Raw genomic sequence first — 121,896 nt, forward strand, 5'->3', positions numbered from 1 at the left:
TGTTAAATCATGTAGTAAGAAGTGGAAATTTTGAGGATCTCCTGATACCAAGCCAAGTAAAAGATAAAGCAAGAAAAATTGCAACCACAACCACCAGAAGAATTGTTGGGGATACAAAGAAAAACCCACACAGTCACATCACCTCTTTTTCCATAGCAGCGTGTATTTCTCATGAGGTTACCTGTGGGTTTTTCTTTGTATCCCCAACAATTCTTTTGGTGGTGGTGGTTGCGATTTTTCTTCACCTTTTACTTGGCTTGATATCAAGAGATCCTCGAAATTTCCACTTCTCAATACAAGATTTAACACTACTGACTGGCGTATTCAAGACTTTGGATACCTTTTTTATGCCCTTTTCCATCTTTATAAAGTTCCATTACCTTGTTACACAGGTCTTTTGACAGTTATTTTCTGATCACCATGGCTCAATATCTACCCTGCTCAGTGCATCCACGTAAGAGGTAACAAACTCATTGACTATTTATTTCCTACTGTATGAAATTGTATTGTAAATGTGCTGTCTGCCCTCCAGTTGTAAAGCGCTGAGCAAACTGTTTATTAATAATAATAATAATAATATTAACAAACAGATACTATTTGCAATTTAAAAAGTCACAGATGTAGGAAATTAACCTTGAATTGGCATTTTAACCCATGTGTGTCACCCTGTATATCTGTACCAAGGCCAAACATTCCAGTGTATGTAAACTTTTGATCATGGCCAATTAGGTTTATTAATGTTATCATTATGATTTTAAAAGGAGCCAAACAACTATGTGATAATAAATGGCTTCATATGATCACTATACGTAATTAAGTGCTTTGGCATGATCAGTCATATTTCCAATATCCATGCCAAAATTTCACAATTTCTGCCATAGTATGCAAACCTTTTGAGCACAGCTGTAGATGGATAATTTTTTATGCACACATACTGTACATAGCACATAGAGGATCATGTTGAAGGTTGCTGTCCTTGAAATGAGCAGCTATATTTGCATGTACAAATGACTTCTCAATGAAGCAGGTCTTTATTTGTTCTGCCAGCTCCGCAGTTGTGCATTCTTAAAATGTAACACTGTGTCTATTCATTAATATCCTTCTGCCCTGAGATGTGCACTGCTCATTGGCTCAAATAGTGGGAGTCTCAAAGAGGGTGGTTTTATTCAAGTCACTGAGGATGTGCTGTAAGACCTACTGCAGAGGATACAAACTATCTGGCTGGCAAAACAAATCCTATATATACATCTTGCTGATGATATATTAATTTTCGTACCAATACATATTCCTTCTCCAGATTATTATAAAAATGTCACTTACCAATGTAAATCTAAAAACGATTACTTTCTTGTTTAAACAGGTATCGCCTTTACAGACCTCCCGGTGAGTTACTTTGTAGATTTCAAGTTCGTATTTTTTTCTGTTGAGGTACAGTGCCTCAGATATCACACTGTCTGTGTTGCCTAAGAGCCCCCAATCAGGTTTACAGATAACCTGAAAAATGGCAATAGGAATCTGGGATATTTAGGCTGCAAGGCAATACAAACAAATCTTGTTAATGGCCATGATATGTAAAGTTGGCCACTTTGATTGATTGAATAATCCCTGATTCCTATTGCCATTTCCCAGGTTATGAATGTACAATTTTCTTTAGTTCTACCAAAAACTTTGTATTACAAGGGCCTGCCTGACTGAACAGGAATTGAATGATATGTTGTGGGAAACCCTCCTATTACAAAGATTTGTTAAATATGAGATTGAACAATCGGCTTGTAAGACAGATGGCCAGCTTTAGGCAAAGCGTTCGTGCAATGAGATCCGGGCTACAACAGTTGGGCCACAACCATTCCTAAAAAGAGATAATAGAATTGACTCTATAAGTAGTATTTCTAATCAGTTTCGGTTGGAAGGTATGTATTTCATATTTCTCGCTAGCTGTGACATTGTTTAGCTTTGCCTACTAAGTTATATAGATAACAGTGCTCTTGACAGTAAACCATATGACTTCAGCAGTTCATCTTCATGAGACCAATGTTGGAGAGTTTTTTTGACTGATTTGCAGCAGGTTTTATGTTACTGTTAGCCTTCTGAAATAGAGGTGCTTACTGTATATTGCTTTTATTTTGGGCTCTACATTTTTTTGTAAATTTTTATCATCCATTTGTATTGAAGATTGGTAAGTAAATTCTTTTTGGCAAGGTCTATTGGCAGTTCGGGGTTATTGCTGATTTCTTCACAAACAGTGCCTGGTAAAGATTTCTCTACACCGTTTTGAAAGGGGATATGTCACATGTCTAGAGGCAGTCGACTTGGCTCAGGTTTGAGACTTGGTCCTATGGTGTTTATTTCAGGAAATCCCTGTGAATTTCCTAGTATATACTGAAGGCATGACTTAAAATAGACATTGTAGACCAGGCTTTCAACTTAGTCAGGTCAACCATATCTCCACCCATAACTTTATCCAAACTGAGAGATGAATACCATTTCAGATTAGATCATTTTTCTCAGTGAGGAAAACGTTTATCATGTTCTGATTGATACATAAATATAAACCTTATCTATAGGTTTTATAACTAAACTCTAATTTTATTTGGTATGTATAAAACAACATTAAATTTGCCTGTACTTATAAGCTTGAAATTGCCAATCACAGTAGCAAGCCAGTAGTAGTGTAAAGATAAATGTTAGGACGTGTAACTAAGTAAATATTTATAGGGCTTTGCTATTACGGGATCAGGTTGTAGTTTTGGCTGAACTTTTCTTCCCTCCTTTTGGCTGTGTCATTCTATCGTAACTGCTACACGCTAACAACTGATGTTTTTATTTATTTTTTTTTTTTAAGCCGAACCTCTATCCAACAGTTGGACTTCAAACACCGGGTGAAGTGGTTGATGCAAATTTTGGCCAGAGTCCTTTTGTGTTTGATATCGAAGACTATATTCGGGAGTGGAGAGCCAAAATTCAGGCACAGATTGAAAGGTTTCCAGTTGGTGGAGACTGGCAGTCTGTAATTCAAAAGTGAGTGCTTTTGTGTGACAAGCTAAGCCTGCAGGGGCTAGCTGCAAAATGATTGTCCTCTGCTAACTGGACTTATAAGCACCGTAAAAATAAATAATTGTTGCAATACCGTACAATGGGTCACCAAGGAGGAACAAAGTTAACTCATGATTACCACATCCATTGCAGTATACTTTTACTGCTTTATGGAAAAACAAATATGCTGAATAAAAGCAGATTTGTTGTCCATCAAGGCCAATTGTTATTTTCCCAGTGCAAATTAAACAATTCTTAAATTGTTTTATAATCTTCACTCTTTATATGGATTGCGCAGAGAAATTCTACAAAGATGCACTGCATTTTATCTATACCGATTTAAATACATGCTGTATATGGTATTATTAAAAACTATTCAAATGGCCAAAATCTCTGCACTTTCTTCTTTACTTATATGCCTAGGAATATTTATGGCTTTGTGCGCTTGGAAATATGCTAAAGCTGGCATGCATTCACACTTGGCTAGTGAGACATCATTAATTCAGTCCTGCAGTTAGACCAATGACTGCCAGTTTATTCTACTAATTTATAACTACATTCAGTGATGCCTTAAATGAGAATAGTTTTTATGAAATAACCACTAATAGCTGTGCATTGTACTTTTACCCTACAGTGCAGTAATCCATTATTCACATTTAGAAGCTACAGTGGTAGAAGTGTTCTCGGTTGTGATTTACAAGGCCACCTGGTATTCGGCAGATAGTTAGAGACAACAGAGCCCAACTGGTGTGCTTAATGCAAAGTGTACCATGATTCACTGACTTCTGACTGTGACAAAGGAACTAACTAAAACCGAGCTGATTTTTTCAATGTTCTCTGACTGTTTTTTTTTTTATTTATTTATTTATTTATAAAAAAAAAAACTGTACAGCCATGTGCACCCATGGCAGAGATGAGAACATCAACAGAGTCGTAGTCAGGGTCATGAATACATCAACATATAAGCTTTCTATTATTTAAAAAAAAAAAAGTGAGAGCTCGTGTAGACACCTGGCTCAGCTGAGCCTTACAGACTGAAGAGAGGAAACCTAGTGACGCATTAAAGTTCCCTAACGACTATTCATTTTATTTTAGGATGGTTTCTTCATATCTTGTGCATCATGGTTATTGCTCTACAGCAGAAGCCTTTGCCAAGTCCACTGACCAGACTGTTCAGGAAGAGCTGGCCTCCATCAAGAATCGGCAAAGTAATGTATTTTTCACATTTGATTGTGTCCCTTGTGTCTCCACACTGTCTTTCTTTGAATATTGTATTAAGGTGCAGTTCAAACCTGTGGTCACCTGTAGCTAACATCATTGCTCATTCTCAAGATACTTAACATTATTTCATTGGTAATGGGTACATAGGGCTACCAACAGTCATTTCATAATTGTTTTTTTTTTTTTATTCTAGCTTGTCTCCATTGCGCTATATGCCAAAGGTTCCTAACCGCTGTCTCTCTGATGTCCTTAATATTGTTTATGGTGGCTTTTCAGCAGTAGTGGTATTATTTACCCAACTGACAACCTTTCTGTTGCATTATGTACTACCCACAAAGATAAGCCATTTATATTCTCCCTACTCGGGGTGATTGGCAGAAAGAATGGCTCGTACATAGGTTGTCACTATGGAAGAATGTCCCCTTTGACTTAGACTGCTATAAAAAAAAGAACTTTGCTGTCAATGGTAACTTACCTGATAGAGGAATCAAGAACCCAAGTGTTGTTGGCTTCAGAACTTTTCAGGCATTGTCAGTCAAGATATGCATCTGCTACTGCCTCTAACCACCTCTGAAAGAAGCCCAAAACCATTAACAGTCATATAGAACCCACAGGCCATCAATAAAACATGTTCAATCTCTCTGGAGATAGAAATATATCAGTACAGACATGATATACAATGTGCATTGTCACTGGAGACCAATGAAGGTACAGGGGAGCTAAAGAGAGTTTCCTGTTGAGAGAAAGGAAAAAAGGTTTCCCAGAGTCGCTGATTCTAGGTCCGCATCGAGTTGTAGTGGAGGGGACTGGGGGTGTGCTGAAAGTAATAGAATAGGAGCCTAAGGGAGAAGGAGAGGGGAAGGGAAAAGACAAGGGATAGGAAAGGAGTATGGAGTTCTTTTAGATGACATTCTTCCATTGAATGCCTGGGAGCTTGCTGTCTTTTGAGGCAAGGTGCTAGATCTGGTTCAAAGAGATGAGTGCATAGTTCTGCAGGGTTAAGAGCATTTGAAATCTAGAGCTACCATAGAACAGTATCCAAGGAAGCCAGACTTTCCTAATCCTTGATTGACAATTATGTATTTGGGCTTTCAATTCCTCCATCCACAATAATATGTTCAGCTCATCCACACATTCTTTCATAGTTGGTGGAGATATTGCTATAAGGAAGAAGTGGAGGAGTTCCTTCTTAATATTAGCTAGGGACTTGAGAATTATGGACAGGAGACCTATCTTTGGAGTCTTAGGGCTATTCTTAGGCTTTTTTTTCATTTAGGTGTGAAAAACAGTGTCCCAAAAGTGAGTAGTTGTGGGAAATCCCACCAGATATGGGACATGCTTCCAGGGATAGATGGACATCTCCAGCAATGTCTGGGACAGTTGAAAAAATTCTATGCAGTAGGTGTGGGCAACAGTGCTATCTAGTTGAATACAAAATGCAAAAACACAGTTGAATCAGTTCAGAAAGAGGTAAGATGCTCTCAAGTTCTGAATCGTCTCAGAAGCATCTCATACTGATGTCACAACAAAAAAACCAAAGCCCGTTGAAACAGACCCTTACCTGATTCTCAACGTTACTAAGAGACAAAACTGCTCTACAGTATTACCTCTTTACTGCAACTGTATGCAAGCAATATGGCTTTATGTTAACGACTGAGCAGTTACATTGTACGGATGTTGACGCTTAATATTGATTACAAAGAAAACAAACCTAGTGCTTGTTTCCTACTAATCTTTTTTGCCGTGAATTATTTTTCTATGTCAAAGGGGGATAAAGCTTCAAGACTTAATAATTCCTATTTCATAGAGTAGTATTATACCAAGTGAGTAAGAATTTTTTTTTAATTTTCTCTCCAGGGATCCAGAAGTTGGTACTAGCAGGAAGAATGGGTGAAGCTATTGAAACCACACAACAATTATACCCCAACCTACTAGAAAGAAACCCTAATCTTTTCTTCACCTTAAAGTAAGTATCCAGTATTTATATTTATGATCTCTTAAATATGTCAGCAGCACTTGCCTGCACAATATGAAAAACGCCTTTTGCCAAAATTATAATATGTATTCATATATTATTTTATTTAACTTCATGTTAACTTTTTTTTTTTTTCTTCTTTTTTTTTAATCACAGAGTAAGGCAATTCATAGAAATGGTGAACGGGACTGACAGTGAAGTGAGATGTCTGGGAGGTCGCAGCCCCAAATCACAAGACAGTTACTCAGGTAGACTCTTGTAGATGAGAAGTAACTGCACATCAAACAATAATCTTGTACATTGTCATCATGTACAGTATGTTAGTTGTATGTGTTAATATATTAGAAGCTTGACATGCACAAGACTTAATGGCAGATTCAATGGTATTATTCTTAATTTTTTATTGCTCAACCTTTGCATGGGGCAACAGACCTGTTTTTTAATTGTTTTCTGTAGATTCCTAGCATGGCAAACACCTTATACCTAAACTTACTATCTGAAAGAAGGCAAAGCTAGATGTTTGCACATACCTTTTAGCATTAAAGCTGAACTCCTGGCAGATATAACAATCTACCATTTAGAACAGCAGTAAACAACATAAAATTGATTGAATTTATCTTTAAGGGTATCTAGTATAAGTAAATGAGTCTTCCAAGTTTTTATGACTGAAAGAAGGTGGAGGAGCAGTACTGGGAAATAATCAGCCTTTAATGCATTGAATTGTGCTGTCAGTCTAACTTTGGAGCTTTCTGACTGGTGGAGGGCACAGAATAGAGATCTTGTCAGTGTGCTGATATTCCTTTAATTGTTCGCTTAGCAGACGGGGGGTAGGTTGATGACCAACCTGTGTTGCTGAACTGCAAAGAAAAAAATGAGGTGGTGGAACCTTGCTATTTTGTTTGTCAGTCCAGCCGGAATAACCTAGTTGTCTAAATAAAATTACACATCTTTGGCATAGTTAGGACAGTTCACTCATGTATTTTTCAGATGAGTCTAGCTTGTTTGTCCGGATTTCAACTTTAGTACTGTTGCAATGTGTCTTAGGAGCCCTGTGAACCTTAGCTTAAGTATGCCATTTTGTGTCCACCTGGCATTCTACAATGCAGCTTGCGTTTCCTCCGGTACAGACACCCACATTTCATTATGCATTCGTTAAAGTATATCTAGAATACTACATTATTGCTGTCCTAAAAAAAAAAAAAAAAAAAACAAAACAGTAAGGGGGATGTCAAGCAGGCATTGGGGTTGATTTACTAAAATCTACAGCAGCCACACAGCTTCTAACTTCAGCTTGTTCAGTTACCCACTAACAGACCAGTGATGTACCTGTATGTCACTATACGTTCAGTGGTTGTACTGGAGTGATGCCTGCAACTGCAGGCATCACCCCGGTACCATTTTTTTTTTTTTTTGGAACCAACGGTCGGCTCTCTTGTGCAAGCAGTAAGAGTGGGTACTAGCTGAAACGGGAGGAGGGATTTGGGCTCTCATAGACCCCAGATCCCCTCCATATTTACGTGTCTAGTTCTGTCACAGGAGATGTTTACATTCCTTGTGACAGCAATCAAAGTGATTAGGAAAAAAAAAATATTTAAGTGGCAGTGTAAGATAAAAAAAAAAAAATTAAAGTGCCCCGCCTTTCCCTCCTGTGCTCGCACAAAAAGGAAAATGCATATGTTGGTCTTGCACGCATGCAAACAGTACCGTCCCACATGTGGTATTGCCCCAATCGTCATCGGCAGTAATTCAAGCCCTGGACCTCCTCTGTAAATCTAAAGTGGTAACCTGTAAAAGCTTTTAAAGCGTTGCCTGTGAATAGTAAAATTTGTCGCTGTTGCACGGGTGTGCGCAATTTTAAAGCGTGACATATGTTTGGTATCTATTTACTTGACGTAACATCATCTTTTATATTTTTACAAAAATTTGATTATGTATTTTTTTTTTTCTTTTTGCAATAAAATTTTTTAAAAATTCTTTTTCCCAAAAATTGCGTTTGAAAAATCGCTGCGCAAATACTGCATGGCATGAAACAATTGCAAAAATCTAGGGTCTCTGCTTGAAAACAAATATATTTTTTTGGGGGGGGGTCTAAGCCCCCCAGAAGCTGCACCAGATTTTGCACTCTCCAGTTTTTGTAAATCAACCCCATTGTTTGCTATCACACTTTATCTGTAAAATGTAAAAGCAAATAAACCTACATTTTAATCTTGTTCACTATTTTTATGTTGTATATGTTGTAATTTATCATTTCGATAATGGGTACACTTTAACAATATGCGTGTAATCTTTGTGTATAACCAAATTCTTTTATTGAATTATGTATTTGATGGTTTTCTTACAGCAAATGTCTTTACTTTTCTCTTCTTAGGATCAGATAGCAACTGCAGTAATGGTGTTATATCCAACAAAGCTCACCAGTCCCACAGTCGTAGTAAACACCAGCCTTCCAGCCTTAATGTAACAGAACTTAACAGTATAAACATGACGATGTCACAGCAAATCAACAGCTATCCTAGGTAAGGAGCCACCACTGTGAATGAATAGTCTGCTTGATAACACAGATTTTCTGACAACTGTCAGATTGAGTTTGTGCTGCTCCTGTAAAGAAGCCTGTTGTGTGACTCACTGCACACTGCCGCATTCCTGCTGACTTACCAGAATATTAGCATGCGAGGCATACATTTCATTCATGCTTCTGTACAGGCCCAGTAATGCATTTTATGGAAAAGGCATGTTGTGGAGCACTTTGGAATATAAAAGATGCACAGGCAGAGACTAACCTGACATAACCTGGGGTGCAGCACTGTGTTAAACAGGCCTGATTTTAGTTAGCCTCCCACTGCCAGTTTGTTGTATTCCCATTTTCCTCCAGCTTGTCTGTTAACCTCAATTTTAGTAAAAAAAATAAAAATAAAAAAAAATGCTCCCCTACCTAAATGTAGAACCATGCTATTTGGCTGTGTTAGGGTCTTCATCTTATCTGTCATTGTATTTGAAGGGACAAGGGTCACCCAAATTAAGAAGTCTAAATGTAGCTAAACCAGAACGAGTGCAAAGCCATAGTAAGAGCCCCAAAGTATATTCTTGATTCTGTAATTGAGAAAAGAAAAAACAGAAGGCGTCTGGATTTAGGGGGCTTTAGCAGTTATCAATGTGTCTAATGAACTTGGGCCTTAATGGTGTAAAATGTGTGCAGCCAATATAAACCATACTTGAAGAAATACAGATATGTATTCAAAGTAATAAGGTGTAGTTTTACAACCCCAATTCCAAAAACGTTGGGATGCTGTGTAAAATCTACATATAAACAGAATGCAATGATTTGCAAAACTCGCAAGCCAATATTTTATTCACAATAGAAAAGAAAACATATCAGATGTTTAAACTGGGAAAATGTACCATTTTAAAGTGGTAGTAATGTAAAAAAAAAAAAACCTTGCATGGTAAAGGCATAATGTGCTAGTATGCATTGCATTCTAACACATTATGAAAGGCTTACCTGAGAACAAAGCCCTCCAGCGGCACATCACCTTTTGTAGAGGTTTCCATCTTCACTAGGTCTTCCTTCCGGGTTTCCAGGCTGGGGGCACTTGAATGGCTGAGCTGTGATGACGTCACTCACGGCTGTGGCCCAGAGCCCTGAAGGAACCCGCAGGTATGCTGTTCCTTCTGAGCGCATGCGCCAGTGACGTCACTGGCTGCTGCTCTCTAGAATATCTCCTAAACTGTGCACGTTTAAAAGAGATTCATTTTTCCTACAGTTAAGCTTTAGTATAAGCTTACCTGTAGGTAAAAATAAAAATTAAGACTTGACTACCACTTTAAGAAAAAAAAAAAATAAGGTCATTTTTTAAATTGGCAGCAACATGACTCAAAAAAGTTGGGACAGTGCCATGTTTACATCTGTTTACATACACATGCCTCTGTTTACATTCACTTACCTCTGACCTGTCCAGGGCTGGAGAAAAAGTTAGAAAAGAGCTCCACCTTTTTCTGTCTTTCCTCTCTAAACATGATAGATCAGAAGTAGTCTGATGTAATCAAACACAAGTTAATTTACATCTGGCCACCCAAAGATCTAACATGTCCAGGAAGCTCATTTTTTTAATGGCGCTAGATACTGTATGGGCACATCTGTCCCTTTTTGCACGGGGAGCTATCCCTGCTGGGTGAACACAGTGATTTTTGCTAGCGGCTATGGCCGCTAGCAATAATCACATGTAAACATCCGACATGTTGGTTGTACCCAAGTTTATCAATGGGTACAGTTGGGCTGCCCATACAGTGGATATAAAAAGTCTACACACCCCTGTTAAAATGTCAGATTTCCGTGATGTAAAAATTAGACAAAGATAAATCATTTCAGAACTTTTTCCACCTTTTTAATGTGACCTATAAACTGTATAACTCAATTAAACAACAACTGAAATCGTTTAGGTGGAGGGAAGTAAAAATAAGAAACTAAAATATGGTTGCGTAAGTGTGCACACACTTAAATTAATACTTTGTTGAAGCACCTTTTGATTTTATTCCAGCACTCAGTCATTTTGGGTATGAGTCTATCAGCATGGCACATCTTGACTTGACATTATTTGCACACTCTTCCTTGCAAAAACACTTAAAATCTGTCAGATTGTGAGGGCATCTCATGTGCACAGTCCTCTTCAGATCACCCCACAGATTTTCAATCAGATTCAGGTCTGGGCCCTGGCTAGGCCATTTCAAAACTTTAATCTTCTTCTGGTGAAGCCATTCCTTTGTTGATTTGGATGTATGCTTTGGGTTGTTGTCATGCTGAAAGATGAATTTCCTCTTCATGTTCAGCTTTCTAGCAGAAGCGTGAAGGTTTTGTGCCAATATTGACTGGTATTTGGAACTGTTCATAATTCCTTCTACCTTGACTAAGGCCCCAGTTCCAGCTGAAGAAAAACAGCCCCAAAGCATGATGCTGCCACCACCATGCTTCACTATGGGTATGGTGTTCTTTTGGTGATGTGCAGTGTCGTTTTTGCGCCAAACATATCTTTTGGAATTATGGCCAAAAAGTTGGCTTCATCAGACCAGAACACATTTTCCCAAATGCTGTTGAGAGACTTCAGATGTGCTTTTGCAAAATTTAGCCGGGCTTGGATGTTTTTCTTTGTAAGAAAAGGCTTCCATCTTGCCACTCTACCCCATAGCCCAGACATATGAAAAATACAAGAGATTGTTGTCACATGTACCACACAGCCAGTACTTGAGTACTTGCCAGATATTCCTGCAGCTCCTTTAATGTATCTGTAGGCCTCTTGGCAGCCTCCCAGGCCAGTTTTCTTCTCGTCTTTTCATCAATTTTGGAGGGATGCCCAGTTCTTGGTTATGTCACTGTTGCACCATATTTTCTCCACTTGATGATGACTGTCTTCACTGTGTTCCATGGTATATATAATGCCTTGGAAATTCTTTTTTACCCTTCTCCTGACTGATACCTTTTAACAATGAGACCCCTCTGATGTTTTGGAAGCTCTCTGTGGACCATGGCTTTTGCTGTAGGATGCGACTAAGAAAATGTCAGGAAAGACCTACTAAAACAAAAACTTTATTTGGTGTTAATCAGAGGCACTGTACATGATGGCAGGTGTGTACTGACTCCTATTTAACATGATTTTGAATGTGATTGCTTAATTCTGAACACAGCTACATCCCCACTTATAAGAGGTGTGCACACTTATGCAACAACATTATTTTAGTTTTTTATGTTTACTCCCCCCCCAAAAAAAACCAAAAAGATTTCAGTTTGTGTTTCAATTGAGTTGTACAGTTTATAGGTCACATTAAAGGTGGCATAAGTTCTGAAATGATTTATCTTTCTCTCATTTTTTTACATACAGAAACCTGACATTTTAACGGGTGTGTAGACTTTTTATATCCACTGCACATGAATCAAATCTCGGCTGGACCCTGCTGAACCAGACAAGATTTGAATCCACTATGGCTGGCTTAACTTACTCTGGTCTTATGAGAAGGGTGGATTTCTTACCTGGCTGCCATAAATACTTTCAATAGTGTCAGTAGGACAAACAGATGCCTAGTATAATAAAATAAATTAGGTGATCGGTAATGGGTATTATGTATTTAGTGGTATGATGAGGACAATGTCAGCAAAGGATTTTTTATCCTTGCACTGTGTGTCTCTGTAAAATGATGTTTGCACCTTCTTGCCATGCATTTTGCTAATGTAAGGTATGCTTTGTTTTCTTACAGCAGTGATGTAGAAATGGAGACTGATCACTACTCCAATGGGTTTGCTGCAGCCTCATCTAATGGATTTCTTAATGGCAGCACAAAGCATGACAGTGAAGTGGAAGAATGTGACACAGAAATGGGTTTGCTGTGATATTCATTGAATTCACCATTAGCTACTTGGGATTTGCCTAATGGGGATTTCCCATTTAACTGGCAATCCAGTATGACATGTGACCTCTCTGTTTAGTAGCAGCTCCAGGCTTACTGGGGTCTGGAATTCTAATTACAGATTTAACATCTCTATTGCAGTGCAGTCATAAAATATTAAGGTGCATCAAGGTATTACCCGAGTAGTTAAGCTAGTCCTAAATATTTAATCACATCTTGATGAAAGGTTCTCCACTGCACATTCAGGCAGCTGCTGCACCCATGGCTGCCTGAATACATTGGATAGCATGCAGTCACTGCACGGCTGATAATTTTCCAACAGGGCCACATCAGGCTTGCATTGTAGACCGTTTCATCAGGAATTGAACAACATTCAAGCTGTGTATGGCCATCTTTAGGGTTTTTTTTTTTTTTTTTTTAAATATTTCAGAAAGTGCAGCAGGAATAGAAATACTCCCAAATTGTTAGGGAACACCCAGTATGGCACAAAGCCAGTACTACGGTGGGGAGATTGTATCACTGGGGTTTCCAGGCCTTCCAAGAAGCCAGCAGATGGTTGAGACCATTTATGAATGACCCTTTTAATCAAACCACACTGGCTGTAAGGATCTGTGATATTCTCTGACTGGAATGGGATGGGCATGGAAGGGGTGACATAGGAGAAACCTCTTATCAACTGTTACCTCAGTAACAACATTTTCATTTAGGGGTGCTGCAAATGGCATGACGGTCAGAAAGATGAACAATTGCTGGTTGGTCACAGACTTTCTAGTATATGTTTTAAGATACTAGTATTCAATAACAAGTACTTCTAATGCTGAGAAGTTGATATCACTTCCAGTACTTCACTCATTTTACAAATATTTGGCCAAAGTAAATGCATGGACTGGAAGATATCGATTTATTTTTCTAGAAAACAATTAGCATGTCTTTTTGCATAGCCGTGGGTTTTATTAACCCCTTTTCGCCGATTGCACACAAATATCCAGCCTCTTGCCACGTGCAATTAAAAAGTACATATGTGCTGAGAGCGTGCGCCCTGCGCGCTCCCAGCACATGTGTCCACTACTCCTGGAAAGGTCCCAATCTCCCCTTTCGATCAGGACCTTTTCCGATCATATAACGACGAATCACGCGGTCACATGACCCTAAACCCTGCACACTTCCCGGCCTCTTTAAAGGGTTGGGAGGTGCTGGCCTCAAGAGGTTAAACAAATATGCAAGGGAAAAATATTTTTAAGGCTGAAAATGAAGGTTAAAATGGAACTCTGGTACACTAGTTATGCTAGATAGGATGATTGTTAATTTATTAGGAAAGGAGTTGATATTAAAAAAAATATTATACTAATCATGGCGGTGATCAGCGACTTATGGCGGCGATCAGTGAATTATGGCGGGACTGCGGCGGACATTCTGACATTGGGGGGTACTGACTTGGGGTCACTGACATCCCCAGTGACACCAATACAGTGATCAGTGCAAAAAAAAAAAAAAACACTGACACTGTACTAATGGCACTGGGGAGGAAGGGGTTAAGTTTATTATTCAGGGAAAGGGTTAACTGTGTGAGGGGAGTGTTTTACTAGGGGGCGGGGGTGTGTACTGCAGGGAACACCGCTGATCGGGAGAGAGAAGCTCTTCTGTCTCGATCAGAGTGTCCTTGAGCTGTCAGGGAACTGACAGAAAGCACAGCTACTGCAGCTGTGCTCTCTGTCAGTGATTGCGGCTAATCGCCGGGACATAGCCAGTAACGACCGGCTGTGACCCAGCGACTGACATCCGCGGCTGTGATTGGCGGAACAGGTAGGGCGGCGGCGTGCCTCGCGTGCGCCCCCTACCTGTTTTAAAAACACGTTTTAAAATGTGGTTTTTGCCCAGCCGTGCCGCCCTGCCGCCGTATTTCTACAGTGGCTGGGCGGCATGTGGTTAAGGTACAGCCTCAAGCAATGCACAAAAGAAGCTGAATAGATCCAATATCAACTAATCTGCTCCATTTTGGTGTACCTTTATTCACACTGCCAGTTACGTGTGTAGGAGATGTAGATAGGACAATGCACATTTCACTTTTAAAGCCTGTTTAAACTCTATAGAGCATGTAGTTAAAGCGGTTGTTCAGTCTGGAGAAAAAAATAAATAAATAAAAGGCAGCAGCTACAAATACTGTACCTGCTGACTTTTAATAAAAGGACACTTGCCTTTCCAGTGATTCAGCACCGTCCTCACCCTGAATATCTCTTCACTAGGCTGTGGGTTTCCAGTGCCAGCACCTTAACTGTGGGAAGCTGGCTATGCTGCTTTCAGCTTCACAGCCGCCTGCGCATACGCAAGCTGCGCTGTGTGAATGGCCCCGCAATCTTCTGGAACTTGTGACATTTATTATTTATTTCAGGTACTTATACAGTGCCGTCAATTTACACAGCGCTTTACATATATATTGTACATTCACATCCGTCCCTAACCCTCAAGGGGCGTGCAATCTAAGGTCCCTAACTCACATTCATACATACACATACGAAGTACAATTTAGACAGGATCCAATCAACCTACCAGCATGTCTTTGGAGTGTGGGAGGAAACCGGAGTACGCGGAGGAAACCCACGCAGGCACAGGGAGAACATGCAAACTCCAGGCAGGTGGTGCCGTGGCTGGGATTCGAACCAACGACCCTAGTACTGCCGGGCAGAAGTGCTAACCATTTAGCCACTGTGCTGCCCTAGCCCAGAAAACTGCGGGGAGGGATGGGGAGAGGAGGATTGGAAATGGGAGTGGGAACCTGTAAACACCCCCCATCACAAAATGACATGCCAAATATGGGAGAGGATGGGGGGAGGAACACTTAAAGTTGAACTTCACCCAAAAGGGTTTTGCTTTAAGTGTAGCGGGGACAAATATAGTGGCTAAATGGTTAGCACTTCCGCCTGGCAGTACTAGGGTCGTTGGTTCAAATCCCAACCACGGCACCACATGCCTGGAGTTTGCATGTTCTCCCTGTGCCTGCGTGGGTTTCCTCTGGGTACTCTGGTTTCCTCCTACACTCCAAAGACATGCTGGTAGATTAATTGGATCCTGTCTAAAGTGGCTCTAGTATGTATGAGAATAAGTTAGGGACCTTAGATTGTACACCCCTTGAGGGTTAGGGACTGATGTGAATGTACAATATATATGTAAAGCGCTGCGTAAATTGACGGCGCTATAGATGTACCTGAAATAGAATAATAAATAGTGTCACTTTAAGAGCCATGTTTAAAACAGACTTTGCACTTCAAGCATGTTCTCTTTATTCAATGTCCATCCACCCTACTACCTTTTCATAAACAGTGCAGAAAAGTAACAGTGGGGAGAAAAATGTATAATATACTTATCTTTCCTCAATTTCCAGGAGCTGACTTCATCTTCCGGTGTACAAGATCGTTTGAAATGCTGAGTAGCCCAAATCTTACACAAAGACACTGCAGTAGAGTGCAGGATGGTCTTTTCACAAGATTTGGGCTACTCGACATTCTTCATGATCTGACTGGAAGGAAGGTGACATCACCCTCAACAGGAAATTGGGGAAAGGTAAGTATATCAACTTTTTTCCTCGACTGGTTTTTTTTTTTTTGCAGTTTTATCTAGACTTTTGTGGGGGGGGTGCACACTTTACCAGCATTCTGTAAAATCTGTGGTCACTCAGCAGTTGTTCACTTTTGCTGATAGAATGAAAGAGTAATCATCCATATCATGGGTAAGTTGTGAAGAAAAGTCACAGTGGGTTTCAGCATGTGAGGCAGATCTCAGCTAGTATATGTATTTTATTCAATGAATAGTAGAAGACTTTAGCCTGCATTAAAACAAGGAAAAGTTAGTGTTGCCTAAAGGGAAATTCTAGTTCTCCCTAAAGTGCATTCTACATAATTTGGGAACCCACAAGGTGGACACTTGACTTTCCATGGGAATATATGGCAAAATATAGTGCAGAAAAATGAAACCGGCTTTGGCTGTCACAGTATGACCAGAGTTTAGGGGACATCTCCATGCTGGGTCACAAACAAAGTGGAGAGATGAACCCCAAGAACTTTCCACTTTAAACTTTCATCTTCTATCTTTCTCTGAAATCTGATCTGAATTCTGATATGGGGAACACCGTCAATTGCATGCATTTTAGAATTCTTAGCCTGGTAAACATGCAAATGCCCTATCCTTAGTATTTGGGGAAAATGGTAGGTTTTGGAAAAGATCTTGTTGTCATGTCTTGCTTCATCATTGAGTAGTGTAACTGGCAAACTTCCTTTTGTTGCAGAAGTAGATTCAACTCAGGTCAGACGCCAGCTGTGTGGAGGGAGCCAGGCTGCTGTCGAGAGAATGATCTGTTTTGGAAGAGAGCTACAAGCTATGAGTGAGCAACTAAGACGAGAACGAGGAAAAAATGCCACTAACAAAAACATGTTAAAGGTATGTTGGCTGTTTAAAGCGGAACTACACTGCATCTGAACATCACAAACCAAAAACACTATTTTCATTCATTGTTAACCTCTTCACGCCGGCTGCACACAAATGTGCGGCCTCCCGGCGTCTGGGCCTAGACACCGAGCGGTCGCACATTTGTGTTCTATTAAAAAAGGACATATGTGCCGAGAGCGCGCGCCCTGCGTGCTCCCAGCAAACATGTCTGGTACTCGCAGAAAGGTCCTGATCTCCTCTTTCGATTGGGACCTTTTCCAATCATGTGACCGCCGTAATGGTGCGTTACGGCGGTCACATGACCCTAAACCCTGCCCCGCCTCCCGGCTTCTGGAACCCTTAAAGGGCCGGGAGTCGCCGGCGTGAAGGGGTTAATATTCAAAGCAAACTCTCCCATCCATCCATGTCTCCATGCTTTATTTTGCTGAGAAATCACTTTGAAAGACACCCTCCTAGGATTTCTGGCCGTGGCCATCTTGAGTAAGGGCAGATGATTCATGCATCATTTACTTCTTGGAATCTATCTGCGCTTAGCTCAGACATGCATGCAGGAGGGTGTGCTTAGCTGACAAAGCCACTCCTGAAGAATATGTATGGATGTATGACATCATTTGCCTAGGCATGGAAGCCAGAAAGCAACTTAAGAAATGTAAAAAAAAAAAAAGGTTTAAAACATATAAATATAATATACTTTTGTGTCTATTTACTGATACTAGTAGTACAAGGGTTCAAAGTAGTCAGTGTTGATTTAGAGAGTGAAGTTCCACTTTAAGTTAGGATATCTTGCTATAATTTGACCCTCAAGTATGACAAAGGAGAACTGGAACCAGTCACCCTATTTTTTTCGCATCCCTCAGCCACCCATAGACAAAGGAACCTGCACTGTATTAAGGAATGTAGCAAGTAATTTAAAGTGTTACTAAACCCACAGCAGTAAATTCAGTCTGTATACGCAGTAAAACATGCTTGTTATACTCATTGTGGAACATAAGGGGTTAATCTTCTGCATTGTGTAAAAAGGCTGTTTGATCCTGACTTCTCTAATCCTCCCCTTCTTCAAGTGTCCCCCTTCTTTTCTCCTGATAAGAACTATCATGTGGAGACACTGCACATGCTCGGTTTAGTGTGTGTTACTAGAGGGGGGTTTTTTTTTGGGGGGGGGGGGGTGGAGTGCATGTGATCAGCATAGGGCCAATCGGCACTGTCCAGACAGAGGTCAGGAACCTGCATCCTCCTAGAGCAGAATGCAAATTTCTCCTACAAGCTTTAACATGTGCTCTGCTGGACACTGATAGAAGTCACTGCTCTAACTGCTAATAAAAATAGGTATTTAGCAGTTTATATTTACCATAATAGTGGCACTTCCATGTTCTGTGTATCGTGGGACACCAGATATAGTGAATGCAGGGTCTTGGGTTTGGTAACACTTTTAAGTACACCTGCCATCAGGCAAACACATTGTATGCCTAGGAAGACCTTCTTTGGAAAATCTTCTGCCTCTGGTTTCAAAACTTGACTAGTTTTGAAACCAGAGTTTCTGACTAGGAAAAACATTCCGTATGAGAATTCAGAGTAAAGTTAGAACTCCAGCTTTGAATACTTGTTCTGGGAAAGTCCAGGGGTCACTTATTGTTTATTTCAGGTGCTTCTATAGCGCCATCAATTTACGCAGCGCTTTACACTTATATTGTACATTCACATCAGTCCCTAACCCTCAAGGGGTGTACAATCTAAGGTCCCTAAGTCACATTCATACACATATTAGGGCCAATTTAGACAGGATCCAATTCACCTACCAGCATGTCTTTAGAGTGTGGGAGGAAATTGGAGCACCTGGAGGAAACCCACGCAGGCACAGGGAGAACATGCAAACTCCATGCAGGTGGTGCCGTGGTTGGGATTCGAACCAACGACCCTAGTACTGCCAGGCAGAAGTGCTAACCATTTAGCCATTGTGCTGCTCCACTTGACAGGCAGCTAGTATTTTCAGGTGAATACCAGGAAATAGTAGACTTTATACTTGTTTCATGACTGTTTTCTGTTGAGCATCAACCTGGGAAGAACCTGTATTTTCCTGGCTTGGGGATTTCTTGGATGCTATAGACTGCTATTTACTCAGTCAAGGGGTAAAGGCACTATTATGAAAGTAGTATTTTGTCCATGAGACTAGGTGCTTCTGACAACAGCTAGGAAGGAGACAGATGCTGCATAATGGCTTGTCTCAGCTCTGAACACTTTTTTCCCCCAGATAAGCAACGGCAAGAGGAATGTATACAGTCTATCCTTCCAATATGTCCATGATATTTTTATTTTGAAGTGTGTGTTCAGTAGTTTTACTCATTGTGCTAATGTGTTTATTTTCCAGGATGCATTTAGTTTATTGGCTTATTCAGATCCCTGGAATAGCCCAGTTGGCTACCAGCTTGATCCCATACAGAGAGAGCATGTGTGCTCCTCTCTCAACAGTGCAATATTAGGTAAGAACGGTCATTGTTTTGTGTAACGCCAAATGTACTTTACTTATTCCTACAGTTTGTACCATTATTTATTATGATGGTTGCATGAAAGCTTAGTTGAAATAATTCCAGACCTGCTGTAGATCTGAATTGTCTGGTGATGTGACTTAGTTCAGTGGCTGCTTGCATTACTCCATCTTATTTGTCTGTCTGCATTTCACAGATGCATATATTTTATACACAAGGCCTTGTTTTATACAGATAATCATGTCCTGGCTGCAGTTACTATAGAAACAGTCTGGGAATTCTGCCAAATTCAATGCTACACATTTCACTGTGTATTTGTGTGTGATTTGAGCAGTGAGGGGGTTGTCTGGCTAAACGCACAGGCAGTCATTCTTCTTCCCTTTACAGCAGTTACAATTCTACGAATCTAAAGCATGATATTTCATTTAACATGGATTTTTTTTCCCCAAATTCCTAACATGATTAACTTTATATTCTCTATCACCATTCAGGTGGTAAGAATATGCAGACAATAGAGCCCTTCAAATGTATAATTATTTGTATTTAATGGGGAAAAAAAAAACATTTTATGTATTTTATGGACAAAAGCTTGATTATTGAGTCTATTGCGCTTCATTACAACTACAAGTTGTTGACAACTTTATATACTTATCAAAGTGATCAATAGATCCAGGAATATAGGCAGCTGAAATAGCATGTGAATGTCAGCTGTTCAGAGTTAAGGCTGATCCTACTTTTGAAAATGCTAGTTTATCTGGCAGTTGTGGCTAACCTCTGGCTTCAGTTTCAAAAAAAGAAAGAACAAATAAAAGTGGAGCCCTAAAAGTGTTGAATAAACAATATCTTAACTAAACGTTCGTGAAACTGGATGTGACAATAATTCCAATACAATAAAAAAATATATTAGGAAAGTGAAATAATGAGTCCCAATTCCATGAAGAATTAAATAATCTCAAAGTGTAAACGTGAATCTTCAATTGCTGGGTGATCAAACGTTATCCGTGTCACCCCACTCCATGCTCAAAAAAGGCTTACCAGACATATTTAACCATCAAGTTGTAGAATGGTCAAAATCAGCTGAAGAATGATCATTAAGCATGTAAGTGTATTTCTCTGGTTTAATAAATCTATTAAAGGATATTATGCTATGGGAAGCTTTTTCATTTCATGCACATTAAACTTTTATGCCTGACAACGCATGCATTGATGGTCAATGCGGAGTGGGCAAACGCCATTTGAACCGCATTTGGAGGCTATGGAGGAAGTTGGAGCGGGTGCTTAATGATCATTCTTGAGCTGATTGTGACCATTCTATATGTGAATGTATATGTAAACAAGCACCAGGTGCTATAAGCTGTTTGACACCTGACTTCAGTGTATGTATGAATTACCCCATAGTGGATGCAGTTACTGAGGTCAGTGAGGACTTGTTTTAAAACTCTTCTTAAGACTTTTATTTATTTAAATGTAATTTATTGTTCATAGTCTGGCCACAACTTCACCTTAGAACAGTATGGTCCATTCTTTGTCCATTAGTTGTCATTTTTGCCAGGTTATGTGGGGACTAGGAGTTTCTACCATTTAAAAAAAAAACTGGAACACAATGTTAGGCTTGTTTCACATGGGATTCAGCTTGTATAGGAGCAGTGTGAACAGTAAGCTTTTACAGAGCTTTCAGGAAGCTTTGTTGAAACATGTCTGGCATTTTTGCTGGCTGATGGCTAAAAAGAGTGGGAAATTTGAGTGGAGAGTGAAAAAGTTTTACTTTTGACTGTTGGTGATTGCTGGTGCTTGTTGTTTTATTTTCTTCTTTGGGTCTTGCTAAAAAGCTTTTTCTTTTTTAAATAACTTTTTCTGTCACTTTTTAAATAGCATTTTTTTTCTTCCTTTCCTTGTCTTCCTTCAGTCTACTAATTAAGGGGAGGGGTTAATTGGTCACAGGTGATAGAGGTAGTATATAACTTGTTGAAGAGCTCGCTCTGAGCTTGCCTGTATTTTGCTTGCTGGACCTTTGACTAAGTGGACATTTGATAAGTGGAGTTAAAAAAAAAAAAAAAACTGAGTTGAAAACAGGAGATTATAACAGGTGTCTACTAACCTGTAAGTGACAACTGATATTTCCTGTTAATATTGTAACTGGGATATGAGTGCTAACGGGGTTGCATATTTTTTATTTTCATACAAATAGTACCAATTCCATTGGTTGTTTGTAACAGCAGTGTAAAAGTGTAAACAGCAAACACATACGTGAAAAATAAAAACGCTCAATTTTAAGAGAGCTAATTTTCCAAGGCTGAGAGTTGTTCTCCAAGACTTGGACTGGGAGGAAATATTGGCATCAATGAACACAACACAGAAATGGGAGTTCTTCAAAAAGACTGTATGTGAACACACTGCAAAATATATTCCTATGGGCAACAAGTTTAAAAGGGTAAAAATCAAACCTATGTGGCTTACGGCCAAAGGTAAAAATGCTATAGATCAGTGGTGGGCAACCTTTTTTTTCAACTGAGCCAAATCTCGCCAAAACCATGATTGAAATTTATTTTGAGAGCCACATTTTTAAAACTGAAAATACATCTCCCATATAGTAATTCATCCCCCATAGTAATTCATCCCCCATATAGTAATTCATCCCCCATAGTGTAATTCATCCCCCATAGTGTAATTCATCCCCCATAGTAATTCATCCCCCATAGTAATTCATCCCCCATATAGTAATTCATCCCCCATAGTAATTCATCCCCCATATAGTAATTCATCCCCCATAGCAATTCATCCCCCGTATAGTATTTCATCCCTCGTATAGTATTTCATCCCCCGTATAGTATTTCATCCCCCATATAGTATTTCATCCCCCATATAGTATTTCATCCCTCATATAGTATTTCATCCCTCATATAGTATTTCATCCCTCATATAGTATTTCATCCCCCATATAGTAATTCATCCCTCATATAGTATTTCATCCCTCATATAGTATTTCATCCCCCCATATAGTATTTCATCCCTCATATAGTATTTCATCCCCCCATATAGTATTTCATCCCTCATATAGTATTTCATCCCCCCATATAGTATTTCATCCCTCATATAGTAATTCATCCCTCATATAGTATTTCATCCCTCATATAGTAATTCATCCCTCATATAGTATTTCATCCCCCCATATAGTATTTCATCCCCCCATATAGTATTTCATCCCTCATATAGTAATTCATCCCTCATATAGTATTTCATCCCCCCATATAGTATTTCATCCCCCCATATAGTATTTCATCCCCCCATATAGTATTTCATCCCTCATATAGTAATTCATCCCTCATATAGTATTTCATCCCTCATATAGTATTTCATCCCCCATATAGTATTTCATCCCCCCATATAGTATTTCATCCCCCCATATAGTATTTCATCCCTCATATAGTAATTCATCCCTCATATAGTATTTCATCCCTCATATAGTATTTCATCCCCCCATATAGTATTTCATCCCTCATAAAGTAATTCATCCCTCATATAGTAATTCATCCCCCATATAGTATTTCATCCCTCATATAGTATTTCATCCCCCCATATAGTATTTCATCCCTCATATAGTAATTCATCCCTCATATAGTAATTCATCCCTCATATAGTATTTCATCCCCCCATATAGTATTTCATCCCCCCATATAGTATTTCATCCCTCATATAGTAATTCATCCCTCATATAGTAATTCATCCCTCATATAGTATTTCATCCCTCATATAGTATTTCATCCCCCCATATAGTATTTCATCCCTCATAAAGTAATTCATCCCTCATATAGTATTTCATCCCCCACAGTACTATTCCCCCCCCCCTTCTAGTAAGCCAAGTCCCCCGTGTCAATTCACTTACCTTTTGCGTTCCTCTCGCTGTCTTCCCGCGCCGTTCGGGTCTTCAGGGCGGACTGTGAGAGGAGCCTAGCTCCCCTCCCCTCACGTTCGGCACGCTGCCCCGCCTACACACATCCTGACAGCCACATCCGCAGGCCGGATTAAAAGGTCCGCGCGGACTTTTGGGGCTGCCAACCGAGAGGAGGCAGGGGAGCGGCCGACCGAGAGGAGGGAGGGGAGCAGGCGCCCGGCACACAGAAGAGCCGCATTAGACTGGGTAAAGAGCCGCATGTGGCTCGCGAGCCGCGGCTTGCCGACCACTGCTATAGATAATAAGAAAAGTGCTTCTAATCAATATAAAAATGAAGGAACACTATCATCGTTTAACATTACAAGGAATATGCAAAAGGCAATAAAGGCCGCAAAAATTGAAAATGAACGACAGATTGCAAAAGATAGCGGGACCAACCCCAAAAAAATTCTTCAAATATATTAATAGTAAAAAGGTTCGGTCTGAGCATGTAGACCCTTTACAAAATAATCTAGAGTGGGTGACTGGGGACAAAGAGAAGGCAAATTTATTTAATACCTTCTTCAGCTCTGTGTATACAAAGGAGCATGGGGGAGCTCTTGTCCATAATGGGCATGGTACTGACACAGCTCCAGATGATCCACATTGGCTCACAATTGATATGATCCAGAAATCTTTAGACAGTATAAAGGTGAATAAAGCACCTGGACCGGATGGCATACATCCACGGGTCCTTAAAGAATTGAGCTCTGTCATTTCAAATCCATTGTTTCAGTATTTAAAAAGGGGTCAAAATCTTTACCAAGTAATTACAGACCTGTTAGTTTAACCTCTATAGTTGGGAAGATACTGGAGAGTTTAATAAAAGACCACATAGATGAGTTCTTGCTGGAAAAAAATATTTTAAGCAACAGACAGCATGGATTCATGAAAGACAGAAGTTTTCAAACAAATCTGATTTCTTTTTATGAGGAGGTGAGCAAAACCTTGGACAGAGGGGTGGTGGTGGCCGTGGTATACTTGGATTTTGCAAAAGAGTTTGACACAGTTCCCCACACACGGCGTATGTTTAAGGTAAAGTCTACAGGCTTGGGAAAATCCATATGTAAATGGATAGAAAACTGGCTAAAAGATCGTACTCAGAGAGCAGTGGTTAATGATTCATACTCTGAATGGTCTAGGGATGTCAGCGGTGTACCCCAAGGTTCAGTGTTGGGACCCTTACTTTTTAATATATTTATAAACAATATAGGGTCTGAGATTATAAATACCATTCAGTCTTTGCAGATGACACCAAGCTGTGCAGTGGAATAACGTCCTTACAGGATGTCTTCAACTTACAAGTATATATATATGAGATTTTGCGCACCCCTTCCACCCTGTAGCAGTATATCTGCTTTAGGGTGGGGGGAAAATGGTTAAAGACATAGAGAAAGCTGCCTAAAGCTTGCCGTAAATGTTAGAAAAGCTTGCTGGTTACACTACTCTTATATATAAGCAGAATCCCACATGAAACTGGCCTTATAGTTAAAACATGGATTTTTTTTTTTTAGACATTTTACAGTAAAATCCTGTCGTTACCATTTTTACCACTGAAGTGATTTTTTTTTTGTCATAATGGTATTTCTATGTTTCTAACGATATTCTGTGTGTTTAATCCATAGATATACACAACCTGCCAAAGCAGCCACCCCTCTCCTTGGCTCTGGAACAAGCTGCTCAGTGTTTAGAGATGATGGCTCACTCAGGCATAGGTTCCTGTGCATTTGCCAGGGTGGCTGATTACTTACATTAGCTATGCATTAGAAGAAGTCAATGTAAACACAGACTATATATGCAGTATGGGAATACTGTAAGACACATAGACCAGCTCTAGTTACTTGGAACTTTTATTTTGTTTTCAGTTATACCATTTGTAACAAGCACGACTCTACCATTGACTTTAAATAGCTATTTTTTTTATTACTATAATTTCTTTCACTTTTAAGAGGATGTTGCTATGTAATTCTGGTGTGATATACCAGCAATAATTTGATTTGACTATATTAATCTATAATATTCTCTTCCAATACGTGAGGTACAGTGAAGAACAAAAAAAAAATTCAAAGACTCACAGGGTTGTGCTAAAGGACAAGCAAAATGCTTGCAGCTTGGTCCTGTAATTTTTTTTTCTTTTCATTTTGTTTGGGTGCGTAACAGACACTTCTGTGCTGCAAAAGGATTAGTGTTTACAATCTGCATCCAGGCTTTTTATTTGCACAGTCCATTCATTGCCTCCAGGTCTTCACTCACCAAACTGTTATGTATCTGTTGTGAGCCTGCACGCACTGTGATTGAGAAACAGAACTGCCAGTGTACCAGTTGTGTATGTTCACTTGGCATGTCTAAAGTGTGGACATCAATCATTTACGCTTCTGGTCTATCTACTAACCTGCAAAGGGCACCATCAGATGTAGGATATCTTGTGTGGATTGCAGAATATCCCCGACTCTTGTTGTAAGACTTGAAATAACCTGTAATTTCTTTTCCTTCTATCTGCATCTTGACTTTGTAGTCCCAGGATGGGTTGCTGTGGCCAGCTTCAGCCTTTGTTCTCGCTATGGGCTGTGTCATTGTTTTTTCCTGTTGTGTGATAAATTCTTTATTGTAACATGTCAGCACAACGTGTGATGTGAAGACTTCTGCTCGACTCATCCCATAACAGGACTGCTTCTTCTACACTATATTAGAGATTGGTGTGTCTTTAATCATTTATTTATAGAAAAGAACCAAATATTTAGTCTATTTCTAGGTATCTTAATTTCACCTTTGTACACTTTAATTTTTAAGTGCTAAAATATTGAATAAAAATGTAACTGTACTTAAATTAATCTGCCAATAAAAATTTAAAAATTTGGAAACTGATACAAGTCTTAAAGTTATTTGTACCTTAGCTCAGGGGGAACTTTTTGTCCTGATGTTGGAAAAGGGTGGCCTGGAATTGAGGTTTGAATTTCAAGGGGTTAAATCAGATCTGTCATAGGTCTGAGCCTAATGCTAGACTGGCAAAAAAAAAATCTCTTTGCTATGGAGAAATTTCACCACTTGTTCTCATTCACTTAATTTGCAGCACGCTGAAAGCAATATGATTGTGATAAGCGAATGGTTAACAATTGGTGCCCATTCACATTTGGCGGTTTGGGATAATGGGCGTGTCCATGATTCCAAATCAAACTGCAATTGTGGCAAAACGCATCATGCGTGTTTGGATGTCGTTCATAATGGCACCTCAAACACGGTGCGGTTTTGCCACACGAGGTTTTATTGCCCAAAAGAACCTCCTGCTCAATCCCAGCAAAACTGCACCACTTTTAAGGTGCTGCTAACAATGAATGGCACCCAAAAGTGCGTGATGCGTTTTGCCACAATTGCAGCGCAATTTGTAATCACGGCGATTCCTCCCTCAATCCCAAATCACCAAATATGAACAAGGCCTCTGTTTAATCTCCCAGCAGTATAGAGATCCAAGGCTAGGGCTAAACTACATATAAAATCTCTTTACCACAAAAGATTATCTAGGTCTTTGTGTTGACCATTATTTCGTCATATTAATGGAAGCCGCAAATGAGGCGACCATAAACATATGGCTAAGAGATGTAATCGCATGTGTAGTCCTAGCCATCAGCAACTGTTACTTTGCTAAGTACACAGGGTTTAGTGAACTGACTGTAACAGTTGTCCTTTTTCCACTTTCATTTGTGTTAAAAAGGGAATTTGTCATGACAGAAATATGGAAAGTGCCATTCTGAAAATGCTGGCACTCTAGCTTCCATATTTTTAGTCACTGACCTGGAAATAGTATGCAAATCAGAAATGTCAGAAGTCCTCATTTGCCTACTTGTCCTGCATCAGTAATATAAACTATTGAAGCCAGAAAATTAGCATGAAAGCTGGGCAAACGTCATTCGGCTATGGCGCAGTCTAGAAGTGGTTCAACATAGAAACAGAATGTAATAAGCAGGTAGCCTTCCCATGCTCTACTAGAAAGTAATAGGATTTTTGTACAGTCCATTGAGAAACAACTTCATTTTAAGAGGAGAAATGGACATTGGACACATGAAAAACTGGAGGCCAACCCCTAGGGACTATTACCCCTCCAATACACTTTACATTGAGGGAAGGGAGCCTTGGTGGATTCAAGAAAAAGATTTTACAGTCACTACGCAATCCAGTTTTTCTCAATTGTCCATTGAGGGACACTGCTTCAGATTAGGACACCAACAATAGACTTACCAAATTCATGTAGAAATTGTGAAACTAAAAAAAAGGGAAACCTGCTTTGGATATTCTAGGATAACAAACAAGGAGTCAAACTGTTGTAAGGGAGCTGTGGCATTAGGGTAAACCTTAGCAGCGCCCACAAAGTCCTGGCAATGGAAAGCCATTTCCTTGGGATGGACTGAGGTCAGACACAAAGGGAATAAAACTCTTAATTTAAGTGAAAGGCAGAGACTACCTTGGGTTCAACAGAAAGTCTGTTCACACAAAAAAAAAGACCTATTTCTTGTAATCAAATGAGGATCTTTGAACAATAAGGCTGCCAATTCTGACACCTCCCAAGCCAAAATGATAGCCACTTTTCTGAAAAGCAAGTTCAAAGGGAGGTCTTCATAACAGCAGCACCAGATTAAATTTCTACAGTTAAAAGGGACTTCTGACAGGATGAGCAATGTGGGTAAATTCCTTGAAGAAGATACACATCAGAAAATAAGTGACAAATGGATTTAAACAAAAGGTTATTAGCAAGGCACATACATTCCACATTAATAATACGCTACCAAAATATGTGTGTGGTGTAAATTGCCTCCAACATTGTTCTTGTTTCTTCTTCCTGGAGGCTGCCATTTTGCTGAAGCCCAGAGCCCTGAGCAGCAGTAGGCTGTCAGCAGATCAGCCTCTACATTTTCAGCACTGTGTCAAAAAATAGAGAGTAACTAAGCATGTGCAGAACAGGGTGAGAGGGGGCCAGCCTGAAGTGATCTAGCAGTACTTAATATTCTGACTAAAGTTCCACTTAAAGAATTGAATGCAGACCCATGACCCTTTACTAAGGGGCAGGCATTGATCAACTTCCAGCAGAAAAAAAAAAAATTACACAATCAGGCTCTTCATGTTCCATAGTAAATCTTTCAGGAAAAATACATGTTCCCTTAGTCTGTATACGGTATGTCAGAGATGCCTCTGTATCTCAAATCCTGGGCTTAACAGCTATGTTAAAGTGAAACCATACTCCCCTTGGCTTCAACGATGCAGCATTCTGGAGCTCCCTGCCCGACTGGTTTCCGGGTCTTAATTGCCGGGTGGGGATGACGTCACTCACCAGGCCTAAAATGGTTTAAATTAAGTCCACTCAATGTTGCAAGGACACAGTCATTAGGCAAAGAATCAAGGTGGAGGACAGGCGAGTCTACCACAGCAGGAAGTTCTCTGCAAAGGAATACAGTGCCAGAAAATGAAAGTGTGTGCAGTTTGAAGCTGGCTGTGAAGCCACAAAGACCCACAGCCGACTTCCCCCTAGACAGAAAAAAAATTAAAAGTCAGTAGATACAGAATTTGTAGCTGTTCACTTTAAATTTTTTCTCTCTAGGGTGAAGATCCTCTTTAATGAAGAAAATCCATGCTTGGCTGAATGGAGACACTTTGGCCTAAATCTACCAACAGCAGGAAATCTTCCAAGTGCTGAACATAGCAAAGCTGACTAGAGAAACATGTCAATTCTCTTTGAAGACACTGAAGTGAAACTAACAGGAAATGTTTGGGAGGAATTCTAGCTCCTGGAAGCTGGACTCCAGTTTTCTCAGGTGTCTGGTGTCCATTTCTCATGTAAGCAGTATTACGACCCTTAATATCTGAAGCTGTGTCCCTTAATGGGCGATGTACAAAAAGCTTTTTTTTTTTCTTTTTTTTTAAATCTGTGTTACCTTTGTAGATTTTCCTTCACTTCCTGCCTGGTAAAAAAATAAGACACCTTACTGTCCTGCTGAACACAAATCCCTTTAACCACTTGAGCTCCTGAGGATTTACCCCCCTTAATGACCAGGCCTCTTTTTGCTACTTGGCGCTGCACTAATTCAACTGATAATTGCGCGGTCATGCAATGCTGCACCCAAACGAAATTTACGTCCTTTTTTTCACACAAATAGAGCTTTCTTTCGGTGTAATTTGATCACCTGTGTGCTTTTTATTTTTCATGCTATAAACAAAAAAACGCCAAAAATTTTGAAGAAAAACAATATTTTTTATTTTCAGCTATAAAAAATATATAGTAAACTCAAAGTTGGTTATAAATTTAGGCCAAAATGTATTTTGCTACATGTTTTTCGTAAAAAAAAATCCCAATAAGTGTATATTGATTGCTTTGTGTGGAAGTTATAGTATCTACAAACTATGGTATAAATACTGCAATTTACGCCATTTTTCTGCTATACAGCGCTGTGCTAGTTTAACGGACAATTGCGCGGTCATGCAATATGGTACATAAATGAAATTTACATCCTTTTTTTCCCCACAAATTGAGCTTTCTTTCGTGGTATTTGATCGCCTGTGCGGTTTTTATTTTTTGCGCTATAAAAAAAAAAGTGACAATTTTGAGGGAAAAAAAACTATATTTTGAACTTTTTGCTATAAAACATGTCCAGTAAAAAAAAAATGCAAAAATCAAATTTAGTCATCAATTTCTGCCAAAATGCATTCTGCGAAGTGTCTTTGCTAAAAAAAAAAAACCCAATACGTGTAAATTAATTGGTTTACGTGAAAGTTATAGCGTTTACAAATGGCGGGAAAGATACTGGGATTTTTAGGTTTTTTTTATACGAATTATGGCGGCGATCAGGGACTTATGGCAGCGACCAGCGACTTATGGCGGGACTGCGGCGGACATTCTGACATTGGGGGGTACTGACTTGGGGTCACTGACATCCCCAAAAACACTTAATACAGTGATCAGTGCAAAAAAAAAAAAACTGACACTGTACTAATGGCAATGGGGAGGAAGGGGTTAACTTTATTTAGCAGGGAAGGGTTATAGGAGTGAGGGGAGTGTTTTACTAGGGGGCGGGGGTGTGTACTGGGCGGGACAAGGCTGATCGAGAAAGTGAAACTATTCTCTCGATCAGCTCATCCTCGAGCTGACTGAGAGGTGACACACTGCACAGCTACTGCAGCTGTGCTCTCTGTCACCGTTTACCGCCGATCGCCGGGACATAGCCGCTAATGAGCGGCTGTGACCCGGCAACTGACATCTGCGGCGGTGATCCACAGGACAAATAGAGCGGCAGCGCGCCTCGCGTGCGCCCCCTATTTGTTTACAAAACACGTTTTAAAACGTGGTTTTGCCTGTGAGTGCCGCCCTGCCACCGTATATGTACAGTGGCTGGGCGGCATGCGGTTAAAGGACAAGTTCACCTTTGGGAACATGTTACATGTTCCACCTGTTTTTAGGGTGGATCATGTAACATGTTGCCATAGCTGCAGCTGTGCCTGCTGCCCCCCCTCCCTTTGACAGATAATATGGGGAGAAGTTCTGTGAATGAGTTCTGTGAATGAGTGCCTACAAGTCCCGGCAGCCTTAGCGGATGTCGGCTTGTAGTTTTCAATGAGCTACCACGGCACTGTGGAGCACTGTGGTAGTTCGTTGAAGTTTCCTGTCAGAATATCTGCTTGACCGTACATTCCATACGGGAAGCAGATATTCTGACAGGTCTGCAGGAGACCTGCATGGCATCTGCGGTCAAATGATTGCTGGTGCAATGCTTTCCAGGCTCCTGTAGACCAAAATATTAAATGCACATTTTCTTTGTCCTGCAAAAAAATGCATTTATTATTTTTTCAAAAAGGTGAGCTGGTGCTTGCTTGCCCTGAATCAGCCATAAGACAAGGAATCCTAAGTGAACTCCCAACCGAGCTTACAGCCAGCCCTGGGGAGAGACTGTTCCACATGGATCCAGGAAACATGTTACCCCCTTGCAGAGGAAACACTAAAAACTGAGGCTGGAGCCTGGAGGACCGCCTTTTGTTCTCTGTGGGGTAACATGTTTCCTGTCCTGTGGGAGGAGCTCTACATTTCGTGGGCTGTCCTGAAAAACGACTTGGGGGAAAAAGCTCCATAGCAATTTTAAATGAACGGTTAAAAACCAGATAGAAAATCACACAACCACAATTCTCCTTAGAGAAGGTTATCCACTAAAACTCAGTAACTGATTAAGCAGAGCAGCCAATGAAAGCACTGCACAGCCAAGATGGCTGAATATGTCTATGGTAAATATATCTTGGATGCTTTACAAAGCTGGGGTTTTAGAAGAGTTACAACAAAAAGCCATTTCTGAAAGAGGAAAAAACATATTGAGAGCCTGCCATAAGGGTTTATGAATGACACAGCAAATGTGGATTATCAGTTTTGATGAGATAAAAACAGAATTTTTTGGTCTTAGTGCAAAATGCTAAATGTTGCCGTAAGCCAACATTGCTCACCAGCCTTTAAACACAGTGAATAAAAATAATTACCGTATTTTTTTGCTCCATAAAACGCACCTGACCATAAGACACACCAAGGTTTTACAGGAGGAAAAGAAGAAAAAAAATAATTCTGAACCAATGGACTGCAGACACAGTACAGGAAGTGACCAGAGACTGCGGATGTACTATAGATGACCAGAGACTACAGACATAGTACAGCAGATGACCAGAGACTGCAGACATGCGGACGTACTACAGGAGATGACCAGAGACTGTGGATGTACTAAAGGAGATGACCAGAGGCTGTGGACATACTACAGGCGATGACCAGACTGCGGACATACTACAAGAGATGACCAGAGACTGCAGACATACTACAGGAGATGACCAGAGACTGCGGACATACTACAGGAGATGACCAGAGACTGCGGACATACTACAGGAGATGATCAGAGACTGCGGACATACTACAGGAGATGATCAGAGACTGCGGACATACTACAGGAGATGACCAGAGACTACAGACATAGTACAGCAGATGACCAGAGACTGCAGACATGCGGACGTACTACAGGAGATGACCAGAGACTGCAGATACTACAGGAGATGACCAGAGACTACAGACATAGTACAGCAGATGACCAGAGACTGCAGACATGCGGACGTACTACAGGAGATGACCAGAGACTGCAGATACTACAGGAGATGACCAGAGACTGTGGATGTACTAAAGGAGATGACCAGAGGCTGTGGACATACTACAGGCGATGACCAGACTGCGGACATACTACAAGAGATGACCAGAGACTGCGGACATAGTACAGGAGATGACCAGAGACTGCGGACATACTACAGGAGATGACCAGAGACTGCGGACATACTACAGGAGATGACCAGAGACTGCGGACATAGTACAGGAGATGACCAGAGACTGCGGACATAGTACAGGAGATGACCAGAGACTGCGGACATACTACAGGAGATGACCAGAGACTGCGGACATATTACAGGAGATGACCAGAGACTGCGGACATACTACAGGAGATGACCAAAGACTGCAGACCCTTGTAGAGTGGGGGGGGCGGGTACCCAAATTTGAAAGGTACCCGCTCCCACTTCCCACTGCGATTGCCTCTCTCCCCGTAGTCTTCTGGGACACGTGTCATTCACAAAGCACGCTTCTCGTGCATGCGTAGTGGACACCCAGCTGTGAAAAGGCAAGATGTCACAGCCAGGTGCCCACACTAAAGGTGATGAGGACACCACTGGACCGAGGAGCAGGTTCTGCTGCACAGAAGAGCTGAGCAGCCTGCCCAGTATTCTAACACGGTGGCGATGGGGGAAATATTGGGCTGGTCGCTCCATAAGGCGCACAATACTTGTATGGTGTTCGATATGGACTAATCCATATACAGATTTAGTGCCGGACCACTAGTAATCCAGTGAACACTGTGGCTAAACTCACTCCTCCACTTGATCTTCCATACACAGGCTGGACTTCATACAGTGCCTATGGTGTTATCATGGTGTGTGTAAGCCTTTCATAGGCAGGTACTGGGGAACCAAATCAGTATTAAAAGCCACGTTCTTCTTATACATAAAGTGGCCTATGCAGACAAGGGGCCCCAGCAGTTTAAAAATACACGGTGTCATTTGTATTGGACATTTTGTAGGCACAAACCTGTGTAGGTTGTGTATTTGTTGCCATACAGTAAGGCTCCATGCATACTGGCTTAAAAAAAAACACCAATGCTCTTGGGAGGAAAACAACGCTAATTCTGAGTGGTTTTTGTATTGGCATTTAGCGTTTCTTTTTCTGCTAGAAATGCGCTCGCAAAAACAAAACAAAATGGAAGGGTTTTTTTTTTTTCTGCCTCTAAACGCTGAGCTTAGAAAACACCTCTAGATTACCTAATGTGTATGGACACATAGGATAATTTTAGTTGCTTCTACAGGCAAAATGCTAAACTCCTCCAGAAGCAGCAATTTTTTAAGCCAGTGTGCATGGACCCTTAATGTTTACGGGGCCAAAAACACATGATTACACACACAAAAGAAAAAGCTCATGTACTTCACTGAGTATAGGACATCAAGCATAGAATTGTTAAGCACAATTACAAGCAATGGCATTCTGCATGTTGGGCATAGTCAGCCATAGGGAAACACTCTACAAAATTTGCAGGTGTTAATGGGGGCTAATGTTAAACAAATAAAAAAAACATACTGTATTACTATATTTTTAGATCTTTCCTAAATTAAATTATAATTAAACCCAAGAACAAAAATGTAATATATAATGTAGGTTACCGGTCCATAGGTGTTTTGACAGCAAGTACAGAAAAATTAATTTTTTTTCTACATACTAACCTGTAAAATCCATTTCTTAGAGTACATCATGGGACACAGAGCAGGCTATAATAATGACCATGTGGGTTATATGCCACCTATATGTGAATGGACACTGACCGACCAATCAAACAGGAAGTCATATAACCCCTCCTACACAGAAAGTACTCAGTTTTTGTAGCAAGCAATGAAAATCCAGAAAGAGGGGAGGGACTTCTGTGTCCCTCGATGTACTCCAAGAAATGGATTTTACAGGTATGTAAAAAAAAATCCAATTTTCTTTATCGTACATCACGGGACACAGAGCAGGCCATAATAATGAATATGTGGGACGTCCCAAAGCAATAAAACCTTGATGGGTGGGTGACATCACAATAACCACTGCCAACATTCCAAGAAGGAGCTAATCAGCTGTCTGCAAAATACTGCAGCCAAAGATAGAATCCTCTGTAGCTCTGACATCCACCTGGTAAAACTTTGTGAATGTATGAACCGAAGACCATGAAGCAGCCTTGCAAACCTGAGCAACTGACGCCTGGTGGTGGATAGCCCAAGATGCCCCCACTCTCCTGGTAGAGTGTGCTTTCACCCAAAAGGGTAGAACCTTGCTCTTCATACCATAGGCTTGAATGATTAACTGTTGAATCCACTTAGAAATTGTTGATTTGGATGCTGCCTATCCTCTCCTGGGTCCTTCCGGCAAAATAAACAAGGAATCAGTCTTTCTAATCTGTGCTGTTATTCTCAAAAAGACCCTTATTGCCCTAACCACATCCAGGGCATGCAAAGATCTTTCTCTTGCCGACTGAGGCCTAGGAAAAAAAGGAGGGAAGTACGATATCCTGATTCAAATGGTAACTGCAAACCACCTTTGGCAAAAAGAAGCACCAACCACCGAAGTGTCTGGTACCTTAAAGGTCGGGCGTTTGGACTTTCTCTTAAAGGGTAAAAGCGTACTTTTTCCCCCTGCGATCTTCTAAATATACTTGTCTAGGTCTTCCCCAGATGTTCTGTATGAAAGGGAAAACCTGCCAACCACCTTTGGCACGGTAGTTCCGCCACCCAGCTCTTTAACCGCAAGACTCTGTGCATGTGTACTGACAGAAGGGCCATACAAGAGATCTGCTGAACCGAATCCTTAAGGGCATCAACTGCAAAACACAAAGCCTGTGATTAATCTGCCAAATCCACAGCCGTATCCTCCAGCATAGATGGTCTTTTAACCACACGTTTACCACGGTCATTCAGACTCTGACAGATACCGATAGCAGCAACCGCTGGTTGTGCAGCCGCTCCTGCCAGGGAAAAAGAAGCCTTGAGGAGTGATACTAATTTTTTATCTGCCGGATATTTAAACACTTGAGCATTATCCACAGAGCAAGGTAAATGCTTATTCAGGTAAGCCACAGCTGCGTCCACCACCAACATGCCCCACTTTCTAACTTTTCCTCCATAGGATACAGAAGGGAGAATCTTTTAGACGGACCAAAAACTCTGTCTGGGTGACCCCAGTCAGCATACATGCTCCAAAAGAAGGTGCACCGGAAAAGCCTGAGTACTTTGTGGCGGCTTTAATGAGCCCAAAGAGGAATAAAAGACCTCAGATGCCTCCACTAGGGGTAACTTGAAACCTGACTGGACCATATCAGTTAGGGTCTTAACTAATAACCTCTGTGATTGAAAAGCAGAGATCACCTGCTTTTCATCAGGCTGTGACTCCTCCGATAGAGAATCAATTGCCTGACCCTCTTCAAGATCCTCTACCGCATCTTCATTCTCAGGTTCCAACCACTCTTGTTCAAGGACTGGTGGGTCCAAGGATGGGGATCTCTTACGCTTCTCACCCCCTTGAGCCACAGATGCAACCATTCCAGCAATCTTGTCTTCTAACCCTGGCAAGGCTGATGCAAGATCCTCCTTGGTTACATACGCTGAATCGGACACACCAGTAAAAGCCACAATGCTGGACAAACGCAGCGGCTCAGATTGACCTGTTCCCTGGGTCTTTCAGGAGAAGATAATGACTAGGCTCCGCAAGACCTGGCAGTGGTGCATTTACACCTCTACCTGCTGTGCCTCCCCCACTACGCTTCTGGATGACATTACCTCCACTGGCATAACAAGACCTGTGTAAGAATCAATCAAAACACAGCATTCACAACAGTCCTGCTTAAAGTGAAGTAACACACTCCAATGCAGTCCACTGAATCAAAGGGTAGCATGCACAAAACCCTCCTGCCTGACCCTCCCAGGGAAGTACTCACAAGCCCTTACAATAACCTGCCCTGTGTCTTGGCCATCCTTCAAGGGTCCAGCAGCAGTAACAGCAGAGGTAGCAGCAGCTGCAGCAGCCCACATGTAAACAGGCTGTGTCTCATGCCCATGTAAATAATATGGCCGACTTCTTCCTGCAGCTACTACACATGCGTCCCTGCCGCATGCATATGCTCATGTCCTCACTACAACAGACTCACTTAAGTAGTCAAAATAGGTAGTACAGGCAGGCTAAAAACAAATACTCGTCCTGGTGGTCCTCCCAAGCATCCATAGCAGTCTCCTCCGCAGAGAGAGAGAGGAACACTTACCCACCCCACCGCAGGCCCCTGAACTTTAGCCAGGGCCCAACTTTCACCCATCTCGGTGGGCCTTGTCCTAAAGACCTTCAAGGACTTGGTCCCCCTTTTAAATGGGGGCCACTACCTTGGACCTGTATAGCACCCTACCGGATGTGCCTTGGTCAGAAAAAACTGCACAGGGTTTCAAAAACACAGGGCACCATAAAGCTGCATTACAGGCAAAACCACGAGGATTCTTCCTATCCAGTGAGGCTCGGGTACCATCCATTTGGGCTATCAGCTTTTTGAATGGATCCGATTGAGGTCCTTGACTCTCAGAATCGTTCCAAACCTCCCAGTATGCCCACAGAGCACATGCAGCACATGTTCAGTGACCATCCACCTTACAGACACTGGCAAAAAAACTGAGTACTTCCTGTGTAGGAGGAGTTATATTGGGGGGGTATTTTTTGTGATTGGTTGGCCAGTGTCCATTTACCTATAGGTGACATATAACCCACATAGTCATTATTATGGCCTGCTCTGTGTCCCATGATGTACGATAAAGAAATACCTGTTAATCTTGCAACAGATGCCGTGCCAGTGTCACTTATTGTGTGCTGAAAAGACAGCACAAACATTACATTTTTCTGTGTAAACTACTAATCCCATCAGTTAGCATGTATGGGAAATTCCAGTCTAGTGACAACCATGGTTCTCTCTCATACATAGAGTTTTTTTTATGCTCAGGGATCTGCAGGTGAGGTGAACAGCTGGCCATAAAAGTGAATGGCAGTATGCCCCTGTACTCATGTACACATACACAAACTATTTTTTTTTTCACTAGTAGAGCATTGATAACCAGAGACCTTCAATAAGGCCTATCATACATCACATTACAGCATGTTTTCACAGAACACAGGACTAGATTATGAACCCTATTAAGCAAGGTACTGTATTTCTTAAGCAGCTCAAGTGGAATAATACTTTTTGGCCCGGAGTCAACTAAGCCTCCAAGATTTCTTATTAAGGTGTTGTAAATTTGCCAGGTCGTAATTGGGGATCTAACTTCCATTAGACAGAGCTGGCTTATGGTAGGTGTAAACAGTTTAGCAGGCAATTAAGAGAATCTACATTCTTGTCTGTGTATTTCTAATATCTGATAAAATATCAGGATTTAGAAGTGAATACCAATCATTTAGAGAGCAAACATGGTTAGGTTATATGACACAGAAGGCTAATTACTCACATTAACTGCTCTAAGAGTTCCATACATGTGATGTATACAAAGTTTACTCTCTATCAATTCAGGACTTAAAAGAGAAGTATGGCTAAAGCTTTTTGGCCACACTTCCCTTTTCGTCACAGGAGTGCATTTATTTCTGCACTCCCGTGACACAGATTCAGCTGACAACAGCTGTTGGCTGATGCATGGATCCCGACTTTAAAGTGGGGATCCACCCAGGTGCCTGACTAGAAGCTGGCTTAGCCTCTCAGTGCACCGCTGAGAGCCTGAGCCAGCCATCCCTGCCGCCTCCATAGCTCAGCACTACAGTGAGCGCTGGAGGGGCAGAGCAGAGAGTCAGTGACTGACAGACCAAGAAGAGTGATCAGTGGTTATGTGATTGATCCGTTTTTGATCTTAGAGCTAGCAGGAAACAACGGCAGCATCAAATCAATGCTGCAGCCATATAGGCAAGAACATCCTCCATGATGCAGAGGAATCCCACCAAATGATGTGACAATCCTTAATTCAAAACAATATAATAGTGCTTGATTATCCAATAAAGCCATATTTCCTCCACCACCATGGCACGATTTCATCTCTTCCTTTATCTTTTCTCAAGCTCTGTGACACATGCAAACACCAAGTGATAATATGCGCTCACGTTGTGCAATGGACCTCAATACAGATCAACGTCATAGCACACTTGTTGTCCCACCTTGGGTACATGTGGACCCTGAGGAAGTCAAGTGTTAGCGTGATATAATGTGTAGGACGTGATGACGTAATTTCCTGTGTGGACGCCATCTTGGGACTCCAATACAAACCCATGCAAGTACACCCACAGCATGGGGTTTAAAGCTTATATGATATTCATTACATGTGAGCGGGCATTTGATTGTTTCTTTTATTAAATCCATAACATTATTACACAATGGGAGCATTTTCTTTTACATTCCTTCCAGCTGTATGAGTTTTGGCTATTACTATACTTACTACTCTGGAGAGGGTTCCTGCTGTGCTGATATCCACCAGTGAGGGGGAGTGACCCATCTGCTGACCTGATATCTGTGGAAGTGGATCCTGGTTCCTGGTTGATGCGATAATATATGAGAAAGGCTTTTTGGCCCTGTAGGGTCACTTCATGGAGGTGAGGGGGCATTTCGCCTAGTGTTGGATCTTATTACATTGCGTATTCACCTTTACAATAGCAGCACTATTTAAGAACTACAAGACACCTTCGCCGTTTTTAAGTGTATTGGACTTCACGTTTTTGGCTGGAGTATATGTAGTTCATGGGACTTGTCACCATCGGGTCTTTTGTATGATATTCATGACCCGTTGTGTTCATATTATTTATGTCACTTATACACCATCTATTTCACATACCCCTGATTTAGGGGTCACTGTTTTGTGATTTCACGTTCATTTATTTTTTCACAAATCTAACTTGAATTTGTAACTTTCAGCAGATTTCAGTAATAGATGTGTGTTGCAGAAATTACTGAATAAATGCAGTTTATTTTTCCACACCAGTTTCTACTGTTTATTCATTTAGATTTTATTTTTTCACTTCCACCTATCCTTTATTATGTTCACTTTGAACACTTAAATTTTGGGAGCATTTCCTATAGCAACTAATCAGTTGCAGGGTATTATTTGTGTTGTATTTGTATCACTGAGTTTTGGGATCCTCAATAGGCTCATATCATGTTTTTTTTGGGGCACAATTCAAAAAGAAGTAATACATATTCATATATATATATATTTACTTTGAAATTATGTGTTTTGTTACGCATAGTCACCTATTTTATTTCTAGGGGTTTACCTAGATTTTACGTTTGGGTGGTATTCACTATTATCCACTATTTGGATGTTTTCATGGGCATTCTATTCAATAATTTTTGGTTTATGTATATTTATTTACAAGTTTGTACATTGTGTGGGGTATTAACATCACAGGAGTTTATTTATCACCTAGAGATAGCACAGCACCAATTAGTCTTCAATTCCACATGTGGCATCAGCTATTCCTCTCACTCCTCCCTCCTCAGTATTCATCACATGCCAAGATAGAATGGGACCACAATAGTGCTCTCTCAATAGTAACAATGTAATAAAAGCTCCTAAAATCAACACTTACATTTAAAAAACACTCACAGGTCTAAGTATCTCAGCATGAATAAACATGGATCATAAAGAATAGTACAGCCAGTGTTCTCATACCCACAGTGGCTCTAAATCCTGTAGCGTTACACTCCTGTACCAGAGCTGCCTTAGCAGGACCAATTCCTTTAACCTTCCTGGTGGTAATCCCGAGTGTGATGGGGTTAATTTCAGTATCAAAAGCGGTAACCCCGAGCAACACTCGGGATTACACAGCAGCGATCCTGTGAGGTTATCCTGCTGTGTCCCCAGGCTGATGCCGGCATCCGTTCCCCGAGAACGTCGGGACGTATGGGGGGGAACCACACACGTACGGGGGGCGGAAGCGGCGGGAGTTTCAAAAAAGTTAAAATTTGACATACACACAATACACTGTAATCTGTTAGTATTACATTACTTTATCAAACCATTGCACCCTTCCTGCACTTTTACCGTTCTTTCTGCCTGGAAACTGAGAAATGTCCATGGCATCCAAAGTGTCCCTTTAGGTTAAAAGCGGTTTTAGACCAGCTAGTCAACAGTGATAGTAAATTAGAACCACTTGCAGAATTGAGTGGATTCGTGGGGAAATTTGTCATCAGACACTGAAAAAGATTCTGCGACTTTGCTCAGTGATGTGCGAACTTGGCGCTCTATTTCAAATTTCAGTGTTTTTGGTTTGATTACATTATTGAATTCAATTTATTATATTATTCTTTTATAGTTATTTATATTATAATTTATGATTTAGTGTTTCAAACTTTATCATACCCAGGATGTTTACTAGACTCTTGTTTTGACAGATTTAAGTGAGTTATTCCTAGAGAATTACAGGCCTACAATATAAAACAAATTTCCATGCAAAAAAATGTACCGCTTTGACATTCAAAAATATTGATTAGTTAGACCGCCAGGGAGGTTAAATACCCTTCCCCTCTTAGACACTGAAAGTGATGCGATCAGGGATGGTCTCCTCCCCAAGCAGGAAATGTCCACACAGCTCCTCTGAGATCAAAAAACATGGAACAAAAGAGCTGTCAGTCAGGGGCAGAATGAACACACTGGTGAAGCACTATACCTAGTTTGGATAAAATGACCTTTGTATGCAGTGTGTAGCTTTAGAAAGTAGAAAGTGCTACTGCAAATTTCCTTTTAATTAGATTAGTACCTGGGGGAATAAATGATGTATTATTTATCAATACTTAATACATTTGTTATAGATTATTGTATAAGGATATAATAGATGTTATTTCTTTTTTTCTTTTCTTGTACATTGCCATCAGGTTCAGATAGAACAAATGAGTTGCAGCAATATGTTTCTATTAGTGCATCCAACACAGTTCAATCTGCTTACACCAAATCTGGATCACAGCCCAAACAAAATCCTTTGCCTGTAGATTGAGGGGAAAAAAAATGAAGTAAATCAGCTGCCTTCAGCACTCCATCTGCTATATGGTGCTTAACTACTTATCTCTAACATCTTCCGAGGTCAATGGCATGGCTATTTCTATTCTGAGGCAGCAATAAACCTGCCAGTGTACAGCACTTTCACTGCAGCAGCAAATTAACTCCCAACATACTCTTGCTCATTCCCAAAATCAGAATTAGCAGAGAGAGAAATGTGAACTATGTAAAACTGTCCTGTTTAACTACAGTGTGGATTGAATATGCAGATATTTTTGTGCATCAGTATAATTGAAGCATGTTTGTCGTATGTGTACATTCTGGGATGTATAATCTGTTAATCTCAACTAATTTGAATAAACATGAATGTATGGACATTCATGCCGGCCTGAATGAGCTGCAGTAAAATATAGGTCAGGAGGATGTGTGACGCAAAGTTTGGGACCACATGAATGTCTATGCATCATGTCATCCCTATTCAAGATTAGATTCAGATTGAGGACAGCTAGAGTTCCCATGCTATCTGCAGAATTCTATGTACAGTGGGGCAAAAAAGTATTTAGTCAGCCACCAATTGTGCAAATTCTCCCACTTAAAAAGATAAGAGAGGCCTGTAATTGGCATCATAGGTAGACCTCAACTATGAGAGACAAAATGAGAAAAAAAATCCAGACAATCACATTGGCTGATTTGGAAAGAATTTATTTGCAAATTATGGTGGAAAATAAGTATTTGGTCGCCTACAAACAAGCAAGATTTCTGGCTCTCACAGACCTGTACCTTCTTCTTTAAGAGGCTCCTCTGTCCTGCACTCATTACCTGTATCAATGGCACCTGTTTGAACTTGTTATCACTATAAAAGACACCTGTCCACAACCTCAAACAGTCACACTCCAAACTCCACTATGGTGAAGACCAAAGAGCTGTCGAAGGACACCAGATACAAAATTGTAGACCTGCACCAGGCTGGGAAAACTGAATCTGCAATAGGCAAGCAGCTTGGTGTGAACAAATCAACTGTGGGTGCAATAATTAGAAAATGGAAGACATACAAAACCACTGATAATCTCCCTCGATCTGGGGCTCCACGCAAGATCTCACCCCGTGGGGTCAAAATGATCACAAGAACGGTGAGCAAAAATCCCAGGATCACACAGGGGGACCTAGTGAATGACCTGAAGAGAGCTGGGACCAACGTAACAAAGGCTACCATCAGTAACACACTATGCTGCCAGGGACTCAGATCCTGCAGTGCCAGACGTGTCTCCCTGCTTAAACCAGTACATGTCCGGGCCCGTCTGAAGTTTGCTAGAGAGCATTTGGTTGATCCAGAAGAGGATTGGGAGAATGTCATATGGTCAGATGAAACCTAAATAGAACCGTTTGGTAGAAACACAACTCGTCGTGTTTGGAGGAGATAGAATGCTAAGTTGCATCCAAAGAACACCATACCTACTGTGAAGCATGGGGGTGGCAACATCATGCTTTGGGGCTGTTTCTCCGCAATGGGACCAGGACGACTGATCCATGTACAGCACAGGATGAATGGGGCCATGTATCGTGAGATTTTGAGTGCAAACCTCCTTCCATCAGCAAGGGCATTGAAGATGAAACATGGCTGGGTCTTCCAACATGACAATGATCCCAAATATACCGCCCGGGCAACGAAGGAGTGGCTTCGTAAGAAGCATTTCAAGGTCCTGGAGTGGCCTAGCCAGTCTCCAGTCTCAACCCTATAGAAAACCTTTGGAGGGAGTTGAAAGTCCGTGTTGCCCAGCGACAGCCCCAAAACATCACTGCTCTAGAGGAGATCTGCATGGAGGAATGGGCCAACATACCAGCAACAGTGTGTGCCAACCTTGTGAAGACTTACAGGAAACGTTTGACCTCTGTCATTGCCAACAAAGGATATATAACAAAGTATTGACATGAACTTTTGATATTGACCAAATACTTATTTTCCACCATAATTTGCAAATAAATTCTTTCCAAATCAGCCAATGTGATTGTCTGGATTTTTTTTCTCATTTTGTCTCTCATAGTTGAGGTCTACCTATGATGCCAATTACAGGCCTCTCTCATCTTTTTAAGTGGGAGAACTTGCACAATTGGTGGCTGACTAAATACTTTTTTGCCCCACTGTATATACAGTGCCTTGAAAGTATTCATACCCCTTGAAATTTTCCACATTTTGTCATGTGACAACCAAAAATGTAAATATAGTTTATTGAGATTTTATGTGATATACCAACACAAAGTGGCACATAATTGTGAAGTAGAAGGAAAATGATAAATGGTTTTTAAAATTTTTTACAAATGAATATTTGAAAAATGTGACGTGCATTTGTATTCAGCCCCCCCGAATCAATACTTTGTAAAACCACCTTTTGCTGAAATTATAGCTGCAAGTCTTTTTGGGGATGTATCTGCCAACTTTGCACATCTAGAGAGAATTTTTTCCCATTCTTCCTTGCAAAATAGCTCAAGCTCTGTCAAATTAGATGGAGAGTGTCTGTGAACAGCAATTTTCAAGCCTTGCCACAGATTCTCAATTGGATTTAGGTCTGGACTTTGACTGGGCCATTCTAACGCATGAATATGCTTTGATCTAAACCCTTCCATGGCAGCTCTGGCTGTATGTTTAGGGTTGTTGTCCTGCTGGAAGGTGAACCTCCTCCCCAGTCTCAAGTCATTTGCAGACTCTTAACAGGTTTTCTTCTAAGATTGCCCTGTATTTGGCTCCATCCATCTTCCCATTAACTCTGACCAGCTTCCCTGTCCCTGCTTAAGAAAAGCATCCCTACAACATGATGCTGCCACCACGTTTCACGGTGGGGATGGTGTCTTCAGCGTGATGTGCAGTGTTAGTTTTCCACCACACATAGCGTTTTGCTTTTCAGCCAAAAAGTTCCGTTTTCATCTCACCTGACCAGAGCACCTTCTTCCACTTGTTTGCTGTCCCCCCCCACATGGCTTCTCGCAAACTGCTAACAGGACTTCTTATGGCTTTCTTTCAACAATGGCTTTTTTTCTTGTCACTCTTCCATAAAGGTCAGATTTGTGGACTGCATGACGTGCAGCTCCTCCAGAGTTACCATGGGCCACTTGGCTGCTTCTCTGATTAATGCTCTCCTTGCCTAGCCTGTCAGTTTAGGTGGATGGTCATGTCTTGGTAGGTTTGCAGTTGTGCCATACTCTTTCCATTTTCGGATGATGGATTGAACAGTGCTCTGTGAGATGTTCAAAGCTTGGGATATGTTTTTAGAACCTAACCCTGCTTTAAACTTCTCCACAACGTTTACACTGACCTGTCTGGTGTGTTCCTTGGCCTTTATGATGCTGTTTGTTCACTAATGTTCTCTAACAAACCTCTGAGGGCTTCACAGAACAGCTGTATTTATACTGAGATTAAATTACACACAGGTGGACTCTATTTACTAACTAGGTGACTTCTGAAGGCAATTGGTTCCACTAGATTTTAGTTAGGGGTATCAGAGCAAAGAGGCTGGGTACAAATGCACGCCACACTTTTCAGATGTAAAAAAATTTGAAAACCATTTATCATTTTCCTTCCGCTTCACAATTATGTGCCACTTTGTGTTGGTCTATCACAGTGATGGCGAACCTATGGCACGCGTGCCAGAGCTGGCACGCAGAGCCATCTCAGTGGGCACGCCAGGAGGAAGAGGAAGAGAACCCGCTCTCCTCCGCACCTCCGGGGGCGCGCACCGGGCGATCTCCGTGATCGCTGTGTCCTGCGAACACAGCTGATCACGTGACATGGTAAAAGGCCAATCACAGCGGCCTTTTACCACGTGATCAGCCGTGTCCAATGACACGCTGATCACCGGGAAATGCAAATGCCGGTTCTCGGCTGCACTTTCCTCACGCTGTCAGATCGTGAGGAAAGTACTGCCGAAAACCGGCAGTTGTCAGAACAGGGATCGGCACCGATCATCAGGGTCACTGATCATCAGTGCCCTGATGATCGGTGCCCACCTGTGCCACACACAAGTTCCGCCCACTTGTGCCCAGCAATGCACCCACCTGTGCCCAGCAATGCACCCACCTATGCCCAGCAGTGCGCCCACCTGTGCCCAGCAGTGCGCCGTGTGCCCAGCAGTGCGCCCACGTGTGCCCAGCAATGCACTTACCTGTGCCGCCCACCTGTGCCACCCACCAGTGCCCATCAGTGCTGCCAGTCAGTGCCACCAGTCAGTGCCCAGCGGTTGTGCCAGTCAGTGCCCAGCAGTGATGTCAGTCAGTGCCACCTATCAGTGCTGTCTATCAGTACCCATTATCAGTGTCGCCTATCAGTGCCACCTATCTGTGACACCTCATTAGTGCTGCCCATCAGTGCCGCCCATCAATGATGCCCAGCAGTGCCGCCGGTCAGTGCCGCCTGTCAGTGCCTCCAGTTGGTGCTGTCAGTGCCGCTTATCAGTGCCCATCATTTCCTGCATATCAGTGCATCATCAGAGCCTCCTCATCAATGCTCACCAGTGCTACCTATCTGTGCCGCCTCATCAATGCCCATCAGTGCTGCCTATCAGTGCAGCCTCACCAACGCACATCAAAGAAGAAATATTACCTGTTTGCAAAATTTTAGAATAGAAGCAAAGGAAACCTTTTATGTTTTTAATTTTTTGCTCTTTTTTCATTTATAGTGCAAAAAATAAAACACCCAGTGGTGATTAAATACTACCAAAAAAAGCTCTATTTGTGTGAAAAAATGATAAAAATTGCATATGGTTACAGTGTTGCATGACCGCACAATTGTCTTTGTTAAGTGCAACAGCACTGAAAGCTGAAAATTGTCCTGGGCAGGAAGGGGGTAGAAGTGCCCGGTAGGCAAGTGATTAATTCCAGTGTTGGCACTTTGAAATAAAAAAGTTGGTTTTGTGTTGCAGTTTGGGCACTCGGGCTCAAAAAGGTTCGCCATCACTGGTCTATCACATAAAATTCCAATAAAATACATTTACGTTTTTGGTTGTGCATATGACAAAATGTGGAAAATTTCAAGGGGTACGAATACTTTTTCAAGGCACTGTAGCCTTTACCAACTTGATAAACATCTCACTAAATCGAGAAAAAAATGTTTTTTTATTAAAAGAAGAAAATAAATTCTACTAATTTACTTGTGTACAACTGTACATTATAATAAAATTGGTTTCACAGAAACCCATAGCATAATAAAATGAACCCACACTCTGTACAACAGTGGTATTTTGCGTTTCTGATCCCCAGCAGTGCATATTTTCCAATCTACCATAAAGTCAAAAACTATATTTAAAGCTCAACATCAGGCACAAATGGTTCATATATTTCTGTAACTGCTGATCCCTCCTGCCATATTATTGCATTCATTCCGAATACAACCCATGCAAATACTGAAAAAGTCTAAAAAGCAAGGTTCCAGAGTGCCAGTAACCAGGGACTGCCTGTAATAAAGACCTGTGACATAGACCAGTAATGCCAGCACCAACCAGATGCCTATGTACTGGATGACTTGTCTCATTCTCTGCAAGAAAATAAGCCCCAGACACAGCTGCTGCAGCTCTGGTGACTCTTGTTGTGCAGGACCATGCAAGGGAAGATTCTGCAGTCCTCTCACTACGCATATACCTGAGGCTCAGGTACCTTTCTCCAATGTTGCCTTTCTAAAGCACTGCAGCCAGCAAACTGCATAGCAGCTGCTACAGCTCTGCTGCTTCACATCTGAAGCTTAAACACTGAACTCTTTGCTCTCCTGCTGCTGTCCATAAATATGGGGCTCAGTTTCTTCACTCCAATGCTCATTCAGTGGAGCCACACACACAAAACCTTGTGGTCTGAAGCTAGCAGATGTATGCATATTGCCAATATTAGTTGTAAAATCTGTCAGGTAGCAGTACCCTCTAAAAGGATAAGTGATTGTGAGAAAATTTAGACTTCTGCACAAATTGACACCTTTTAAAAGAGAAGTGCAGGATTACACAAAAAAACAAACATTCATACTCACCTAGGGGAATGCAGCATCGGTCCAATGCCACAGCTGTTCCCTACCAGCTCTAAGGCCAAGAACTGAGCAATCATGTGAGCAATGATCGCTCAGTTCTTGGTCTTAGAGTTGGTAAGGAACAGCTGTGGCATTGGACCGATGCTGCATTCACCTAGGTAAGTATGAATGTTTTTGGTCTTCGCTGAGCAGAACAGTGACTGTCAGTCACCAGCTCTCTGCTCTGCCTCTCCAGTGCCTACTAAACCACCGGGCTGTGGAGGGGGCAAGCACAGCTGGCTCAGGCTCCTGACGAATCCTAAATGGATTCAGACATTGTTTTGATCCCTGCAGAGCCTGGACCGGCTCCATGACATCAGCCAACAGCGGGCTTTAGCTGTCTGCTGAATCTGGGTCACAAGAGTGCAGAACTAAGTCCCCGAAGAGAAGTATGACCAAAAGCGCTTTGGCCTTACTTCACCTTTAATTATTAGGAAGGAATTTTGATAGAAGTATAAATGTTTAGGGTGCATTGGCTGGGTTCTTACCTTACAAGATGCAAATAGACAAAATTGGTGTTGCTTTCCTTTATGTGGTGTCTGATCTGTTTATTTCCCATCTGGTCATAGTTTGTTACATGAAACTTTTTCCCCGTCAGTCAACCCATACACAAATTACCAAGAGTAACCATTAAGTAGTAGAACATACGGTTTAAAGAAAAACAATGGCTCAGCACATGCCCAGATAAGAACAGTAAATCATTATAGATTTTCAGTGGAAGCCAGGAAAACATGCACTGTGCAGCAAACGTATTACAACAATTTACAGTCTTTTTCATGGCAAGTTCAGAGTTTCTTTCTATTCCTCCACTGAAGGTTGAACTTCGCTGCTTTCTTTTTCTCCTCTTTTCCTGTTTATAAAAATAATAATGGTGATCAAAAGTTTTCCCACAACAGTATACACACAATGGGGTGGATTTACTAAAGGATAAAAGAAGGTCAAGCTTTCACTTTAATAGTATGCATGGAAAATATCAAGTTTAAAAAAGTATAAAGTACATCTTTGCAATACACATACATATCCATGTTTTATCTCTTTAAAAAAAAGTACAGAAATCCTGATAGAAATCTAGAGTGCTCCTAACTTCTTGTAGTGAGCAAACAACTCCCAAGCTATGTTTAAAGCACTGCTGGAGTTCTCTTTTCCTGGACTACACAACCCCCCCCAAAAAATGACCTCTTTTATAACAGTGTGTTTCAAAAAGAATGACCCAATTTTAAAACCTTATACCTGTGAAACTGTACCCTGCCAATGAATGAAACCTGTACTACTAAACTGGGCGTGGCCTACATTTTCAAATGACAGCTGCTAGATACCACTACTAGTGCCCAATAGATGCTAACCTCAGTCATTAACAAGATGGCGTCTATGCAACAGAAGGTGTTTTGTGCCCTCCAATTTAGCATGACTGAGTCTGTAATAACAGTGCAGCGTGAACTCCAACAGCATTTCGAGATTGATCCACCAGTAGAAATGAACATTCATCGTTGGTATAAATAATCTGAAGAACTGTAAGGGGAAAAGTCCAGGGCAACCATGTACTTCAGGAGGAAACTGTGTAACGAATTCAAGAGGCTTTTTAGCGAAGCCCGCTCTTCATGCTAGCCGAGAACTTACGATCCCACATACAACTGTTTGGGGTGTTAACATGATGTTTGCTTCCGAGGCCATACTGATTGCAACTGGTGCAAGCTCTTCATGTAAGTGACAGAAGAAAACATTTAGATTTCTGTCATATGCTCTCAGACGACATGGAGGACAACAGATTCTTACAGCATTTGATTTTTAATGATAAAACAACATTTCACCTAAGCGGTAAAGTTTCATGTCACAATGTTCACAAAACGGGGACTTGAGAAGCCACACAAAAACATGTGCAGCATGAGTGAGATTCACCAAAAATGTATGTGTTTTGTGTGGTTTAGTTTACATAGATTTATGGCCATTTCTTTTTTTGAGGGAAACACAGTTACGGGACATTCTTATCTTGAAATACTGAAGGACTGACTTTTCCCACAACTTAATGAAGACTCTGAAGATTTCATTTTTCAGCAAGATGAAGCACTGCCACATTGGCACAACCAAGTTCGTCAGTTTATAAATGAAACATTGCCTCACTGTTGGATAGGTCTCATGGAACCCCAATACTTGGCACTACACTCTTGGCCTCCAAGATCTGCAGACATTACACCCTGACTTTTTCTTGTGGGGATATGTAAAACAACGTGTTTATGTTCGACCATTACCCGCTGACTTGGATAAGATAAAAAAACAGAATCACGGCTGCAGTAACTTCTGTGGAAGAAGACACTCTCAGACACATTGGGGATGAATTCAGCGATCATCTTGATGTTATCCGTGCAGCAGGTGGAGGGCACATAGAGCATTTATAACATGCTGAGAGAAACTTGAGGACTTGCTTAGAAATGTGTAATTTGTTATGTAACTGTAACACATTTTCATTATTAAATATAAGTATTTGAAATCGGGTCACTAGCAACACACTGTACTTCTACACACACACACTGTATATTGATAGATTTGCTCCCTTTTATTTAGCTGCAGGACTTTGTGCTTGTCATTTTTTTCACAATTCTTTATTGTTGCACTTCCAGTAGTGCAAAAAGAATGAAAGCGGCAGGATTTCTTTAGAAAACAGAAATGTTGATGAGAAAGCCTTACAGTAGAAATATACGTAAAACTTTTCTTTTTTTTTCCCATTTTGGACAGAGCAAGGGAGGGTTATGACCCGTCAGATGTTTTTTGCCATCTGTGTCCCATTTCAGAGATTTCCCTTCAATTCCTGTCCCATAGCCAAACAGGAAGTGAAAGGTAATCCCTGCAAAATAATGGAATTTCTTGGGGACCCCCTGGTCACCAGAACTGGTGTCCCCATAGGAAAATTTCCCCTTTATTACTTTTCTGGGGACAACCCAAAATTCAGGATTCTCTTTTACTTTCAATGGTATTGCTAAACAGGAAAATGAGAGAGGGTGAATCTCCTTAATGGGGGCACAGAAAGCAATAAAAACTGGCAGGGTTTCTAATCTCTCTCCACTCTATCCAAAAAAAAAAGTTTTGCCTTTAGTTATACTTTAAAGGAATAATTAGTGGATTGGAATCAAAACTGGAGTTTTGCGCGGCAACCAGATTCTATGTTTTATTTTCAAAGCTTAACTGAAGAGGCTGTAGATAGAAGCTAACTGGTTGCCATACACAGGTGTTCCAGATTCTTTCTACTCCAGTTTTGATAATTCACCCCACAGTATTTATGCCAACAAAAGATGTTTCTTACACAAAAAACAGACACTTTTACACAGTTATGCAGGCCATAGACTGGGAGAAAACCGGCCGAAATTCGTCCAAAAAAATAATCGGCCGATTTTCGGATCGTTAGTGGCTGAATTGGTCGGCCAGTTTTCTTGATTTTGACACATTTTTTTAATTGTTCATGTTGGGGAAAAAAACGGCCAATTTTGCCCATCGGCCAATTTTCACGGCAATGATGGTCAAATCGGACGATCTTTTTCCCGATTAAAAAAATGCGCATGAGCCATGACCAAAGAAAAAGAACATCTGTATCTATCTGTATCCATACAAATAGATACAGATGTTTGCAACCGCAATACTTAGAAATGTCAAATCTATTAGCGGTGTCCCTGCAGAGAGCTCCGCTATGATATTTGACATTTAAAAGTATAAGGGTTGCAACATTGTATCTATTTGTATCCGAATAGAAACATCTGTATCTGAAATGGATACAAATAGACACAATGTTGCAACTTTCTCTTCCTATTATTCATATTCTATTTCTTCTTCTTTTAAATGTCAAATATAGCAGAGCTCTCTGCAGGGACACTGCTATTATATTAATTGCCGGCCGTAGACAGGACGAAAATCAGCCGACTTTTTTTCTACCAATGGTGGTAACGTCGGCTGATTTTTCTACAAAAAAAAAAAAAACGGCCGGTTTTCTCCCCGTCTATGGCCTGCATTAGGAAAACATTTCACTCCTGTTACTTGATGGTATTTTGGAAACAAATAAATAAATGGTGCTGGTTATTACATACCCCAGGAGTTGACTGTAAACTGAACTGCTGGCATTTTGTTTGCTCCCTTTTTTCTTGAAATGGAAAAAAATTCATTTGCTGCAAAAAGACAAAAGTACAAATATGAAAGGTGTTATGCATATTATCAGCTGATGTAAGAGGCATTATACTATCCAGGGAACCATCCTACCATATAGCAAAACCACTTGCCCTCTGGAAGATTTTACCCCCTTCATGACCAGGCCTTATTTTGCTATTTGGCACTGCAATATTTTAACTGGCAATTGCGCGGACCTGCAACACTGTACCCAAATGAAATTGATATCCTTTTTTTCACCACAAATAGAGCTTTCTTTTGTTGGTATTTGATCTCCACTGGGTTTTTATTTTTTAGTATATAAAACGGAAAAAGACCTAACATTTTGAAAAAAACAAAGACTTTTCCTTTCTGCTATAAAACACGTCCAATAAAAAAAATTTTAAAAATCAAATTTCTTCATAAATTTAGGCCAAAATATATTCTGCTACATGTCTTTGATTACAAAAAAAAAAAAAAATCCCAATAAGCGTATATTAATTGGTTTGCCTGAAAGTTATACTGTCTACAAATGATCTTTGTTGTTTACTAACACAGAGCTCTCTCCACTGAACAGTAGGTCCCAGTCATAAATCATGGCCTGGGACCCGGTGATCAGCATGTGCTGGAGCCAGTGATAGCACCGACAGCAGGAGCCCCCTACCCAGAAGTCTGAAATCATATACATGCACTACTTCTTTTCCTCCTGACTTTTGACATGTGCATTTTTGTAACAAATGTCAAATCAGCATTTTCCATATGTCTATATGCAAGCTGATGACCAGTGAAACGATAACCTACTTTGGGTTTGTGTAATTTTAGTTAAAATGTGCTATTTTAGGGATGGTATTGCTAAACTATTAACTTTTAAGTAATACTTAATTGAGAAAGTCCATGCAATGAGAGAAAGTAAACTGAACACATTTTTACTTTTAACTTCTTCCCGTCCCCAAGCGTGACTATACCAACTTTCTCAACATGATGTTCATTCCCAAGCCAAACTAGCAGCAGTTCAGCTGCTCGTTATGTGAAAAAGACTATATCAAAACAATCACATGGCTGTGTGCTGTATATGACCAGCATAATAGTATCAACAAGCGAAATGCAGACACACAAACAGGTGACACTTTTAAGTATTTAAAAAAATCCTTTAACTTTGATTCCGTTTTCAGCTTCCAAAGGAAAAAATGGTTATCCTTATTGCTGTAGAATATAGTACCCACTAAAGTTTGTTTGTAGGGTTTTCAAAGTGACTTTAATCATGGCGTCTCTTTTTCAAGCACATTTTGCATAATTTATCATTTGGATGACTGATCTAGGTAGTTAATCAAACTGCTACTGAGAGAGTTAAGAGCAAAGAAGGACACAGTAAGGTTAATTTATCTTTTTATTTTTAATTCAAGTAGAATTTATAAGAGCAGACAACACAAATTTAACTTTCTTTCAACCTTCCTAATTCTAAATATTACCCACATGCGCAGAGGTGTCACCATCACTGGACTGTGCTAACATATTAAATGCTTTTATATAGGGGAAGTAAAAAAAAAAAAAGTTGTGTTTAATACCGCTTTAAATAAAAGTCATCACAGACAGATAAAATGATTCACCACAATCGTTCAATACAAACCTGTGGTCCTGTTTTTGTTTTTTCCATACAATATGTTCTGGAGGAACTGTTTTGCCTTTTGTTGCTGTAAATCTACTGTATTTTGATCATTCAGGTGCACAACAGCATATTTGTTTTGGAGCCTGTGAAAAGAGAATCATGCCACATAAGATTGGAAAACATTCATTCATTTCTATCAAGCAGTTTCTGTGTCTTAGAAAAAAAAACATAAAAAAAAAAAAAAACACAACTGTAATCTTTCAAAATATATAGTACATTCATAAAGTATTCATACCACCTTCACTTTTTTCAATTTTGTTATGTTGCAGCCTGATACTACAGTTATTTTAATAAATTTCTTTCTCATTAATCTACACTCAGTACCATATACTCAGTGACAAAATTAAGACAGAATTTTAGAAATGTCTGTGAATTTATTAAAATACTGAAATATCACATTGGCATAAGTATCCAGACCGTTGCAACAACACTTGAAATTTAGCTCAGGTGCCTCCCATATCTTTTGATCATTGCTGAGATGTTTCTACACCTAGACTGGAGTCCACCTGTAGTAAATTAAATTGATTGAACATGATTTGGAAAGGCACACACCTCTCAATAAAAGCCCTCAGAGCTGACAGTTCCTTTTGACCTTATGGCTTTTGTTCTGATAGCATATGGCATCAGAACAAAAGCCATAAGGTCAAAAGGAACTGCATGCAGAGCTCAGAGGCAGAATTATTGCAAGGCACAGACCAAATCTTTTTGGCAAACTCCAAGCAGACTTTCATGTGTTTTGCATCGAGGCCAGGCTTCTGTATAGCCATTCTGCTAAAAAGTCCAGATCGTTGTAGGGCTGCAGTGATGGTTGTCCTTCTGGAACTTTGCCCCATCTCCACACAGGATCTCTGGAGCTTAGTCAGAGTGACCATTGGGTTCTTGGTCACTTCTCTTACTAAGGCCCTTCTCTCCTGATTGCTCAGCAGGGCCAGGTGGGTGATCGGGTCTTGGAGGAGCCCTGGTTGTGCCAAACTTCTGCCATCTGAGAATTATGGAGGCGACTGTGCTCTTAGGAACCTTCAATGCAGCAGAACTTTTTGTAGCCTTCCCCAGATCTGTGCCTTGCAATAATCCTGTCTATGAGCTCTGCAGGCAGTTTCTTTGACCTTAGAGCTTTTGCTCTAATACAGCATGCATGCAGAGGTCTGTGCCTTTCCAAATCATTTCCAATCAATTTAAATTATCACAGATGTACTTCAATTAAGGTGTGGAAACATCTCAGCAACTTTTAAGAGAAATGGGAGGCATCTGAGCTAAATTTCAGGTGTTGTTGCAAAGGATCTGAATACTTATTTCAAATGTGATATTTCAAGTTTTTCATTTATAATAATAAAAAGTGAAGGGGATCTGAATATTTTATGAATGCACTGTATACTGTCAGTTTAGTTACTACTCAAGTATTACAGGAGAGACTGGGATTATTCACAGAAACCAGATGGCAACTTTCTTTTTTTTTTTTAGTTATTTGACCAAAGTTCTGCTAAGCCAAATTCATCCACACAGGGAACTCCACCCATGGGGAAACCAGGACAAACCATTAAAAGTGACACTGTTTAAAGCTCACCCTTCTGACCTCTTTGCTCTCATCTCCACCCACAGTCATAGCCAACACTACAGGAAGTGATGACATCACAAAACAAACAGAAAGAAACCAGGGAAAAAGATCCACTGGCGTAACCACGGCTAAATAGAAAACAAAAATTACAGAATCAAATACAAAATTAATAAACAAAAATAAGGATGTCTGACACCCTCACCACACACAGACAAATAAAAAATGGAAAATGATAGAAGAAAATAGCCCACGCTCCAAGATCCCGGCACCCCTAGCATGCACCTGGAGAGTCAAAGGGAAATAATAGATGGACCTAAATGAAGATGGTATATAGTGACAAATGGGAAAAAAAGGATTCAATAAATGAATAGAGACAAAAAGCACAATATGATAGCAGCAGTAATAAGCATCTAGGAAATTATTCAGATAGGTTTAAACCATGTATAATGTCATGATTTAGCCTCAGCAATATATGGATGGATCCCCATTAGGGGTAGAGTTCACTCCCACCTGCCTACTTCTCCATTCTTAATAATAACCTCATATCGAGGAAAGTTCTGCATTATCACGAATGCTAAATGTAATATCTGGAGAGGCAGGGAGTAGCTTGCTTCAATGTATTGCAATGAGACAAATCGGTGGATAATTTAAACATCATAAGCATGGTAATCACGGAGATAATGGAGGTCAAAGTTCAATGTCGAAACCACAATTGTGATTAGACACATGTCATGTGATAAGTCCCATTTATCAAAGCAGGTCAAACACTAGACGATATGACGACTGCCAATTCATTCACACATTGGATAATTTACCCAGGATAAGGGCATATATCAGTTGTATATAAGTAACAACAGTGTGAATATGGCAATTCAAAAAGTCCTGTTCCAATCACAATAATGAGAGAACCCTGTGATTATTGGATGATTGCCATATCAATGCAGATATGGGTAACGGATATAGCGATCTATGAAGTAATATAGAGATACAAAGTAGGCCTGAAATAAGATGATTCAAAGGCAATGATGAAAAATGCCAGCCATATCATGTAGAACAGTGGTTCTCAACCTTTCTAATGCCGCGACCCCTTAATACAGTTCCTCATGTTGTGGTGACCCCCAACCATAAAATTATTTTCGTTGCTACTTCATAACTGTAATTTTGCAGTGGAAGGAGTAGTGCCCCATCACTGGTGTCAGTGGGAGGAATAGTGCCCCATCGTTGGTGTCAGTGGGAGGAATAGTGCCCCATCGTTGGTGTCAGTGGGAGGAATAGTGCCCCATCGTTGGTGTCAGTGGGAGGAATAGTGCCCCATCGTTGGTGTCAGTGGGAGGAATAGTGCCCCATCGTTGGTGTCAGTGGGAGGAATAGTGCCCCATCGTTGGTGTCAGTGGGAGGAATAGTGCCCCATCGTTGGTGTCAGTGGGAGGAATAGTGCCCCATCGTTGGTGTCAGTGGGAGGAATAGTGCCCCATCGTTGGTGTCAGTGGGAGGAATAGTGCCCCATCGTTGGTGTCAGTGGGAGGAATAGTGCCCCATCGTTGGTGTCAGTGGGAGGAATAGTGCCCCATCGTTGGTGTCAGTGGGAGGAATAGTGCCCCATCGTTGGTGTCAGTGGGAGGAATAGTGCCCCATCGTTGGTGTCAGTGGGAGGAATAGTGCCCCATCGTTGGTGTCAGTGGGAGGAATAGTGCCCCATCGTTGGTGTCAGTGGGAGGAATAGTGCCCCATCGTTGGTGTCAGTGGGAGGAATAGTGCCCCATCGTTGGTGTCAGTGGGAGGAATAGTGCCCCATCGTTGGTGTCAGTGGGAGGAATAGTGCCCCATCGTTGGTGTCAGTGGGAGGAATAGTGCCCCATCGTTGGTGTCAGTGGGAGGAATAGTGCCCCATCGTTGGTGTCAGTGGGAGGAATAGTGCCCCATCGTTGGTGTCAGTGGGAGGAATAGTGCCCCATCGTTGGTGTCAGTGGGAGGAATAGTGCCCCATCGTTGGTGTCAGTGGGGGGAATAGTGCCCCATCGTTGGTGTCAGTGGGGGGAATAGTGCCCCATCGTTGGTGTCAGTGGGGGGAATAGTGCCCCATCGTTGGTGTCAGTGGGGGGAATAGTGCCCCATCGTTGGTGTCAGTGGGGGGAATAGTGCCCCATCATTGGTGTCAGTGGGGGGAATAGTGCCCCATCATTGGTGTCAGTGGGGGGAATAGTGCCCCATCATTGGTGTCAGTGGGGGGAATAGTGCCCCATCATTGGTGTCAGTGGGGGGAATAGTGCCCCATCATTGGTGTCAGTGGGGGGAATAGTGCCCCATCATTGGTGTCAGTGGGGGGAATAGTGCCCCATCATTGGTGTCAGTGGGGGGAATAGTGCCCCATCATTGGTGTCAGTGGGGGGAATAGTGCCCCATCATTGGTGTCAGTGGGGGGAATAGTGCCCCATCATTGGTGTCAGTGGGGGGAATAGTGCCCCATCATTGGTGTCAGTGGGGGGAATAGAGCCCCATCATTGGTGTCAGTGGGGGGAATAGAGCCCCATCATTGGTGTCAGTGGGGGGAATAGAGCCCCATCATTGGTGTCAGTGGGGGGAATAGTGCCCCATCATTGGTGTCAGTGGGGGGAATAGTGCCCCATCATTGGTGTCAGTGGGGGGAATAGTGCCCCATCATTGGTGTCAGTGGGGGGAATAGTGCCCCATCATTGGTGTCAGTGGGGGGAATAGTGCCCCATCATTGGTGTCAGTGGGGGGAATAGTGCCCCATCATTGGTGTCAGTGGGGGGGAATAGTGCCCCATCATTGGTGTCAGTGGGAGGAATAGTGCCCCATCATTGATGTCAGTGTGGTGGAGGGGGAAATAGTGCCCCATCTTTGGGGTCAGGGGGGGGAATAGTGCCCCATCATTGGTGTCAGTGGGGGGGGGGAATAGTGCCCCATCATTGGTGTCAGTGGGGGGGGGGGAATAGTGCCCCATCGTTGGTGTCGGTGGGGGGAGGAATAGTGCCCCATTCTTGGTGTCGGTGGGGGGAGGAATAGTGCCCCATCGTTGGTGTCAGTGGGGGGGGGGAGGAATAGTGCCCCATCGTCGGTGTCAGTGGGGGGGAGGAATAGTGCCCCATCATTGGTGTCAGTGCGGGGGGGGGGGGGGAGGAAATAGTGCCCCATCATTGGTGTCAGTGGGAGAAATAGTGCCCCATTATTGGTATTAGTCACACAAATGATGGGGCACTATTCCTCCCACTGACACCAATGATACTTACCTTGCTGACCCCTGCTCCAGCCTGGGCTCGCTCTCTCACTTACCTGTCAGCTGTCTTCCTTCTCTGGCCGCTCTCCTCTTCACTTACTCCGGCAGTTCCCTTGATCTTCTTAGATCTACGCGCGCTGCCGCTCGGCTCCTCCTCTCCAAGCTCCACCTCCTCGCCGGTGATTGGCCGCCTGTGTGCCTCTCCTGAGCTACAGTTCCGGTGGCCAATCAGCGGCGAGGAGGCGGAGTTGTTGAGGGATCCCGGAGGTGTGGCCAGGTGACAGGGCAGCGTATCATCCCGCCCACACATCGACTGAGTCAGAGGAGCGGTGTCTCGGTTCCTAAGACCATCGGAAATATGTGTTTTCCGATGGTCTTAGGCGACCCCTGGGAAATGGTCGTTCGACCCCCAAAGGGGTCGCGACCCCCAGGTTGAGAACCGCTGATGTAGACAGTAAATCACCATACATTGATGGTATATTCGAGTCATTACATTCTAATGCTGATGTTAGTTGAGGTACTCTCACCACATCCTGGGTCTTGCATTGTAAAGATGGAGGTCTCAGTGACACTGTATGGTTGTCAGATTTTTATATATATATATATATATATATATATATATATATATATATATATATATATATATATATATATTCTAGATGTAATTTATTGTATTTGGGATTTGATGTAATTTTTTGTTTTGTGGTGAATCTTACTCTGGCTTACATTCCACACGTGTTTGCACAACTGTAATTATACACCTTTTTGCTACTTAGCTAAATTGTGATATGCCTTTCTGTATAGATTACATGATTTCTTATCCGGAATGATGTTTTCTATAATTTTATATTTCTCATCTTTACCTGATGCTGACTGAGACCATGTTATGGAGGACGATTGAAAACGAGGCTCTTATGAGCTATAAAAACCTTCACAAACATGGCTTCCACATCCTGAAGAAGCCCACATGACCCAGTGGGCGAAACGCATTGACGTCAGATCCTGGTGACACCCACATTCCTGTCATCCTGGCCTGGCCATCCAGCGAGCCGCCCTGCATGTCCTGGATGTGTACACAGGTACACATCATGCCGGTGTACCAGCGGGTAAATGCTGCTTTACATCCCAGCTGCTCCGCTGACCGCTCTGCATGTTCTGGATGTGTACCTATCTGCACACAACGCTGACGATTCAGGAATAGGTGCCGTGACACATAGCCCGGCCGCTCAGCTGCTTGCTCTGCACATTAAGGACCGGAGTATACCTATGCATAATGCTGATGGGGAAATCAGGAGAAACCCCCTTACACAGTAGGAACAGATAATGATCTGATAACAGTGTTCACTGAGACCTCCATCTTTACACAGCAAAACCCAGGATGTGGTGAGAGTACCTCAAGTAACATCAGCATTAGAATGTAATGACTCTAATATACCATCAATGTATGGAGATTTACTGCCTACATGAAATGGCTGGCATTTTTCCTCATTGCCTCTGAATCATCCGATTTCAGGCCTGCTGTGTATCGCTATATTACTTCATAGATCGCTATATGTTACCCATATCTGCATTGATGTGGCAATCCTCTAATAATCACAGGGTTCTCTCAATATTGTGATTGGAACAGGACTTTTTGAATTGCCATATTCACACTGTTGTTACTAATATACAACTGTGCCCTCCGGGTGCAAGATATTTGCCCTTATCCTGGGTAAATTATCCAGTGTGTGAATGAATTGGCAGTTATTATACCGTCTACTGTTTGACCTGCTTTGATAAATGGGACTTATCACATGACATGTGTCTAGCACAACTGTGGTTTAAACGTTGAACTTTGACCTCCATTATCTCAATGAATACCATGCTTCTGATGTTTAAATTATCCACCGATTTGTCTCATTGCAATACATTGAAGTAATCTACTCCCTGCCTCTCCAGATATTACATATAGCATCCGCGACGATGCAGAACTTTCCTCGATATGAGGTTATTATCAAGAATGGAGAGGTAGGCAGGTGGGAGTGAACTCTACCCCTAATGGGGATCCATCCATATATTGCTGAGGCTAAATCATGACATTATACATGGTTTAAACCTATCTGAATAATTTCTTAGATGCTTATTATTGCTGCTATCATATTGTGCTTTTTGTCTCCATTTATTGAATCCTTTTTTCCCATTTGTCACAATTTACCATCTTCATTTAGGTCCATCTATTCTGTCCCTTTGACTCTCCAGGTGCACGACAGGGGTGCGGGGATCTTGGGGCGTGGGCTATTTTCTTCTATCCTTTTCCGTTTTTTATTTGTCTGTGTGTGGTGAGGTTGTCAGACATCCTTATTTTTGTTTAATTATTTGTGTATTTGATTCTGTAATAAATTGTTTTCTATATAGCCGCGGTTGTTCTCATTGGAACCTCTACGCCAGTGGATCTCTTTCCCTGGTTTCTGTTTGTTTTGTCTATATCTAATTGGTTCCGAGGATACCACTCTTTGTATTACAATCAGCGAGCCGGCCATTATTATTTGTAAGCAATTTTTGAGTTACCCTATTTTAGGGACTCTACCCTTCAGAATAACAGGATTTTTCCTTGTTAGGCATCCCAGTTTACCTAATTTTGCTAAAGTGATGACATCACCCCTTCCTATCATAAGAACATTCCCGGACCTAGATATTGGCCGCTATGAAAGTTATGTGTCATGTGGGCAGGTCTAGGTGACATGAGGACTACCAAATTAGTACAATGCTTTCAAAGTGTTTAAATTGTGCAGCTTCAAATTGTGTAAACAGATATACACCAAAACAAATAAACCTTTCAGGGTACTTTTAGGTCTGCAGGTAATAGCTCTGGACAGCAATCATTCAGAGACCAGAAATGAGTGAGGAAAAGTCAGATTACCTTTGGGCTACAATAATCAAACTGGGCACACATTTAAATATCATTTTAACTTTCAAATTAAATTGCAAAACATAACTTGAACTTGACTATGGTCCCTTCATTAGCCCAGGCTCAGATTTAGAAAAAAAAAAATAATTCTACAAATATCCTTTTGGAAAAAGTAGTTTTAAAAAGAGAAAATCTAGTACCTTTTTCTAGGACGTAACTTCTTAGCATGTTTGTGTTTGCCACTGTGTTTCTTCTCTGCATTGCCTGTTGAAAGGGATATAAATTAGGTCCTAAATTATGGGCGCACAAGATATAGCGCACAGCATGACTAGCTCTGTTTTTAGCTTGTTGGAACTTGTCTTTTGTACCCAAATGCTTAAATTTCTCCTCTACAGCTCTGATTGGCTACTTGCTTCTGCACATTTAAACAGACAGGTTGGTTATCTAGCTGCTTCTTGGCACTTCTGTACCAAATGCAGTGCTCTATAAAGCAATAAACACATATTTGACTGGAAAACCTCCCTGCCTGGTAAGTGAACATGAACAGCTCTTCCAATGCAATAGAGAAAGAGTTGAAGCAGCTTTGGTGGTAGTAGAATAGAAAAAAACACAGATAAAACTGACTGAAGGCTTTAGAGATCGAGTCAAACAAAAAAGTGAGACCTTTCTGTTATAAAGCGTATATAAACTGCAAAATGAAAAATATATAGCTGCACAAGCAATGGCCAATTTGCAGACCTTAATCTTGTTATCTGTTGTATTGCACTAACTTTTACCTGGTAATACTTTTACCTGGTAATCCTTCCAGTCACAGTGCTGTCCATTGGAGATCCTGCAGTGGGGCTGACAATGCTCACCCGATGCCTTCAATTTAGCATTGGTTTTGTCACCCCACAGTGCTTGCTCCTGCTGGAGGAGGATGCAGCAACTTGCACATAATAGGCCCCACCCATTTAGGATTATTTTTTTTTAACTCACCTGAAGACCCATGCTCCAGAGGAGGAAAAAAACAGTGTTAAAAATGCTCCTAAAGCCGCATTTTGCAAATGCATTTAGACGCAATTAGGTATGTCAGGCATTTTTTTTAGCCAAAACGCTCCTCTCCTGAATGTGCTGGCTCTGGGGTTCTTTTCTGTCTCTAAAGGCCTACTTGTGCGTGGACACATAGGTTAATATAGAGGGGAGTTTAGAGGCAGGAAAAAAAATGCAAAACACCTTTGCAATATGCGTTTTTTTCAAGCCCTGTGTGCATGAGGCCATAATGCTAATTAAAACGAATAGCCAAAGCTACAGGCTGCTACCAGACAGTGTGGCCATTTAAAATGAAGATCTGCTGTATCTTTCAAAATGCCCACAGTCCTGGATGGAAAGTGGATAACTTTTGACTGCTGAAACATGGTTCTAAAAAGGGACTTGGTGGGATGCTTCCAACTCTTGAAACTCATTTAAATTGGTACATACTTACCGTATTATACCCTACCTGTTTATGAATCCTTGCTTTCACATTTAGTTTTAATTACTGTCTTTACGTTCAGAGCTCAGGATGCTGTGCTAGGGAGCTAACATTTTATACTAATTTATCTCCACTCCGTTCTCTCACCCATTGAATAAGCCCAGATAGTAATTATTACTTGCCAGGTGAGGAGGGGCATCCTAATTTATATAAGTATATATTGATAACCAAACAATTTAATAAATATTGCAAGTACAATATAAATCTGACTTTACAGAATCTTATCAAGATGATATAGTCGAGGCAATACACACACAAGAAAATAGTCACATATTAAATGTTACCTTTTCCCTTTGTCTCATCAGTAGGTTCAGAGGGTTCACCTCTATGAAGAAAAAAAAGAAAAAAAAAAAAACACAATTATAAACCGGTAATAGCAGACCAAACAGAGAAGGTGAAAATATCAAAACTTTAGAGTGGAAAAAAGAAAAACAAAATGTTTGAAGAACAAAATACAACATGCTATTGTTCTGTATATTCTTTTGACTACTTCACTACTTAATATAATATTAAACACGTATATTTAACAGAATAAGGGCTATAGCATGTCTCTTATGCAATAAAAGGCTGCCTGCCTGCTCAATTTTTTAAATGAACTAAAGATCTGCTTTTAAATGTATCATTTATTGGTTATTATACGTCAAGTACATTAATCCAGCACATTTCAATGTTATCAGAAGACCAGAACTTCCTCCTTCATTTATGACTAACTTAATCCAAAACTTTGTTCAATATAATGAACCTATCAAAGGTTATGGGCACCTGACAGCCAATAAACTACCATGGGAGGTTTCCCCACATATCGACTACCATAAAAGGCCAATCACACATACTTCAGATGCAGTACAGAAACTAATGTCTACATCTATTTTTCTGTTGGATGCCTATGGTGCAGTGTGGAGATGAGACTACATGTGCTATAGATGTGAAGAAGGAGTCTTGGGTTGCCTTGATCCTTTCACTTGTTTTTTTGATTGAAATGGAAAATTGCTATGTGTACAGCCAGCATAGTATCTATGCTGAAAGACACCCTAAAATAACAGGCTAAACAATTGGTCCATGTTGTTCACATACAGTAAAAATTAACACATACAGCGTCTTCAGCATACCAAGGAATGATGTGAGGGACTAAATTCAAACAGAATGTAACTGCAGGATGTCGACAAGCAGGATTCACTGGCCTACCTTAAAAACAATATTATTCACTGGTCTTCATTATGCAAGGAAGAAAATTTGATAAACAACCTTTATGGTCATCCTACAGTAGCCAACATTTCAGGACTGTGCAGGGTCCCTTTTTTCCAATACAGAAAGTCCATATCTTTGAGGAACCATCCCAGACTCTGGGACTGCTTTCCCTTCTCTGTCTACATTGCACTGACAAGGGATGGCAGGTATATGTACACAGAAAATCCCTAGCCTGGAAACTATCTCCACTCTAACTGCAGTCATTAAAAGGGACTTGTAAATAGACTTGCAGGTCCCTTGCCTACCAGCCAAATGTACATGAAGACAACTTAATAACTGAAAACAGACCTGTCTCAACTTCTGCAAGAAAGCTCGGTTCCCATTTACCCTTACTTCTACAGCAGTTGCATGGCTATGGCTGCAATGCACTGATCTGACAAGTATTCCTGGACAGACGTTGTATGACAAAACGTGATCTAATGGGAAGACCTCTGGTTAATAGGGAGACAACATGACCTCCATACCTAAACAAAAAAAATAAGGAGCAACAAACATGAAGTGAGCATTGAAAGCTACACTGCCATATGACTGAAAGAGAACAGAAAACCCCAGGCAGAAGGAATAGGAAACCTTGTCCCTCATATCCGGTTGAGTGTAACTCACAGGTCGCTAAACCACATCGCTGTTTGCAGGTGAGTAAAGTACCACTCTACGCTGACAATCAGTTAAAAATAAAAAAGGAGAAGGTTATGATATAGCCAATCCTCTTCTAAGAATGTATAAAATACTGAGTTTTGTTGGGAGAAACACTGTTCTCGCAAGTTGATTCCTGAAAGACGACAAAGGAAAAATCAACCCGTGTAAAGTAGGTAATGACGTAAACTTACTGTTTCTCTGAAAGTGCAGTGACCGTTTGAAGGATGTCGTCTGAAAGCAGCTTTTTTTTCTAAAATAGAAGGTAAAATGGATTATTTGTAAATTCAAGCACAAAACAAGTTATTACTGGAAATATATTTATGAAAACAATCTAAGGAACCAAGCAAAAAGTATTAGTTTAGATGTAGGTTGTTCCTTTTTCCATATCTTGATACTTTTATTCTACTGAAGAAAAAGCTTTGCTTCGTACACAACATGGGAAGCTGACCAGGGCTAAGTTACATTGGGGATTTTTATTACTGCTGCTAGGTATAACTACTTTTTGGCAACCAAAACTGAAACCAACATTTTACTAAGAAGACTATTACTGCAGAGCCACTAAATCACTTAGGGTCTATTCATACACCGTTTTTATGCAACAAAACATATGCATTTTGCTGCATGAAAACACATGAAGAGTAGAAATTCCAGCCTTTCCTAGAATATGAATACTTTCCATGAATACCTATCTTAATTCACAGGTGTGCACTATCCTCAATAAAAGAGAAGTATGGCCAACGTTTTTTGGCCATACTTCTCCTGTGGGTCACAGGACCACACTTAGTGCTCTCCTGCAACCAAGAATCAGCCAGCAGAGGGATAAAATCCACTGCCAACTGACATCAAAGAGCTGCTCCAGGCTCTGGAAATGATCCCAACAATAATGTTCGGATCCACCCGAATCAGCTCGTTCAGCAACTGGGTCAGCCTCTCTGACAGTGCTGCACAGTGTGCACAGACAAAGAATAACATGCTGGGGAGTTTACTGGCTGTAGAAAAAACGTCAAAAGCCAAAAACAGCCGCTGTAAAAACGTCCAGTGTGCATGAGGACTAAAGCATTAGTCTGACTGGGAGCTTTACACCTTTTCAATAGCAGACAGGGCGAGATCATAAGGAGATTGAAAGGCCCGAGTCTATCAGCAATTGAAAATCCATATATTATGAGAATCTTACAAAGAGGGTATGTCTGTAGTTTCTGCACCCTAAAATAGTAATCTGTCTCTAATCAAGTCCACGGGTGCAACACTTGGAGTATTTAGCAATGTCATGGTTTTTTGATGGGTCACTTAACATATATGGTGTAAAAGAACACAGGTACAATGTTTTTTCCATTACTAATGGTGCTCAAGGAGAAGTTGACGTTAAATACAGGGGTGTACTGAGGAATTGCGCAATTCAGAAATTTGATCATGCAACACCATTACATTGTATGACTGGACAATATGGTTTTTACCTTTTGCTCACTGAAAAGCTCTTGTTTGCGTTTCCTCTTCTCTTTTAAGAGGGCCTTCTCTCTGGTAAAGAAAATTCACATTTAGATCTAACGAAAGTATTATCAGTTTGTTTTAGTGATCATAGAAGTTATTGAAACTTTTTTTAAGCAAAATCATAGGAAAGATTGCCTGACTGCTATGATCTACATGAGAGTTTATTAGATTTTATAATAAATAAAATGGACAGTGCTGAACACAGGATCTGGGCACTTGTAGTCCATTGAGAACTACAAGTCCAGCTGCCACAATAGAGGACAGGACTTGTAGCTTATTTATTCAAAGATCTCTATAAATGAATGACATGCCTGTGCAGGTGGAGCCCCACACTGCTGTGCCGATTTTAAAAGTGACAGTGCCTGAGGGGCAGAGTCATTGAAGAGACCACAAATGTATAGCATTACTAAACTCAAACAACAATTCCTTATTCTGTCCCTCCCCCTTACACAAATGCTAATTAAATGCTTTTTAATTTTAGCTACGGGTTGCTGAAAGATCGCACATCCAGGTTTCCTATCTAGGCAGGGCCCTGCTGCCTCCTGGGACTGCTACATCACAGCTATCCCAGGAAGCAGTGGGTTACTAAACTGCAACTTTATGGCTCATGTGCTGCAGATTTCTGCGCATGCACACAAATGATGCTGGACACTATACTGCCCATCCACCTTTAACTGGCCGCATTTGTGTGAATGCGCTGAAATCCACTGCTGTGCACAGCCAGTCTCTTCCAGCTCCTAAATGCCCCAGAAGATACGAGTGGCACATCTGCATGTCTGCAGATTCTTTAAAAATTTTGGTGTGGAAAGATATGTGCATAAAGTGCACGAGTAGCGGCTTTCCCAGTTCTCTCCTTCCTTTTTGTCCCAGAAACAGCAGCAGGAGCCATTGGCACCCAATGCTGTCAATCACAGTCAATGAGGAGAAAGGGGCTGCAAGGCTACACACAGAGCGGGGATCAGGAGTGAGCATGCACAAGTGCCCCCATAACAAGTGCACTCAGCAGGGCGAAGAAGCCAGAAGCACTGGCAGGGGGTCCCAGAAGAGCCATTGCACAGAGCAGGCAAGTATAAATATATCACTTTAGGGCAAAAGGGGGGAATGCAACCCAGGTAAGGCATATTCATCTGGCCAACTGAAAGCAGTTCGGTTTGCCTTATATTGGCAAAAGAACACTGAAAATTTGGGGGAAAAAAAAGGCATTTTCTACTTTATGTTATAAAACCTATCCAATAAAATCAAATTTCTTCATAAATTTAGTCCAAAATTCTATTATTCTGCTACATGTATTTGGTAAAAAATAAAATCCTAATAAGTATATATTGATTGATTTGTGTGAATGTTATAGTGTCTACACACGATGGTATATATACTGGAAGTCATGCAGATATAGATGCTATACTAATAATGGTGCCGATTAGCAACTTTTAGTGTGGCGGGTAAGCTGGTGCTAACAGACACTGACTGGGAGGGACACCGACAACTATAGTGACACAAATATCATGATCAGATATATTACTGTACTAATGACACTGGCTGGGAAGGGATTAACATCAAGGGGTTAACTGTGTGCTGCTTCTACTCACTGTTCTGTGCGTTTGTAAACTGTGATTGGATGCTCATCAGGTTTCAGCTGAAATCAATGCCTGAAACCTGCTGACAAATTTGTGCTGTGTCCAATCACAACATGGGTCAGCAGGAGGCACACGTGTGCCCAAAACCTGGAAGACAGGCTGCAACTAACAGGTATGTCCCCTAGCCTGGCTGGGCCGCCCTCTTGAATAGTTAATGCATTGCAGACTTAGAGGCAGGGGAAGAATCAGAGGAAGCTGATCTTTTTCTCTTTTCAAACATCCTCTGTTGCTCCTCTCCTGGCTGCTCCATCAATTAAATAGACAACGCCAAGCCTGCACTCAGAAAGCTTCTCTTGAATTCAGCTTCAGAATATGTACACAAAGAGAACTAAAGTTGTGTGCAGGAGAGCCCCTTCAGATAACAGCCTCAGTTTCATTTGTTGACATATGTTGGGATCAAGAGCAGTGCTCTGAAGTAGTCTCAGCGCTGTCATTTGGCTGCAACCTAGCAGAGAGCATCCAGAAAAAAACTGGACACAACTGAACTGTCACATTCTTCTCATGTTTCCCCATTTCTGGGCAGTGATTTTATTAAGGCTTTGGAGCAAGTGCCTTCAAATAAATAGGAAAAAAAAAACAAAACCTTAAACTGGTGACAGGGTCTCTTTAGCCAGCTCATTACTGACGTATTGGAAGGAAAAATGGTGGGGAGGTGGATATGAGTTTCGGGAGTGCCATTCAGAAAATGCACTTGGGCTGCCAGTGCGCCTGTGACCTGAGCTATAATTTGCACAGATCAGAGTGATTGTGTGCCCTGTGATCACTATGAAACAATCAAGTGTAAGCCATAATGTTTACAAACATTTAGCCCAGGGGCCTCCAAACTTCCTAAACAAAAGGCCAGTTTATGGTCCTTCATTCTTTAGGGGGGCTGGACTATGGTCAACGGGAATACAAAATATCCCAGCATCAGTGGAAGTAAACAATCTCCTATCATTGTGCGACAGTGGGAGGAATTGTGCCTCATCATTGGTGTCACTGGGAGGTATTGTGCCCCTTTATTGGTGTCATGGGGGGGGGGGACACTATGCCCCACCATTTATCTTATTGGTAGGAATTTGCCCATCATTGGTGTCATTAGGAGGAATTATGCCTTTCATTGGCGTCAGTGAATTAAAGTGTCCCAGTGGCCAAATAAAAGCAAGCAAAGGGCCGCATTCGGCCCTGGGCCACAGTTTGGAGACCACTGATTTAGCCCATTCAACAATAGAGGAAGCACCCCTTCCTTACCCCTGGATCACACTGAATGCAACTCTGAAATTGTGTACTTCTCTTGAAGTAGCTGCAGGTCAGTGCGATTTCATGTGCGACTTGCCTGACGTCTGTGTGACTTCATCTACAAATGTCTATGCACGTCGCACATGAAATCACAAAAAACAGCAGGAACTTTTTTTCCAAATTGGTACCGCAAAGTCAGAGTCTCACCGATTTCACCAGATCCATAGGCACAATGTTTGTAAACACCACCGGAAGGAAAGCCAATAGACTGAAGGCAGAGGCTCATTAACCTCTGGTGCACATATCTGTGTTCCTGCGGGCCGCGTTTTGCGCAGGCACAATAGCCTATTCATTTGAATGGACTCCCATGCCCCGGGACACGCAGGGAAGAAGTCCCTGCAGGTCTGAAAACACAGCCCACACAAGAACCTTGGTTCCCAGTACGGTTGCGATTTCCAGTGCAGACGGCGTGCCATCAGTATGTAATAACAATCGTCCACGGGCCGCATTATTCTGTGTGGGTGGTGCGGATCCGCAGCAGCACTACCCACACATATAGGTGAACCTAGCCTTACCACCCATGGGGACTGGGATTTATTGTGGGTAATCGGACCACCGATTGTGGGAGTCTACAGTGAATGCATTGCCTTCCCCCTGCTCTGCATTGTTATTGGGCTATATTCTGCAGACTGGGGGATGCAGCCACAGGACACACACATGGACGGGGAGCTGAGCCTTTCTAGCTGCTCATTACCTGCTGGCCACCTCCCTTCTCAGGCGGGCGCTCTCCTCCGCCCGGCTTTTAGCGCTTTGGAAGGTGACCTCCTCAGGCGCCGCATCATCATCTTCACTCTCCAGCTCGTGCTCCGGAGTCATGCTGCCGCCACACAACACACAGCCCAGCTGAGCACCGGAACCGGAAGAGCGCTAGGAGCACAGCACACAGCCTGCTGGAATGTCCTGCACAGCGACACCTATTGGCCGGCTGACCGAAAGCCTGGAGTGTCTGCCGGTACCGTGACATGCGCAGATGCGTCAGGAGGGACAGATCTTCATGGGGGACAGATCTTGCCGCTACACCGGAACGTCCCCTTCTCATACATAGCGACGCCTGCTACCCTGGATAATCGAGACATTGTATATTACATGCTTGAATGTCATCTTCCCTACACAGCGACACCTGCTGCCCAGGCTGACCGTGAAATCTAAGCAAAGTGCTGTGTTCATGGATTTCCCTGGCTGTGTCTCTTTCACTAGTGGTGTTCTCTGACTTGTGCAGCCAATAGACGGGGAGAAAACAACGGCATTTAATTACTTCTGTCCCTGCAGAGAGCTCTGCTATTATATTTGACATGAAAAAGTATAGCGGTTGCAACATTGTATCTATTTGTATCCATTGTGGATACAGATGGTTTTGTTTGGATACAAATAGATACATTGTTGCAACCGCAATACTTTTTCATGTCAAATATAATAGCGGACTGGAATTCTTCTTTCTCTTCTTCTTCTGCTTCTCTCTTTCGCTTTCTCTTTCTCTTCCTCATATTTCTCTTCTTCCTCTTCTTCTCTCTTCTTCTTCTTCCTCTTTCTCTTCCTCTTCCTCTTCTTCTTTCTCTTCCACTTCTTCTCTCTCTTCCTCTTCTTCTTTCTCTTTTTCTTCTTCTTCTTCTTCCTCTTCTTCTGCTTTCTCCTTCTTCTTCTTTTTCCTCCTTCTTCTTCCTCTTCTTCTTTTTCCTCCTTCTTCTTCCTCTTCTTCTTTCTCTTCTTCTCCTTCCTCTTCTTCTTTCTCTTCTTCTCCTTCCTCTTCTTCTTTCTCTTCTTCTTTCTCTTCTTTTCTCTTCTTCTTCCTCTTCTTCTCTCTTCTTCTTTCTCTTCTTCTTCCTCTTCTTCTTCCTCTTCTTCCTCTTTCTCTTCTTCCTCTTTCTCTTCTTACTCTTTCTCTTATTCTCTCTTCTTCTTTCTCTTCTACCTCTTCTTCTTCCTCTTCTTCTTTCTCTTCCTCTTCTTTCTCTTCTTCCTCTGTCTCTTCTTCTTTCTCTTCTTCCTCTTTCTCTTCTTCCTCATTCTCTTCTTACTCTTTCTCTTCTTCTTTCTCTTCTTCCTCTTTCTCTTCTTACTCTTTCTCTTCTTCTTCTTCTTCTTCTTTCTCTTCTTCTCTCTTCTTCTTCCTCTTCTTCTCTCTTCTTCTTTCTCTTCTTCTTCCTCTTTCTCTTCTTCTTCCTCTTTCTCTTCTTACTCTTTCTCTTATTCTCTCTTCTTCTTCCTCTTCTTCTTTCTCTTCCTCTTCTTTCTCTTCTTCCTCTCTCTTCTTCTTATTTCTCTTCTTACTCTTTCTCTTCTTCTTCTTTCTCTTCTTCTTCTTTCTCTTCTTCTTCTTTCTCTTCTTACTCTTTCTCTTCTTCTTCTTTGTCTTCTTTTTCTTGCAGGTCACGGCTCATGCACAGATTTTTTTATTGGTAAAAAGATCGGCCGATTTGCCCATCATTGCCGTGAAAATCGGCCGATCAGCAAAATCTGCCGATTTTTTTCCAACTTTACTGATCAAAAAAATCTGACAAAATCCAGAAAAACGGCTGACCAATTAACCCATTAACGGTGCGAAAATCGGCTGATTTTTTTTTCGGCCAAAAAATTGGCCAATTTTCGACCCATCTATTGCCTACATTCGGCTGACCATACACTATACAATTTTCTGTCCAATTTCTGCCCAATTTCCTATAGATTTACCTTCAACTATGTAGTGCAAGAGCCTGCCTAATTGGATACAATTGAAAGTGTTGTTAGGTTTGGCCTCCTATTATATAGTTTTTGGTAAATCTAAACCAAAAATCTCAAGAAAATTGGATAATCTATGGCCAGCCTAAGCCCTGGTTCACACTGGATGCGACATGGCATGCCCTGCGACTTGCAAATTGCCTCCGTTCACATCAAGCCGACTTTGAAATCTCAAAGTCGGGGGACCCACTGATTTGAGGTGCGATCTGACACAGATATCTATGCAAATCGCACCAAAAGTATTGCATGTACTACTTTTGAAATCAGTGCGGCCCTGACCAAGTCGAAACCGTACCAATATGGCCAATCCAATTGCGGACAGTAGGGTGCGACTTGGCATGTGATTTGCAAGTCGCAGGGCATGCAAATCACATGCCAAGTCGCATCCAGTGTGAACCAGGGCTTACACCCTGGTCTCATTGGGTGCAATTTAGCTTGTGATTTGCATGCCATGCGACTTGCAAATCGTATGCCAAGTCGCACCCTATTGTCCGCTATTAGAGCGGTCATATCTAAAGTAGTGCATGTACTACTTTTGTTGCAATTTGAATAGACATCTGTTAGATGTCTTGCAAATCGCAACTGAAATTGGCAGATCACCCGATTTTGAAATTGTGTGACTTCAATGTAAGTTGCACGATTTCAAAATCAGCTTTGATGTGACCGGGTCTTAAAGTTCTGTCGACTACAGGGAAAATATTTTCTTTTCATTTTGGAGAGCGTAAGGGAGGGTTTTAAACCCCAGGAAGTGAGAGGAAATACCTGTAAATTAAGGGAATCCCTTGGGGCCCTCAGGTTACCAGAACTAGTGCGCCCAGTGGAAGATTTCCCCTCTATTACTGTCCTGTGGACAACCCAATATTAGGGAATGTTCTTTTACTTTCACTTTCAATTATATTAGTAAACAGGACCAATAAAGAGGGTAGATCTCCCTGACGGGGGCACAAACAGCAATAAAAACCTGACAGGGGTTCTAATCCATCTCCACTCTATCCAAAACTAAAAAAGTTTTCCCTTTAGTTATACTTTAACCCATACTTCCCAACTTTCTCTGACCAAACCCATACCTCCCAGCTTTCTCTGACCAAACCCATACCTCCCAGCTTTCTCTGACCAAACCCATACTTCCCAACTTTGACCAAACCCATACTTCCCAACTTTGACCAAACCCATACTTCCCAACTTTGACCAAACCCATACCTCCCAGCTTTCTCTGACCAAACCCATACTTTCCAACTTTGACCAAACCCATACCTCCCAGCTTTCTCTGACCAAACCCATACTTTATAACGTTCTCCAACAAAATCCATAGCTCAACTTTCTCTGAACAAACCCATACCTCCCAGCTTTCTCTGACCAAACCCATACCTCCAATCTTTCTCTGACCAAACCCATACCTTCCAGCTTTCTCTCATCAAACCCATACCTTCCAACTTTCTCTGACCAAACCCATACCTCCAGGCTTTCTCTGATGAAACTCATAGCTCCTAGCTTTGTCTGACTAAACCCATACCTCCCAACTTTCTCAGACAAAACCCATACCTCCCAGCTTTCTCTGACCAAACCCATACCTCCCAGCTTTCTCTGACCAGACCCATACCTCTTAGCTTTCTCTGATTAGACCCATACCTCTTAGCTTTCTCTAACCAGACATACCTCCCAGCTTTCTCTGACCAAACCCATACCTTCCAACTTTGACCAAACCCATAACTGCCAGCTTTCTCTGACCAAACCCATACCTATCAGATTTCTCTGACCAAACCCATACCTCCCAGCTTTCTGTGATTAAACCCATACCTCCCAGCTCTCTCTGCCCAAACCCATACCTTCAAGCTCTCTCTGACCAGGCTTATACCTACCAACTTTTTCTGACGAAACTTATACCTTTCAATTTTCTCTGATGAAACTCATAGCTCCCAGCTTTCTCTGACCAAACTCATACCTCCCAGTTCTCTCTGACCAGGCTTATACCTACTGACGTTCTCTGACCAAACCCATACCTTTCAACTTTCTCTGATGAAACTCATAGCTCTCAGCTTTCTCTGACTAGACCCATACCTCCTAACTTTCTCTGACCAGACACACCTCCCGGCTTTCTCTGACCAAACCTATACCTCCCAGCTTTCTCTGACCAAACCCATACCTCCCAGCTTTCTCTGACCAAACCCATACTTCCCAACTTTGACCAAACCCATACGTCCCAACTTTGACCAAACCCATACTTCCCAACTTTGACCAAACCCATATTTCCCAACTTTGACCAAACCCATACCTCCCAGCTTTCTCTGACCAAACCCATACCTCCCAGCTTTCTCTGACCAAACCCATAACTCCCAGCTTTCTGTGACAAAACCCATAACTCCCAGCTTTCTGTGACCAAACCCAAAACTCCCAGCTTTCTGTGACCAAACCCATAACTCCCACCTTTCTCTGACCAAACCCATTCATCCCAGCTTTCTCTGACCAGACTTATACCTCCCAACTTTCTCTGACCAAACCCATACCTTCAAACTTTCTCTGACCAAACCCATACCTCCCAGCTTTCTCTGACCAGACCCATACCTCCCAACTTTCTCTGACCAGACCCATACCTCCCAGCTTTCTCTGACCAAACCCATAACTCCCAGCTTTCTGTGACCAAACCCATAACTCCCAGCTTTCTGTGACCAAACCCATAACTCCAACCTTTCTCTGACCAAACCCATTCATCCCAGCTTTCTCTGACCAGACTTATACCTCCCAACTTTCTCTGACCAAACCCATACCTTCAAACTTTCTCTGACCAAACCCATACCTCCCAGCTTTCTCTGACCAAACCCATACCTCCCGACTTTCTGTGATTGAACCCATACCTCCCAGCTTTCTGTGATTGAACCCATACCTCTTACCTTTCTCTGACCAAACCCATACCTTCCAACGTTCTCTCACCAAACCCATATCTTCCAACTTTCTCTGGCCAAACCCATACATCCCAGCTTTCTCTCACCAGATTTATACCTCCATGCTTTCTCTCATTAAATTCATACTTTCAACATACTTTCTAACCTTCTCTGATGAAGCTCATAGCTCCCAGCTGTCATTGACCAAACCTATAGCTTCTGACCAAACCCAAACCTCCCAGCTTTCTCTGAGCAAACCCAAACCTCCCAGCTTTCTCTGACCAGACTCATATCTTCCAGCTGTCATTGACCAAACCTATACCTTCCAACCTTCTCTGACAAATCTCATAGCTCCCAGCTTTCTCTGACCAGACCCATACCTCCCAGCTTTCTCTGACCAAACCCATAACTCCCAGCTTTCTGTGACCAAACCCATAACTCCCAGCTTTCTGTGACCAAACCCATAACTCCCAGCTTTCTGTGACCAAACCCATAACTCCAACCTTTCTCTGACCAAACCCATTCATCCCAGCTTTCTCTGACCAGACTTATACCTCCCAACTTTCTCTGACCAAACCCATACCTTCAAACTTTCTCTGACCAAACCCATACCTCCCAGCTTTCTCTGACCAAACCCATACCTCCCGACTTTCTGTGATTGAACCCATACCTCCCAGCTTTCTGTGATTGAACCCATACCTCTTACCTTTCTCTGACCAAACCCATACCTTCCAACGTTCTCTCACCAAACCCATATCTTCCAACTTTCTCTGACCAAACCCATACCTCCCAACTTTCTCTGGCCAAACCCATACATCCCAGCTTTCTCTCACCAGATTTATACCTCCATGCTTTCTCTCATTAAATTCATACTTTCAACATACTTTCTAACCTTCTCTGATGAAGCTCATAGCTCCCAGCTGTCATTGACCAAACCTATAGCTTCTGACCAAACCCAAACCTCCCAGCTTTCTCTGAGCAAACCCAAACCTCCCAGCTTTCTCTGACCAGACTCATATCTTCCAGCTGTCATTGACCAAACCTATACCTTCCAACCTTCTCTGACAAATCTCATAGCTCTCAGCTTTCTCTGACCAAACCCAGACCTCCTAGCGTTTTTGTGACCAAACCCAGACCTCCCAGCTTTTTGTGACCAGACTTTTACTTCCCAGCATTCTCAGACAAAACCCATACATCAAGCTTTCTCTGACCAAACCCATCAGTTACAATCACCTCATAACTCTGGCTGCTAAATGATAGCTTTGCATGCAATTTTCCATCAATGGAATAGAAATGAAAGTGTAACCAGTAACAAATAAAGTATCAAATAATTGCCACTTTTTTTCAAATAATATTTTTCACTACTCTTTCGCATCTCAGTGCTTCTGATCTCCTGCAGTCTTTTTCAGCCATTTGCTGTATATATACATTCATTTCAGTGACGGCTATACATCACTGCTCTGAGCCAACATATTGATCAGTGACAACAGTGGACCAGGCAATTTGTGACAGCACAGTTACGTATACTGTAGTCTTATCCAGGGGTGCATGTAACAGGATGACAATGCAGGATCATAGCTGGTAGACAATTCATACCCCATTGCAGAAAGGGACTGAGCAATGACTTTTATTACATGATCTTTGTTTGTTTGTTTTTTAAGAGACCTTGTCAGAAAATTAATTTCACCAACAATGTAACCATTATATTACATTATATGTGCAGTTAGCATATTATATGCATATTATTTGCCCGTTATTTACCAAAGCCTCCCCTGTGTAGGCTTCTAAAAGTTGTCATACCTGACTGGGTTTTAAAAGATGTGGACTCTGAGGGATCCTTATAATCCTGACATCACCACTTGGTAAGTTACTACCTATAAAACTACGAAGCAAACATATAGAGGGTCAAGTATGACTTTCTGACCTGTATAATTGTTCTTGGTCGGTGACCTACTACGTAGTAAAGCCTTGATCACAATACAAGCATTAAAATCTCTACCTTCCAAAATCGAGTGATGAATGACAGCTCCTACATTTTTATCCTCACATGATCACATTAAATCTTTAAATGGCTAAGTGTTTAGCTAAGTGATAGGATTAAGCCTACGTGTTAAAGGTTATTTTTAAACTTGACCTCCAGGCAAACAGCTATATACCCAGATAAACATGTATCTACACCAAAGAACAAAAAAAATTCTATATGGCCCTCTACCAATCCTGACACATGACAGCTACATTAGTATTTTTGATTCCAGGCCTTTGTTTTCATTATTTTATCCAGGTAATCCCACCAGTAAGACTATCTTAGGGTGACAACACTTATTCCCTGTATCTAAGAAGGAGCAGGACTCTAGGACATGAAGTATTTTGGATCACAGAACGCCTTCACTGCTCCTGATGACCATAACATAGATGGAATGCCTTAAGTAGTTCACATATGTGAACTGCACATGGTTAGTATGACGTCTTGGGACTTCAGTGCAGCAGAGGCAAAGCGTAGAGTAATTTAGGTAATTTAATGGATTTGTGACAGGATCTACAGTTATTAATTTTGAACAAATAAAACAAACCACTTTTAGTAGAATATTCAATGGATCTAGGTACCACTGGAAAATAGCGTAGCCTTGTCCCTGACCTCATTTTTCTCCTCTGCAGTTGATCAGTACAATTTAGACACTGGCCCACCCCCAGCCTCCTGGTTTGATAGCAATGGAAATAGCAACATACTGATGAGACCACCATGTTGCTCACTCCTGACAGCAATTGCCCAATGTCTGTTTGACAGCTATTTGCGTTAAAGCCTAACAGGGGCACATTGTTACCTGAGCCCCTGCTAGACAGCACGTCTAAGTCCTGAACTTCCCAGCACACTACACTGCAGTCAAATCCCATCATACCACTAAAAGACTACATATCTTTACTGCATTGCACCACATGTTGTGCACTATATAAATAAAAAGTTTCACTTTTTTCATGCGTTTAAGGTGTGTTGCTCCAATTCAAAATTAATGGCATGCCTTATCACCTAATAAATACCATTAAAGTGGAACTTCACTGCTTCTGAGCTCCACAAAGCAAAAATGTTTTTACTTTATTATTTAGCATTGACTTTCTGGATCCACCTGCCCTTAGTTCAGGCGTACAAGCAGGAGAGTGTGCTTAACTGAAAAAAACCCTCTAGAGGACTCCTGGGATGTATGTTATCATTTTCCTAGGCAGAAAACCAGAAAGTAACTGAATAAATGTAAACAAAATTGTTTTAAGCAAGTTAATATGATATATATTCCTATTTATTTACTATTGTTAGCAGCATAAGGATTACAAATAGTCAATGTTGATTGAGAGAGTGAAGTTCCACTTTAAGGAACAGGCATTACAGCAATGCATAGTGTGAATGAGCCATGCATGAGTCTTTTAATGAGTAAATAAGTGGATTAAATGAGAGGTTAACTGACAGGGCCATGACAAATGTTAATTTTAAGTGTTTTTGTTAAGGGTTAAACATTACAGGCCTGAAAAAATATTAATTTTAAAGGGTTAAGTGTAATAGTTTGGATAACGTTCTGCATTGCTCCCTAAAACAAACTTATAGCTAAAGTAAGCTCCTTTAAGAAAAAAAAATCTCCCCAAAATATTCACAAATCTATATCACAGAAAATGTCAAATTTATTAAATTTATTAAATTAATAAATTTTTAAATTATTAAATTTATTAAATCAAATTTATTAAATCCATGCAAGGTTTTCTTGCTATTTCTGGCATGTGTGACAAATTAGTCGTTTTTATGTGCATCACTTTTACAATGTACTTTCTGGTGCTATGGCTGCAACAAATTACTGCATATCGATGGTAAGAAAAGTGTAAAACTTTTTTCATGTTGGAGTAAATTGTGTCTCAAGTGTAAGTATTTTATCACATGCAAGAATCTTGGAAAAACATCCAGCCTGCACCTTCACCTTTGACGGCTTCATGTGGGGTCTGCGGCCAACGGAGACAGCATGTAAAACCTTAAATAAAAATTATCAGGACACCAAAAATCACAGAGATCAAATTTGTACTGAGATCTTCGTAGAAAACATAGCTTGTACACAGGGATGCTGTTAGAAACCATGGGGCCCCATGCAGTCAATCTGACAGGGCCCCCCCAAAAAAATTTACTAGGCTTCAGTTATGAATGAACACAGTGAGTGATCGCTAATGATCACTCACTGTGTTTGTTCAGGAAAGAAAGGGTCTTGGCAAATGTGACATGTTTACTGGACCCTTCTCCCACTCTCCATCCTGAATGATCCTATTGTGTGCTTGCAGCTGCCGGAGGGAAAAAGAGAGGAGGGAAGCCGGTAGCACTGCAAGGGTGGGGGCACACAGGGGGGCCTGGGCAGCAGGGGGAAACGCATGGTGCACAGGGAGGGTGATGGGTGTGGTGGGAGCAAAATTACTGGAAGCGATCCCTCTCTCTGCAGCAGCTGAAAGCCAGCAGAAGGGAGAGGAGAAGAAGCCAGCTTACAGCTGCCGCAGAAAGAGCCATTCAGGGGAGTGGTTCCAGTAATTGCCACCCCGCCATGCTGATCACCCTCCCTGCCCACATCCAATTCACCAGCTGCCTGGGCCCTCCTGTTGGCCTGTGCCCCGTACAGGAGGACTGGGGGTACGCCCTTATCCATGGCCCTGATTGTACAGTAACAATGCCAACCTTTCAGAGACACAACCTTTCAGAGGTCCGTTTTCTCAAGGTGACAAGCACTGTGCAAACTTCCAAACACCTTTTATATACACCCACCACCTATCATAACACAACCCACCAGTGTGCCTGGGGTATTCTCATGCTTGGAGCTATAAACCTCCTGTCATATGACCCAATGAGCAAAAAACACCATATACCAGCCACCCACCGCCCTATGATTTCTGTAGGGGAGAAGATGTATAAAGAGAGGCACCAGCCTTCAATCTATACTCACAGGTGAGTAGGAAATCCATACCTCTTGCTAACGCAGTCATAAGCACCCCTGAATCAGGAAAGAGGGCAGAGTATCTGACCAGGAAGCACAACTAGGCATGTTTGTGCACTCCATGAACAAGAAAAGCCCATCAGAACATGTCCTTGAGCTCCAAATACTTGAACCTACTTCTCAGTGGAGTGGCAAGTAATGCAAACAGGAGCTAGACAGGACCCTACATGGCAAACCCCAGTGCAGTGACCGCAAAATATGTAATATATGAAATCAAATCAAGAGAAAAACAAAAGAATATACTACAGACCAAACCACGTAGATTACAGATGAACAATGTTTTTTAATATACTGGTAGAAAGCACAGGGGTGTTTTCTATTCTTTTAATAAGCTCATACGCTATGGAAGTGTTCACATACCCAAATACAGCACGCATTGCCATTCAAATCTATGGGCAGCTACACACAGTCCCTGGGCTTCCCAGGCAGGAGAAATACACTGAAACGGGCGGACTGACCTTTTGGAAACTCGGGTACTGCCCGAGGGCCCGGGGTCAGTAGGGGGCCCTATGAGATGCCCCTGGTACCTTTTTCATAGGCTTTTTTGAGCTTGGGCAAGGACACAGGGGCCCCATGATCCCCTATTGCCCGGGGGCCCCATGATTTGTCAGTCCACCCCTGCACTGGAATTTATTTTGCGCCCATTGCGCCCATGTGCCTATAAACCGCTATATGCAAAGTAACATTTCATTACAAAGTGTAAACAATCTGTGTACAAATAAAATATAATCTTTATCACACAGCGCCTTCTTCTATATGCACATTTATAACTAAATATGGTCCACCAAAACTAAGTTCTTCCAACAAAATACCAGAGTGTCTAACTGCAATACAAATTATGTGTTTCCAATGCAAATTAAAGTAGAACTTTTTTTTTTTAATTATTTTTGGATAGCACATGGTGGAGTGGGATTAAAACCCCTGTAGGTTTTGTTTTTGCCATCTGTATACCAATGGGGAGTTTTTCCTTCGTTTTCTGTTCTATAACCAAAACAGAAAGTGAGAGGAAATCCCTTCAAAGTGACAGAATCCCTTGTTGCCTCCATGGTCACCAAAACTAGTGTCCCCCATTGGAAGATTTCACATCTATTACTGTTCTTGTGACAACCTAAAGTTTGGGATTTTCTTTGACTTTCATTTTCAGTGCTAACAGTAAACAGGACAAATTCAGAGGGTGAATCTAATGGGAGCACAGACAGAAATAAAAACCTGACAGGTGTTTTAATCCATCTACACGCTATCATAAAACGAAAACAAAAGTTCTACCTTTAGTTATACTTTAACCACTTGGCAACTGTGCTATAGCTGAATGACAGCTACAGCGTGGTTGTCCAGTTCTGGAACGGCGTCATATGATGTCCTCCCAGAATGCGCCCTTCCTCACCCCCCCAGCAGTGCGTATCCGGTGATCTTCATGATCGCTGTGTCCTACGGACACAGCTAATCACATGATATGGTAAAAGGCCAATCACAGCGGCCTTTTACCATGTGATCAGCTGGGTCCAATGACACAGCAGATCACTGGGTAAATGCAGTTGCCGATTATCGGCTGCACTTTCCTCACGCTGTCACGCTGCCACTGTCACAGCGTGAGGAAAATACTGATGATAACCGGAAATTGTCAGAGAACAGATTGGTATTGATCATCAGGGCACCGATTATCAGTGCCATAATGATCAGTGCCCCCCCACCAGCACCCAACAGTGCCACCCACCTGTGTCTAGCAGTGCCCCAGCAGTGCCACCAATCAGTGCCCAGCAGTGCCACCAGTCAGTGCCGCCAGTCAGTGCTACCCATCAGTGCCCATCAGTGCCACCTATCAGTGCTCATCATTGCTGTTAATCAGTGCCAGCTCATCAGTGCTCATCATTGCTGTTAATCAGTGCCAGCTCATCAGTGCCACCTATCAGTACCGTCTATCAGTGCTACCTGTCAGTGCCCATCAGTGCCCGCTATCCATGCCACCTCATTAGTGCCCATCATTGCTGCCTATCCATGCCACCTCATCAGTGCCCATCAGTGCCGCCTATCAGTGCCCATCAGTGCTGCCTATCAGTGTCCATCAGTGCTGCCTATCAGTGCAGCCTCATCAATGCACATCAGTGAAAGAGAAAAATTACCTGTTTGCAAAATGTTATAATAGAGGGATAGAGTTGTCAGCAAGGAACACAATGGCAGCGCATGCTTCAGTTCCTAAAGGGACATTATCTTGAGCGTTCCACCATAATTGTTGGCCCCAATGAGATGACCAGCAGAAGGAATAACATAGCATACATTCAAGCACCACTTTATTTACTGACATACCTCCATTAGACCATGGTCCGTACAGCCAACCTGTATAAGCACTCTCCTAAGACAGCTCAACTCTCCTGTAAGACATACAGTTTGAGCCAATGATGGATACACCATAAGTGTTCCAAAAAAAGTGCATATGCTGGCGTAAAAAAAAACAAAACAACACTTGTAGGCCAGGGAATGGGTAAGGAACAGTAAGTGTGTACTGATAGGTTAAACACATACTGCCAATGGCCCAATATATTAGACAGAAAGGTTATAAAGTAGCAAAGACCATAAATCAAAAAGTAGTGGGCAAGGCACAAAGTATTATTCCTAGATAAAATAAAACAATAATATAGGACTTGTGATGACAGGACTCACATGACAGGTGCATGTAGAAAAGTCTGGTTTCACAAGCTATGATCAGCATGTCCTCAGCCAGGCAGGGGTTAAATTCAGTTTAATGGGGCTGGTGCAGCTGGGATTCTTGCTGGAGACAGGAGGCAGAGTACTGTGTAATGATTGGATGACAGATGAATGGTTTATCTATAGCAGTGGTAGTCAACTTTCTTGATATAGGTGGCCTCAAGTGTGGCTCCTAACATCGCCAAAGGGCCGCACATAATGTTCAGTGTTGGAAACAGCAGACACAGAAACAGGATATGGTCAAAGACTATGGGCATGATCAGGGGCGGACTGACAACTCATGGGGCCCCCAGGCAATAGGGAATCATGGGGCCCCTGTGTCCTTGCCCAAACTCAAAAAAGCCTATGAAAAAGGTACCAGGGGCATCTCATGGGGCCCCCTACTGACCCCGGGCCCTCGGGCAGTGCCAAAGGTTCCAAATGGTCAGTCTGCCCCTGGGCATGATACAAGAGATGGTGCAAAACTGCAGACATGCTACAGGAGTTGGTCAGAGACTGTGGAAATTATACAAGACATGGTCAGAGACTACAAGCAGAGTAGTCAAAGACTGCAAATTGCAATAGGGGTTTTGTAGACTAGGTACCTACTTCAGGAGTCAGACTGGAGACACAGAGTAGGGGCTGAAGGAATCCCAAGGTCCGCATGAAAAGTGCCAAAGGGTTGCATGTGGCCCCCAGGCCTCAGGTTGACTACCAATGACCTAGAGGAGTCCATGCCATGTGTTATTGCAGAGTAGCACTCTTCCTTGTGACAGTCAACCGGGTAGTTGAAAGAGCCCACAGAACTCTCAGCGAAGGGTGTGAGGAGGGGGACTGAACAGCAGCATTCTTAGCACTGGCTGGCCACTTAGTAGAGATAAAGCCTGTAATGCTCTTGAGGGTAAAAAGTGAGAGGGTGTAAAGCAGCCAATAGATGATTCATTTTTTATTATTTCAACGAACTGCTTGAATGAAAAAAAAAAGACTTAATTCTTCCATCCACACATTCGATGTGGATGGGGGAATCCTACCCAATCAGCCTTTGTATTCTGGCAGCAGAGAGACTTCTCTGCTATCAGAATACATGAATCAGTGCTGCTGGCTATAGCCAGCAGGACTGATCGAGAAACAAAAATCCAAGAGGGTGGTTGTACAGAAGTTGATCATTAGATTGACTTCTGTACAACCAGCCTGCCCATATATGGATTGAAATTTAGCCGGTCCCTGCTGAATTGGCCAAATTGTGATCCATGTATGGCTGCAGAAAACTATGATGTGAACATTGGAGTGTCAGCTGTAGAGTAAATAGGGAAATAAATTTCTGCCTGATAAATTCTTAATCCTGCTTGTTAGGCAAGTTGCTAGGCAACATGGATAAACAATTGATTTTCAGGAAGCTTTTTTCCTTATTCACTCCACACTCTGCTGCTCATACCTGCTGAGCCGCACCAGACATGTAAGTCCTGCCACCATAAGTCCTATATGGTTGTTTGATTCTAACTAGGAATAATACTTTGTGCTTATCCTACTACTTTTCGATATATGATAAGTGTTGCAGAACATTACTCCTTTTGCTTAACCATTGCAGTATATTTTGCTTACTGTTTAACTATTGCAGTATAATACTCTCACAGTTTATTCAGTATGGTATATTTCTTCTCTGTTTACCTTGTTATAATATACTTGTTGCTATTACTTATCCAGTGTGCCAACAGGGTTGGGCTGGGATAGTCAGGTGGTTCTTCCTCCATGTTCCCATAGTCATTGTTTGCCAAGTGTGGGTCACATAAGAAGGCTACCCCCCCACCTCTCACGGGATGGGTTCTTCAGGGCTACTCTAGGCTCCTTGGATGGGCTCACTCGCCTTGCATGTGGGGTACTTTATTGTGCAGTGCTCATCAATGCCCCTGGACAAGGAGGAAGTCACTTTCAGGGATAAACCAATCCTAAGTTAGATCTCCACTTTGAGATGGCTGTACTTTGCGCACTGAGCAATAAACTGTTCTCAGTTACCTCTCTCTGTTCCCGAGTCAATGCACACCTTGACTGTAACTTGTTGCAAATAGGAGGGACGTGCTGAGCCTCTGCTCACTCTGCCTGTCCAACATAACTGTTACCTTACTCCCAGTAACAGAATGGGGACCCGCCTTGCACTTTTCCAGGATCTTGTGTGTGCATTTTATTAACTCTTCAGTACCTATTGACTAGGCCGAGTGCCTCTGTGGTGCTGATCTGCTCCCATTGCTATGGGAAACATGGTCTATAGCTATGGGACAGTGTCGATAGCGACCCCTCACTCCTAGAGGACATCCCACCTGCCCTAGGTACACACAACAGGCTGCTTGCTAGACTTCTGTTACCTTTGGTAACCACTTGCTTGTACTCCATGCTGTGTTAACTCCTAACAGAGCTGTCATACCCCAATGTGCTTTACTGACCCCAGTTGTAGACTGTGTATGGTGTGCCCATTACTTTCATACACCCCTTGAATATCTTCAGACAAGGCATTAGAGGGTTTCAACACCTTATAAAACTCAGCAATAACAGTTCAACAAAAGCAAACAGTCTTTTCCCCAACTATTCCCTAACTCGGGCTTGGCTGCCTCAGTATACCTGTACAGGTGACATCCATGACAAGGAAAGTCCATAGTGGTGAATCTCCAGAACTGGTGTCTTCAGGTTCCAGCAGTCCCCCCTACATGTTGAAGCAATCCAAGATGCAGGTCCCGACTCTAAGACTGGTGACTGTAGCTGTGGGTCCAAGCATCTTGAGTCTTAGTTGTATATACAGCTACTTGCAATAAACATTCCTCGCCCATGAGTGCTGTGGGCACAGGAACAGGGGACCAAACTCAGCAAGCAGCTCCTTCAGGGGTAAGTGCTACACAACTCATTTCATTACAGTCTTTGGATACATCCTTGTAATCCTCACTGTATGGATCAATTCTTATATCACCAGAAGTTGAAACTCCCCACTAGAATTAAAAACTTACTTATTTGTAAAATTAAAGCAAAATACTTTCACTCACATATTCCATTGCTGCCTCAGCATTAAAGGATCAACAGAGTGTTATACCTCTAGTATTCCCATGCCTCAGCAAGCAAGCATAATAACAACACCACTTTGTCCTTTCCAAATGAGTTTTGTCATTGGACTTCTTCAGGGACAGATAGGGAGGTTCGGTCATGTCAAAAATGTATATACCTTGAATGCCTCAGTTTTAATACAATTTGCATTAAAACATCCCATTGAATTCAGCGGACTGCCGAGGTACCAAAACATCCCAATTATCAGACATGTCACAATATGTTTGCCAGAAATTAGTGCATTGCCATGCATTGTAGAGCATGGCAATGCATATGCATTGCCATAGTGTGTTGGGATACTATTCAAAAGTACAAATAAAATTTGTGTTGCAGTAATACATGCATTATAAATCAGCCTTCATTTTTTTGTTACTTCATATGAATAAACGGCTGTGCTCTACAGCTCCTGTATAAATAAATTAATATACCATACAAATGTATATACATTATTAAAGTTAAAGGCAGAGTCCACTTTTTGCAAAACCTTAATTAATGCCCCCACTTGAAATAAAAAAATTAGTTTTTATTACATTTTTGCATTGAAGTCACCAGAGCATCAGAACCATGTTCTGTAAGTCCCTCTGCCATGGTAGTTAGGACCTGTAGTCTTCCCATTCACAGGTCCTAGTGAACTGATGATGTGGTGACGTGGGCAAACTAAAACACATAATTGCAGGGAGAAGCATTTCATGATTCACGTAAGTGGGGAGTGGGGGGTGTAGTTTGAGGATGTGTGGATGGGAAATGCGACCATGTTTTTTTTTATAAATCTATTTATTAAATTTGTCACATACAACAAAAAACATAGAACTTACAAAACTGTAAGGTGGTGACCCTTGCAGGGGTAACTGTGCATAAAAACCCCCCACAATGCTCAGGAATAGCGAGGGAAACACCAGAAAACAGTAGGGTGCAGCATAGAATGCATAAACAGTCATGTAAACAAGATTTACAGACAATTACAGAATGTTGCTATAAGTTAGAAGGTTCCATAGCTCTGCTAAGAGTTCAACCAGAGCCAGTTGGTGACATTGCAGATGCGGTAGAAGGCTCTGCCAACCATTTACTCCAAACCTTATCATATTTCTTAGGGCAGCCTTTATTTATGTAAGTGTCTTTATATAGGGGTAGGTTAATTTTTACCAGGCTTTTGCAATAAGAGGGGGGGGGGGCCTGCTCCTTCCAATTTAGCGCTATGGTCTTCCTGGCATAAAAAAAGAAGTAGGCAAATCAGTGTGCGTTCTGCAACCGTTGGAAATACATTTTCTACTAACCCAGCAGGCAAACTCTTACTGAGGGCTGAAATAGAACAGATGTGACTCGATTAATCAGGGTAAGCACCTCCTCCCAGAACCCTGCTTTCACAGGACAGGTCCAGAATATATGAGAGAAATCTCCTGGAGAGGAACCACATTTCCAGCACTCGGGAGAACAGGAGGGATTAATTTTATGGAGCCTAGAAGGTGTAAAGTAAGCTCTATGTGCCACTTGTATGAGCCGATCTTGTAAAGAGACTAAGGTTTGGAAAGGGAAATCCGAGATGTCGTCCCAGTTGTCATTGTCCAGGTCCAGGTACATCTCTCAGCCAATGGGCCTGAAGTCCCTCCAGTAGAGGTAAGAAGATCAAAATGAGATGAGAATACAATTAAGAGGTGGGTTTCTGCTCACACTCTGTACGTACAGTTGCAATAAAAAGTATGTGAATGCCTTGGGATTACATGGAGTTTTGCATGATTTGGGCATAAAATGTGCTCTGAACGTCATCTAAGTCACAACAATAGAAGAACACAGTCTGCTGAACATAATACTACACAAACATTAGATGTTGCCATGGTTTAATTGCACATAACATGTAAACATTCACAGTGCAGGGAGGAAAAAATATGTGAACCTTTGGACTTAATAACTGGTTGACCCTCCTTTGGCAGCAATAACCTCAACCAAACGTTTCCTGTAGTTGCAGATCAGACCTGCACAATGATCTGGAGTAATTTTGGACCACTCCTCTTCACAAAACTGTTTCAGTGTAGCAATATTCTTTGGATATCTGGTGTGAATCGCTCTCTTAAGGTCATGCCACAGCATTTCAATCGGGTTGAGGTCAGGACTCTGACTGGGCCACTCCAGAAGGCGTATTCTGTGCTGTTGCAGCTATTGTTTTGTTGAATTACTTGTATGCTTTGGGTCATTGTCCTGTTGCATCACCCATCCTCTGTGGAGCTTCAGTTGGCGGACAGATGGTCGTACGTTTTTCTGCAAAATGTCTTGATAAACTCTGGAATTCATTTTCCCATCAATGACAACAATCCGTCCAGGCCCTGAGGCAGCAAAGCAGCCCCAAACCATGATGCTCCCTCCGCAATGTTTTACAGTGGGGATGAGGTTTTGATGTTGGTGTGCTGTGCCTTTTTTTCTCCACACATAGTGTTGTGTGTTCTTCCCAAACAACTCAATCTTGGTTTCATCTGTCCACAGTATATTTTGCCAGTAGTGCTGTGGAACATCCAGGTGCTCTTTTGCAAACTTCAAACGTGCTGCAATATTCTTTTTGGACAGCAATGGCTTCCTCCGTGGTGTCCTCCCATGTACTCCATTCTTGTTTAATGTTTTCCTTATTGTAGATGTGTCAACAAAAATGTTAGCTTGTGCCAGAGATTTCTGTAGGTCCTTAGCTGACACTCTGGGATTCTTCTTTACCTCATGCAGCATTCTGCGCTGTGCTCTTGCAGTCATTTTACGGGACGACCACGCCTAGGGAGAGTAGCTAAACTTTCTCCATTTGTAGACAGTCTGTCTTACCATGGACACATCAACATCAAGGCTTTTGGAGATACTTTTGTAACCCTTTCCAGCTTCATGCAAGTCAACAATTCTTGACCGTAGGTCTTCTGAGAGTTCTTTTCTGCGAGGCATGGTTTACATCAGACAGTGCTTCTTGAAACCAGTAAACCCAAAACAGGTGTGTGTTTTTTAAGGGCAGGACAGCTGTCAGCAACACATCCAATATCATCACACTGATTGGAGCCAAGGTTGGCTCACTCCTGGCTCCAATTAGCTCTGGGAGAAGTCATTAAGCTAGGGCCTCACATACTTTTTCCTCCCTGCACTGTGAATGTTTACATGTTATGTGCAATTAAACCATGGCAACATCTAATGTTTGTGTAGTATTATGTTCAGCAGACTGTGTTCTTCTATTGTTGTGACTTAGCTGACGTTCAGAGCACATTTTATGCCCAATTCAGGCAAAACTCCACATAATCCCAATGGGTTCACATACTTTTTCTTGCAACTGTAGTACACATTCTAAAGCAGACTGGACAGTCATGAGTGAGGATTGAGGAAACTGAGATCGAAAGGCATGGAAGAGCTGCATATAATGGAAGGTATAGCTAGCTGGGACCTTATAAGTAGAGGACAACTGAGACAAAGGAATTAATGTCTGTTGAGGGGCAATCTGGGAGATAATCTTGATGTTGTACTTGGTCCATACTTGTGGCTCTGGAAGTGAATATAATTGTTGCAGGGTGGGATTAAGCCACAAAGGTGCATTTGGTGACACAGCCAATTCTGGGTAGTTTTCGCAGTCCAAGCCCACTCTCCAGGCTCGCAAGGTAGAAAGCATACAGGGAGTAAGTGGATATGGTGCCTGAGGACCTCTAAATAGAAGAAATTTAAGAGCTTCCAGAGACTGGACTACAGCTGCCTCTAGGAGTATGGAAGAGTTGGAGGTGTCTGGGTTCAACCACCAAGCCACTGCCACCAATTGGGAAGCTAGGCAGTATTTGTCCCCCCCCACGAGTAACAGGGTGCATCAATGTAGACAATTTATACCTAGGATTTTGAGGGCCCCAAAGAAAGGAGGAAATAAGTTGGCTAAGTTTCACAAAAAAGGACTCGAGTATCCATTGTGGGGAGTACCTAAATATCTGCAGAAATTTATGGATCACTTTAATTTTTAACAAATTAATTCATCCTAGCAGGGACAAAGGAAGAGTCTCCCAAGCCTTCAGTTTCAACTTGACATCCTTAAGAACAGGTAGAACGATTGAGGGAACGAAATTCTGAGGCCTGATGAGAGATAATGACTCCAGATATTTGAAGTGATTAACCCAATGAAGAGGCGTAACGGGGGGCCGTAGCTTCAGCTCTGGGGTCGATTGGGAACAACAATGATTTAGCCCAATTTACTTTTAGTCCTGTGACAGCGGAGAAGAAGTTGAGGACCTGAACGGCAGCCTGTAATGATGGGACTGCATCATTTAGAAAAAATAAAAGGTTGTCAGCATATAGGGTTACCCTCTCCTCCAGCCAGCCAATTTGCAGCCCCTTGATGTGTGGAGAAGTACGAAGGATCTCCGCCACTGGTTCGATAGCTATGGCAAATAGGGCCAGGGAGAGAGCGGAACCCTGCCGAGTACCCATATACAGTCTAAACAGGGTTGATACCCCACCTCCTAACCTAAGAGAGGACATGGGGGTGCTATAGAGTATCTTCAACCGTTCAATAAAAACCAGGGGAAACCCCATTCTACGAAATATCTCCCACAGGAAGGGCCATTCGACAGTGTTGAAGGCCTTTTCAATATCAAGTGAGGCCACCACTCTTGAGCCAACATTTAGATGTTGAGCATGTGAACTTGTATATAGTCTACAAAGGTTAATGTCAGTGCATCTATGTGGCATAAAGCCAATTTGTTCACACTCAATAACAGTGAGCAGCATACCATGTAACCTGAAGGTGAGTAATTTAATTTGAATTTTGAAATCATTATTGAGTAAAGCTATAGGTCTGTAGTAGACACAGAGTTTAGGGTCCTTAATTGACTTATGGATTAAGGTTAGATGTGTGTGGTTCATAGAAGAAGGCAGGGCACCCATACCCAAACAATGTGTATACAGGGAAAGCAAGATCAGAGCAATTCGATAGGAAGAGCATCAGGACCCAGGGCCTTCCCTGAAGGAAAGGACTGTGTAACCATAAGAACCTCTTTGGCAGTAATAGGGCGCACCAATGCATCATTCTCTGCATCTGAAAGCCACCCAAGAGCCAAAGGATACAGTAATGTGGAGAGATCCCTTGGATGGAAGTCAGAGGGGAGGGTGGAGGTATATAGGGAACTATAGAATTGCTTGAAGGTCTCCAGCACCTCAGATGAAGAGGAGGCAATGTCTCCTGCAGAAGTTTGGAGTTCAGGAACTAAAGAGAGAGGTTGGTCGTGGTGGGCCAGCATGGCTAACAGACAGCCATTCCGATCACCTTGTTCAAAAAATTGTTGTTTGATTTTATACATTTCCAGCCTAGCAATCTCAGTAAGATGGAGATGTAATTCCTTTTGCGAGTGTAACAATGGGTCAAAATTTCTACCAGTTGGATCCATATTATAAATATCAGTATGATCTTCAACCTACTTTTGTAAGGAATGGGTGGTAGCCAACTACTGAATGTGACTATGTTTAATGTTACACCCTAAATATTTCTATGCCTGGGCAAATGATGTCATACATCCCAGTAGTCTTCAGGAGGGGAGGACGGGTTTTTCTAGCTAAGCACACCCTCCTGCTTGCATGCCTGAACTAAGGGCAGATGGATTCCAGGAAGTAAATGCTACATGAATCATCTGCCCTTACTCAAGATGACCACAGCCAGGAATGCTAGGGGGTTGTTTTGCTAAGTGATTTCTCACTAAAGCATGGAGACATGGATGGATGGGAGAGTTTGCTTTAAATATTAAAAATGTATTAAACAGCATTTATGGTGCTCAGATGCAGTGAAGTGGCGCTTTAAAGTGGAACTTTAGTCAGAAAATTAATTTTGCATGTATAGCTATGTAAAACATTAAAAAGAAAGTGCACTGTGCCGAAAATGCAGAGGCCGATCTGTTGACAGCCTAAAGATTAACCGCCTCCCATCCTCCCTATAGCAGATATACTGCTACAGGGTGTCACAGGTGCACAGAATCACGCATGAATACGTGATTTTGCATTTCCAGGTAGGGGGAGTGCTCGCGCCCTATCCACACCGCCATTTGTGGCTGTGGCTGTCAATCACTGGGTCCCGGCTGGTGATTACTCCCGGTGATTGCCGAGGATCTGTGACGGGGGGGCGGGAGAACTGTTGGTAAACAAAACAGTTCTCCTCCGTCAGCTGGTGTGCGCTGCTTTGAATGGTTGTGCCCGGCACAGCCATGCAAAGCAGTGTGCTTGTAGTGAAGCACACTGACACAGCCCCTTAGTAAAACACTCCCAGCACACAGTTAACCCTTTGATCGCCCCAGATGTTAACCCCTTCTCCTGCCCAGTGCCATTCATACAATATCAGTGCTTTTTATTAGCTTATTAGATCACTGTATTGGTGTCACTGGGGATGTCAATGACACAAGGTCAGTTTCCTCCCATGTGTCAGAATACCCGCCACAGTCCAACTATAAGTCACTGATCGCCGCCATTACTAGTAAAAATGTAAAAAAAAAAAATCCCAGTATATATACCGCCATTTGTAAATGCTATAACTTTCATGTAAACCAATTAATTTACATATATTGGAATTTTTTTTTAGCAGACATGTAGCAGAATACATTTTGGCCTAAATTTATGATGAAATTTGATTTTAAATTTTTTTTTACTGGACATGTTTAATAGCAAAAAGTCAAAAATACTGTTTTTTTCTCAAAATTGTCGGTTGCACAGGCGAATAAATAGTATCAAAAGAAAGCTCAATTAGTGGGAAAAAAAGGACGTAAATTTCATTCGGGTACAGCGTTGCATGACTGCGCAATTGTCAGTTAAAGTAACGCAGCGCCGTAACACAAAGAAAGGCCTGGTCAGGAAGGGGAGTAAATTCTCTGGAGGGCAAGTGGGAACTGCTGCCCCTGATTTGGGCTTCAACAAAATAGAGCATGAAGAAACAGGGGCATTGCTGGAGGCAATTTGCAGCACACACTAATTCTGGCAGCATTATTATAATTATGGAATGTATGTTCCTTACTAAAGAACATTATTTTTATCACGTTGTTATGAGTAAAGTTCCATCTTAACACACCACAATGCCAAGGTGTGAATAGGGTTGCCACCTCATCCCTTTAAAACCAAACACATATTAATTACACAGGTTCTGTTCTGACAATAATTTAATTCAGATGAGGTCTTAAGTGAGTTTAACCACTTGCCCTCCTGAGGATTTACTCTGGTTCACATCTGTGCGGGGGGTGCTGCTGCGGACCTGCACAAAAATACCTGCAGCCGCAGCTCCCACACAGAGAGATGCGGACCTGCGGGTGGGTGCCATTAATTCTAATGGCATGCCGCCTGCACTGGAAATCGCAACTGTACTGGGAACCGAGGCTCCAGTGCGGGCTGCGATTTCCGAAGAAGTGCAGGGACTTCTTCCCTGCGTGTCACGGGGCACGGGAGTCCATTCAAATGAATGGGCTCTGGTGCCTGCGCAAAACGCGGCTTGCACAGCTGCACATATGTGAACCTAGTGTTACTCCCCTTCCTGTCCAGTCCATTTTTTGCATTACAACGCTGAGTTACTTTACCTGACAATTGCGCGGTTATGCAATGCTGCGCCCAAATTAAATTTACATCCTTTTTTCCCCCACAAATTGAGCTTGCTTTTGGTGGCATTTGATTGCCTGTGCATTGTTATTTTTTGCACTATAAAAAAAAGACTGACAATTTTGAGGAAAAAAAACAGTATTTCTCACTTTTTGCTGTTAAATATGTCCATTAAAAAAATGTAAAAAAAATAAATAAATTTTCGTCATAAATTTAGGCCAAAATGTATTTTGATACATGTCTTTGCTAAAAAAAATCCCAATACATGTAAATGAATTTGTTTATGTGAAAGTTATAGCATTTACAAATGGCAGTATATATACTGGGATTTTGTTTGACTAGTAATGGCGGCGATCAGCGACTCGTAGTGGGACTGCATTCTGACACTGGGGGGAACTGACTTGGTGTCACTGACATCCCCAGTGACACCAATACAGAGATCAGTGCTAACAAAAAGCACTGACACTGTAGTAATGGCACTGGGCAGGAAGGGGTTAACATGAGGGGCGATCAAAGGGTTAACTGTGTGCTGGGAGTGGGAGCTGACAGGGAGGAGAACTGTTAGTAAACAAAACAGTTGGAGATCCTCGGTAATCAACGGGCACTATCGAGCAATCACCAGCCGGGACCCGGTGATTGACAGCTGCGGCCATGAATGGTACCGTGGGTAGTGCATGCGTGCCCCCTACCCGGAACTGCAAATCACACATATTTATATATATATATATATATATATACGTGATTTTGCGCACCTGTGCCGCCCTGTACAGTATTTCTGCTATAGGGCGGTCAGGAAGCGGTTAATTACCACCTTAATCAGCCACAGAACCCCTGTAATGAATATGTGTTTGATTTTAAAGGGATGAGGTGGCAACCCTAGCTGTGAATCATGGGCCCAGGGGTGGACTGACAACTCATGGGGCCCCCGGGCAATATGGGATCATGGGGCCCGTGTCCTTGCCCAAACTCAAAAAAGCCTATGTAAAAGGTACCAGGGGCATCTCATGGGGCCCCCTACTATCCCCGGGCCCTCGGGCAGTCCCCGAGTTTCCAAATGGTCAGTCCGCCCCTGCATGGGCCCTTCAATTTTTTCTTTTATTTTGCGGGCAGCCCTTTTTGTTTTATAACTTCTTAATCTAGAAACAAAGTGGAAAGTCTTTCATTACTAAAATATCAATGTCAGGTAACATTTGTGAAGTGAGCCCAGCCTGTCAGGGAACATGGGAGCAGGTTATAAGAACTCAGCTACACTGAGGGGGCGCCATGTGGAAGTAGATGTCCCTGTAGAAGCGGTCACTGTAGTCCTGGCAGCAGTCGATAGGGGGTGCTGCAGGCTGTATGTGTGTGTGGCTGTCACACTTGTTTATTGGAGTAGTTGCAGGCCTGGCTGCTCGGCAGGTAACAGAGATGTGTGATGTGGGGAGTAGTGTGGAAGGGGGGCTGTATGGGAGGGCCGATCTACCGGATAGAGGAAGGTGGGGGCACGCTGCTCAGAGGCGATGATGAGTTCTTGCCATGCTGGCTTCCTACTCTGCAGATCGGCCTTGTATGTTGTTCCATCCCCCATGTGCATGTCAGTGTGGGTGTGTACACATTGATTTCAGGGCTGTAAAGCAGTTGCAGGGGTCCGATCTGCCTATGAATACTGTCAGAGGTGACTTTGTACACATATTCCCTGTGTGGGGACATGTAGACACGTGCTGCCAGTCCTGACCCCTCTATGACATGTGTGGCCTTGTACTCAAAGCATGCTGATGATTGGCTGCCCGGCTGGGATTAAACTGCACAGGAAATATTTGGGGCTCATTTACACCATCTGTACTGGGCAGCCTTGATCAGGCCTGTCTATACACAAGGCCCTGTGCACACCAATGTAACCCTAGGTTCCCACGTGAGCGTTTTGCTGAAACGCAGTACAGTCCATTTATTATACAGGATTTATATAGCGCCAACAGTTTGCTCAGCGCTTTACAATATAACAGGAGACAATACAGCAACAATACAGTTCAATACAAGAGGGATAGGAGGGCCCTGCCCCTTGGAGCTTACAATCTAGGAGATTTAGCATGATTTCCTATGGGACATGTTTACACATGTGCGTTTTCACCCGGTGCCTTTTTTGGAAAGGGTCAGGGGCTTGTTTGAATACCAAAAGTTGCATTTTTGGTTTTATAGCCTTGGATAGAAACGCTGCAGAAAAGCATGTAGTGTGTTTTTGATGCGTTTTGCATTTTTTTACATCTGCCTAGCAACAAGTAAAATTTAAAAAAATGGGAAAAAAAAAAGTGGCAGAAACTGCTCAAATGCAACCTGCGTAGGTGTGAACCTAGCCATAGACCAGTTGTATGCAGATGTAATTATTTACTAACCCTAGGTCCACAACTAAGCATTTTCTGCAGCATTTTGCAGAAACGTAGTACAGTCCATTTATTATTATTATACAGGATTTATATTGTGCCAACAGTTTGCTTAGCGCTTTACGATATAACGGGAGACAATACAGCAGCAATACAGTTCAATACAAGAGGGATAGGAGGGCCTGATCCTTGGAGCTTACAATCTAGGAGATAACATGATTTCCTATGGAACATGTTCACATCTGCACGTTTTCACCCGATGCGTTTTTTGAAAAGGGTCAAGGACCTTTTTGAAGACAAAAAGTTGCATTTTTGGTTCTATAGACTTCAATGGAAACGCTGCAGAAAAGCATATAGTGCATTTTATGTTTTAAATCTGCCTAGCAACAAGAAAAATTAAAAGTGAAAAATTAAACGCAATGCAGAAATGGCTCAAATGCAACCTGCATAGGTGTGAACCCAGCCTTCTGTTTATACTCAGGATCTTGTTGGCAGAAAGATCCTGAATAAACTGTTCCACGTGTAAAGGAATCCTCTTCCAGTGTTGCAATATAGGCATGCGCATAAATGACTGCTTCCAAATGTAACATTTTCTCATTTCATTTTATGGCTCTGTATTGCTGATCTTTACACAGCTGTGCGTATTGTTCCATAGACAATACTGGACCTGTGCTCAGATCAGTGGAAAAAAGGTTTTTACTCCCGTATGGGAAAGGACCTAGCGTGCAATGAACAAAAAAGTAGCTGCATTTTTTACGCAATGTTTGGGATGCGCATCACCATGTGCTGTGGAGAATAGATTTGAATGAAATGTCATTTTTGACATTTCGATAAAGGTAAACAAAGTAACAATGCATTGAAACGCCCCTTTGCCATGTACACCAGCTGGTGCACGTTATACATAGTGAAGGGTGTGTCCACTGGTGTGAGTGGTCCCGCCTTTCTTCTCGTCCCGCCTTTCTTCTCCTCCCTTCTTTCTTCTCCTCCCTTCTTTCTTCTCCTCCCTTCTTTCTTCTCCTCCCTTCTTTCTTCTCCTCCCTTCTTTCTTCTCCTCCCTTCTTTCTTCTCCTCCCTTCTTTCTTCTCCTCCCTTCTTTCTTCTCCTCCCTTCTTTCTTCTCCTCCCTTCTTTCTTCTCCTCCCTTCTTTCTTCTCCTCCCTTCTTTCTTCTCCTCCCTTCTTTCTTCTCCTCCCTTTTTCCTTCCCCCTTCCTTTTTCCTTCCTTCTTCCTTTTTCCTTCCTTTCTTCCTTTTTCCTTCCTTTCTTCCTTTTTCCTTCCTTTCTTCCTTTTTCCTTCCTTCCTTCCTTTTTCCTTCCTTTTTTCCTTCCTTTTTCCTTCCTTTTTTCCTTCCTTTTTCCTTCCTTTTTTCCTTCCTTTTTCCTTCCTTTTTTCCTTCCTTTTTCCTTCCTTTTTTCCTTCCTTTTTCCTTCCTTTTTTCCTTCCTTTCTTCCTTTCCTTCTTTTTCCTCCCCTTCTTCCTTCTTTTTCCTCCCCTTCTTCCTTCTTTTTCCTCCCCTTCTTCCTCTTCCCGATTTGCCCATCATTGTCCAACGGCCGACCAATTAACCCACTAATAGTGCTAAAATTGGCCGTTTTTTTTTTTCTTTTCCTGGCCGATTTTCGACCTGTCTGTGGCCGGCATTAGCCTGGGAGCAGATGGGCAGACTAGGGCTAGTTCACAATAGTGCGAGGATCTGTGTTTTAGCACAGCTGTAATATGCAGATCAACACAAGGACACCTAAAAAAAAAAAAAAAAAAGCTTTTACGTGTCCTACACTTTGCATTGCATTAAAATGTAACATTATGCATTTAAATGCAACACAGGTCAAAACATGTAAACAGAAAAAATTATTTTGTGACCCACTGGATGTGATGTCACAGGAAATGCGCATCAAGATATGTCAACACGTGAGGTAAAAGTGCAAAAGGATGGAAATGTACATGAATTTTTCCTACGTTTTATCACGAGCCAGTGTGAATTCAGCCTGAAATCTGGAGTTGCCTGTTGCACTTTTTTATTTATTTATCTCTGGTATTATTATACAGGATTTATATAGCGCCATCAGTTTGCTCAGCGCTTTCCAATATAACAGGAGACAATACAGCAACAATACAGTTCAATACAAGAGGGATAGGAGGACCCTGCTCCTTGGAGCTTACAATCTAGGAGGGAGGGTACTTATATAGAACCGTCAATTCATGCAGCTCTTTACATATATATTGTACATTCACATCAGTCCCTAACCCTCAAGGGGTGTACAATCTAAGGTCCCTAACTCACATTCATACATACACATACTAGGGACAATTTAGACAGGATCCAATTCACCTACCAGCATGTCTTTGGAGTGTGGGAGGAAACCGGAGTACCTGGAGGAAACCCACACAGGCACAGGGAGAACATGCAAACTCCAGGCAGGTGGTGCCGTGGTTGGGATTTAAACCAACGTCCTTAGTACTGCCAGGCGGAAGTGCTAACCATTTTGTCTTTTGTTGATATTAATGGGAGGACACAACTGTTTGCAAGTTGTAGTATAATCATGCAGACTTTTTGTTCTGTAGTTTTTGTTTAGAATACAAAAGAAACAATGACAGGCTGATGGTGTTTACAGCTATTCACATGTAGTCACACACAGAGCGATTCCCTGTGATTAGAAATGGATGTGCGCTCTTGAGCGTAAACTGCCAGCATCCAGGGGCACATATCTGTCCCTAATGGCAGTTTCACATGGCATGGGTGCCAAAAGACATCTATTAGATTGTACATTTATAGTGCGTATTCTGAAGGCCAGGGTATGCAAACTTTTGAGCACAACTGTATATTAGTGTATGAATAGTGTCACATTTTAGTTGTCAGTGAAATGAATTTATGCCCCATCGTTGGTGTGAGTGAAAGGAATAGTGTCCCATTTTAGTTGTCAGGGAAAGGAATTTATGCCCCATTGTAGGTGTGAAAGGAATAGTGCTCCATTGTTGGTGTCAGTGGTAGGAATTATGCCCCATCGTAGGTGTGAGTGAAAGGAATAGTGCCCCACTGTTGGTGTCAGTGGTAGGAATTATGCCCCATTGTAGGTGTGAGTGAAAGGAATAGTGCTCCATTGTTGGTGTCAGTGGTAGGAATTCTGCCCATTGCTGGTGTCAGTGGCAGGAATAATGCCTCAAGGGCCAGAAAAAGGCAAGCGAAGGGCCACATCTGGCCCCAGGGACGCAGTTTGGGGACCACTGGTCTAGGGTAATCTTTCTCAACCTGGTCCGCACAGAGGAACCCTTGAAATAACTTTCCAATCTCAGGAAACCCCTGCTAAAATGTATTATATCTAGAACCCATGATACATTAATATGATGGTCAGTGAGAGGACTGCTCCTCACATTTGTGGTCATTGGGAAGAATTCCCCCCTTACAGATAGCTAAAAGGATCAGTGGTGTCAGTGGGATCTTATCTGAGAGGCAGGAATTGCTCATTGCTCAAGGAACCCCTAACAACCTCTGGTGGAACCCTGGTCTAGGGCATCAGTAAAAGCATTTTTACTTGCCTTTTTCCTCACTCCTGCAGGCTTCCTCCTCTCTGAGCAATCTATTTCCTAAGCCTTTGGTTCCCAATCAGTTGCAGGCACTCTGATGTCATCTACTGTACAATACAGGGAAAGCCCACCACGAGAAGTTTTAGAATTTCCCCAAACTTAAAGGGCCTGTTCACACTACTGTGTTGCAGTACCATGAGCAGCTTGTGGTAATGTATGCTACATGTGTTTGTGCCAGGTGGTACCATTTATTCTGAATGGCACTCCAACATACTTTGTTAATGAACATGTATTGTCATCCAGTGTGTGCCACGCATGGTACATGCAGCATATTTGCTGCGTTTATGGGTTCTTAAGGATTAAATTGATAACATTAGTTTATAGATAAAGTCTAGCTGGCTGAGTCAGTCCCTGTCTGCTTTTATTATTACTCCAGTACTGGGATCTACAAGCTGTAATTTCTGATTCTGTTCCTGTCTACCTGGGTGTATTCCCCCTCACTGTGTTCCTGCAAATTCTGTGCATTCTCCTCTAGAAGCAGTCGCAATCAACAAAATTTAGTTTCCATTCCTCTTTTGCCCAAAACCAGCCTCCCATTCTCCTGCACACTTTGGAATGCCCTCTCTGTTTGCAACAAAGTCACCTCTGTCCATGACCTCTTAAACACTCGCTCTTTTAATCTACTTGCAGTTACTGAAACCCGAAATCATGAATCCGACACTGCTTTTCCTGCTTCCCTCTCCCATGGTGGTCTTCTCTAGACTTGCTCTCCCAGACCTAGTGGATGGAAGGAAGGTAGAGTGGGAATCCTCCTATTCTCACAAAGTACCTTTTAAGGTTCTTCACTCTTCTCCTTCTCTGTCCTTCTCCATAATTATGAAGCTCACTTTATATGTCTATTTTCACCACTTTTGTTAGGAATTGCTGTGATCTACCGGCCCCCTGGACTGGTATCAACTTTCCTTGATGATTTCTTTGCTTGGCTACCCTACTTTCTCTTCTGAAACTCCCACAATCTTTTTCGCTAACTTCAGCTTCCCTGTTAAAGTATAACAAAAGGCAAAACCTTTTTTTGTTTGTTGTTTTGGACAGAGTGGAGATGGATTAGAAACACTGTTGTTTTTATTGCTGTTTGTGCCCCAGTTATGGAGATTCACCCTCTCTATATTTTGGGTTGTCCCCAGAAAAGTAATAGAGGGGAAATCTTTTAATAGGGATACTAGTTCTGGTGACCTGGGGGTCCACAAGGAATTCCCTTAATTTGCAGGAATTTCCTCTCACTTCCTGTTTGGCTATTGCACAGGAAGTGAAGGAAAATCTCTGCAATGGGACACAGATGGTGAAAAAAAAAGAAAATCTGACGGGTTATAACCCTCCCTTATTCTATCCAAAATGAAAAAAAAAAAAAGTTTTGTCTAAAGTCTTACTTTAATAAGAATTCTATTAAACTTCTCAGTCTAAACTCCTCTTTTGATCTGAAGCAATGGATACATGCCTCTACTCACTTTGATAGCAACAACCTTGACCTTGTATTCTCCTACCTATGCATTCCTTGCAACCTCGCCAACAGTCCTTTTCCTCTCTGATCACCACCGTATTCGTTTTGCTCTCTCTTCATCCTCCTCTTCCTCCAACTGCAATTCATGATGGTATCTCCACTGTACAGATACCTCCCCACTTAACACCCCATGTCCACAGGTACACTCAATAATTCCCCCATTCAAATTACTTACAATAGGGAACATTGCTAAACTTTTTTCTAACGCCCACCTAACCACCTGCCCCCTGGACCGTTTCCACTCAAATACTACAGTTACCCTCTGGTTCTATCCTACACTCTCTAACATCTTCAATCTGTCCCTCTCTTCTGGTATCTTCCCCAGCTCTCACCCTAAAACTTAAAAAGTCCTCTTTGGACCTCAACAATCTGAACCTTTGCCCCATCTCCTTGCTCCTCTTTTCCCCCCAAACTCCTTGAATGTTTGGTCTACAACCTACTGAGTGATCACCTCACTGAGAATAACCTTCTTGATCCTCTTCAGTCTGGATTTTGCCCTCCACTCTCCACAGAAACTGCTGTCCTAAAAGCTCAAACAATTTACTAACAGGCAAAACTACTGGTCCGCTATTCTGTACTCCTCATCCAGGACCTTTCGGCTGCCTTTGATACAGTTGACCACCCCATCCTCCTCTAAAAATGTTACTCCTTTGGTCTCCATGACTGTACTCTTTGTTGGTTCTCATTCTACCTATCCCACCGCACCTTCAGTGTCACTTACATTTCTACTTCCTCCTCTCCTCCTCCTTTTTCTGTCGGGGGGTCCACCAAGGTTCTGTTCTTGGACCTCTGCTATTCTCAATCTACACCTCCTCCCTGAGTCAGTTGATAGCCTCTTTTGGCTTTCAATACCATTTCTATGCTGAAGACACCCAAATCTCTCTCTCAGATCACTCCGTCAGTATTCTCACGCATCTCTAATTTACTAACAGACATCTCAATCTGGATGTCACACCACTTCCTCTCCAATACCGAGCTCATAATATTTCCTCCCCCAAGTGCCCCTTATCCGGACTTCTCTGTCAAGATCAATGACACAACTATCAACCTGTCCCCTCATGCCAGAGTGCTAGGTGTAATTCTGGAATCTTTCCTTTCACCCCCACATCTAATCACTGTCCAAACTTTCCACCTCCGCAACATCTCCAAAATATGCCCCTTCGTAAGCAATGACATCACAAAGCATCTAATTCACTCCTTGGTTATCTCTCAACGATTGGAACTCCCTCCTCATTGGATTACGTTTACATAAGCTATCTCCCCTTCCTTCCATCATGAATGCTGTTGCCAGACTCATGCACCTCACCAACCATTCCATGTCTGCTACCCCTCTCTGTCAATCCTTTCACTGCTCACCCAACAAATTAAATCCAAATACTAACAATAACTTACATAGCTATCCACAACTCTGCCACCATCTGCATCACTAACCTGGTCTCAAAATGCCAACCAAATCTTGCTCTTCATTTGTCCCAAGACCTCCTGCTTTCTTGCTCCCTTGTCACCTCCCCCCATTTTCTTCTCCAGGTCCTTTCCTGAGCCTCCCCCATCTTATGGAACTCCTTACAATCCTTGAAATCCCTTCTCTTCAGAGAAGCCATTCCCTTTCTCCATCAACTCATCCCTCCACAACAGGTATCCACTTTTTATCCCTTGACTCTATTTTTAGATTGTAAGCTCTATTGAGCAGGGCCCTCTGATTCCTCCTGTACTGAATTGTCTTGTATCTATGCTATGTGTCACCTCGCATGCAATCATATTTGGGAGTTTAAGGTGGCGTCCACTCCGGGTTTTCTGAGCCACAATGGCAGAGGTGGTTCCGGACCGGATTTTGTGCTCCACTTATGACCACCAGCAGTTGGTATAAATAAGGCAGGGCTGGAGCATGGAGTTGCTCGTGGCCTGGGACTCAGCCATTCCTGAGAGAGCTGTGCATGAAAGTGTGTGTTATACCAACCAGGAAAAGGGTTTGCCTATTGTTTCATTTTTTGTTGGTGACAGGGAGAAGCCCTTCACCAGTGAGATAGGAAAACGTCTGTGTTTAGTTAGTGCCTGGATGGCAAGGATTTAGTTTTCTGTTTTTGTTTTGATATTTTGCAACCTTTGAAATAAAACTGACGACCAGTCAGATTTCAACCACTAGCCTACAGGGCAGTTATACCCCCTTCCTGCCCAGGCCAGTTTTCAGCTTTCAGCACTGTCACACTTTGAATGACAATTGCGCGGTCATGCAACACTGTACCCATATGACATTTTTTATCATTTTTTTGAGACAGCTTTTTTTTGGTGGTATTTACTCACCTCTGGGGTTTTTTTTTTAAATTTAAATTAAAAATTTTGAAAAAAAATAAGTTTTTCTTAGTTTTTGTAAGTAAGTGATTTTTCTCCACTGATGTGTGGTAATGAGGCTGCACTGATGTGCACTGCTGAGGAGGCACTAGTAGGTGGCACTGATAGGCAGCACTGATAGGTGGCACTGACTGGTGACACTGAAAGGCAGCTCAGATGGGCACTGATATGTGGCATTGATGTGCACTGGTAGGCACTGATATGTGGCATTGATGAGGCACTGATGGGCACTGGCACGTGGCATTGATGGGCAATGACAGTTGGCATTGATGGGCACTGACAGATGGCACTGCTGGGGCTACACAAATCATCAGGGCACACTGATCATCAGTGTACATGTCCCCTCCAAGTAATGCCGATTTCCGGCTCGCCTCTCAAGCTGTCAGCGTAACAGCTAGTGAGGAGAGAGATGCCGATAACCGGCATTTCCTATTTACATGTGATCAGCTGTGATTGAACACAGCTGATCACATGACCAAGCCGACATCTTCGGCTCTTTCCGTTGATCGGTGATCCGCTGTGTCCGAGGGATCGCCGCGCTCCTGGAGCCGTGCATGCCCGCTTAGAATGAGAGAACCGCCTTGCGCACGTCATTACCTTATATGGCGGGCAGGAGGCGGTTAAAGAGAGCCTGCTGTGCGGTCTACCTTTTTCCCAGGGAAAAACATTGCAGTTCCGTGAGTAAAATAAGCATTTGATCCTCAAGCAAAACATGACTTGGTACTTGGTGGAGAAACTCTTGTTGGCAAGCACAGAGGTAAGACGTTTCTTGTAGTTGGTTACCAGGTTTGCACACATCTCAGGAGGGATTTTGGTCTACTTTTTACAAATCTTTTCTAAATCCTTAAGGTTTTTTTGGCTGTCGCTTGGCAACTTGAAGTTTCACTTCCCTCCATACATTTTCTAAAGGATTAAGGTCTGGAGACTGGCTAGGCTACTCCATGACTTTAATGTACTTCTTCTTGAGCCACTTCTTTGTTGCCTTGGCGGTATGTTTTAGGTCATTGTCATGCTGGAACACCCATCCATGACCCATCTTCAGTGTTCTGGCTAAGGGAAGATGGTTCTCATCCAAGATTTTACAATACATGGCCCCGTCCATTGGCCCCTCAATGCAGCAAAGTCGGCCTGTACCTTTAGCAGAAAAACAGCCCAAAAGCATAATGTTTCCATCTGATTGACTGTAGAGTGGGTGTTCTTAGGGTCATAGTCAGCATTTTTCTTCCTCCAAACACGGCGAGTCGAGTTAATGCCAAAGAGCTAAATTTTGGTCTGACAACAGCACTTACTCCCAATCCTTCTCTGAATCATTTAGATATTGACAAACTTCAGACAGGGCTGTACATGTGCCTTCTTGAGGAAGTTTAAAGTCCCCGTGCTCGCGAGTAATGGTGAACACATATGTAGGCCATGCCCACATATGTAAATGGTGTTCACACACTTGAGGTTATCTCCACGAACATCAGAGCAAGAGCAATAATTCTCGTTCTCGACTTCCTCTGTAACTTTGCACTGCTAACCTGTAGACCTTTTTAAAGCATCACCCATGGAGATTTTTAAGTACCGCAGTTTCACGCCATTCCATGAGCGTGCGCAACTTTAAAGTGTGGATATCTATTTACTCACTGTAACATCCTCTTTCCAATTTTATATTATATTGTTTTTTGTTTTTTTAATCAAAGTATTTTTTTCCCAAAAATATATTCATTTTTAAAAACTGCACATTTCAGTTTTTGGCTAAGTGCATTTTGAATTTTCGGTTTCGGCACGAGAATTTTCATTTCGGTGCACCGCTACTTTCTATATCAAAGTATTCTATTAAATAGTAATTCTATGGTGTGTGTGTGTATAGTAAGGAAGAACTGGGATTTGACTCTCTGCTCTTTTCTTCTCTATTATTTGTTCTGAAGGCAATCTGTATGAACTAGAATTGACTACATACAGACTGCTCCACATCTTTTTACACTCCTTTACTCCAGACAGATGTCAAAAACTACACAGGGTGATGTATGTATGGCAAGCTGTTGTGGAGGAAGCTGCCCAGTCGAAGGAGGGGGGTCTATTGTCAGCAAATTTCAGATGTCAAGCTCTCTGCTCACGTAGCACTTTGAGTGTGATGCCTGGAACAGCACGTCTCTCCTGTATATTGCTTGTGACTTAGGCTGTATGCTTAGGACTTGCTCTGCAAGGCAAAGATATACACTTCTCTGCTGTTTGTCATGGTAAGATGCTGAACACTGCAACCTGTGACTTTAAACCAGGTTTCACATGTTGGTCGAACTTCCATTGATCAGTTTACTACACGGGAGAATGAATAGGTTTAGAGCCTCTGAAACTTCATAGTGCACTTTTTATAGCTAACAAACATATGGGTGAACGTATCTGTGACATTGTCAAAGCTTGCTTCACAGAAAACATTTTCTGTTTTTATTGTTTTTGTTACTTTTTATATGTGCTCCGATATTTACACAGTTACCATTTTTGATTTGATATGCCTGTTTCCATGTTTTGTCTTTTAGGTAGCCTAGTCAGTCCCAATGATTTTTCTTCCATTCCACACTCGGAGACTGGTAACCCAGGTTTACTTTGGATTGAAGCCAGGAAGAAAGAAGGGCATTGTGGTTGACATGGCACGGCCAAGCTCTAGTAAGTATTGCTGTGTTGGTAGAAACGGTCTGTACATTTGCTATAAGATGTCATTTCCATTCAACTGTTTAAAGCTTTTCTTTAAAAGAAAACCAACATCTATGTTTAATATGAATTGTGCATGGTACTTACAATAAGGCAACATACACAAAACTCCCAAGATTATTTTTTTTATAAAGGCTGTTGAATGGTCTGAAATTCAAACATGAGTGTCTCTGCAAGTACCAGCCAGCTCAACTAGTTGAGCCAGGTGGAAACATGGTGTTGCTAAACCCACAACAGTAAAATCCGTCTGTATAGCAGTAAAGCATGCTTGTTATACTCACTGTGGAACCTAAGGGGTTAATCCTCTGCATTGTGTGAAAAGGCTGATCCTGTCTTCTCTGTCCCTCCTCTTGTTGAAATGACCACCTGATAGACTGAATCTGTATACACATGCACATGCTCAGTTTGGTGTGTATTGCTAGAGAGGTTTTTTTTTTCTTCTTGGGAGAGGGCAAGTGATCAGCACTGTCCAGACAGAGGTCAGGACTTTCACATCCTCCTAGAGCAGAAAGAAAACACCTCCTACAAGCTTTAACCAGTGCTCTGCTGAAGTCATAAGACTGCTCTAACAGCTGATGAGAAAATGTATTTAGCAGTTTATATTTACTAAAATAATTTCATTTCCATGTTGTGTGTACTGTGGGAGACCAGATATAGTGAATGCAAGGTCCTGGGTTTAGTAACACTTTAAAGCCTGAACAGTAACTGCATCCTATCAGATGTAGCCATTGCTCAAGTATTTTTTTTTTCTCTCTCACCGGCTAAATGGACAGAATTTGAGCTGTCTATGCCCAGCCATAACTACAGTTTAAAATGTTTGATCATATCATCATTAGGTAGACATTGCTCCTATATTGTTCTGACTATTTTATCTCACTTTTATTTGCTTTAGTAGCATATTAACTTGAAATACTTCACACCAGAAAGAAGTTGGCTATAAAAAAATAGTTTTTGAAACATTCAGTCAATTTTTTATAATAGTTAATGTAGTCAAATCAACAATCGTTTTCAGTCTTGATGATGAAGAAAATCAAAGGAGAGGGATGTAAAATTTTTCTTGAACAAAAAGCACATTCATAGTTAGAATTTAAACTATGACTGTAATTTTTGTTTGTGAAAAAGTGTACTTTATTGTAATGCACGTCTTCATCCCAAAATCAAACGTAGAATTCAAAACCTTGACATTGCAATGTTGTTCAGGGTCTTCATGAGATATTTGTCAAGTCCACAATCGTACCATGGAATGCTCTGATGCTGCTATAAATGTTTGAACCAAATTTTATCTGTAGGGTCAACTTTGATGAAGAAGCAAAGATTAGCTACAGTAAATGCCCATAGCTCAATTATCTTTCAGGATAGTGGGGCAGTAAAGCTGGTGTATATATGTACAGCATTTCGATACATGTGTAGCCCTGTCTGTTCAGCAGAAGCCAGTCCAATGACTGGCTTCTGTCTAACGATCCTGCTGGAAAACCACCATTTGATCAGCAGATACCAATGGCTGCAAGGCTTAATTCTTACAGGGAGATTTCACACTGTCAGAATGCAATAGAGCAGCAGGGAAGATTTCTGCATCCACATCGCTTGTATGGATGTGGGGATCTGTTGAGATTTTCTAGATTCAACCCGCCGCTGGCTGAAAGAAGAAAAAAAAAAAAAGCACTCTGCCTGTATATCCTGCTTTACTGCCATTAACTTCTTCCTGCCAATGTGGCACATATATGCTGTCTTTCGGCGGGTGGATTTTAATGCCAAGTGGCCATAAATATGCATCTATTGGTGAACAATTTACTCGAGAGCAGGCTCATTCTGTACTCCCCGCACAGCAACTAACACGTAACGGAAAGCTCCTGATGTATACTTGCTATCGGGAGCTTTCTGATCATGTGACTGCTTTGATAGCCAACCACAATGGTCACATGATCAGAATGCCTGCCTCTGCCTCCCGGCATTTCAATCCAGTTAAAGGGCCAGGAGGCAGCTGCAGGAAAGTGTTAAAATCCCACTCAGCCACTAACAATTGCAGTAGATATTTGCTAGATCTTCCTGTAATCAGAGTGGTTTTGCAGCAGGACCCAGTAACTATTCTTTCATGCCATACTTTGGTATTGTTTCATTAAAGCAATAATGTATTCAGTATTTTATTACCATGTAAGCATAAATATTGCATTTACTACATCAATGTTATAATATTACATTTCGTAAATTCGAGTCACAAATATCATCACAAATGTTAACCTGATTCTAACCTGAGGTGTCTGTTGAAGACAACATTAAGGCTAGGTTTACCCTGCTGTGATCTGACTTTCAGTGCGATTTATGTAGTGCTACTTGGATGTGGTTTGCATTTTCTATGAGGCCAATATCAAGCTGGAATCGCATCAAAGTAGTACAGGACCCTTTTCCAAAATCGCTCCTTGGAAACATTAATTCTTTGGTTGCATTGAAGTGAACAGACACCATTGAAAAACAACATGATTTCCATTGTTGTGCAACTCAAGTCGCATCTGAAATCGCACTAGTGTGAACCAGGGCTTAATGTAGCCCTGGGAGGTAAAGCTAGAATTTGTTTTCCTGAAAAAAATGCAGTAGCGTTCTAAATGAAGGCTTGCAGTTGGTAACTTTCTTATAAATAACGATGCCACACAATTAGTGTTTGTGTGAATTGAATGTTTCAGTGCAAATATTTCTTTAGCCAAAATAAAGAACAATGTGCTTTGTGAATTGATTTAATTGAGGGACTGCTTGAAGGATTTTACATCTACGTAGTTCAGAACTAGTAAATTAAGATTTTCTACTTGCAATTATGCACTTGTGTATTTGACTGCATGGGTACATCAACAGATGTCTAGTACAGCCATTCTCCTGTGGAGGTTGCTAGGGGTTCCTTGAGCTGTGGCTGATTGACCTCCCATTTGATGGTGCCTGCATAGTTCTGGGGCCAACGCCACATGGCAGAGTTAGTGGCATGATACCAGTGATTTTTAGCTGTCTGTAAGGTTGGCATTCTGGCCATTACTGTAAAGGGGGTCTTCTTTCTACTGGCTACCAGTGTAAGGCGCATGTTTCCCAATGTCCCAATGAATTGGTTTTAGCAAGGATTCCCCAAGACCTGAAAATCATTTTAAGGGTTCCTCAGGGTAAAAAGATTGAAGGCTCATCTAGTATATTAACATTTTTCCTGTATATTTTAAAGACCAACCCTTTCATTTCATTTCAGTTTTCCTTGGTTGTCGGCAAGCTAAATCACACACTGGCCACTTTTTATCTCTCAAGGAGTACAGTTAGAAGATATCCTCACTAGAAATCCCAGTTCTGCCCAGCAGCTGTGGACAATGCAAAGCCAAATAATGGTGTCACACGTCTATAATGTCCAACACACAAATAATTGGGTAGCCCAGCTGTAAGCAAGTGACACCTTATGGTCTTGGAAGAGGGGGGTGGTCAATCACAATCTACTACAAGGTTACAAAAAACTGTAGCCTTCAAGAGATAGAAGAAGCTGGAGATTATATATAACAGACATTAGGTTCTTTACATACTAAATAGTAGTAACATTAACACTGCATTCTTTTTAATCTTACATCATTTCTCACATGTAATAGATCTGGCTGAATTTCGAGAAGTATTTGCTAAGGCAAAACATATAGCAGTTATTACAGGAGCTGGAGTTAGTGCAGAGAGTGGAGTTCCTACTTTCAGGGGTGCTGGAGGATTCTGGAGAAAATGGCAAGCTCAGGTAAGCGTTGGTATCAACTGTATAGCATTTCATGTTATATTTATGGACTTTCAGAGGGATAGATCTGTTTAACGCATAGGCTGTAAATCCGTTATGATCTGTAAGCTTGTTTTTATGGAAGGTTCATATAATCTGAAGTGTCTTAAACTAGTTTTAGAAGCAAAGGAACCCAAATTATGTGCAAAAAGCAGAGATGACGTTAGCCATCACAATAAATCAAATTACATGTTTTATCAGTTTGATTAGGAAAGGGATCTTATTATTGTGGTTCATCATACCTTTTTTGCTTTTCATGAATCTGCTTTACCATGTTATAAATGATATAGTGCTAAAATGACCCCTTTTTTTAATATGTGCATTTTAATGTAAATGAAGCTTTAAGATAAAAGATAAAATACACATCTAGGATGCTGCAAATTGTTGTCTGCTACATCCAGGTTTGTTGTTTTTGTCTGTCTGCTTCTAAAGCAATAAAAGTAGCTCACTGAAACATTTAGGGTGCATTCACAGGAATGCACTTGCACTCCGATTAGATGACAGAACCTCAGCAGCGCCTTCCTACCACTAGTCTGAGGGAAGCGGCCCCATTGAAAGTAATAAAAGGCTGCCAACTTCCAAAGCTAATCACGGCCACTTGGATGTAATCTCTCATGCAGCTATCACATGCGAGTGATCAGCCTTGGATGCAGACTGGTTGCAGCCACGGCTGATCATTCTCATATGATCATTACATGAAAGATTGAATGCTAGTGACCACGATTAGCTACAGGAGTCGGCAGACTCCCATTGCTTTTAGAGGGGTGGCCTCCTGAAACTAATCACAGGAACTTTTTTCTGGGGTTCTCGCATCTTATTGGAGTGCAGGTGCATTTGCCAGTGTGAATGCACCCTTTACCTTTTTTTATGTCAACGGTCAAGACACAGGGGGGTTGATCTGCTAAATCTGGATTGTGTAAAATCTGGTGCAGCTTTGCATAGAAACCAATCCGCTTCCAGATTTTTTTTTTCCTCAAAGCTTAACTACTTCTCGTCCAGCAACGTAGGAAGGCTGATATCTCGGTCATTGCTGCAGCAATGTCAAAATTGGCCTGGACTGGAAGTGGTTAATTGAAAAAGTTAAAGTTGGAAGATGATTGGCTACCAGGCAGAGCTTCACCAGATTTTTAGTAAATCAACCCTAAAGTGTAAATTGCATGTGTGTTACATTGTTGAAACCTTTAGAATGAATGCAGAAAAGATGATGAAATGGTTGAGATGTCTGTCCAGTTACATACAGAAAGGATATAAACAGTCCAGTGCATTGGGAATATAGGTGTGTGGTTTTTTTTTTTTTGTTCGTTTTTGTTTTTTTTGTAATCCATTTAAAAATGCATAGTGTTCCCCTTTAAAGCAGAGCTACACCCAAAAGGGAAAGTTCCACTTGAAGTACTGGTCCCTGTGAGGAATTGGCACCTTTTTTTTGGGGGGGGGGGAAGCAGGTACCCACTTCTGGTGCGATCACCGAGGTGATTGGAAGTTATTCTACCCCCTCCCTCTCCATAATCTTCTGGGACAAGTGACCGGTCCCAGAAAACGATGGGACCATTCACAAGGTGCAGCGCTACTCGCACATGTGAAGTTGGCGCCCGGCTGTGAAGCTGCAAATTAAGATGCCAGAGCTGGGGAGCAAGGATGGCTAGTGAACCCAGCTGCAAGTGAATACATCGCTGAATCGTGGGACACTCGGGTGTCTTTTTTTTTTTTTAAACCAGTTCCCTACCGCACTGTAGCTGAAAGACGGCGACAGCGTAGTTGTTTGATTCTGGGACGATGTCCATGGACATCATTCCAGAACACGACGCCGGTAATCGTTGTGTCCTATGACTACGGGATACGGTAAACGGCCAATCACAGCGGCTTTTTACCACGTGTCCAATGACACAGCAGATTACCGGGTAAATACAGTTGCTGGTTATCGGCTGCACTTTCCTCACGCTGTACTGCCGGCAATTGTCAGATGTGATCGGCACTGATCATCAGGGCACTGATGATCAGTGCCAACCACCTGTGCCCTGCAGTGCCACCCACCTGTGCCCATCAATGCAGCCTCATGAACGCATATCAGTGAAGTAGGAAACTTACCTGTTTGCAAAATTTTATAATCGAAACAAAGAAACTTTTTTTTTTTTTCCTTAGCGCAAAAAATGAAACACCCAGCAGCGATTAAATACCACCAAAATAAATCTCTATTTGTGTGGAAAAAAAATGATAAAAATTTCATATGGGTACAGTGTCATTTGACCACGCAATTGTCATTTAAAGTGCGACAGCGCTGAAAGATGCAAATTGGCCTGGGCAGGAAGGGGGTATAAGTGCTTGGTAGACAAGTGGTTAATAAAGTTTTTGTAGTTGCTGACATTTATTTATTTGTTTTTTGTTTGACTGGTACTTATTGCGCTTCTATAATTTTTGTTGCCACTGCCATGGCACAAGTATAAGTATATAAGCAAATTGTTAAAGTGTAAATATCTACATTTTTAAACATTGTTTAATTCTCCTTCTACAAAAAACATCTCCGTACAGTTGGACACATGTTGCTCACATCATCTATGTAATATTAAAGCAACTTTCATTATTTCATCCCAGAATTTGGCAACACCCGAGGCCTTTGTCAGGAATCCCTCACGTGTTTGGGAATTTTATCATTACCGCAGAGAAGTGATGCTGACGAAAAGTCCAAACCCAGCACATCTCGCCATTGCAGAGTGTGAATCTCGGCTCAGCAAGCAAGGCAGGAAGGTGGTGGTGATAACACAGAATATTGATGAGCTGCATCACAAAGCTGGGACACGCAATCTCTTTGAAATTCATGGTAGGCTGGAGGCATGGTTTGTGATTGTCTCTTAATAACCAGAGAAGCACTACTGAAAAATGTATTTTATGAATTCCTCTACAGTAACCCCCATTCATAATTGAGTGAGTGTTTTCATGCAATGTTGAAGCTTTTTTTTTTTGTGTGTGATTTTTGAATTGCTTTTCATGTTTCCAAGCTTCAGGCATTTTTATTTTGGCCAATGTGTCATCTATGATACTGGAGTTAATTTACTAAAACCGGAGAGTGCAAAATCTGATGCAGCTCTGCATAGAAACCAACCAACTTCCAGGTTTTATTGCCAAAGCTTAATTGAACAAGCTGAAGTTAGAAGCTGATTGACTACCATGCATTGCTGCATCAGAGTTTGCACTCTCCAATTTTGATAACTCAATCCCCATACATCAGCTTTGTCCTTGTGCCTGCCTCCTGGTTTTTCTGTGTGGTTTCATGTACTGTCAGAGCTTTTGACTGATGCTAATTTCTTCCCAGGCCTTTCTGCTGCATGCCACGGTTGTTGTAATAGGCATCACTGGGATTGTAGAGATTCTTGTGGGCCCACATACAGCATAGACACTCGTAAATTTTCTATTTTGTTCACCAGCATGAGATTGCTAGGAGATGGAAACCAGGTGCCAAATGTGTGAAAAATGCTTTAGATCGCTTATGTCATGTGCTCCAATTTAAGTCTATGGAGCCGAAAATGCGCAATTCCACCCGAGAAAATCTCCTGTGTGTTTCATGTGACAACTGGCAGCACAATGCTCAGGTGTAAGTGGATATAACGGGAATCTTTACATTGAGTGTTGTCCTGCTTCATGAACCACGCAACACACTCCGGTGTGAATGGGGGCTAAGATTGTTTGTTTGTTTTTTTTTCTTCAACTGTTAAAAAAAAAAAAAAAAAATTGTTTTTTCTTTTATTTAGACTAAAATAGTATAGATCATTCACGTAATGCTTGTAATAAAAACAATCGCTTAGAGTTTTATTTATGATCTGCATTTCATTTTCAATTAGGTAGCTTATTTAAGACCCGATGTAACACTTGTGGCAGTGTGAAGGAAAATTATAAGAGCCCTATATGTCCTGCTCTTGAAGGAAAAGGGTAAGATTTTCACTTGACTTTTATGTTTGCATCTAGTTTCTCAGGTTGGGTTAGAGCAAGGCCCTAACATGGGCAAGCCCCTCTTTTGAGCTAGTAGCTTGTAGTGGGTCATTGGTACATGTCAAAGCCTAACCATCCAGAAAAAGTTTGTGAGCAATATTGTTAAAGGTAAAAAAGCATAGAGTGCCATGCTTCCTTTAAATGGTACTTAAAACACGTGAATGCAAACAAAATTATATTAAAATTAGTGAACATGAATAGTTGCAAAGTCTCTTCATATTGTGATTTCTTTAACTTCAACAAACTTCATAACTCCATATCTTCATAAAACGTAATCCTCCACCTCAAACACCAGATGTGCCCTCACCTGGAGTTTTTGACCTCACATATAGTTAGGTCAAAAAAAGCATGTGTCCCTTGAGGTGGACATAAACTGGCAGGTGTATCTTGTATTTGCACTCTTCGTCCAAAGATAACCAATCCCTTTAATCTTTCCTCCTCCACTCAGCATACATGTCAGAAAAAATGAGTAAAACACAATAGTGCTTTATCCTTTAAATTGCACCACTGTATTAAAAACATGACCACTCCCATTGTGCAGGTGCTCAGTCGCACCAGATATTCGCATATGAATCCAAAAATGACGTTTATAAGCATACAAAGAGAGCCTTCACTCCTCTGATGTGATAGTGTAAGTATATCGGCAAATTGCGAGCACCATGACGTCATCAAGCCCCTCACTTGGTGACTTCACGACGCTCGCAATTTGCTGATACACTTACACTGTTACATCAGAGGAGGGGAGGTTTTCTTTGCATGCTTATAAAGGGCATTGTTCTTAGTATCCTCATCTTCTGCGTGCTGCTAAATCTGGGCCTGTAAAGGTGCAAGCCATAATGTTAGTTAGCAAGACCACTGCAGCCTTGTCCATCACATTTGAGAAACAGTGAAAGGTTACACAGTGCAGATTTTGTGAAAAGAGGATGCAGAACCATTTGGAAGTCCAGGGGGAATCCTGATAAAGGTAGCAAGATTGGATTTTTATAGAATGATTAAAGTAAATTATTCAGACTTGCTAGCATTAGTACAGCTATAAGGTTACCTAGAGCAGAAAATTGCTGTTTGCTGGAACATGCACCCCAAATGTGATCAGTTGAAGTCTAATGCAGGCCGCAATATTGTGATTTGAGAGTGGTGGTTCTCAGCTAAGTATCTGCTTTAATTATGCATAGAGGAGATAGGCCTGAGAATTTATAACATTTTAAAGACGTTCCTTGCTCTAGAAGAAGAAAAAAAAATACAGTCTGCAGCTACAAATCCTGTAGCTGCTGACTTTTAATAAAAGGACAGTTACCTGTTCAAAAATCCAGCTCCGTCCTCAGCTGGCCAGTTCTTCACCAGTCTTCTGGTTCCAGGCATGTTTAGCTGGCTGTGATTCTTTGTGGATTCACAGCCAAAACAATTTCTCAGCACACTTTCCAGCTAGCCCGCAAAAAAAAACCAAATTGACCCTGTCTAACAATTCACGTTAAAACAGGGATTCGTTGCACACATATGCAAATATATGTGGAAACTGCCCACATCAAGGCTCCTCCTGTATACTGCAGTCCTAACTATAGTGTCGCCAAGTTGGAGCATTTACAGATAAATTAACGGTAGGTTTGCCTGGAGGTAGCCCTCTCCTCCCTAAAGGCAATGGAGCACATTGGACACTCAAGAGCGCAATGGCAGCTGAAAGCATCAAATGTGCCCCCACACCAATTCAGCAAACAAGCTATACAAAAGGTAACCACCACAATGTATGGCTAGCCTTTGCAGTAGGCTGTACATGGAAGGGGAACATACATCACAAACTATTTTCCCAGGCTAGCTGGTAAGTGTGGTGGGAAATTACAGCCGGCTTACCACCGCGCATGTGCAAGTGGCGCTGCGCTTTGTGAATGGACCCACAGCCTTCTGGGACCTGTAACGTGTTCCAGAAGGCTGCAAGCGAAGAGAGGGGGGGTCCTAGCAGAAGTGTGAGCAGGTACCTATTAAAACTAGGTACTCCCCAAAAAAAAAAAAAGTATTATGTATCACTCCTTTTTAGCATGAAGTTCTGCTTTATGGTCTAGAAGCAACCAAGTAATGCACCACAAAGTTCTCAGGAGGCTTGAAGGATTTTAAGGATTTGTCTTGAGCAAAGTTCTTGACTGTTGAGTTTTTTTTTTTTTTTTCTTCCTTTAAATATTGTCTTATGTAATGGTGTTGTTTCTTTGTTTCTGTTAGTGCTCCTGAACCTGATGCTACTGATGCTGCAATTCCAGTAGACGAATTACCAAGGTGAATATTTGTAGACAAACCTGTTGTCCTCCTTCCCTTTTTTTTTTTTTTTTTTTTTTTTTTAATACAACTGAAGAAAGTATTTTATAAACATTTATATATAAGCCACTTCCCATTAATGTTGGGAGAAGTAAAATCAGATTCTTGAAGTAACCCATGATGTCTTTTGTATCTGCTGACAGGTGTGAAGAAAGTGGCTGCCGTGGTCTTCTCCGACCTAATGTTGTATGGTTTGGTGAGACTCTGGATTCCAGTCTTCTTGGAGAAGTGGAGAAAGAATTAGAAACATGTGACTTGTGTTTGGTGGTAAGTGGTAATGGAGATAAGAAAATAAAGATTGACTGTGTTTATCCACTTCAGAGCCAAAATGTGCCCAACACATCTTAGATCTGTATTAGTATATGTATCTCATTTCAGAAAATCCATCATACAGTGCAACATAGTGATGCGGTGATCCTATTTGTTCTAATCATGCTGTCATGTTGATTCCTTTTGCAGGTTGGAACTTCATCAGTTGTCTATCCTGCTGCCATGTTTGCACCACAAGTGGCTGCTCGAGGAGTGCCTGTTGCCGAGTTCAACATGGAAAGTACACCTGCAACTTTGGGCTTTACGTAAGAAGCGTCTTGAGCTAAAATTTCTGTTGTGTTCCTGCTAGATTGGTATTGAAGACAGTAATTTTCACAAATCAGAATGTAAATATACTTTACATTCTGCAATTTGTATGTTTAACCTTTTTTATGACTTAGCTGTTGCTGCACCTCTTGTGATTAGTCCAAAGTAGAATTACTTGCAGTCACTGTGAAGAATATTAGGCCATGCCTTAATTCACACAGCTAAAATATCAGAATAAGAGGTCCATTCACTAAAGGTTACCGCATACTATATGAACACGACCCATTTTTCAGAAATCTCACATGAGATAATAAGAGTCAATTCATCAAAGTAAAATCTTGAATTTAAATAAGGTTGAAAACTCTGGGATAGAGGCTGTATTCACACTAGAGCGGACAGATTCTAGAGCTCTTTACTTGTCTGGCAGCTGTCCACTCCTGGCTGCAGCCGGGGCAGTGTGGTGTGCAATTCAGTGCATCAGACAGCTTCCTTTTTTTTTGTTGTGTATATATTTGTAAACTTCAAATACTGTTTATCCAAAACAATTCTTTCACGCGGCTATACAGCAGTGTAGGGAGGGGCTGTACAGTGCCTTGCAATTCTGTACAGCGTGCTACAACATGTCTGCATTTTATTGCAGTAGTCTGCAGCACAGCTCCAGGCTGTGTTGCATTGTGAATGGGAAACACAGGAAACAGTTTTCTATGTGTGCTTGCAGTTGTCTGATGCAGTAAAACATCTGTCACCAACACAATGTGTGAATTGGTCTTTACACTGTCACCGAGGAATAGCGCTTGCCACATCAATCTGCGTAGGTGATTCATTAAACTCGGAGGGCCCGTGCCGGGATCTGCTTACAAGTATTCAAAATAATTGAAGAGGTATGTGAAAATGTGGACAGTTTCTTCAAAATCTTTTGAATTACCCTCTCAATATGTAAATAGAGATCTGAAATAATGTGGAGTATCTTGGCATGCGTGTGGGAGTATCTTGGCATGCGTGTGGGAGTATCTTGGCACTCGCTAGAAGTGTCAGGTGGTAGTGAGGGACCCCAAGTTACCTTTTGCATCGGGGCTTACAAGCTTCAAGTTATGCCTCTGGGTCAAATTGAATTCTTCCAGGACTGCTCAGTTTAAAATTCAGTAAAAGAAATCGTGCCTGAAAGGAGATGATTGCCGCCATGCTACTGTTTAGTCATCCCATACTGTTTGTGAAGCCTTCATACCTCTTCACGGTAGTGCTTTGTATAACATGTCCCAGGTTGTTACTTCTCTGTATCCTTGTTGGTGAGATTTATCTTTACATTTACTACCTGAACTGTTCTCAGGTCAGGGGGTCAGAAAGCAATGGGAAATCTGGCCACCAGAGATAAATCCACATTTTAGGGAGGATTTCGGTTCTCTTGCAGGCACTGTAACTCTCCACTTTAAGGCCTCATTCACACCATATGTGCAGAAAAACTGATGGAAACTGACACACAGATTTCACTTGCAGAGATATCAGTTTTCATGTGCGTTTTCAATGAGTTTTATACACCTTGCAGATTTCTGCGCAGATAAAATATGCAGCTGACACTAGTGTTGTGGTGTGAACAATTGATTTGGTTGTGCCTTTGAAGAACTTGTGCAGAAACTCCCGTCTTTGCACCATGGTGTGAATGAGCCCTCAAGGTTTTAAAGGATGCCTCTAGGACAGAATGTGAGGGGAAATCTCTATGATGGGGGAGACAAATATTAATAGTAACTGTCAAGGTTTTTAAGCCTTACCTGCTTTTTTCCAACACAAACATTAGTTGTGTTTCTAAAGCATCATGTATATAAAAGAGATGCTATTTGATAGGAATGATTTTACCTTGAGTGCCCAACAATTTTGTTATATGTTGCTTAAAATCAATCCTGTAATTTGGATCATTTTACCCAATTCCCGTTACTCTTAGGCAGCCCATAGAAGAGTTGAAGACTGAACGTTCTGTCGAACAAAAAACAAAAAATGGCGTTCATTTTATCATACAATTGTGCCATCCTTGTTTTGAAATTTACACTGCTAAAAAATTTTTTTTTTCCCCTTCACTTTGCCTAGTCTGCTTAGTGCAATCATGTGTTGACATTTTTACATTTTAACCACTTGACCTCCAGAGATTTATCCCCCCTTTCTGACCAGGCCATTTTTTGCGATACGGCGCTGCATTGCTTTAACTGACAATTGTACGGTCATGCGGTGCTGCACCCAAATGAAATTTTATGTCTTTTTTTTTTTTTTTTATACTCACAAATAGAGCTTTCTTTCAGTGGTATTTGACTTCCTGTGCATTTTTTTTATTTTTTGCTCTATAAACTAAAAAAAAAAAGACTGACAATTTTGAGAAAAAATAAAATTATTTTACTTTTTGCTATCAAACCTGTGCACTAAAAATCATTTTAAAAATCACATTTTGTCATAATTTAGGCCAAAATGTATTGTGCTACATGTCTTTGCTAAAAAAAAAAACCAAATATGTGCAAATTAATTGGTTTACATGAAAGTAATCGCTCTTACAAATGGCGGTTATATATACTGGATTTTTATTTATTTATTTATTTTTACTAGTAATGGCAGCGATCAGTGACTTATAGCGGGACTACGACGAGCATTCTGACACTAGGGGGGAACTGGCTTGGTGTCGATGACATCCCCAGTGACACCAATACAGTGATTGCTAATAAAAAGCACTGACTCTGTACTAATGGCACTGGGCAGGAAGGGGTTAACATCTGGGGTGATCAAAGGGTTAGTTTTGTGCGTGCTTTACACTGTAAGCACACTGCTTTGTATGGCTATGCGGAGCCATACAAAGCAGTTTGCTTGGGCTGACAAGGGAGAGATCTGTGTTTTTATACACAGGTCTTTTCCCCGTCGGAAATACTCGGTGATCACTGTGTGCCGGCGAGGAATCACCAGCCGGGACCCGGTGATTGACAGCCGAGGCCTTGAATGGTGGTGCTGGTAGGGCGCACACGCACCCCCTACCCGTAACTGCAAAATCATGTGTGTGATAGATATACGTACGTACATACATACTATTTTGTCCATCCGTGCCTCCCTGTAGCAGTATTTCTGCTATAGGGTGGCTCGGAAGCAGCTAATACAAACACATTTAGGTATTCCACTCTTAGAAGACACAGTATGTACTGCTGATGTTTCCTGGTGCTGGGAGTGCTTTAGTACATGAGGTCAAATTTAGCTCATTCTCATTGCCTGCTAGTTGAATGTATGAAAGAACTTTCTTGCCTGTAAACATTCTTTTCCTTCCGAGTCATACTTTCCTAGTTCATTCGCAGTTAATTTTTTATTTTACTTTTCTGTACAGTTTCCCTATCAACAATTAGGAATTTGTTGGATCAGGCATTGCGGCACAAACTGCATGTGTTACAACGGGCACACTGATGCAAAAAATGAAAGAATTGTCAATAGCAGATCAATATTTAATTTTTGTTCGGTTTTTGACTCGTCTATGGGCTGCTTTAGACATTAAGACAGAGATAATTATAGGGAGTCATTAAGCGCTTCAGTTCCAGCGAAGTACCAGTACATCGCTGGAGTTTGAGTGTTTATACGGGAATGATACCTGCAGCTGCAAGCATCACCCCGTTGTTGTTTTTTAGAGCTTTCTTGTAAGAGCAGTCCAAGTGGGTAAATAGTCCCTGGATTGCTTTTACCAGCAGCGGGAGGGGGCATTCTCCCCTCTCCCTCCCCACCTTCCACGGCTTTCTCAGGCTGTCATGTCCCACCATCACAAATGTCTTAAATTTCCAATAAATGCATCCTGTTTAACTTTCTTTTTGTCTTTTTTTTTTTTTTGTTTTGTTTTTTCTCTAGGTTCCACTTCCAAGGTCCTTGTGGAACAACATTGCCTCCAGCAATTGCCCGACATGAAACTGAGCTAATCTCTTGAACTTCATTTGCACACTGTCATCTAAGCAACTAATGGACTGTTTTGGTACATGAGCAAAAAGGATTGTTTCATCAGAATGGACGGATTTTCTAGGAACCAGACATTTTTACCTCTTTTTTGGCCCTCTGGATGTCCTCAGAACATTGTTCTCTTGCACTATTAACATTATTTTGCACCAGATACAACTTTGCCAGGATTAAGCTTACAAAGGATAAATCACCAAAAAATGATTTACCAAAAATCTAGACAATTCAAACTGAAAATAGAGTGGGAAAAAATACATAAGTAGTGAAAACTGTCAAAACAATCAGCAGACCCGACAATGTAATATGCAATGCTCACCCTTTTCTTCACCTGCCGTCTAGCTGTTGTTCATTGAGGCCAAAGGAGGAGTAGGGCAAAACTCAGCATTTGGAGGAAAAGTGAAAATTTGCATAGAACTTCAGATACCTCAATCTGTGGATCTGCTAATCGCTTTGACATAACATTTCACTTAATGAAACCTCTGCTGATGCATTATTTAATAACATGCAAAGTTTGAATTGCCTAGGTTTATGGCATTTACTGTAATCCTTCTTAGAAGTAGCTTTCCAGTTTGTATAGAGCCAGCCTGACACAGCTGTTCAGTGAGTGTTTCTTTATCAATAGTGTTCTGCAGTTACCAATAATAATCATTAAAGATTAGCTATACTTTTGTATATTTATCCTTTAAGTTACCCCATAATGGCTTGTACGCAACTGCCTACTCTCTTGCAAGAGACACACTGGTCACAGAGAGCCACATATACACTGCTGAAAATTTCCCTGTACCTGTGCTGAAAAATGTCATGGATCACTATGCAGAGGCCATATTTTTGCATCCCAGCAATAGACAGCTTCTCCATAGGAATGAATAGGCTTTTCTAAGGCGATGTGCACCACATGCAGAAATCATGGTGTCAGCTGTGTGGCGTCTTGTGGTCCTTACAACATTAATCTCCATAACGGAAAGCAATCTACAACAGTATGGTCATCTTTTAAACAAAACGCCTTAATGTGCATAACCTGCTGGAAGAGGATATCTGGTTGCTATGGATTACTGCACACCACTGCTTTTTGCATCATATTAAATAGACTTTTCTGCTAGCTCCAATTGTTCTTGTAAATTTAAAATTTGTAATGTAGGTCATCTAGATGAATGTAAAAATGGTAATTTTTGGGGGGTTAGTAAGGTTCCGTGGGGGGAAAAAAAAAATAAAAAGACTGCATCATTTTTATGTAGCAGAACAGTTAAATTATGCAGAAAACCTCTGTAGGGCCCATGTTTTATATTTATACCCTGAAAAAAAATTAATCTAGGCCAAGAATTGCCATGCACACTACTTGTATGTTACAGGTTCCATGAAAACCTCTCGGGTACATCCTTAACTTTGGTTTGTCAAGTGCCATTGTTAGGATATGTTGATTTGCACCTACAGACCATTTTATGTACACAAAACATTGCTGCTAAATTATCACTTTTGCAGCATAGGAGTTTGCGTCCTAAAATGTCAGCATCAGGGACATCAGTTAGACTTCAAATGTGTTTGTTTAAATCAATTGCAAAGTCTTGATTTGTGTTTTTTAGGCTTGTAAAAATCATTTGTAAAGTTAATAAACTTGGGGAAAAAAGCAGATTTCATGATTGTCAGTTAATCTATATTGAGCTCTTACTGAAGGGCAGATCTATATGAACTGTGGGAAAAGGAATATTTTACTCTTATTAATGAAGACAAATTCTCTCTAGGCCTGTCATAAGTATAGCACAGATTCTAACAGACTTTATTTCAGATTCTTTCCCGCTTTTGCTCTGTAGATACTGAGGCAAGAAATTTCAATAATTCCTCATTAGGAGTGTCTGCCAGCTATAATCACATAATCTACTCCTAGTGATGATAATACGCATAGTTGAATTCCTGGAATACGGCCAAAGGTGAAAGGGACAATGCTGTTAACTAAAAGTGGTATTAAACCCAAAACCAAATTTTTTATATATTAC

General features: G+C 41.7%; 3 protein-coding genes across 5 annotated transcripts in view; 2 read left to right on the forward strand and 1 right to left on the reverse strand.

Annotated features, from left to right (window-relative positions):
* RANBP9 (RAN binding protein 9) overlaps positions 1-26,346 on the forward strand; it is a 108,861-nt gene extending 82,515 nt beyond the window's left edge. The window contains exons 5-14 of the mRNA XM_089682299.1: positions 1,361-1,383; positions 2,843-3,018; positions 4,129-4,241; positions 6,112-6,220; positions 6,386-6,477; positions 8,598-8,745; positions 12,473-12,594; positions 16,902-17,053; positions 19,428-19,539; positions 25,102-26,346. Coding sequence (XP_089538425.1) covers positions 1,361-1,383; positions 2,843-3,018; positions 4,129-4,241; positions 6,112-6,220; positions 6,386-6,477; positions 8,598-8,745; positions 12,473-12,594; positions 16,902-17,053; positions 19,428-19,539; positions 25,102-25,232 — 1,178 coding nt within the window. The 3' untranslated portion in view covers positions 25,233-26,346. The remainder of the gene's footprint in view (positions 1-1,360; positions 1,384-2,842; positions 3,019-4,128; positions 4,242-6,111; positions 6,221-6,385; positions 6,478-8,597; positions 8,746-12,472; positions 12,595-16,901; positions 17,054-19,427; positions 19,540-25,101) is intronic.
* A 21,808-nt stretch (positions 26,347-48,154) lies between these two features.
* Positions 48,155-69,790, reverse strand: NOL7 (nucleolar protein 7). Its single transcript, XM_089682300.1, has 8 exons — positions 69,605-69,790; positions 65,965-66,025; positions 64,702-64,760; positions 62,911-62,951; positions 61,314-61,377; positions 53,395-53,516; positions 51,713-51,790; positions 48,155-48,492 (listed from the first exon to the last, which is right to left on the reverse strand). Exons 1-8 carry the CDS (start codon positions 69,724-69,726, stop codon positions 48,428-48,430), a joined length of 612 nt encoding a protein of 203 aa, XP_089538426.1. The 5' UTR covers positions 69,727-69,790; the 3' UTR covers positions 48,155-48,427.
* Positions 69,791-94,122: 24,332 nt separating this feature from the next.
* Positions 94,123-121,534, forward strand: SIRT5 (sirtuin 5). Of its 3 annotated transcripts, none has more exons than XM_089682301.1 (9): positions 94,123-94,237; positions 105,144-105,270; positions 108,921-109,054; positions 111,680-111,905; positions 112,924-113,011; positions 115,280-115,333; positions 115,516-115,639; positions 115,832-115,947; positions 119,804-121,534. In XM_089682301.1, the coding sequence occupies exons 2-9, from the start codon at positions 105,162-105,164 to the stop codon at positions 119,877-119,879; spliced, it is 927 nt and encodes a 308-aa protein (XP_089538427.1). In that variant the 5' UTR covers positions 94,123-94,237; positions 105,144-105,161; the 3' UTR covers positions 119,880-121,534. The 3 variants fall into 3 exon arrangements, with proteins under 3 accessions (XP_089538427.1, XP_089538428.1, XP_089538429.1); XM_089682302.1 differs by lacking the exon at positions 94,123-94,237 and adding an exon at positions 94,275-94,385; XM_089682303.1 differs by lacking the exons at positions 94,123-94,237; positions 108,921-109,054 and having other exon boundaries at positions 105,142-105,270.
* Positions 121,535-121,896: the final 362 nt, after the last annotated feature.

Source organism: Staurois parvus, unplaced genomic scaffold, assembly GCF_062004578.1.
Source record: "Staurois parvus isolate SC_StPar_1 unplaced genomic scaffold, SC_StPar_1.0 ptg000287l, whole genome shotgun sequence".
Lineage (NCBI taxonomy): Eukaryota > Metazoa > Chordata > Amphibia > Anura > Ranidae > Staurois > Staurois parvus.

Excerpts from the sequence above, each read along its gene's own strand:
- SIRT5 (XM_089682301.1), top strand. The coding sequence starts at position 105,162 with ATGATTTTTCTTCCATTCCACACTCGGAGACTGGTAACCCAGGTTTAC. Across the intron at positions 111,906-112,923 it reads CAATCTCTTTGAAATTCATG|GTAGCTTATTTAAGACCCGA; the intron begins GTAGGCTGGAGG and ends ATTTTCAATTAG. Across the intron at positions 115,948-119,803 it reads CCTGCAACTTTGGGCTTTAC|GTTCCACTTCCAAGGTCCTT; the intron begins GTAAGAAGCGTC and ends TTTTTTCTCTAG.
- NOL7 (XM_089682300.1), bottom strand. The coding sequence starts at position 69,726 with ATGACTCCGGAGCACGAGCTGGAGAGTGAAGATGATGATGCGGCGCCT. Across the intron at positions 66,026-69,604 it reads AGAAGGGAGGTGGCCAGCAG|AGAGAAGGCCCTCTTAAAAG; the intron begins GTAATGAGCAGC and ends TTTCTTTACCAG. Across the intron at positions 53,517-61,313 it reads AAGTTACGTCCTAGAAAAAG|GCTCCAAAACAAATATGCTG; the intron begins GTACTAGATTTT and ends CTCTTTTCACAG.